At 40.4% G+C, this 140,747-nt stretch overlaps 2 protein-coding genes across 8 annotated transcripts; one reads left to right on the forward strand and one right to left on the reverse strand.

Moving 5' to 3' along the window:
- The first annotated feature begins 7,857 nt into the window (after positions 1-7,857).
- CNGA3 (cyclic nucleotide gated channel subunit alpha 3) lies at positions 7,858-38,332 on the forward strand. 2 transcript variants are annotated; one of them, XM_058833244.1, is made up of 7 exons: positions 7,858-7,998; positions 17,130-17,250; positions 20,832-20,948; positions 22,385-22,564; positions 30,034-30,141; positions 31,046-31,152; positions 34,392-38,332. In XM_058833244.1, exons 2-7 carry the CDS (start codon positions 17,150-17,152, stop codon positions 35,795-35,797), a joined length of 2,019 nt encoding a protein of 672 aa, XP_058689227.1. In that variant the 5' UTR covers positions 7,858-7,998; positions 17,130-17,149; the 3' UTR covers positions 35,798-38,332. The 2 variants fall into 2 exon arrangements, with proteins under 2 accessions (XP_058689227.1, XP_058689235.1); XM_058833252.1 differs by having other exon boundaries at positions 22,412-22,564.
- Positions 38,333-46,292: 7,960 nt separating this feature from the next.
- UBE3A (ubiquitin protein ligase E3A) lies at positions 46,293-101,303 on the reverse strand. 6 transcript variants are annotated; one of them, XM_058833201.1, is made up of 15 exons: positions 100,961-101,303; positions 97,131-97,220; positions 91,381-91,449; positions 83,681-83,827; positions 82,959-83,077; positions 79,601-79,645; positions 68,337-68,647; positions 63,981-65,236; positions 55,457-55,601; positions 51,681-51,886; positions 49,479-49,643; positions 48,929-49,084; positions 48,761-48,834; positions 48,153-48,296; positions 46,293-47,941 (listed from the first exon to the last, which is right to left on the reverse strand). In XM_058833201.1, the coding sequence occupies exons 5-15, from the start codon at positions 82,976-82,978 to the stop codon at positions 47,821-47,823; spliced, it is 2,643 nt and encodes an 880-aa protein (XP_058689184.1). In that variant the 5' UTR covers positions 82,979-83,077; positions 83,681-83,827; positions 91,381-91,449; positions 97,131-97,220; positions 100,961-101,303; the 3' UTR covers positions 46,293-47,820. The 6 variants fall into 6 exon arrangements, with proteins under 6 accessions (XP_058689184.1, XP_058689176.1, XP_058689197.1 ...); XM_058833193.1 differs by having other exon boundaries at positions 97,131-97,336; XM_058833214.1 differs by lacking the exon at positions 97,131-97,220.
- Positions 101,304-140,747: the final 39,444 nt, after the last annotated feature.

Below are 140,747 nucleotides of genomic sequence, written 5' to 3' on the forward strand. Positions count from 1 at the left end.
AGACTGAGAGGAAATGGCCTCAAACTTTGCCAGGAGAGGTTCAGATATTAGATATTAGTTTAGATATAAGGAAAAACTTGTTTACTGAAAGGATTGTCAAGCTGAAACAAGCTGCCCAGGTAATGCTGAAGTCACCATCCCTGGAGGTATTTAAAAGATGTGTAGATGGGACGCTTGGGGACATGGTTTAGTGGTACCAGGTTAACAGCTGGATTCAATGACCTTAGATGTCTTTTCCAACCTAAATAATTCCAAAATTCTATGATTTTAAGGTTGTTTTTTTTTTTTCAATTTGTTTTTTTTTCCTTCACTTTGTTCTTGAGGTGAGGTCATGGACAGGTTCCCTAGTGCCATTTACACCAAGACACAAGATACTTCCCAGAACATGATATTTTCTTGTTGTGAATTGTAGTAAACAGGACATATTCCACAGAGTTAACTCAAGTTTTGCTTTAAGCTAACACCCTCTACTGTTCACTCCTGCATATTATCCATAAACAAAACATAGCCATGATTAAAGTGACTACTGACTTTGGTGTGGTAGAGCAATTTCTAGACTATTGTCCTAATTTTAGTTTTGTTATTCTTTGGAATGAGTGCAGCAGTGACTTAGTCACCCAACCTCCCTACATCTTCCAGAAAAAAACCACACTGCAATGTCCCTTTTCAATAGTTTTGACATAGTATACGTCTTTATGATTTATTTTTGAAAATAACTGTGATTCCTGCAGTGACAAGAACAGCCTGATCACAATTTGATGTTGTTGAATGCTGGGGCTTTACTTTAGCAACCAGAAGTTTCTGAAGTTGACTTGTCTCATTTTTTTTATGCTGTATTTTTGACATAGTTATGAAAGTTGGATGGTGTTTCCTTGTGAATGATGATTGCTCACATTTCAAGGTTTTGGTTTTGGAGAAGATGGTTCTCTTCTGTATTTAGAGTCCGTGTGAATGAGTTATCTGACTCAGAATTGCAATGCAAACCAGACATCTGACTTGCTTACCTCTGAATTACAGCCACATGCCATTCGCCAGATGTTTTTATACTGATCAGGCCATGCTTTGAGGATAAGAGCAACCTAAATGAAATAGCCCTAGAATTAAATATTATTTGTCACCAAAGAAGGGTGTTAACACCAAAAGAACTCTTAGCTCTTCTCTAGAAAAGACAACTGGAAGGCAATGGAAGCGGCAGAAGAAACTGCAGAGTTCTCCTTCCCAGTCTCTCAGTGGCACAAGTGTCTGAAGCTCAGTTTTAATCTCCTTATTTCTGTATAAAACACCTAGCACATCATGCTTTCTAGCAATCCCCACCTCCCTTGGCAAGAGAAGGGTTTAAGGATAAACTTTAGGAATGCTGCTTGCTAAGCTCATCAACCTCGTCCTTCAGGGCTATTCTTTATATGTGAGGCAATAAATGGGAAGCTAATCTTAAAGAATATATCATTCCTTCCTTTCTAACCATTACCAGCATCAGGATATGCATGGGAAGGTGCAAGCACTGTTAAATCTTATTAGCCACTTGGGATTTTAGCAGTGTTAATCTCATAAATTCTTCTGTTTTACTGCCAGCCTCTGAAGTTTTTCCCCAAAAAAAACCTCACTGAGTTTGTCTCTAGCCCTGAGGAAAACCACTCAAAGTTTTCCCTGAGTTTCCTCTGTGCTGAAAAGAAGGCACCATTCTGGGAAATCCCTTTTCCCAATGGCAGCTGTGCTGCCATTTCTCATTTGACTTTCAAGTGACATCAGAAGATTAGTTGCAAGCTCTTTGCAGACTGCTAATCCAGAGTGCTGCATTACAGTGCCTTGATGTCCCTCTGAATATGACATTAGGTTGACTAGAAACAGAATAGTGTTCATAGGTGCTACAGAGATATTGGCAAAGACATCTTGATACTCCTGCCTTGAGCCCCATAAAAATAGGTGTAACACCCCCAAGGCAATTCCACAGGTCTACTTGGGAAAAGAGGCACAACTGGAGGCTGTTGAGGCTGTTTTGTCTTGTCCTGTCACTGGTTGCCTGGGAGAAGAGGCCAACCCCCACCTGGCTGCACCTTCCTTTCAAGTGGCTGTAGACACCAATAAGGCACCCAGCTGAGCCTCCTCTTCTCCAGGCTAAACAACCCCAGCTCCCTCAGCTCCTCCTCAAAAGTCCACCTCATTCCTCATGCACTGGCAGCATCAACTTTGAAACAGGTTTTGCTGGTAGTTACTGCTATGGAAGGTCTTTGACCACTGTAACAGTAATTTAAAGTGTGTTATTAGTTTGCTGAAATAAAACTCCTGTTGGTGTGGAACTAGAACAAGCTGGCTTGAAATCAGGATGATTTCACTGTCTGGGGGAATAGTTGCATTCTGGTCAGCTCTGTTGGGCTATGCCAGGCCACGGTAAGTTATCATGCTGTAGCCATGTGTGTGTGTAAGCCAAAAGGAGATAGGGCATGGATAGCCTGGCACTCACACTACAAAAGAAGGTATCTCCCCCAAAGAGAGACAAAAGAGTCATCCAGCAGGAACCTGTCTCTTAGATTGGATTACAGTGAGGGTCAGTAACATGCTCAGTTCAGGTACATCAGCAAAGAGCACATCAGTCACTGGCCCCAGCTCTCAGACAGCTTGTTTGTTTAAGCAAAGCCTGCATACAGAATGCTCCCACTGGCAAAGATTTCCTGAGTCTTTGCCTTTGTTGTCTGTGGTTGTTTCTAATTCATAAGATAACAGTTCCTACCTGTCCCAGCCAGTGATATTTGTTCTTTAAAAGCATTTCTTATTTTAGCTTTTGCCTTTGCTTTATCTGACTTGTGTGAGCTGGACTGCTCCTGCCCTGCTTTAATCTCTGGTCCACAGAAAGCCCTAGAGAGACATTTAACAGTGCCAGATAAATGAAGATTCAGCAGAACTCAGTACTCTACTGAATTACTGAACTTTCTGTCACATTTTCAAATGCTTGCTTTTTATGACTACTGTAACATGAGTGAGACATATCTTACACCTCAAGCCTTGTATACAGCAGATGGAAATAAAGGGTGTTGCCTAAAAAACTCCAAGGCAAATCATAGAATCTAGAATGGCTTGGGTTGAAAGGGCCCTTACAGATCATCTAGTTCCAACCCTTAAAATGAAGTGGATAGAATCTTTCTTCTCCTCTTTCCTCAGTTGTTGAGGTAAGTCACTGCTATCTGCTAAGAGGCATTTGACTACTCAGACTGCTGTTGAAATGAGGGTCAGAACAATGAGGGTCAGAACAAGGACACTTGGAGCTGTTAGCTCCCAGTAGGCTCCTATACACATTTTTTAGTTCTTTGATTTCTTTAGCTCTAAATTTACAACTTGACACAGTGCTTAGAGACAGCAGTTTGAGATCTACCACTCATCATTTATCTCCTGTAACTCAGAACAATCCATCACAGAGACTGTGCAGGCTGTTGTTAGATCCAAGTAATGATATTTCTGAGTTCATAAAAGAGACGTCTTTAATCTGTGATTACCAACATTTGGCTGCAGACTGTCAGCTGGGTTTTCTCAGACTCATTAGCAAGGCCCAGCAATGGCACTGGCTGCAATCATATAGCACAATGGGAAAGGCTTTTAAGGCCTAATTTATATTTCACATAAGTGTCTTCCTTTCCTGAGCTTGCTGCTAATGGACCACCATTATGTGACTGGAAATGTCAATTTATTCTGTTTGGAGGAGCTGGGCTGTCTCCCTGTCAGTGCCTCAGGCCTGACTAGCATTTTGCTGAAATTCCCTTAGAGACAGCAGGATAGTTTTATTTTCACTAAGGGATAGGACTGTCCTGAGAACGATCATAACAAAGTGCTCTTGTGTATACTTATTATCTGAAGCTAGCCGCCCGGGGAACATTAACAAGGCTGCATTTGCAAACGTTCTTGTTTAAATAGAGGAGTGTGAAAATTCACAGGAGAATTCCACAGCTCCCTGATCGTCTGTAGCGCGTCTGCACGGCTCACGGAGCCTGTGGCTCCAGGCAGTTTGACTCACACGAGATGCTAAGGGAACTCAGAGCTAGGCTTGCAGCCAGCAGGAATTTCCACACCTCTCCCAGGCCAGGAGCCAGTGTCCCTGCACTCCCCATCCCTCAGGGCTCTCTTCTGGCAGAGAACGGGGCCGGGAAACGCTGTAGGACAGAGCTGCTGCAGCTGAGCGAGCGCTCGCTGGGACAGCAGCTGGGAAGCCTCCTCACCTGTCCATGCCCTGCTCTTGTGCAAATGCCTCCATGTGCTGTGGCAGGAACACCAAACTAAGTTAGAAGGTTAGCAGTCATTCTTTGGATAGTTCAGCCTGTAATGGCTAGCACTGGGATTCTGCTTGACAAAATGACTGGCTTCAGGTGGATGCTAAGGCTTTCGTGTATGTAACAAGGGCCCAACCCTGTTACACCAAAACCTGTGGTGCCTTTCACAGATGCTTTCAAACCTCGAAAGCTTTTCATTGATTTTAAAGGGACACAGCAGCTACTTTGCATTCAGCATTTATTTTTATTCAAGCCAGGTAAAAGCTCATTAATTCTGGTTGAAAAACGACTACCAGACTCCTATCTTTCCCCTTTACTATACATCACCCCAGTGGTGCAGAATAAGGAAAAATAAATAGAGCTTGTTCACTTAAAATTAGAACAACATGGAGATTACAGTGTAGAACACTAAACAGGTATCTGTGACCTTTTGCTTTTATTTATTTATCAGGACATCCTTGGCTCTAGAGGGGCTAGGTTAGGAAAGCAGCTTGGTTATGTTCAGTTTTCTACAGCAGTCAGTTCCTCACAGGATCAAGCTGTTCATAAACTATGAAAATACCTGTGATGTGGATTTCACATGCCTTACTTGGATGTTTTTATTGTTTGTTTCTATTTATTCCGTCTTTTGAATATTTTTGTCTTGTATTTGCACATGTTAACTTCACAGTTTTGTTCAGTGGAGCTCCAATTCTGCAGGTCCTCTCCAAATCATAACTCACATTGTTCAAATGAGAATGGCTTCCTAAGGCAGATCTAATCAGTGTTTCTCTTGGGAACAAAACCAAATGAGCTTTCCTAAGGTTGGCAATTCAGTCCAATTATTTCGCAGATCTTTGTTCATTTAATTCCTCTGAAGTGGAACAATCAGAAGAAACAAGGCAGAGCTGTTTCAATGCAAACAGGAAATTACAATTTCTCAGTTTGAAGAAAATGAGATTTTGCAATACGCTCCTTTATTTATTTATTTATTTAGCCTTATTCTTTTGTCATGCATCCCAGCAGCGATTTACTGCAGAGCACAGCAGTCTTGAGAGAACTATCAGAATAATGTCTGTGCTGCTCAAAATGGAGCTGTGTAGACAAAGGCACAGGTAGTGTAAATAAACTCAACTCCATTGAGTTGGGACCTGTATCAGTTGAGCTGGGACCTGGGACCTGTATCAATCTAGAGTAACTGAGAACTTGCAGTTTACTGCAGTGAAAGGATGCTTTTTTCACTCCTTGGATAACATCATTATATAGAATCATAAAATATCCTGAGCTGGAAGGGACCCACCAGGATCACTGAAGTACAACTGTCTGGAACTCCAGATTTTCCTTTTCTTATTAATTTTCATTTCCAGTCACAAACTGTCATGCAAGCTTTGCTTAATTGCAGATATTGTGGCACAAAATTAACCTTTAGTTTGCATATGAAACTGAAAAATACTTTGTTGAAATTAGACATGTTAAGTCATGGTTGTGTTTTAAAGAGGTGTCTATCTAAGACAACTTTAGGCCACTGAGATAAATCATCAGTAGTGCCCTGATGAACATAATAATTTTGATGGATGATATCCTGCAGCTGTCAGCAGGCTGGACCTACTTGTTGATGTTTCTCAGGGGACTGGCTTAATGATTGTAGAAATGAAGCAAGAACTACACTTGAAAAGAAAATTTAATTGAAATTATGAAAATGTTGGAAAGAAGCACTATTTGCTCCCTGAATAAGCATGTTTTAATTTATACCTAACAATTCTGAAAATGGAAAAGGAAAACATAATTTTTTTCCTGTCATCTTCAATTCCTAGGCAACTGTTTTTGAGGTACTGTGAAGATGTATTACAACTTTAAAGTAGTCTTTTCTCCAGAATTTCTTGCAGCAGTACCACTGAAAGCAATGACAGACTGTGATGCCATTCTGGATGTGGACATTCCTTTTTGCTGATTCAGCCTGATCTGCTCACTATCCAGATCTGGGACCTTCTGGAAGTCTCCAAGGCTTTTTCCTCTGTTCCATTAACAGGCTTCCTTCACATAGCAACCAGAACATAAGGGCAAGATGTACAACCAGACCTCATCTGAGGAGGAAGCCAGGACCTGCAAAGGGCTCATATCTACATGTGACACTTGGGAAGTGCAACCAATGCTTGAGCCTTTGGAGGGACAATAGCAACCTGGCATTTGGTGCACACCTGGTTGATTAGCTGCGGTCCCAATGCTTCCAGAATGCCTGGACTACTCCTGAGGGGTCAGCCCAGCAGGAAAGGACATGAAGAAGGATGCTCTTCAAATGCTTTCTGCCTTCTGCTTTGCTGCCTAGGGTTCTGATCCTCAAAAACCCTGTTACTCTGAAGACTGGTGGGACAGCTGTAGGAGACAGACACCTCGAGTTTCTGATGGGGTTTTAAGAGTATTGGCCATGGTACTCTTCTCTCTTCAGTCCTTTTTGTGTGATGTGGTTCATCTTTCTTATGTAAAATCACCCGAGCAGTCAGAATGCATTTCTCATGTCCTGTGGTGTTCAATCTAGCTCAATTGATATGCAGCAAAGTGCAGCAGCCTTTCAGCTAGGAATGACATGGCTTCTGCTGACATTTCCCAGCTGAAGAATCATTTTATGAATCATACACACTCTTTGTTTCCAGCTCTTCTGAACCCTGTGAAAAGCAGCATCAGAGCAGGACAGGTGGAGTTAGGCAGACTGTGAAAGCCTTGAGGGAACTTCAGCACAGGAAAATGAGGGTCAGCACCCTCAAGGAGGTCAGAGAGCCAGGGCCAGCGCGCTAAGAAGAAACCTATTCATCGGTACCGCGAGGAGAAGCGCCTCTCACGATGGAGAGGGTGTCGGCCCCAGAGGCAGTGCTGGGGGCGGCTGTGGGGCACCATCCCCTGGGGGTCCCCATCGGGCAGGACGCGCAGGGACGGCGGAGCCAGAGGCCCGGGAAATCCATTCCCCGACGGCTGCTGAGAGGACGCGCTTCGAGCTGGCAGCGGCACGTCCCCACCCGCCTTCCTCAGCATCCCCGCTGCCTCCGGCCCCTCCGCCGGCGCAGATGAGGGAGCTGCGGGCGGTGTGTGCGAGGGGAGGGCGGAGAGGAGCCGGCTCTCCCTGCCGGTCCCGAGCTCTCCTCCCGAGCGCGGCCGGGACCGCCGCCGGGCCTCCCCGCTCGCCACGGGCTCTCCCTGCCCGGCGAGCAGGGCTGAGCGCCCGCCCGGGCACAGCGGCTGAGGGCAGCGGGCCGTGTGGCCGCCCGCACGGCCCCACCGCTTCTCGCATCGCCGCCCTGCGATCCTCGCTCCGCCGGCGGCCCCGGGCCGGCCCTGCCCTGCCCTTCCCTGCCCGCGGCGGGCTCCCAACTTTCCTCGGCGTGGCACGAAATGTGCCGGGGCGCCGCCGAGCCCCTTTGACGTCTTGATCCTCTCCGAGAACTTAACAGGATCGCAAAGCCCTTCGAGCGGCTTTTCCCGGTGAGCCGGGCTTAGGCGCTCGGGCTGCGGCCGTAATCCGCCCGCGCCGCGCGGAGGGGCGGCTCGGCGGGCCCTGCCCTGCCCCGCCGCCCCCGCCGGGCCGGCCGGGCTGCGCTGCCGCGGCTCCCGGCGCGGCCGGAGCGCGTCCGGGCCGGCCAAGGGCAGCGCTGCCCGCGGGGAGAGCGCCCCGGGGCCCCGCATCCAGGCAGGCGGACTGACAGACGGACTGACAGACGGAGCGACGGACGGAGCGCCAGAGTTCGGATGCTGCGGAGGAGAGCGTGGGCAGGTGAGTGTGAAGCAGGAGGCAGTAAGCCTCCCTTTATGTCGTGCCCGTGAGAGTGGCATCATGTCCTGCAATAGACTTCAAGCCTTAGCTCAAAAGCTTGAAATGGAAACGTAAACTTGATTAATTTTAAGGAAAAGTATTAATTTGATTAATTGATGCACTGATTGATGCTTTGATTAATTGAAGTGCTCTGTACTTACAATTAAGTTGGATTCAAGGCACAAATCTGAACAGGAGTGGGGCTGAGGGGACTTATTCTACTCGTGTTGACTGATGCTTAATGTGACTAGCTTGATCTGTGTCTCTTAACTTCTCCGCTGTCTGGTGTCTGTGGTGTAATCATAAGGCTGTCAAACACTATATAAAAAAATGCTAGCAAATACTACAAGCAGTGAAAGGGAATAGTTTTCCAGTGATTCCTGGTGCTTCCAGTAAATTGACCTTGGTTCTAGAAATATGACATATTTTGCAAAAGTCCTGTACTGTAATCCAGGCCATGGTCTACCTAAGAATATAGAAGATACAGTAATAACTATAATCAGCATCTTTCTCTAATGCAAGGTGCCCTCATTTACCAACAGAAAAAGTCTAAAGAAGATAAGGAAAAGTGATGTGAACATTACTTTAGATCTCTGAGGAAATGATGTTAAATGTAAATGTTGGTACCTGTTGATCTACCTGTTGAAACTATATTTTGTTTTCCATATTCATAGTTGCTGCATTCAAAGTATGTAGTTAAAGGATTGTTGTATTTAAAATCTGTAATTTTCATTTTTACAACTGAGTAAAACTACATCTGTAGTTTCAGATATTACAGATTTTGAAATAGCATAACTGTGTGCCTTCAGTCAGCACAGTCTTTGGTTTTTTCCTTCTGGTATTTTTCATGTTGTTTTCTTTGAGTATGCATGCTAAAACCATCTGATTAGAAAAATACATGTTGCAAATGAAAACGGGACTGTCAGGATGTTGAATCAGCAAGGGTAATCATGGTAAACAAGTAGTGAATTACTTGAGGGAAGAACTCATCACAGCTTTAAAAAATTACACATCATATGAAATATATATTTCATATACATATGAAATATCAGAATGTCTCAGCTTTGCATTCTGTGTATCCCAGCCTTTGTCATCCAATTTGCACCCAAGCCCAGTCATTTCGGTTCAGCACGTTGTCCTGCAGCCTTCTCCAATGTTGCCATCTCTTTTCATTAGCATCTCTTAAATCCTCTCCGGTAGGATGCCTCCTTACGGCTTGTGAAACGTGACGCGCCTTGCCTCTCGTGTTTCCCTTCCCCAGCCAAATGGGATGGCTCCGATAGTTTACATAAAGTGGGCAGGGAGTGAGTTTAAATGTGTAACATCCACAGGTAGGCAGGTGCACACGTGCAAACACACATTTATTTTACAGGCACACATTCAGCAGTGTAAACCTGCTGTGCTCATGCTGTGTTCATGGCCCTGCTATGTTCTCTTGTAAGAGTTACCTGGACAACTGCGCTGACAGGAGACATTGGCAGAACCCCTGAATTTTAGACAGTGGCTACAGAAGCCTTGCATATGATGTATAGAAACATGGATACCTGCACCAAGTTAACCCATTCAGGCAAAAGAAACAACATGATGTGACTTGCTTGTTCAGTCAGCTCTAATTTTTAATTTACTGTCTTTTAATTTATGGTATTAAATTCAATATCCACAGCTAGTTTCTACTGAAAAGTTTCCAATCTAATAAAGAATTCATCTGCAGAAGATGGTCTGCAGAAAACTTCAGTAGATCTTAGAAAATTGAACTATATTGCTAATAGTTCATAGTTACAGAAGGGAAACTCGGTCCAAATAATTAAATTTAAATAAATGATTATTTTGGTACTACAAGGTGCTGGAGATTGAGCCATCAAATAGATGAAAGGTAATCATGTGCATTTCATTCTAAAACTATAAATTATACATACATGAATAATGCAGTGCTTTGTGAAGTGCATGCACATCTAAAGTACCTGTGAAAGGTAGAGTATTTGACATCCTTGGTTGGTACTGAGGCTACTAGGCTATGCATGTAAATTATGTGCATTCTCAGGAGATGTCAGTGCTCACAGACTGTAGAAAATGCAATATAATGTAGCAGAGAGTAATACATTTTGAAAAGCGTGCTTTTAAAAGAGGTCCTAGAATTTAAGAATAGTTGATTTTAACTGTAATGAATTCGTGGGGGTAAGTTGGTATTGGATCATTGTTCCTTGAACTCCTTGAGCTTGATCTAATAGCCTTCATACAAAGCTGATTTCCATATGGGTGTGCCAGAGTCCAGTCTGCAGGTGAATTTACAAACCTCCAAATAATTGAAGAAAAGGTTGTGCCTTGTCTTCAAATCACCTTGTTATTCAAAAGTTCCAGTTTCCAGTCTTTGATGTGCAGTTGTTGCCATTACTGGTTGAATCCTTGGAGCTGTGGCCTCCTGTCACATGGTGCACACACAAGATACATAATGCACAGCTGAGCTATAACTATTAGCAAGTGATATAACAAGGATCATGTAGGTGGAGGTCAGATCCCAGAATAAATCCCAAAGACTTATCAGGGTTGAACCTGAGAGGCTGTGTGAGGATTTGGAACATGTCTTAACTAAAATGATGTAAGTGATCCTATGCAGCTTATCACTGCTTCCATAGCAATAAATAAAATGCTGAAAGCTTCAAGAACAACAGTATTTTAACAACTACACAGACACATAGCATGCATTATAAAATCATATATAAAGTCATCTTTTATTTTGTGATGGTGATGCATATTTCACCTTGAAAATCTCTTTTTTGAATTCTGCCATATTTTCTTTCTGTGGTCCTTTTAACAATTAAGCTTTAAGAATACTAAGTGGTGGTATAAGTAGCTTGATCTATCATTATTACTTGATAAACAACTACATTTACTTTCTATCAGGTGTATTAATACTTGGCCAGTTAACAATTTTGAATTAAGTTAGGTTGGGTTGACATATTCTGCCCCAAAAGGGAGCTGCTAGAGTAGCCCAAATGTGAACTCTCAGTGCTTTTGAGAGGGAGACTACAGTAATTCAAAGATCCTTCACAGATCTTTGACAGGCTGCTGAGCTCACTTTGATGGCTTAGCAGAGAGCCATCAACTTCCTAAATTTGTTATAATTTGTAATATTAAAGTGTGTGCCTGTGGGTTGTATTTTTTTCATGCTGAGAAGTTGCAAAATTGTCTGAAACCCAGGCCACAAAGCTGATCAGAGGCCTTGACTGTGTGCAATAGCAGTGAGTGCTGAAAACAGATACTCCTGGTGTCATAGGTGCTCTCAGAACACTGAAAACCCATGAGAAAGTTATTTGTATCCCATAAACTGCTGGTAAGGGGCTCTGGAAAAATCAGAAAAACAGGTTTTGTCTTGCTTAATTTGAAGCAGACTTGACAAGTTTCTCATTTTTGAGGTGCAGCTGCTCAGCACAGTGCAATTTGCTGCAGACAGGTGAATTGACTTGAGAAAGAGGGGAGTTATGGCTGTGAATTGGGTGCCACTCCTTTTGGCCTGGAGATAGAAGCCCAGTTACTCTGAGTATCCCAGTTTAGTTTCAGTCATTTCACATATGTAGCTTCCTTCTTAGTGCCTTATTCCTGCTTTCCTGCATTTCTACTTCAGGAAATCCAGTGGATGGCGGAGCTCCTACAATTCAGATACTGCAGCCTTCGTAGCTCTAGTTCTGGGCCTTTAATGATGTAGTTCTAAAGAGATAAATGGAACCTGATTTTCAAAATTAGGAAATACTTATGTGAATCCGAAATTTTCATATGTTACTTGAACTCATATTTGTCAAACAACTGTCTGTCTTGTTAAAAATACTTCTTTTATACCAGACAGTGCCTTTAAGATACTTTGACACAAGGCCTCAGTTGCTATTGAATCCAAAAGGAAGAGGATAAAAGTGCCTGACCATTTGTATTACAAGTAGGGAGTGCTATCACTAATGTATGTAATTTGTCACATTTTTAGTAGGATAATACATCTGTCTCATTTAGCTATAGGTTCAATCTCAGTGATTTAGGCACTGAAAAGCAATATTCTTGAGTGTGGAATTATTAATCTCTTTTAGGTAAGTAATTTGTAAGCAAGAAAGAAAAGACTAGGTGAGAAAGCATGTTAAAGTTCTGCTTAATGCATTGTTAAAGATGCCAATCTTTCAAGAGCTAGGAGGGATTCAAGTTTTATTTTGCTGGGTGACTAGATTGAGGCTGAGAGGACTATGTGCCTGTCTGTCCATCTTTTTCTCCTGTTAAATCACTTTTGAGCTAAATACTTGTTCTAAGTGGGTAATGTGGATCTATGAGACTTGTCAGCCTTTAGGTAATCAAGTTTTAGCCTCAGTGTCATTTATTAGCTTTAAATATTCAGAGCAGAGAGTGTAGTTGCCAGGTAGGAGATATTATTTATAAAAGGCAGGTACCAGTGTGGGGTGGGTGCAGCGCCTGGGGGCTGGCAGGGGCCATGGGGCCCGATGTGAGCAGCAGTCAGGGATGCCTGTGCTGGACACAGGTGGCTCCAGCCAGCTGAGCACCTAGGGAAAAGTAGGATGCCACCAAGGCAGTGTGTGGGGACTGAGGGGAAAAAAAACCATCTCTGCAGAAAGTAAGGTCAGAGAGGAAGGAGCAGAGATGGTGTTGTGGGCACTGGAGCAGGATTCCCTTGCAACCCTTGGAGAGGACCAGGATGGAGCAGACATCCTCTGTGGAGGACCCTTGGGTGGAGTCAGACATTTCCTAAAGCAGACTGCAGCCAGTGAAGAGGAGGCTGTGCAGGAACAGGCTCTCCAGACAAGAGCTGTGGTCTATGGAGGAGGCACACTGGAGCAGGTGTATCCTGCAGGACTGCAGCCTATGGAGTGGATCCACACTGGAGCAGTTTGTGGAGAACTGCAGCCTGCAGTAAGGACCCACACTGGATCAGGGGCACACTGTGAGGAGGAAGGAGTGGCAAGCAGGAAACATTATGGACTGACTGCAGCCTCCCATTTCCCAGCCCCTGTGCTGCTGGGTAGGGTAGAAGAGCTGAAGGAGTTGGGAATGCAGGGGTAAAGTTGAATCTGGGGAAAAGTGAGTGGTAGAGTGTTTTGCCTTTGTTTCTCACCATCCAGCTCTATTTTAATTTGCACTAAACTGAGTTTTCCCCAGTTTGAGCCCATTTTGCCTGTGATGATAATTGATTTTCCAGTGTCCTTTTTCTTCCTGATTTTTCTCTTGACCCATGATGTGCTTTCTCATCTTACTTTCTCCCACTGGGCTGCTGAGGAGGAGAAGCGTAGTAGCAGCAGCTGGGTGGGCATCTGGCAGCCAGCCAAGGCCAACCCACCACTCAACTGTAACAATCATGGTTTTAAATGTGAAGCTGAGCTCTACTCACTTCTTGAAACTGCCTTGTGAGAAACAGTGTTTAGTGGCAGTTTTAGGATTGCAGGTCCCACATGGTTGGAGCTGTCTCTCTGTGGCCCTGCAGAAGGTGTTTGCAGAGCCTCATGACTCTTCAGGACTTTCCTGCTGGCTGACTCCTGTTAAACTTCCCCTTAGTTGGTTACTTGGCATATTTTGGATCCTATGTTGAAATGCCAATCTCCTCCCTTGTTTTGATAAATTAAAAACATTTATCACTAGGGTTCTTAGAGGCCTGGAAGGAACAAATATTTCTTCTTCATCAGATAGCTGGTAATTTTTCAGAACTTAATGGGCTTAATACAGTGCCAAAACATGTTGCTTCAGGAGTTCTCAGCACCTGCACTGTACCCAAACTACCTCCCTGGTTATTTCTATCAGTCCTGTGTTCAGTCTCTCTCTGCCACAGCTGGGAACATGTACCACACTTTCATCCACTCTTCCTACTTCCTTCCAAAAATATATTTTATTGCTTAATTATAGTAGAGTTGTATTTCTGTGAATTTTTTCCCTCTCCTTTCCTCCAGTATAGTGCAGAATAAGAGTTCAGACCACACTGTATATTGAACATGAATTTTGCAGCTAAAATGATTGTAAGGGATCTGAAATGAGCTGAAATTTTACTTACATATTTTTATTTTGTAACTTTTTAGTCTTCACTTTTTCAGGATGAGCCGGCCCCATTTTCTTCCTCTCCCTTTTTCGAGTCTTTAATCATTCTTGCCATGCTGTTAATTCTGCTTTACCTTTCTGTTTAAGAGAAGGACTTAAGGTGTTCCAGATAAGTCTGCACTGTTGTTTCATGGAGCAGTTTTAGTGTTTTTTGTGTCATTAATATGTTCCATGTATACATTGTCAGTTGTTGTGTCAGCAAACCTGCCCAGCAGTGAGCATGCTGTTTCATTGAGCTGCAATACCTGTGTCATAAATTCATAAATTGGTTTGGGTTGGAAGGGACCATAAGGACCATGTAGTTCCAACTCCCACTAGACCAGGCTGCTCAAAGCCCCATCCAACCTGGCCTTGAGCACTTGTAGGGATGTAGCATTCGCAGTTTTGCTGGGCAACATGGTCCAGTGTTTCAACACCATCATAGTGAAGAATTTGTTCCTAATATTTAATCTGAAACTACCCTTTCAGGTTCCCTGAGAGCATATGGTTCACTTGGATCCATGTAGGGCAGTAATTTGCATGCTTTTCACCTGTATTCAAGGGTTTCCATTTGCCTGTGTTGCACATCACTTATCATCAGATTGAGAAATTGCTGATGTTGGCCACCCTGAGGTTCCCTGCACTCCTTTAGTTTCTCTTGCCTATACCATTTGTTGTATCTTATTGTACCATCTTAGCGTATTACCACTCCTTCTTTCCATCAGCATCATTAACAACAGGTTTTCCTATGGAGTCCTGAGGAATACTGCTATTAAACTTCTGCAGTGCTGAAGGTGACTATTTAGTCCTGTTCCTGCTTTCTGTCTTCTCGTTTTTTTAGTCCAAAATAGTGTTTGGCTTCATATCCTATGACTTGTTTTTTCTTCTTTAGTGGCATAGTTTTTGAAAGTCTAGATAAGGTTTCTTGTATTGAGTGCTCCAGTGGCACACTCAAGCCTTACAGGAGGTTTGGAATATCTAATTCCAGTATCTATTAAAAGTGTTTAATTCCAGATTAGTAATATCCAGTTACAGACATTTCCATTTAAAGAAATACTGTACTTGATATTTTTTAACCAGACTTTTGGGAACTGATGCAAAATGCATCTGGAAATCCATGTGCAGCACCTACAGGGGTTGAAACATAGAGAGGCACTGTTCACTTATCTGCAGTTTCAGAAGCAATGTGTCTTCTCAGTGAGGGAATCCATGGCATTGGTAGCAAATTATCCACATCATCCCAAGATTTCAGAAGGGGTTTATTATCTCATGCTTTCATTGTTTTAACAGCTTTATTTTTTTAGCAGAATTGCTTACTTTGTTGGAGATTATAAACCAGGTTACCCTTGTTTTTAAGAACTGCTGTAGGTAGACATCAATCCAATTGTGAGTCACCAGAACTGTTAAGTGTAACTTTCAAGTGTCAAAACTAGTCCAGAACTTAACTCAGTACTAAATTTGCTCTGAAATTACATCTTTAGAAAAAATGTTAATGCTTTGTTACTTATGCATAATCCTTCCCACCGTCAAGCTTTTAAAACTCTGAGTTATGTTTTTAACATAAATTATCTGCACTTTAGAAGTTAATTCTTCTGAGTGAGCATTCCAGTCTGAGAGTGGGTTGAAAGAATTCAATTTTTTTTATCAGTGTGTAATAAAAATGCCCATTTTTTTTCCCCAGTAAAAGTTCAGTTAATCAGCATCAACAAGGCTCAGTTTAAGGTGAGACACAGACATTATCTGATTTACACTGAGGCAAAATTAATAATGGGGAATACTAATAAAAATTTTGAATATTAAGTGATGCCCAAAGTTGTTTCTAGGGTAATTTTTGTTATTTCTTCATTAAAAAAAAAACAAAAACAAAAAAAACAACAAACCACTTTAAAATATATTAAATAATTTTGAAAGTTGTATATCTTTTTTAATTGTCTGGGAATTGAGTGGAGGGTAAGTCAGGTATTTGTTTTTTAAGAAAGTGGGTGCATAATATTCTAATAATGGATAGTGGGCTTTATTTCAGGAATAATTCAGGTCACAAAGTTAGTTTCTGAAAGATCTGTATTTCATTTGGTATTGAAGGTGGATCTTGTGTGGTCAGTGAGACAGAGGATGACAGGTGAAAAATGGACACTACCTAGTGTGAGGGAGTTGATTGATCCTGTGAGAATTTAATTCTAGTCATATTTCAAACAAAAATAATTCCTGAATGGCATTTCAAAACCTTTTTTTTTTCCTTTTTTAAAAATTCAAAACTTTCCCTGAAAGTCTTTCAGTTTTTCATTTGCAAAACACGTGTCTTGAGTCTTTAAACTCATTTTGTAAGTGGTAGATGCGTAATGAATTTGGAAAGGCATTGAAGGTCAAATCTGGAAAGGAATTCAGATAAATCTTTTAAAACTTGTAGGAGATGAGCTGCTAAATATCTTAACAGACTGTTTTGAAGCATAGTAATAAAACCCCCTAGTGTGTGTTAAATGCAGAGTTTTAATAATATGGACTTATAGCATGGGTTATAATATAGAATTATAGCATTAAGATAAGGGGTAAATGTCATTAATTATCTTCTTGGTTAATACAGATTTTTAGAATAAAGAGCTTAATCATAAAATAGATAAAATTAGCACTGGGGAATCAATGTAAAGTGGAATGGATTGTCCTAGCACATGTATTACCTGGCTTTTTTTGGTTGACTTTCTCACTAACCTTCTTTTAATGAGATTTTAAATGCAGTTTCACTGTGGATAATAGGTATGACAGTGTAGGTAGTCCATAAAGCCTGGAGATGAAAAGAATATGGTGTCATGTAACCCTTTTTCTTTGGTCATGATGAGTCTTTACTAACACTTTTTTTCTGTCTGCTGCAAATAAATCATGAAACACATGTCATATGTGTGTGTAAATATCACTGACTTTTCTTCAGATGGTTGAAATTGCTTTCTGCTGTTCCACTGTTTTCATAAAGAACTCTTTTTAAGTACTGAGCACATTTCTTTTGTAGCCTTCGTAATTTTTTTCCCATTTCAACTGTCGTTTAGATGTTGATATGTAAAGCAAAATGGCAAAAATCAACACCCAGCACTCCTACCCTGGTATGCACAGCCTGTCTGTCAGAACTGCCAATGAAGATATCGAAAGGATTGAAAATGGCTATATCAGGTAATATTTTCCTTTCATCACAGTCAAGAGGACAGATTGCTGCATGAATTATGGAACTCCTTTAGCTCTGGGAATGGGAGCTAGAATTGTGGGAATATTGTGTCGTGATCTTGTTGGCCCTGTGCACTTACCAGACTTGACAACATCTATGCAAAGTACAGGAGAGACAGACACAGGGAAGTTGTCATGGCTTGCAGTTTTAGAACCAGAAGCTGTATTGCCTCAGGAAAAAAGCCTATTTTCACATCAGTGGGAGCTGCAGTAACTCATTAAAGAGAAACCTCTTTCTCAAGTCACCACACAGATAGCAGGGTCTGTGCATCCAAGAGAGTGTGTAGGATCTGGTGAAAAAAAAGATCCTTCCAGCACCATGCAGTCAAGCTTGGGAAGGTTTTTTTTTTCAAAAGCAAATTACCTAATCCTGTGATAGGGAAAATTTCTAGTGTATAAAGAATATCAGCATTTTTGTCCTGGGTTTTCAGAGTGTGTTCTCACTGTACAGAGGAAATGTAATAGTTTCTTTACATTCACCTTTCTTTAGTTTTGATAGTTTTAAAGTGGCTGTTTGAAACGTGCCAGTGAGCTTGCACTTACCTGTTTCACAGCACCAGTCGTTCCTCTAGACTGGGCAAAGCCTGCTGGGCCTGCAGAAAGATGCCTGATGATCCACAGCATCTGTAAAGGATGGAAAAAGTTTTTTGCTTTTGGCTTGTTATGGCAAATCACCTCCTCTATGTGGACCTTGTCAGGCCATCACTTGCTGTTCAAATGCACACCCAGACTGGAGCACCCAGATGGGCTGATAGGACTCCCTGCATTACGGTGATTTTTGGATGGCATGTCTCTAGCAGCTGCTGAGGATGCTCTGTTTGTTTTGGTCCTTTTTCTCTTGCCTTGCTTACATGATGCCTTCTGTCACATAGATGTATCTCCAGTAGTGAAAATGGATCTGATTTGTTCTGCACAGTAAGGCCTGCTTGTTGTAGTTACACTACCCCATGGTCTCCTTAGGGAGATCTAAAAGAGCCCTGTCCCTTTCTCTCCATTATCAGTGATGTGTTGGAAAAAGTGAAAACACAGATTGAAATGAGCTTCTTCCTTCCCTTTTTTTTTAACATCCTATTTGTAGCGGATGTCAGTGATTGGCAGCTCACAGAATAGAATTACTGGCAGGGATGTGAGAGTGGGGTTATAAAGGTTTAAATGTAGAATTAAATCCCTGCGGTCATCTGCAATTTCAGAGACAATGACTTTGACAAATAGAGGGACTGAAATATGAATTGCACTTTATCATCATGGTGATGGTCTTGAAGAGGCATTTTTTAAAGGAAAGTTTGATATTATCAGCATTAATTGCAGGACTTCATAGATAGGTAAGAAAATACAGTCTTGCTCTGTAAAAGAGATCTCATATTTAAGATTTTTGGATTGTTGAAATGATTGTTGGTAAGTATATTCAATATCTTTATAATAGCATTCAAAAATATTGTTAATTTTTGTTTAAATTCAGATTTGCTTTAGAATATGTCTGTACCAAAAGATAGAAACCATGCAGAATTTTAGCTCTTCTCTCTCTTGTATCAAAAAATGTAACTATAGATATTGGGAAAATCCCACATTTTCTAGAGTAACAGAATTTCTTCTTTGCCTTTACCTTCCTCCAGCTCCTGTTTGCTATAGTTCAACAAAGCAATTAAAAACATTACTTAGTTCTTATTAAAGTCAGTGGGTGTTAAATTTCTGCTTAATGCTAAGGATGTGCTTAAGCACTTTTCTGCTGTGAAATGAGGTGTTACCAAGAAAAAGCATTCATTGCAACAGTTAACAGAAAGCTTCTACTGATCTTTAAAATGCTGTGCTCATTTATGCTGCAGTGATTCATGTGCCCATATTCTTACTCTGTAGTGTGTTATAAAAAAAAATTAAGAAAAAACCCCCAAAAATAACAAATCAATCTCTATTTTTGAAACCCAGCCTCTGTATAGAAACACCTCAAGTAGGAGGGGCAGCACATTAGCTTATAGGCACAGGTTGGCTGTCTAAAGTTGAAAGTAGGATTCAGCTGTGCCCTATAGACATCTGGATTTCAGTGTCTTTATGTGAGTAGGTGCCTGCACTACAACAGGTGCCTGCGTTCCTGCTGTCCTGAGTGAAGATGTAGTCAGTGCTGATGGTCAGCAGCACCCAGGGAACTGCCCAGCTTACCCTCAAATTCAGTAACTCTTCTAGCTCCTTTGGCTCTCTTGATCATGAGAAGTATTTAGTTGCTTAAAATAGGTATCTAATGCTATTTGAGATACTGTAGAGTATTTGAAGTGTTTAGCTGGCACTAGTGGATGTGAGGAAAGACCTGTGTCCTCTGGAGAAGTCAAATAAAGTATTCTGAGGTGTTCCAAATTGTACCAAACTCCTCTTCTGAAACAGCTGAATCAAACCTTGAGATGGCCCTTGGCTATAATGGGAACTAGGCACTGCCATTAACAATATTAGAATTTATTGCTAAGATCACACAAATGTATATTACTCAGTAAACAGGAATAAAACTGCTTAAAACCAGCCATAGTAGTGCAGTCTAAAACACTTACTAGTCCAGTATCCTTTCTCCAGCAGGTCTGTAGGCAATTTCTCCAGGAAATAATAAAAAAGGTGGACAAACTCTACTATTTTCCCAGCATTCAGATCAAGAATTCTTGGGCTGAATGTGATGAATATCTGTTCCATAGGTTTGTTCATTGTCCCTTAGAAGGATGTAATCTTTAGCAACCACAGTATTCTCAGCACTGGCAACATAAACAAGGTTATTTAATACTAAATGGTGTTCTGCTATTGGAAGAGAAGGAGAAAACAGTTAAAAAGTTGAGAATCCTGTGACTGTCAGGATCTATTTGAGCATTGCTCACTGGGTTGAAATAATAAAGTTTTAATTCTCTGTTTGTTAGTTTCTCAGCTGTGAGTGCACATAAAATTGAGCTGCTAATTATCCTCTTGTGGGCATTCAGAATGCTGCTGTCAGCTCTTATGAAGATACTGCAAGTATCTTTTTAGTCAGTGTTTTCCTGGCAATACATATAAACAGACCTGTGTGAGAGTTCTTGTTTGCATTACAAAGTGGGAGAAAAGCAATCCTTAATGGATGTAGCAAAGTCTTGTAAAAGTGAATACTAAAGACTGAAAAACACAGAGAAAAACAGGGAGTACTATAAAAAAAAATCTGGAGTGAACCCTCATAAAGTCCAGGTTCCAGTGAAGTCAATTTAAAAACTCCATTACTGGAAGACATGGGGGTAAAGTTTAATCTGTATTTCTCCAATGCTAATTTTTTAAGTGACAATAAGTAGTCTTTAGCTTCTGAGCTTGCTGGAATGTATGGCAGAAACTCCACTGACTTTAGTTCATATTGGATGGCTCCAGAAGAATAGGAGCACGAGCTTAGCAATATGGTTTTCCAATGTATGCTGTATTACTAAGGAGTGAACAATTTGCTGGACTGTTTCCTGATGCAGTGGTAGGGACAACCAGATGGGGGAAAGTCTGGTGAAGGCTGCATGGAATTCATTAAAAAAACAAACCTGTTTTTGCAGAAACCATTCACTACGTGAGGATGCATCCTCAGAACTGCAGGGAGTCATTTCTGTGGAGGGAGGACATGTACCTGAATCCCAGGCAAGCTCCTTCACTGGCAGGGGAGCAATGGCAAGGTAACATACAAATATAATTTCCAGTATTAAGTTCAATTTCCTGAAAGAGACTGGTCATAATTTGGAGGCAAAGAAAGAAGAGCCATCGCTTTCCAAAGAAAATGGAGGGAGTCCAGCTGAAGAATGTCTATAAGAAGTAACAGAAGTTGCATTGTCCTTGATTCATCACTTATTGCTAGTAAAAGTCTCAGCATCTGAGAGGCTGAATAAACCCAATCAGATTTGTCAAATATAAAAAAATATATTATTTTTATGTAACTGTATCTGAAAATACATTGAATGTTAGGGAAATGCATGAAGTGAGGCCAGACTGTAAAATAAATGGGTCAGTGTTTGGTTCTGGCTGATAGCTGATGCAGTGTTTCTTTCCTATCAAATAAAACATAATGATTGTTTCCTTTTAGTAGATGGCTCTGGGAAGGAAGGAGATAGGGGGTCTTTGTGTTTTGAGTTCAAGAATTTCTCTCAGTTTCTAGAATCCAGTTATGTTTATAACAGATTTGGAGCCCTAGTCAGCAAAATTGAAGCTGACCATTGTCTTAAGTTGTTTATATTACTGGAACTTGAATATAAACCTGAAGTGGAGCTTCAAAACCTTGTGTCTGCTTTGTGTCAGAGACTGCAGGGCTCTGCCTTCAGATACCATTGTTACACACAATACAGACCACAGTCACTTTGAGTGTATTTCAAAGAGCAAAGGAAAAAAATTGTAAAACTAGGGTCATTTAAACAGCATTGTTCACACTTCATTATTTTGGATAGTGGAGAATAAACTTGTATTTCCATGCTTGGTTTTCAGATAATGATACCACCAGGTGTAGATGACAAAGTCTGCAAGAAGTTGAGTTTAGATGAAAAAAAATTATAGGTGTGTGTTTTGTGTAAACATAATATACATGAATATATAAATTCATACTGACAGCTTCATTTTTAATATTTGTTTATAGTTTCCTTTACCCTTTTTTAGGTTAGATTGAATTACATGTATATGTAGCTACAGTTATGTGTGCTCTGAATATACACAGAAGTTTGTGATGCAAACACAAATGCCTAGCAATTTAAATATTACAGTAACATAACCTGAATCTTGAAGGGAAAGTCTCAAGGATCTAAGGCAACTGAATCTGATGGACTTCACTGAGTATCTCAATTTGAGATGCAAAGGCCCCCACTCAGCAAGAACATTCTGTTGCTCCTGCAGTGGTGATACAGTAGAATAGGAACTGATGTGTGAGGTATTTCCCTGATCCGCTGCAGATGGTAATATACAAAATTGTGGCAAGTGGCTGGTTTCACACAGTTACTCCATCAAGTTTAATTTCATGACAGGTGGAGGTGTGGAGAAAAACTCTCCTGGGCTGGTATTTGCAGGGTTGTTTTAAGCCACCTCATGTTTCCGTCTGGTTCAGTCAATCTTGTGTGTGTGTTCCATGCAGGCTGTCACGATTTGTCTTATCTGTAAGGTCATGGGCCACAAGGCACTCGCACCATGAAGACCAAAGGCCTGATTCTTTCTTGGAACGTATCAGAGGGCCAGAGCTCGTAGAGGTGTCCACCAGGCAAAGCAACATCCGCTCCTTCCTGGGTGCCCGTGAGCGGCCCGGGGGAGCAAACAGGTAAGAAGACGTGTTTATACTTGAAGCGAAGATGACTGGGGTTATCATGTTTTCTTGGTAATTAGGATGTAAGTTGTATTTTAAGAGGACAGTAAGGAGCTTAGTGTGGGAGATGAACAGAGTATTTAATGCTGCCCAGGAATCTTCACATAACTTAAGTATTGCACTTTCAACAGACTTTCCTCCTCAAATACGCTGGGACCAAGATCTTGAAGTAAAGGATTTTGATCATGCTGCTTCAGGCAGAATGATTTCTCAGAACTGGAAATTTATTATATGCAACTTGATGTTGCTAAATTGCTCTCTACTGAGGAGAATGCAGTTTCTATTTCAAGAATCTAGGATGTTTCTACTTTCGGCTTTTTGGGATCTTAATTGTAATTGTTAGGAACTCTAAAGAAGCAGTTGTGAAAAAAGTGTCATGGCTTTGTTATATCTACTCAGAAGTCCATCTGATAACATTGCTGAAAGTTTCTAATGCAGAAATGACAACATCATTTGGATGCTGACTTCACTTATTGGCACATATGCAGTCTTTGGTATGGAAGGCAGGTTCAGTCTTAACTTTTTTCCAATAAAACAAAGGAGAAACCTTTATGTGTTTACAGTTCTTTGAATTGATGAATTATTATTACTTTATAAATGCATGGTGTCTAAAATTTAACTACAGCAGAAATGGGAAAATGAAGTCCCAAGAAAAAAGCTGACTTTCTGTTTGGCATTAGGCTTTGAAACACAGACTCCTGTATTTATTATTTTTTTTTTCATAACTAAAGATTGGTAAGTAAGCAAGTCATTAGTTTCAGAAATCTCAGGAAGCAATTCAGATTGAAGCAAAAACCTTGGAAGGTCTGTACATTTTACAGTTGTAGTTCAGCACAGCCTTATTATCTTCACTTGATCTGCTTCTTCAAAATTCATCTCAAGAGCACATTTTATTGAATTAGCCAGACTGTTGTCTGATTTCTCAGATGTCTGGATCAGTAGCAACTGCAGATGGGAAGTAATTAGAGATGACAATATTGATCATGTGCCAGCAAACCTCTGTATAAGGCTATTTGAAGTGAATTTGAGAGCACCCATCCTTGCCTTCTCAGTTTTATGCTATTGCTGGTTGACAGTAACTCTTAGTTGTATCGTGAAGGCTTAATTCTGCAGCAGTCGTAGGTATGCTCATTACTTATCCACAAGGCTTGACACTGCATCTGTGAAGAGGACTTGAAAGGATTGAAGAAAGCTTAAAATAGTAGCCCAATGAGTACAGGGCTAAAAATAGTGACATGCATCTTGCCATGCACTAATGTGCCTAAGAGCAGGCTACAGACATCAGATATGGTCACAAATGTGTATGCCAGGCACATGACAGAAAGGAACTGGTGCCTTGAAGCAGTTATGCAAAGCGGCTTATCACAACAGTCAAAATTGATCTTGCTAATCTTATCAGTGCATGTGTGAGAAGCTCATGAGTCAGTCTGTCATGTCTGTAAACACGTGCGTGAAATACCAGCAGCCTTTACACTCTTTAATGTGTTTTATTTAACTTGCTTGCAGTCACTGGCCCTTGGCCAGGTTCAATGTCAACTTTAGCAACAACACCAATGAAGAGTAAGTACTGTTAAATTCCAAAGACCTTTCAACTACCAGCACCTTCTCTTCTTCCCTATCCAGCCTGTAGTAACATTTGTAGTATAAACTCCTTAGTTATTCCTAAGCCTTTCCTAAGAGTATAGTTTTGTTATAGAGAAAGGTCTAGTTTTCTTAGTATGAAAAGTATCCTTTGTGCTCCCTATGAACTTCTTTGTCTGAAGTTACCCCGTCCTCTCAAGGAGTGAATTTGACTAAGCATTTAGTTCCTACCTTCTGTAGTTCAGCTGGCTGGTTTTACTGCATTACCAATTGATGCATTCAGTTTTAAAATTAGATTCATGTATTAATTTTCTAATAGTAGTTTTCCTCTTTTAACACATTGGTCCCTTTTTGCAAATTAAGTGCCCCAAAAATTTCAGGTTGTCAAATGAGAAGTGGATACTGATGAGGGCACCAAACCCCATTTATATGTCCATCTTTTAAAAGTGTGTCTTTCGGTTCAGCAGGTACAGTTGTTTTAGAGAGTGACAGGAACCATAAGGCTGGTATTGCCACAGAATGTCTGACAGAAGCTGTTCTTTTGAGTCTATTTCATATAATTGAAAAGCTATTTCACACTGTTACACCAAAGAGAAATTAATTAAACAATGTGAAGAGCTCTTGTAATTTAAAATCACCCAACATCAATGTTTGTTGCTTGTCTTAGACCACAGTAATCTGAAGGCATATCTGCTCTTTAGTATTCAGCAGCAGATCCGTTCTCATGCATAATGATAGTAGATTTTTTTATTGCTTTCCAGGAAAAAAAAAAGTAATCGGTACATCTTCTGATTGTGTCAGAAATACTTCTAGAAAACTCTTGGGGATTTATCATCCAAATAATTCTATCATAGGCAAGTTTAAATGATACATTTTAAATGATGCTGCAAAACCTTTGTGTACATAGCTGAACAAGAGATCTTTCTGTTCCTAAAGCAAGTTTTTGGTTTGCATAACTTATTCAAAAGGAAAATGTGTGCAGTGAACGGTGACAGAAATATGCAGACTTTTAATTAGACTGATACAAAAGAAGTGCTAAAAGCTTGGAGCTGAGCCTGCTAGATGGAGCCCAAAGGACTGGTTAGGACAGAAATATGTCTGCCTTACTCTGTTTCTGACAATGACTCATGTATCTTGGTCAAAACTTTCATCCTTTCAGTGTGTCATTATTTTTAAATGAAGACAAGACCTGTCTGTCTACCTGCCCAGTAGTTTGAAACATACTTGATTTGCAAAGTACTTGACAGGTGAGAAATGCAAATATTTGAGTCATTCAAAGACTATGACAGTGTTTTTATATGGGCTGATGAAATAGATTTCTAAGTCTAAAGCTGCACACAGCTTAGAAGCAGCATGGATGCTGCTGTGTTGGGGTCAAAGAGGACAGGCACAAACTGTTTTATTAGTTTCTGGATTCCAGTTCACTCAGTGTAAAGAAAAAAAAATGTGGATGTCTCATTATGTTAAAGACCTAGTCTTGGGGAACTGTACATGATGCTTTCAAGTCTTTGATTATGGCCAACCTTTTCCTCTGAGTGACTTCCATTGCTAGACTGCAAGTGGACAGGAGTATGATAAGTTGGGAGTTTCCACAATAGAAAGATGAGCAGAGGCAACATAAATGGAAGAAACTCACTTAATAAAGGTACCTGTAGTTGACAGATGAGTTTGTAGGAGATCTCAAGCCAGAGAAAAATAAGTGTCGGCATTAGATGGTATGTGAAATGAAGCTGTTTCACTTTTTCTAAAAAACCCCACAAACATAGGAGGGAGTTGAAATTGTCAGAATATTCCCTCCAAAGTTTACCACTACTGAGACTTTTTGACTGATTCTCGATCTCAACCTACTTTTCCCTGCATAACAAGATCCACAAATGTACAGTGGCCCTTTCCTTTGAAAATTCTGCTTAGTCGTAACTCTTCCTTTCTGGTAAGAATGGCAGACATTTGAAGTATTGAAGAAGCTACATTAGTGCTAACAACAGCAACTGTGCCCTTAGCCTTTGCCTTTAGATCAGACACCACGCATGGTAATCTGCAGTGAAATCCTGACATGTTTCTTAAACAGGGGGCAGATTGGAAAATGAAGTGATAAAAGTTCTGGACAGTCGGTCCAGAGAAATAAATTCTTGAGAAGCAGTTCCCACTACTGTGTAGGAATCAGCCTTAGTAAATGAAAACTCTTTCTTTGATTTGAGATGCAAGTAAAAATAGAAGATCAGTCAAGCCAAAGGTTCTTTTCTCCTCCAGTTCTGCTCCCTTGTACTGTGTAATTTTGAAGGTTTCAGTGGTATTGGTCAGCTTGGTAGGTATTTCCCTGGATGTGGCACAGTGTGGGATCTGAATGTTTTTTAGCAAACATACATTGGCTTTTACAATGTACACTGTGGTGGTGCATCACTGTGGAAATGTCTAAGAAGTGGAACAGGTGCTCATTGATGATTGGTGAAAGCTGCTACTGTCTTAAAATTGGTGGCTGTCATCTCCTTTGGAGCGCTTCTTTCTCCCTGTAGCAAGCACATTCCTAGCTGTGACTGCTGTTCACAGCACAGACCTTTCTGTCCTGAGCAATATGAGCAAGTGTGCATGGAAAGCACAAGTCCTGTAAGCAGCATTATTACATGTTCTGTCCTTGCTGTGGGATGTTGCTGTCATTAAACTCATTTGTCCTTTCTTGACACCAGTGAAAAGGGAGATTCAGACCCAGTCTTGGAAGTTCAGAGGAGAAAACAAAGCTCTCATGGGAGCAGGAATCCATAGCTTTCATTCAAACCAGACATTATGTGTGGGGAGTTGTTATCCACATACACTGTAGTGTGAGGAACACTCTTAGGCTTTTCTGTCTAACACTTTATTCTTAAAGGACTAGACATTTCAAGTAAAAATAAGATCTCAGATGATGGATTTTCTTCTTGTGCAACTGAGCACCATTCTTCACATCACATTACATGATTCTTGACCAAGGCATGTAGCAAATCTGGCTTTACGAGTAAGTATTGTCAGTCTTGAGGCTTAATGTTAACTTCCTGTAGGTCTGAAAAATATTTGCAGGCCTGTCTGCATAAGTTAACATATTTCAGGACTCTTCTGTTCAGACATACCTAAGAATGGTGTAATTCAGATTCAGAGGCAATTAATTAATTAAAATTTTGCTGGTTTTAAGGAACCATGAGAGGAGATTTATCCTCACTTTTTATAATTACTATGAAAGCCTCAGACATTCATGTTGAGGTTTTGTCTGTACAATGAACATTGACAGTTTGTTAAGCCATTTCACATTCTGTCATCATTTGATAGGTTTCTTTTTAAATGTCTGGGCTCTTAAGAGTCAATCAAACTGAAAGCATTTATTTAAAATCAGCCTGGTATACTGATGTCTGTAAAGGTCAAGAAGGTGTGGGTGACTAATGCAGAGAATCAGCCAGCTGGTTACCTGATGTGATAGTGGTGGTGTCAGGGTGAGAGGTCTCAGCCTGTAAACTCCTTTTTCCTGTTGGATCCCTGTCCTACTCTGGCCGGAGTCTAGTCTTGTTTCCCAAGCCTCCACCCTCTCCCTGAACTGCTCAGTATTGGTAACACTGCTAAGCCTTGCATTATGTTGTACAGCAAAAAGGAAGAAAAGAAAGAGGTTAAAGAGGAGAAAAAAGAGGAAAAGAAAGAGGAAAAGAAAGAGGAAAAGAAAGATGACAAAAAAGATGACAAAAAAGATGATAAAAAAAAAGAAGAGTAAGTATAAAGAATGAATGTGTGATTGTAACACGTCTCCTACATTACAAAACATGGTGTAACATTTAATTGTAACACTTATAATTGTTCTGTAGACTGCAGATTCTTAGCCTGTCAAATTTTTTTGTCAAAACCTTCCTTTTGGGAAGGTTTCATCTGCTCAGCAAAGTTGTTGTATCTTGAAGACCTGTGTTTAGATCTTTCAGAAACAGCTTCCTATGTCAGTAAAAGGGAGTTGAGCTACCTCTGGTCACTTTGAGTTGAAGATCGCTTTTTAATTATGACAACACTTCAGGACAGCAGCCTGCTTTGCAGAGCTGCACAGACTTTTCATTGTTCTAGAATTTCCATAACGATTCAGAGCAGATAAACCAAAAGTCTGGTTCATCTTACCATGTAGAAATATCTTACATGTAGAAAATTAAAGGTTTGCTAGTAAGTTTAGTTATTTCACTGACCGGTATATTTAATTACTTAGTATGGTGGAGTTCATTGCTAGTGATCACTAAAATTTGCTTCTGTTGGTTAGAGGATAGTGTATATCTGTAACAAAATGAGGTAATTCGAATGCTTTTGGCAGAAATGGATCCTGTTCTTGCTTTTTTTCCCATAAAACTGACCCAAATACAGGACAATTTAGTATTATCAGTGATAAAAGTGACAATGATGGCAGATAAAAAGAGAATGCATTTGAGTGGCCTTCACAGTTAAGGAGTATGTTAGAGTAATACACTGTAGGTTTATATGTATGTATATGGTAGCACCTGCTATATAGACGTGAGGGCATTCCAAATGGAATCTGATTGATCTCAGGATCTTTATTAATCAGACATTTTAATTGTTTTTTTCCAATTAGAAAGCCTTTGTTCAAAGCACTTTCTTTTGGCTTTAATTACTATGTAGTGAAAGCCTGAGCTTTGCAGTAGCCAAGAGTGTTTTAAAACATTTTGTCAAAGAAAATTAATGTTTTAATGTCTACAAGGTAGTAAGTATACTCGGACATATAATGACCATATTTCATGGTCACCAGTTTTGAGGTGGTGACCAGTTTTCTAGAAGAAATGGTTTAAAACCAGTAGTGAAGATGGTAAATACTTTTTAGATTAAAGCTGCTTCCTTTACTCACATTGCCTGGACATTCAGCTGACAGCAATGTTAATGCCAGAAAAAGACACAGATTTGAAATAAGTTATAATTGTATTTTAATATATTTGCATTCTTGGAGATTAGGAAAAGTCCCACAAGTACATATTCAAGCATTGCCTGATCACATACTCTGCACACTATTACACAGTCCACAGATCACACTTCTACTGTTGAAGTAATTTTGCAGCCCGGGATCTCAAATCCACTAATGTATATTTCCTCTTGATTGCATGCCTAATTGCACTCTATTCCATATCAATCTTTCTCATGCTGGAGGTGGGCACTTCTGAGCATACCCTGTGCCATGAGCCGTGCTGTTCTTTAAATCTTTACCTTCCAGGCCTGTATGCTTCCTTTAGCATTACTTCCTTGTTGTGAGGCATAAGGAGCCAGGGCTGTGAATGGGTGAAATTCGCCTTTACATATGAAGACATGTTTCAGCTCTAGTCACACACCCTGTATGTGCATATGCACACAGAGATTCTTACTTGTACAGACATGTATTTGAATGTGTATGTGTTTTACTTGTTCAAATGCATGTTTATACAGTAATTTCCGTAATAGATTTGCTAAAAGCCAATAATTAGCCTGCAAAGGAAGGTTCCTTCTCTAGCAATGAAATGTAACCTTCTAACCGGGGTGATAATAAAAAACATTTAACAATTAAGTGTTTTTTCAGTGTGAGGCTTAATACAGAAGAATATCTCCCAGGCTATGGGTTTCAGTCTGGGGGATATGAATGTCTGTGTATTTCTTTCCACTCTTATTTACTTTCTCTAAAGTTGGGTCAAACAAATAAATAGAGCTTGTCAGATGGGATGCCTGGTATCTCATCTGTACTGCCTGCATGGATACCTCCTCTTCTTGGGCAGCTGTGAGTTCATGGTGAAATGAACGGCCTCAAGAAGAGGGAAATCCAGCAGGTTGCTTGCTCACGTTTCTAATGTAAATCTGCATGTTTTACTTTCCAGGCAGAAAAAGGAGGTCTTTGTGATAGATCCTTCAAGCAATCTGTACTACAACTGGCTGACCGTAATTGCAGCTCCTGTGTTCTATAACTGGTGTATGCTAGTGTGCAGGTATGGATTTAAGTTAGTAACAATTTTACATTTCAAGCCTTGTTTCCTATGTAAATCACCCTCTAATCTCCCTGCGGTATCCTTTGGGTGATTTACCTAGAAGGTTTACCCTTCTGCTCTTAGGGATGTGTGATATGCATACCAGTGGGAATAGATTGTCAGTGTTTTGCTTTGTTTTTTGTTTTTTTTTCCTTTTTGTCTAAAAGCAGGTGGGTGTAACTTGCAGTGTGTCCTCATGAGCACTGGTGTGGCCTTTGTGTGCCACCTGCTGGCTGGCGGCTGAGCTGTGTCCTGGCCGCTGCATCCCTAAGCACTGCCCGGGATGAGGGCTTCCCACCACTCCGGAGAGGACAGAAAGGAGGGATGTGGGCAGTGGTGGGGCCTCTTAAATTCATATAATGCATCTTTTGGATGCTCGAAGGGCAGTAAGATTTAAATCAAGTATTTCTTTTCCATGGTAGAATGTAGAAATCAGTTTCAGTCAAAGTGATGGAGTGTTGTAGAAATGGTTTCCTTACACTGTGTAAGATGGTAGGAAGAGAGGAGAATGGTTTGCCACTGAGAAACGAATCTTTTATTTGGGAATTATCGTCATGGAGATGTGTATCCCGTGAAATCTGATGCACTTTTAACTGTAGGGATATGTGTAGTCCTCCATAAGTGCACTTGTGTGGCATTTATGTGTTTGAGTTTTATTCCTATGCAGAGCACCTTTGAATTCTGAAATATCCTGGTTTCTGTTTGGACATAGCTCTAGTGTGCAGATGTCTGGACATGGAGATATGCTGCCTGTAATATTTCTGTTCCAGAAATGTGTGCTAATGTGTTGCTAGGGCACGTAATGCAAGCACTCTGCTTATGCAGTTGGTCTAATTTATTTTTTTTTAAATCTATGGTACTTTAGAGCCTGCTTTGATGAGCTACAGATGGACCATATTAAAATGTGGCTGTTCTTGGATTATCTCTCTGATATTATCTATGTTATTGACATGTTCGTCAGGTTCAGAACAGGTGAGTCTACCTGGGATTTTACAGTGTTTTCAAATACGGCAAAGGATGGGAGCAAAAATTCTCCTGTGGGGTCTGACCACTGTCAGAATATGCTGTCAGAATGCAATAGTGGAGGCTTTTGGAAGATGAAGTATCTAATCAGTTTGGATTTTTTAAGGCCATACATTTCAACACTTGCTCTTCACTTGTCTCTAAATTCAGTTCTGTCAGTAATAGGCGTGCCAGATGCTGAGTGCGTAGCCACTCTAACAGGCTGTGTGGGGAAGGAACAATAGGGCACTTGGAGCAGGAAACCAAATGCACCCCACAAGTGCTGTTTTCTTGACCAAGCTGTGCAGCATCCTGGTCAGAAGTGCTTACTGAATTGGTCAAGTGCAAGACCTGGCACCTGTCTCAGCCTTTAGTCTGTGGTCCTATGCCTGGAACAGGCAGTGTGGCCCCTCTGCCACTGTCTCTGCTTCCTGCAGCCTCTATGAGGTCCTGGCTGGGTTTCCCACTGCCTGGTGATGGGATAGGGTTAACCCAGGAGCCTCTGCTCAGGTCCTGCCTTCCTGGAGGAAGCATCAACCCAGAGGATCATGAGAGCTGTGCCATGCTATGCGTTAAGTGGTTCCTTTCAGCTTCTTGTGTGTTTCTGTAATCCAGGCAGGCTGAGATTCCAGCCTTGAAGTGGTATCGGTTTTAAACTGAACAAGGTCATAATACAGGCTTAAGCAATGATGTACAGTGATCCACATCACCAAGTTACTGATAGTCCTTGGTGCACTTTGGTGCTTGCACTTCGGTCTATGCTAGCAAGCACCCAAGCACCTAGCTGGGGACAGCTAGGAGGACAGCAGCGGTTAGGTGTTCTTCATGGTGGTGTTTTTGGAGGGGCCTGGAAGAACTTACATATGAATAGAAGCTGTCATGGTAGCTGGTCTTGGGCCAGAAAACATCTCCTGTTGCATTCTGTTCACTGGTACAGACACAGCTTCAAAATGTCCCTTGAAAGGGTCCAAATCAACACTGATAATTTAAAAAAATGAGAGTAATTTTAAATCTTTCATTTTAACATCTTATCCATTTTTATCTATTTATTTATTTAAATTCATGCTGACAGCTTGATGTTAATTATGGCCTGTGACCAAGCTGTAAACACAAGTACAAGAAGGACTAAAAATGCTGTCATGTGGGAAGCACACAACCCTTGGCAAGCCAAATTCTTAAACTTAGCACTTGTTCACAGGAAAGTCAGTTTCAGGTACCAGCCTAAATCACAAGAGTGCTGTATTTGGGGCAGGATGGTGGGGAGCGAGGTGTTCATTTTCTTTGTGTAGTTAAAATGTCAACTGTGCCAACTAAATTTACCTTCTGCAGTTACATCTGTTAATGTAATGGGAAAGAACAGAGCATAAATTAGGCATGTCCAGGCAAAGCAAGTTATAAATTTCCATGGGCTATCCTGATAATGATTATATGGCTGTTAAAGCCTGACTGGAATTTGAATTTTCAGGCCTGGCTTGCAACTGCAGAATTGCTGGACCCATATCCAGAATGCTTCAGTGCAGGTGTCTGCTGTAATTCCAGGCACTCCAAGAAAGAAGTTGCTTCTTTTAGGTGGCAGAATCTTTGTCAACTTTCTTAACAGTCCCTCCTGGCTCTGCCTTTGCCTGTTGCCTTTTCCTGTGAGTCTGCAAGGTCCACCTGCCATGGGGAGAGAGGTCCTGGAAGCCTTTGGGGAAGAGAGAGACTTTCTGCTGTCTGAGGGCAGGGTCTGCCTTTGAACTGAGATCTAGGTAGTCCCACAACTACTTTTGGTCATCAGCTTCTCCATGGCATATTTCTGTCTAGCTGTAGTGCCAGTTGGACTGCATTTCACCTATTTGGTGACTGTGCACTGTGAAACAGAAAAGATTTATGTCTCAGCAGCTGGTTGTGTTTTGTATACCTTGTGTTCTAATGCTGTCAAAAGATTTTACTGTAAGACTTCAGTTCCATAAGAGAGGAAAAAGCTAAGGGACTTTTATCTCCTTTCAAGAGGAAGGTGTTTTCAAAGTTATTTTTTGTAATTGTGTATCAGAAATTCATTAGTCTGGCCAGCTTTTCTGTTTAGTTGTATAACTAAAGGGCATATTTGACCAGCTTTTTCAGCAGTTTTCTGGGAGGCAACACATGCATGGCACAGGAACTACTTCCATTTGTAGTCACTGTCAGTTTGCAGATCCAGATACACACAAATAGATGAGGCATTTGCAGATGTACCACACATTCCAGAAATAACCATGCTGTGTAGGGCACAAAGAAATGCCTCTTGGTGTTCCTCAGCAGATGCTTCCCTGAGAAAGCTATAGATGGCTTGTAGATTGCTAAGGGGTTAGTAAAATGTGATAGTCCTGGATACACCAGGAATATTTTGTTTTTTTCTCAGTGGACGTTTTCTCCTGAGTGGCCCAGTGGGCTGACAGTTGGATATCTCCATTGCAATTGCAGCAAGTATTTTGCAGTGCATAGGCTGTTCCCTGTGGAACACTGGTACTGCCCTCAGAGGCATGAAACAGTACTGTGGTTGTACTGTCTGCGGTAAAGGTCTCTCACTGCAGTTTATATCTACTTGTAAATTTTTTAAATCTAATACTTTTCAAAGTCTTTGGAATGAAGAAATATTGTTGTGTGAAAGTCCGCTTATTAGCTCTCTCACTAGAAACACAAAGTGCAAACCAAGGAAAATCATGTCTATTTTAATGTTGGACACAAGAGGAAAAATATGACTTATGGAGGAGGGTAACTGCAGTTCTTGATCTCAGGGATATCTATATTGTTTGGGAAAAATTTCCAGCAATCCATTATACCTACTTATTCTTGGTATTTTTTTTTAAAAATTCCACTCCGATTTTATACACAATTGCTTAACACTTTCTTAACTTCAGTTATGACTCATGCCAATGATTCAAGAAAAATTAGATACTTGAATCTCCCTCTTTTTTTTGCAAAGATACTTAAAAGAAAAAGATACAGCTGTAGCAGAATAGACTGGAAAACCTGAGGGAGCACTGTGGTGATAATAGAGTCATTGTTCTTAGTCGTTATGTATTCAGCTTTGAAACTTGATTGAAATATTTAAATATGCAATTAAATGACCTCAATGTCTGTAGGCATAACAGTACAAATTTTAACATTCTTAGGCCTCAAATGTAAGTCACTCACTACTGTTGATGGTATTTTTATTCTAACAAGTAAAATCTTTTTATTCTCTGAAGGCTTCCTTGAACAAGGATTGCTGGTTCAGGATGAGAAGAAATTACGAGAACATTATACCAAAACTATGCAGTTCAAACTGGACGTGCTGTCTCTTGTGCCAACAGACCTGGCATATTTCAAGCTTGGTTTGAACTACCCCGAGCTCCGATTTAACCGCTTGCTGAGGATCGCTCGGCTCTTTGAGTTTTTTGACCGTACTGAGACCAGGACAAATTATCCAAACATGTTCCGTATTGGCAATCTTGTGTTATATATTCTTATCATCATCCACTGGAACGCGTGCATATACTTTGCGATATCAAAGGTGATCGGGTTTGGAACCGACTCCTGGGTGTATCCCAACGTGTCTGTTCCGGAGTATGCGCGCCTGTCCAGGAAGTACATTTACAGTCTGTACTGGTCGACGCTCACGCTGACAACCATCGGGGAAACACCGCCCCCGGTGAAAGACGAGGAGTATCTCTTTGTGGTCATTGACTTCCTGGTGGGCGTGCTCATCTTCGCTACCATTGTCGGTAACGTTGGCTCCATGATTTCCAACATGAATGCTTCCAGGGCAGAGTTCCAGGCCAAAGTGGATTCCATTAAACAGTACATGCAATTCCGAAAAGTGACGAAGGATTTGGAAGCCAGGGTTATTAAGTGGTTTGATTACCTCTGGACCAACAAGAAAACAGTGGATGAGAAGGAAGTTCTCAAAAATCTGCCTGACAAGTTGAAGGCTGAAATTGCCATCAATGTCCATTTGGACACACTGAGGAAAGTGCGTATATTCCAGGATTGTGAAGCTGGACTTCTCATTGAGCTGGTGCTGAAACTGAAACCTACGGTCTTCAGTCCTGGTGACTACATTTGCAAAAAAGGAGATATTGGAAGAGAAATGTACATTATTAAAGAGGGGAAACTGGCTGTGGTGGCGGATGATGGCATAACCCAATTTGTAGTCCTAAGTGATGGCAGCTACTTTGGTGAAATCAGCATCCTAAACATCAAAGGCAGCAAATCTGGCAACAGGAGGACAGCCAACATTAGGAGTATTGGTTATTCTGATTTGTTCTGCTTGTCTAAGGATGATTTAATGGAAGCCCTCACAGAATATCCAGAAGCCAAAAAGGCTCTGGAAGAGAAAGGACGTCAAATTCTGATGAAAGACAATTTAATAGATGAGGAGGCAGCAAAAGCAGGAGCTGACCCAAAAGACTTGGAAGAAAAAATAGGGCGACTTGAAGTAGCTCTAGATACGCTGCAGACTAGGTTTGCAAGGCTCTTGGCAGAATACAGCGCATCTCAACAAAAGGTGAAACAGAGACTTGCCAGAGTAGAAACCCGAGTGAAAAAATATGGTAGTGGCAGCTTATCAGTTGCAGAAGCAGAGGCTGAGAAACCTGAGGAGAAGAAGCAGTAATGGAGTATTTCTATTTCCATGTTTATTGGAGAAAGTTGAAGCACTGAAAGCCATAAATGCATGTAAATATGTGTGTGCATACATAGACATAATTATTTTTATATGAATTCAAGAGAATGGTTTTTAGTATTTTTAACTGAAGCAGTATTTTCTTGTAAATAGAACACTGTCACCTTCTTGGGGGGAGATTTGGTCCAGCACTTGGTACTTTTTTGTACTGAGAGTGGGCTTCTTACAAGTCATGCTCAGAATGTCTGTTGTGTTTGGTACCTGTAGGACTTGACACATTGTCTCTACCCACACATCGTGTGTTAAGAAGGCATTGTACTTGAAGTAGAAGAGATTAATTTTTTTCCTTTTTAAGAGCTTAAAAAATGTTTATAGGGTACCCTGTTCTAACTGGCTACATTAGTAGCAGATTAAGTGCATGGATGGATATCTGGGTTTCTCAAAATCTTTGTTCTTTCACAGTTGGTGCAAACAGTTGGATGACAGCTAAGCAGTATCAGGTACCTGGCCATTGCAGTGCACCCTGCATGTGTCTGAAATAGCCATGCATTCAGGTGCTTTAGTCTGGTTCTCTCTAATGAGCTGGGCTCTGCACAAAGAACCATGTTGACAGGGTAGCAGTGCTCATTCATGTCCCTTCTGGCAGGGTCTGTCACAGCCTTTGCTGCTCTGCAACTGCTTCACCAGGGGAGAGAGCAGGGGAATCCTCCCTTTTGTGTTTTTTAGCCCAGTTCCATCCACAGTGGTAAAGAACCTCACTTGGAAAGGAGTACCCTAAAGCTTACTGGTGGAAGGGTAATACGGCTTCATCAAACGTGGGAAGAGAAAAGAGTCCTCTGGTGTGTGCAGCTCCTGTATGTAGGGTACTGAGTGAACTCCCTGGCAAAGTGGGCAGTCCCAAGGGAGGCTACTGAGAAAGCCCGTGGGCTGGCAGGGCAGGCTGTCCCTGCCTGCCAGGCAGCTTGCTTCCATAACAGGGTTTCTGCAAGGCAGGAAGAACAAGCCCTGTGTTGCAAAGTCATTCCAGTCACTAAGGCCTATATTTTCTTCCTTTTTATTTCTTCTAAGGATGTCTACTTCATCTCCCTTTGCTGTTTACTGCCATCTTTTCTCCAAAGTAGTTGTCAAATGACCTTGTTTCCATTAGGGAGAATGCAGAAGATATTAGCTTTCATTTATTGCTGTACAGTATTTTGCTGTTATGCAACTTTCCCTTTGTTACTTTCATCCTCCCATATCTCAATGGCTTTTGAAAAGTACGGAGTAGCAGAGGCTGTTCAGCATGTATGGCATGGGATCCTCCAGTGGCATTAGGTATTACTGTGGTGGGCAGTGCTCTGACTTTAGTTGTCCTCAGCCCTGACTTACGACAGCATCTGGAGTCAATGGCCTGGAAATGGTTGGGAAAAAAAAAAATAAATCACCCACTGAGAAGAGGGTGATTTAACTGGGTGGTACTGGAATGAAAAGAGACAGTTTTGCTAAACTGAATACAACTGCTTAGAGTAAGCCCTTGTCTCCAGGCAAGCAGCTGTTCCCTTCTATTGACACTTCTGAGCCTGGTGAGGGAGACAGATCTGAGTATGGAATAGGGCTTTGCCAGCAACTCTGGCAAAGGGACATCTGGGTAGTAATGTCCACATATGGCCCTCATCTAAACTCCTTTTATCATTAGCCTAGACACCAACTACACTTATGGATCTTCCCTAGACTGGGTTTAACCTTTTTTTTTTTCAAAATATCCACTGATTGTAACAAGTGGTTTGGAAAGTAGCCAAGATCTGTTTGTGACCAGTGGCACCCAGGAGTACTGGTCCATCAGCTGAATCTTGTCCTTATTTTCTTAAAGGGCTTGAGAGAAATGGGGGAGCTCTGAGAAGCTGGTTTTGGCAGGGGTGTAGTGTCCTTGGTCCCAACCCAGAGGTGGGAAGGGCTGAGGTGGAGCTGGGCTCACTGCAGGGTACCCCTGTGAGCACAGATGGTGCCGTTAGAGACTGCTCAATTTGCAACTTTCACCTGGTGACAGAGGTGGGTACCACAGTCGCCTTGGCTGACATTCACTGCTGTGTGACTCAAACCCACTATATCTGGTAGGGGTTTTGTGCATATCGGTATGTTCTCCATCAGTCATCATTCTCTGTAAGTACCTATCTACCCACCCAATATAGCACAGCTGCTCCAGCCACGGGGTATATATGAGAAAAACTGTTTAAAGTACTCTTTATACCAAATTTATACCTCTTTAAAAACCCTAAGAAACACAGGACTGCTTTTTTACCTGATGGATCAGAACAGCCTAGTCTATCAGTTAAATACATGTTTTCTCTACCCTCTCTGTGCCTCTTGATCTGGTTTTCATATGCCAGAAAAAGAGCATTTTGATGCTATTGGCTTCAGTCACTTTGAAACATACAGCTTCTGGCATGATGAAATCACATCCTTTAAAGTCTTTCATCTCTGTAAGATGTTTTTTCCTCTTTAATGTGGCTACAGCATGTACATTAAAATATTTTGAGTAATGTTCAAGCAATTGTGTGTTTTCTCTTATCCATATCCCTCTAGATTTTAGTGTTTCGTGACAGGCTTTGATCAGATCAACATTACGTTGTCCAGAAAATCGTTAGCTGGAACAGAGATCTGAAGTGACATAAAACCAAGTGGGAATGGTGGTCTTCCCTCACTACAGGGCAGCTGGCACACAGCTTTGGTCCTGGGCCCAGTTTTGACACCATCCCTGCGTTTGCAGAAGCCACACAGACACAAGAGCCTGACCATTACCCCCCTGCCCAAGGGGTGGCAGGTCCCATGGGGCACAGAGCCTGCCAGGCTTTTCATGTTGCTGACACCTGTCTCCTGTCTTCCCAGCTCCAGGCAGGGTGGCACAGTAGGGACAGTTAGCAGAAATAAGTGTGTGCAGCTTTCTGCTACTTGCACACAGGTCACCTAGCAAAAATTGCCTGGCACAGACTGGGCTAAGCTTGTCCTTCAACCCTGCCCCAAGAGAAAGCAAGGCACAGGGCAGTGCTTAGAGCATTTGAACATAGGCCCAGAACCTAGAAATAGGTTTAATGGCCACAGCATTCACTTCATGTGAGCCTAAGCAGGTAGCCATGGCCTGGCACTGCCACTCCAAACTGTCTGTGCTGAGTGAGACACCAGATGGGCAAAGTCTGAGAGGTTTGAACTTCTGCTCCATGTACAAAAGGAAAAGAGAGGTGGTGGAGTGGCACACCATGCTGCTGCTCAGTGAGCTTTTCCAGGGAAAGGGCCTCAAGTCATGGACCCTGCACCCTGACAGCAAATGACTTCAACCTTGCTCCTCTCTGAAGTGCTCTCAGTGCTCTCCCCATTCTTTTAACCCCATCCCCTACTATTACTTTACTTTACAGTTTTTAGAGCAGAAAACTGTTCTGCCCAAATTCAATGAACTGGACTTGAGAAGCAGCAGTGACAGCAAAACAGCTCATGTATGTGTACAGCTGAGGGGTTTTCTTGACAGCACAGCTTGCTCTTCAGAAGCAGCCCAGGGAAGGTACAATCGTGCTTTTAAAACTCTTTTCTCCAAGACTTTGGCTTTAGAGCTTCATTCCTGTCAAATATTTATTAATGTAAAGTAGGAGGGCTCTACTTCATGTTAAAAACCAACCTGCTCATTGTCCTTAACCCCACAAAAGCATTAGTGCTTTCTCTGAGCAGGTCTATGTGTTACTGGCTTTGGAATAGCAAAGTTCCAAAACTCATGTCTGAATCACTGCTGACACCAAGGATGAGGCATTCACAGGCCAAACCTAGGCCAGGCTGTCCAGTGAGGTGACACAGGCAGACTAAAGGAGAGGTACTCTTCACCCTCAAGATGCCAGCATTTGCACTTGGCTTCAAGGTCCCCGAGCTCTTCTGTTGATGTTTCCAACCTGGAACAAACAGAAAGAATCAACCCTTGTCTGCATAATTCAGCAATCGCAAAAACCCCTCATGTATCCCTGAGAGCAAAACAAATTATGTACTAAATGGATCTGGCAACTTTACAGGCAGTTGAAGTGCAAGATTTTTCAGTTGTGGCAGCTTTCCTGAGGGAAGCCATCAATCTGGGATTCCCTTCTCCTCCCCAGCCCCATTTATAGCCCAAAGCATGAGAAGGGTGCCTGAGGGGGAAAACCACACAAGCTTTGAGGAACAAGGTCTAGGGCTGAAGATGGCCAGGCCTTTTGTTTCTAAAATTCAGATTTTGCAATAATTTCCAGCTCACAAGGGCTGAGGCTTGCTGCTGCCAACTGCCCTTGCAGCTTCACTGCGGCAAATACAGTTCTGCTGTTCTGTGTTTGCAGTCCTCCCCCTTACACACCCTAGGAGCAAAGGGAGGAGGAAAGGCTTGTACTCATTAAGCAGTTATTTAAGGATGAACACAAACATTAGCTTTGCTCCAGAAGAAGCAGCAGTTCTCACAGATTTCCTTCATCAGAAGCTGGGAGATCACCTGGGCTCCTGCAAGGTGACTGCAGGTTGCAGTGCCAATAGCTCAGCTTCCATGGGCTGTCTTCCCAAGAAGCTGAGGACACTATCCAGCTCTAAGAGAGACCTGTCTTATTTGTACAGGGACATCAGGGGTAGAGTACTAAAACCAGAAGTGTGGAAACATGGAAGGAATTTACTAATGGATGCTATTCCATTTTTCATTCCTTAGCATTTGTGGCGCCTGGTAGCAACCTTTGTGTAAGAGGGCAACTGAAGAACACTAACATGGAAAGTCAGGAAAGCACAGCTGTTCTCTAGTGATGGACAGCTTGATGAATAGCTCTTAATTTCTTAGCTTCTTGTCTGTTTTAATATGTCATTTCTTTAGCTTTCTGACAAGGAATAAACCCCACACCATTCTGTTCTTATTGCCAGTGGTTATATCCCCTCATTTCCTGGAACGGGAACCACCCCAAAGCAGTCACACCCGAGCAGCCCCTTCAGGTGAGTAGCATGGCAAGAAACCATGGGCACTACTTGCCTATCCAGAGAAACACAAAACCATTTTTTATGGTGTAGCCTGCCTCCAGGGCTGATGAATTAAATCAACCATGCTGTAAAAGATCTACTTTTTTTAGGAGAACCAATTGCCAGTTCCTCAGCAAAGTACAAATACTTGCAGAACAGTGCAGATAATTAATCCAACTTCCTGCAGTGTGATTCCCACTGTTTTCAAATTACTTGTAGATTTAGGCTGTTTAAAGCAAGGCTGCCTGTTCACAGGTCCAATGCATGGCAAAGGAAAGCCTCTCTTTACAGCAGTAGATTTGGGTACTATTAGTGAAGGAAATGATCCAGAGGTGGGAATTTTAAGTTCTGACTACTGAAAACCCAATGCCTCATCTCCTTGCAATAACAGCTGCCTCTGACCACACTTGTATCAAGGTTAGGAAAATAGCTTATGTCTAGCAGCACAGAGCTGGGGAGCTTTTCTAACAAAGCACCTCATGCCTTTCCAAACACACTGGTTGCCTCCACAGCTCATTTATCCTGTCAGCCACAGCCAGGCTTCTCCATGCACAGTTCCCTGACAGCACAGGGAAGGCTCATGGCTCAAGGCAGATTGACAGAGGAGCTGCCCCAAACAGAAACACTTTGAATTCAGGGCTTCAAGGCTGACAGTTTCATTGCTTATAACCTGACTGCACCAGCTGTGAGCACTGGCATCCCAAGAAGGATGAGTGTGGTGAGGAAAAAGAGGAGTAAGAAAAGAGCGATGCAGCACCTCTGGGCAGCTGGTAGCAAGTACAAAACTGCAGCCAAGAGCAGGGGTGACAGAGCAGGTGATGGGAAAGGGAGACACCCCAAACTGCTCAGCTTCCAGCCACTGGGGAAGGGAGGCTGGTACAGAAGGGATGCTGCAATCTGGAGCCAGAGAGAGAGAAAGAAGACAGAGGAGCCCCTGGAGAGTTTTCTAAACTGATTTATGCTTTGGTGGCCAGAAGGAGCCCAAGTCAGACCAATGGGCGACAGGAATGACTCCAGAAGAGCATGTTCTCCCTCCCCAGCCACTGCCAATGCTGAGGGCAAACCTGTTGTGCAGCACAGCAGAGCTGCCTACTCCATATGGAGGTTTAGTCCTACACAGATTCAGTCTCACTTGGGCAGGACAAAGGGAAAATTTCAGAGCAAACTCAGGAGGTGCTGAGACCAACTGATGGTGCCATCAGCCACTAGAAGACCCCAGAAACTGCAATCATCCTCAGGTTGCAGTTCCTCTTGGAATCCAAGATTCCCAGAGGAAAACTAAAAAACAGCAGAATATGGCTGCTGGAGGCTCCCACCTTGCAGATGCTGGGAAGAAACTGCTGGAAGAGCCTGTTTTTACCATCCACAACACTGCAGCAGTGAGCCTGGAGTCAGCAGGCGAATCATTACCACCAGCTGTCCCCAGTGCCACTGCTGGGCTGCAGCAGGACATGGTGTCCAAAAGCACTGGCTCCAGCCCAGCCCTTGTTCTGCAGAAGCCAAGAGCACAAAAGAAAGAAGGGACTAATCCATCCTCTGAAGGTGGCAATAGAGGGTCGGGGTGGTCCCAGAAAGAGAGTCCCAAACCCAGGAAACCTTTCCGAAGGCTGAAACATTTGAGAATTCATCTCCTACAAAATCAAAGCTAGCAAGAAAACTGTTTTGGATGGCAAAACAGCTTGTCCGAACTGCTGCAGGTCTGGAGCACAATTGCTTCTGAAAGGCCTGAGGCTGTTGTTTGGAGCAACTCCTAGCACAGGATTAATGTTCTCACCCAGGCTGGCCACTACAGCTAGGTCAGAAAGCAGAGGCTGGTGGCTCCAGCCCCACACAAAATGCCAGACATGAATTTATTTAGAGAGGATATCCTCTGGGGGATTTTAGTTTGGAATGAGACCCTCCCCAGAGAGATTCAAGGTGTAAAAAACCCCCAAAAAACAGTGCAAGAGGAACCCTTATCAGATGCCCTTAAAGAGGTAAATTAAAAATCAATGTGCATGGCACAAGGGAGAGATTTTTCTTTTGAAAAAACCCTTTAAGAAAACATTCTTGTGCCGAGTTTCCCATTTTTATTAAAATCAGTTATATTAGGAAACAAAATCCCTTCAACTGTCTATATTGGCTTACCTGATCTTTACCCCTTGCTGCTCAAACACAGATTGTTTGCAAAGGGAAATATTAAATCAAAGATAGCAACACATGATGTATAGCAGCTCAAAACCTGGAACAAAGAAGTTCAACTAGTTGCCATTTCATAGCCAGTTACTCCCTCTGCTGTCCTATTCAGGTCTGGAAGCAGAAGAATGCATCAGGAAGACAGTTTTAAGGCATTTTCTCTGTACATGACCCCAGTGCCACAGCAGATACACCAGAGCCTTTGGTGATACAGAAGAAGGCTTCATGTCAGCTTTGCATGTAGCAGTTGAGCCACGGATCTCTGCAGTGTTTATCCTCCTTGATATTGGCCAGTCCAAGCTGTGAACCAAGGCTGTAGGAAGGAGCAGCAGGAACCCTGCACATGCAGTTGTTTGTAGTTGAGCTGTGCTGCTTGTCCTTCAAAGGGCAGAAGTGTAATTCCAGCAATTGATGTCTGATTTTCAGAGTCAGCTCTGGTCTCAAGTTTTAAGTCTCAAAATATATGCACAAACCTACCCAGCAAAATAATGTAGGAGTTCCTAATGCAATCGTATTGTCCTAAAATAGAGTAAGGATTCCCACCCTCCATTTGCATCTCCAATGTCTTTGCCTCTCAGACATTTCCCCACACAGAAATCCCAACATAGGATCTATATTGAGCAAGACATCCATAAAAACAAGCATACTAGGCAAACTTCAGCTATTTGTCAGAATCACTCTCTTCACGTATCCTACAAATACTGCAGAACAGAACAAAACCAAACATATGTCTGCAATTAAAACCACCTTCCCACAGACTTTTTAATTTGGTTAATGAAGAAGAAAAATAAAAATCAACAGCTGAAAGACATCTTTAAATGGAGCACTAGAGAAAAATACAATGACATTTCACGAGTTTTCCAGATGAATTCATCTGGGTAAGAAATGACCTGCCTAAAGAGTCATGTCAGTATCAACTCTTATCTCCAAAGCAGTGTCCCTTCCATGATTCAGTATAAATCTGAAGTTTTAAAAATTAATTAAGTCCCCAATGGTCTTATGAATTTTATGACAATTTAATTAAACTTTCAACTATGAACAAGAACTGTAAGTAACTTATCACAAACCCTTGTGACTTAGACTAAGCATAATAAACTCAGCTCTTGTTAGGAAAGGCTTGATTTTGAATAGCTTAACTTGGAAGAAATTCCTGCTCCATCTTGCATAATGAAATGATGGAGTTTTTCTGCATAATAAATAAGGCACAGCTCAAACATTTCACCCAATTCGTAATCATTATAAAAACTCTTGAGGCAACCAGGGAATTTTTAATCCTCTTGTGAGATTGAAAATTTACCTGGAGATAACTGGATACAACAGTGTGACAGAAACACCTTAAAGCTGATGATGTGGGGGTTGTCCTCTTCTGGAACATCAGCAGCACAGAAACCTGTGTCCAATTCCCTGCTTCACAGAGCAGAAGGCCAGGCAGGCACCTGGGCAGCTCACACTGCAGCTCCCTGAAGGCTAAGCCCACCAGGTCCATCACACCTGTGTGCTGCCAGATGTGACAGGAAGCTCCTGCTTGTGCAGTGAAGCCACTGTTGGATGAGAGGCATGGACTGACTACTGTAACATGGAGTTCCTTGGAGCCCTGGGCCCATTTCAGCATCAGCTTCCCTCAGAATGCAGGGTTGGACAGGGTCCCCTCGGCTGCCACCATCCTGTCTTAGGCTGCTGCCTGCCAAATGGAAGACAAGCCCAGTGAGAAGTTCACAAAACACCTGAGTTAACTGAACTATGCTCACTCCTGACAGCTGTTCCTGAAATCTTTTCAGCAAGAAGCAAAAGCTTTGATCTTTTAAAAGGTGATGCTCTGTTTACGCAGCATTATGTGCTAACATACCTCCAGAGCTAAACAAAATAATTTCTTCACTAATTAAATCTAAAACAGTGCCACATTAAAATGATTTTTCCCAGGGCATTGACTTCTCTTGCACTACTATAATTTTTGAAGCATGTGATTGTACAATACACAGAAGCCTGATGACCCCTTTGCACTGAGGCTGGAAGCATCAGGCAGTCTGTTAGGGTGCAGAAGGAGATAACTGAAGAGGTATTTTTCATTTGTCAAATGAGGTAGTGCTGAGATGTCCAAAACATTTTCCTGTCAACATATTGAAGACACCCTGTGGAGACTGCACCACCACACTGGCATCATACTGCCTTGGAAGACAAATCTTCTGTCTCACTCAAGAAAGGTATTTCAGTGACATGTAAGTACATTTAAGTCTCCAAGTTTTGTAGACCTAAACTTTGCTACACACTGTGAAAGACATGCCAGGTATGCCTGGAGCCTAGAAAAAAACCCAAACCAATCCCAACTTAGCATGACATTTTCCCCTTCAAACAACACAACAGTGGCTGAAACTTCTGTAGGACAGGAATGCAGCCTGCAGGTATAAGACTTTACAATTTATTTATCTTAAACCTTATCAACTGGTGCTGCTGAACAACTAGTGCACTTACACCAGTACTAAAGAGATAAGGTTTCACTACAGTGCTGTTCAGCAGGAGGCAATATAATTTACATGAGAAATCAGTCAAATATTAAGTAGTTATATCTTACCTGAAAATGATTCCTTGAAAAACAACTTATGCTTTTGAAGGCCAATGCAATTATGTATTATTTTAATCTTAATGCTGAAGGAAAACAGAAAGAGCATATTTACAATATTAACAGTTAAGAGAACTTTGTATTGCTATCCAGTTATGCTGTCTACACAGCTTTTAGACCTGTATAAAAAACCCAACATGAATCACATACACCTGTAAGTTGGGTGTAACCACAAACCACAGCTAAATCAGTGTAAGAGGAGTTACAGGGATAGAGCTTAACAGCACTAGACTATGAACACAGTACATACCACACAGCAGTATCATGATGTGCTCACGCTTCTGGTGAAGCACCTCAAGGCACTCGGCAAATGTTCTTACCATCTGCAGGAAGAGTTGCTCCAAACTTGAAGGGCTCAGCAGGCACTGTTGTCAGCCACTCTACACTGAGAGGTAGAGTATCTTGAGTTTTCCTCCTCTGGGACATACAACAAGGGGACAGGCCCTAAGGGCCACCTTTGAGATCAAAGGCCAGAAGACAGGCAGCACCTCTCCCTCCCCAATAAGTTTCAGTCCCCTGTGTCCAGGCCATCTGGCATTGGCTTGAATTTGAGAAGGGAACATCGCTGGACCCCACATCACTACAGTTCACTTGTGGAGAGCTTTCCGTACCTGCAACCCTCAAATTATGCAGTACTACAACAACTTCTAATCAAACCATTTAATATCTAATTTATCAAAGTAAGAAAGTAACTTGTTTTCTTTTTCACTGAACCATGGTGAAAAAAGGTCATTGTTTTATTCAGCATCATAGTTACATAACAGTTGTCTGTTTCTATTACTAGAAAGAATTTATTAAAATAGTCCTGAAAGACATCTTTTCTTTTTCCAATGATTTCAAAACTAAGCCTTTTAATGCCAATTCCACACAGTCACGGGTTTGATCGGTAGTAGCCATTTATAGCAATTGTCAAGGCACAAGCTCAGCTCTGCACACCCGCTGCAGCTTGTATTGGAAAAGATATGCCAGTTACATCTGCACTTACAAATGCATAATCCCTTCATCATATATTGCAACAGGAGAAATTAACATTAAACACAGACTAAGAAAGGTAAAGGATTTATTTCTGATATGATTTGTAATGTTAAATTAAAAACCTACTGAATACTTTATGTAGTAGATGAACATAACCTTAGTACTTACTTTCTAACAGTTTATTTAATGGTTGGAAGTGTACAACATGAAGTAGGCCTCACGTTTAATATTGTTCAATTTTGCTTATTGTTAGATGAAATTAAAATACAGTAGCCATCCCTTTAGACTATGGTGCAACACTGATCATGTGCCTTGATAGGTAGGAAAAATGATTCATTAAATAAATGATGATGACATAACATGTAGGGAAGACTTTGGATTGTCTATTTTAAATGTCAACATAATAGGCAATTAAGAATAGAACTTCATTTTAAGTGCACTTCCACATGCTTTGTTTATAATATAGCAAAAACTTCCTATCTTTTTTCCAGACACTTCACTCCCTACTCTAAAGCTGTTCAGTTGAAAATGCACTTTCCCCAGTAAACGTCTTTTTTTAAAAAAAGTAACTAAAATTTCTACCCTTTCATATGCTAAGAAATGTTTCCTAATTAAAAACACAGTTTATTACAAGACATGTGAAGACAACATATAGTGAAATGAATTTTAATTGTTGTGCTGTGACTAAAGTAAAGTTCTCAAGGCTGCAATTTAACATTCCAAGTTCTCCCTTCCATCTTTATTGATTCTTAAGATTTTGAACAGAAACTCTTTGGGGGCTAGAACAGCAGTAATTGCATCACACTGTTTTTCAAGACTTCAAGTTTCAAAAGCAAACTCCTCAAAAAGTACAGTTCTTGATTTGATTAGATACAGGGACAAAAATATAGCACATACTTGAAGGTTACATGGTCTACAAATGATGGCAATATTTTCCTTGGGAGAGTACAGTTTGTTTTCTTGTAAATACTCAAAAAGGCTCAACTTCAAGCAGTAATAAACACAAGCAAAAGTGATTTAACCCTTAAAATAAATATTCAGGAAAACCTCTCTGTACATACAAGTGAAAGAATATGTAACACTTTCACGCTAAAAGAAAAAATAAAGATTTTGTTCATATAAGCAGCTGAAATCTGCTGTTCCAGCCCAATGTCCCCAGTAAAGAAGGGAGGCACAAACACAGGTGACTACTGTAGCTCACTATCTTATGGCCTTTTTGGACAGGGACATCATCACCATCATTTTTTCATCCCTTTTGTTATACTTATTACAGCATGCCAAATCCTTTGGCATATGTGATGGCCTTCAATAATCTTTCTTTAAGCTTTTCTTTGCTTGAGTACTCCGGAAGCAAAAGTACATTAAAGCATGTGTGAGATGTAGGTAACCTGTGGGACAAAAAATACAAGAACTCAGATCTTGGAAAATGCAAAATAAATACATCTCTATTTTACAAGTTAAAAAATAATGAATTTGAAGAAAATAAAATTTTCTTATAGATTCAACTTTCAGCTTTAACTAGGTCAGTAATTTAAAAGCACAGAATTCACCTCCATTTATAAAAAACAAGCAAAATGTAGAATTTCTTTTTTTTTTTACCTCTCTGTATCTGGGCCATTTTTGGCTATGATCATCTTTAACTTTCCAAGTCCTCCCACAGGGGCTCTGTCTGTGCCTGTTGTAAACTGTAAGAATAGTCTTTTCTGTTCATCTGTAAATGAATGGACTATTTCCCAGAATTCCCTAACAAAGAAGAAATCAAAGAGTAAATAAACTGTAAAACTTTCTTTGGTATAATTTCAAAAGTAATTGAGCTTTGAAGGTGTAATAATTTTAATCAGTCTTAACATCAAGTTTACAAGTTGCACTCATAAACCAAAACTCTCAGAATGTATTTACCAATAAATGAAATTCAGAAATAGAGATCAGAAAATATTACTAAACATTGCAGTTTAACAGTCTTGAAACATTAATTTGGCTGTGTTCTGCAGACATCTTATTATTCATGTTTCCTAAGGAATTATACTGATTCAACAATGCATATATCCTCTCCTTTTTGCTACTGACAATACTTGAGAAAATTGAAATTACACATATGGCATTTGCATCTCCAGTACTACAAAAATACTAAATAATACAATATTAAATTCATTATGAAGAAAAAAGCAGATGAAGCTTTTTATCTTTACAAAATCAGAAAAGATTACCTAATAATAAGAGAGTCTCTTGTATAGCCACCATCATATTCCGTAGTTTCTTCTAGTGCTTGAAAATCTAAATTCTGTAAGAAGATGATATATTTAAAGATGACCACTATTTATATACTCATGATGAAAAAAAAGCTCCACTCCCTAGTGTATATTCAAAATTCTTACCCTACTTCCACAAATAAGTAATTCAATTTCCTCTGGTCTAAATAAATATTTCAAAGGAGATTCATTGGTCACCATGTGGAATCCTCTCCGAAAGGCCTTGAACTGCTTTTCTACTGACTTATTGAGTATATAGTCAGCATACAGATTGACAAATTCCTGCAAGGAAATAAATGCCAAAAACCTTAGTGCTTCAACACATGCCGCTTCAATTACCTCCCAAAAATACAAGACCCCAGAACACATATAATTCTGTAATTCTACGCAAATTATCTGAGCTCAGCGTTTTTTCAGCAACACAAAAGAAGAAGTCTCAAATACTGTTCAGACAGGTCAAACATCCCACCCAGAAGCTCTGTACCCACGTATCAATGCCTTCTTTAAGAGAAGCCTTTTCTCTTCACAACCACACTGTGCCATGGCAATTTTAAAAGCCTTTTTAAGCTTTAAAACTTAAAATTTTTAAGTGAGACCAAACCTTTGTAGGGTTCTACATAATTCTACATACAGTATATCAAAGAACTACAGGTAGTGTTTAAAAAGCTGAGTGTACCTTTCTGTTTTCATTTGTAATAGGAATTTTATCACCGTTTTCCTTTAAATCATGCATCATTGGATTGCCAAAGAGATCCGTGTGAGATATTTGAAACGTTATCATCATATCATCTTCCACGCTTCCTTCATACTCTAGTAAGTCTCTCAAACTCTGATACAGAACCTAAAAGAATGAGACAAACATGTCTGTCAAAATAAACTTTGATAGATTCCACTAAGTAACACAAAAGAAGACCTGAGACCACCAGCCTCAATAAAGGGATGTTATATTCTATGACACAAGTCACCTAAAAATCTCTCATAGCAGTCCAAAAAACTGTTTAAGCTCGAGAAACAATAGAAGATACTAAGATAAAAAGAAACCTTACAATCAGTGGTAACTCCCTTAAGAGAGCCTTTTAGTACTCATCAATCTTCAAAAATGCAATGGTCAAACCTGCAGTTTAAGAGCCTTTAATAACCTCTTCTTTTAAGTCTTTTGAACCTTTACTTAAGGCATCAAGAATATGTTACACTACTAAGAGAAATGTTTATGAGTTAAAAATCAGAGAAACTCCTGTATTTTGTATCAGATAAAATTCAGACAGTAGGCTTTTATCTTCTTATTTAAAACTCAAACCAACTAGGAAGCAATCCTGAAGCAACACATTAATTTAATATACCAAGTGGAATCTGAAACTACCTGTAAGAGTTTGCTCTATTCAAAGGAGCAACCAGTCTTCCTCCCTTAAGAAGAGCCCAAGATTCTCTTGGAAACCAAAGACTATGCAGCAAAGAAATTTGGCTGCAATAGAGGTGTAGGGACTTAAGAATACAAAGTGAAGGTGAAAGCAACAACTGTGTGCAACTGTATTTTTATAGTGCAGTAATAAAAATAATTTTCCCCACAATGTTTTAATTGAAACATGGAAGTTTACATGTAAGCCTCAACCTCTCACTATCTGTGTGGTTTTGATTCTTCCACAGGACCTTTAAAAAAGGACCTTGCACTGAAAATCACTGGACTTAGAACCACTGGTGGTGAGGGCTGGCGAACATCCTGCTCTCTATGATCTACAGCATTAGAAAAAGCATTGGAAGGCTTGACTACTGTGAACTTCATTTTAGGTTTGAGAAGCTCTGAAGTGTTTAAGTCATATGAGAACACAAAGAGTTAAAAAGGATTATTTTAAAATAAATCAGTGTAGGTGTTAGAGCAGAAACATAAGAGCAGGGAAGAAAAATGCCCTGACTGCCCTGTTCCATAGAAATACATCCACTTTTTTTGATCACAAGAAGTTTTGAGTATATAATAAAAGTTAGAGGAAACTCAGGGCACTATTTCTCAACATCATTATACACAGAAACTGGTTGAATATGGCATACTGTTGTATGCAGCCATCCAAAGCAGACCAGATAATGTATTTTTTGATTACACATGCCCCATTTTCAAAAATGAAAGCCAAATTCTTTTTAGACAGTATAATTTTCCTAATTTTTTTTAAAAGATGAAGATTTTGTATAACTGCTTATAAAAGGCAACTGTCCCATGGTTTGAAACAAAATTAAGCTTATTAACAACTCCTACCAGCAACATGAGGGGATGCCACTGGTGATCTCTGACTGCAGGAGGAGCAGGGCCAAGATATCCTGCACACACACTTGTGTGCTCTATCTAATAAAGCACATGTACAGCTCATTGCTTGTGTACAGCCACTGGCTGGGAATGTGTGTGGGAAGATGGACACTGATCACGGCTCTGATAGAGATTCTGATAGGCATATTCATTAACTGTAGGGATATTCATAAGCTGCCTCATCTGTCTCTTGCTTTAGACAAAAACCAGTAAGAACATCACACCTTTGCATGTTACTCTTACCTACACTTTCTTTTGGTAGAAATTTAATTCTACAAATAGCTATAAACAGCCCAATTTTAGAAGTCTCTTTGGGAAGAGATGTGCTTGTTTATGCTTAATAACATTTAGGAGTTTATGTAGTAAAAAAATAGAGCTTTATTGATACTGAGCCCTATTCATTGATGTTACAATTTTGCCTCCTCCAAATGTAGCAAGAAGTTTTATTGCTTATGAATTTAACATATACAGACTCAATGCAAATCACTGGTTTTTTCACTTTCACTTGTGACAGTGATCTTGTGTTTAGTTTAAATTATTGCAGAGAAAATGTACTATAAAACTCGAAGAACATAACAAACTTACAGGATGAGAGTCTGCCAGATCACGGAAAGTTCCTTTTTTGCCCATTAGCTTCCTGTAGACAACCATGGGGAAATGTACATCCAGTATACAGTTGTTGTAAATAGCCAGTCCCAGAACGATGCCAATCAGGGTAAACTGACCCTCAGTTTCAAAAGAGGACGGATTAAACCAAAACAGTTTTGTAGACTCATCATATGTGAACATCCCTGTTATTAAAAAAAAAAAAAAAAAAAAGTTTGAACAATTATGGTTACAATTCAATTAAAATGGCACATAAAACATACCATTGTATACCTATTTGCACTAGCCTTTAAGACATGCTTAACTTAACATTATACTGAATTGAATGGCAAAGAGAAACTACTTACCTAAGGGTGACTGGAGCTGCTCAAAACACTGTTACTCACATTACCACTAAAAGTGTGCAAGACAACTGTGATACGATATCCTGCAACACTCAAGCTGCATATACACAAACTTTGATCCTCTTCACTACAGAGGAACCAGCAGCACACTGACAACAGCGACTGTGACTTTGATAAATACAGTAGTACAAGAATAGAACAGTCAAAAATGTGGATGAAACAATCCTGAATTACTACAAAGTGACAGCCTTCCCTCAAAGGCCAGTTCCGGCAAAGGAAGAGGACTTAGATGCAGTCCTACTACTTAATTAGAAGGTATGATGATGGAGCAGGGATTGGCCATCACACATAATTTTGGTTAGATGCCCAAGAGATTAGTTTGCTTGTTCCAAGGACTATTGTTACTGCAGCTATTATACACATTTTAACTCAATGAGGGGAAAATGGACCACAGCCTCACAATAAGGGGGTTGCAATTTTAACAGCTTGTCACTGTCTAAAGGGAATGATTTAGCTTCTCTCATTCAGTTCATTATTTCAGGTGACCAATTTCCTGCCCAGCTCATGAGCTGAGCACTGAAGACTTCAACAAATAGCTGAACTGGTACATGCCAGAAGCTGCAGGGAGAAAACGTGAAGACGAGACAGGCACACTTCCTTACCCTTTTGGCTGTAGTAAGACACAAGATAGGTCTTGTTTATGCAACTGGAGTGTACAGGCTATATACTATTTAAATGAAGTCCACAATAAAACCCACTGCTTACCTGTCTAGGTACTGAAGCAAGATAAATGCAAATCCCAAAGATTTAAGGTGAGAGAGACACCACCCTGGACAGGTACAGCCCAAATCACCTGTTGCTTGTACAGCTGTCAGAATTTTCCAGCAGTCCCTAAGAAAACCTTCTCCTTATTCTCAACACACCCTAAGTCAAATCCATGTGGTGAAGCATATATACTACATTTTCCACATTGTGGAATTTTATCTTGTCAGCTCTTAAAAGATATGCTTGTTTTCAACCTATGCAGATGAATAAACTGATTACAAAGCCATATGAACGCAAGATTACTTTAAAGACTGAAAATATCGTCTTCAGTCATGACATAAAGCCTGTTTCCTCATTCCATGTAAGGCAATAAACTGAGCTCATTCAAAGATTCTGGCTATTCCCTAGAATGGATTATGTATCTCAATAAGGGACTAGGGCTGGGTCAGCCATTAACACAAGTAACAGACTGACCCATCAGATAAGGCAATCAGAAATGGATGAGCAAATCAGGCATATATAGGCCAAACATTATATAGAATCCTGTATGCCATTTTCTGAACTGAGGTAACTTCCGGATTACTGATACATAAAGCAATGTCTTGAACTTTTTGGAATAAGATGGAAAAGTTGAACTGTCAAAACAAACAACTCCAGCAAATGTCTAATAATGAAGGATCAACAGTTTACTCAGATCCACATCTGGAAACAATTTAAGGTGAAATAAAGTATTTTACTCCCTTACCAAAATTAAGACTACAGCACATTAAAATCATAATAAAACATCAGAAGAAACAGGAATCTGCAAGAAGGGGAAAACAACTGCCCTTGAAGCTACATGAAGTTATCACTTCTTCTTCCCCTTTACCATGGAATACCTTTACCAGTATTTTTCATGAGTTACTGCCTCCTCTGAGTAAAATTTTAAGGTAGTTTAATATGGAAATAATCAAAAAGTCAAAGAAATTATAGTAACAATATACATCTCTCCAAATATACCTATTAGAGGACAGACATTTTAAATTCAATTTAAGGATCCCCTTTGTTTTCTCAGGTAAAGAAAGCATTTATAAATCAACATAAGTCACACCTGGTATATCTGGTGCATACATGAGCTGCTATACTGTATATATGCACATGAACTATATATATGCATATACATACATATGTACACACACACTGAATGCAAGCTACATTTTCTGCTTTTACACATTTGTGCCAAAAGCCAGTAAAAAGCTTTTTTCCTGCCCCAGAGTTACTTTGAGTACAAAATGTGTACATACTATTTTACACTTTTAAAACAAAAGTAGAACTTAAAACATGTATGCACATCTAATCTATTACCTATCTATAAACGCTGGGAGTACATACACAGTGCTTGGATGTTAGCTTAAGCACACTTTAGCATTACTAAATAAAGAATATTTCAATACACCCACACAACTTCTGTTTAGATAAACTCAAGTTGAAAATGTATTTATTTTGCGTTGAAAATAAAATTTCATCAATCAAAGTACTAAGAGTTCTTTATTTTGCCATACTTCAAAGTAAGCTAATTCAGATTCCAAATCTCTTCAAGTTAATAGCATTTTTCAGAGTGAGTAAGACTTAGCTATGGTTCTGTACCACTTGTCATAAGAACTGGCGGTTGCCTTTGGTGAAGGGCAAGTGCCAAGGTTCAGATTTTTGTTACTGATTCTGGGTACTTGATACTGATACCTTCTCTCTAATCCAGTCAAAACAGATTTCTGTGTATTTTCAGCAATTTTCTAAAACCAAGAACAACAGCTTTCTCTTTTAAAATAGTCCAGTGAAACCAAATTAACAGCCATGAGCTATTAGGCTTCTTTAATGGAAGCCATTCCAGGAACTACAATGTAATATCGTATTTCATGTAAAATGTGAAATTATAGGAACCTGGCAGGTATACTTTCTATTCTAACAAGAAGTATTCTTATGTTTTTATAACATTTTCATCTTGCCAGGGCAGCAGAAAAGCTGCACACTGAAAGAAGCATGTCCTTGCTTAAATCATTGGTGCAGGGAGCAAGGGAAAAAAATATGATGGAAGCATGACTGCTGAAACACAAACGTAAAATTTTGACTCTAATATTTCAAATTACTCTTGGTTCTTTAACTATAATCAAATTTGACATTGCTGTCACACTTTGGATATGCAGAACTGTGACTATTGGATTTATCAAGCTGGAGAAAGTGGAGGAAATAACTCAAAAACTCACCATAGTCCTACTCTTGCTTTATTGCAGAAGCTCCTCCTCTTTGGTTTGATTACTAATTCTAGAAGCTAATCATAAAGCAAAGTGAGGAGAAAGGTGAGAGAACAAAGGAACCCTGCAAAGAAACCCTGTACTACTGATTTCTATCCAAACAAGTAGTGATGGTTCTCATTAACTACACAGTTACTCCTTCCATCTTTCCTCCTTTAGGACAATGACTGCTGACAACATAATGATCCTCAATGTGCATCAAATACTCTCCTGACCATCAACGAATCTGGAGAGCTTCAGAGAGAAGCAGCAGTGGATACAGAAAGCATAAACATAGAACAATCCAGTTTAGAAGATCATCCAGGCCAACCTTTTGTGGGAAAAATCTGCAAAATCAGTAAATTGTTAGAAAGCATACCGATATCTGGATTGAAGATTTCTTCCACAACCAGCTGAAAAAATTCTTTGGAAACACCTCCTTCATCTACCCCTTGCTCTCCTTCAAATTCAACATACAATTGCTTCTTCAAGTCTGCAGGATTTTCCATGGCAATCATCTCTAGCTATTGAGTGAAGAGATCGAAATATTTCATTAGTAAATCTGTTTACTAGAACAGTTTAGTACCAAATAATGAAAACAAAAGTACCCTCCAAAATTAAGAAGAAAGTACGCACAAATGACAACAGTAAAATAAGAGAAATCAATAGTAATGCTAAACCACTCAAAGCATATTTTAGAATCTGGGGATTAACAGCAAGAAACTTACCACAGAACTGATCTGTCAGCCCATTAATGCTCACTGCCTGTTAACATTCTCTATTTCTTTTCTTTTACGCACTTATTTAAAACAAGTTATCATTGTGTTGCACACAATTCAGAGAAAAAGGAAGAGTACAAGATGTATTACTGGGATAATTAAATTAATCTGACAATGAAGATTCTGCAATATGATCTACATGTTTGACAATAAATGGCTTTGTGAAGGGATTACACAGATATGTTTTCAGAGTGGAAGACAGAAAACAAGCCTTTGATGAGGTAGATGCATCTCTCAAACAAAGAGCTGAGGAAAAAAACCTAAAATCAAAAAATACACTAATATTACAGTCAAATCAACCCACTCTCATTGACCCTAATGAGGAAGTCTCAAAACTCTCTTGCTCTTATTTCTTCAGTTTAAACAGATCTACTGCACTGCTGCCATGAAAGTAAAAATTCAGTTAAAGCCAAATAGAAAGTCTGATATTTTACAAGAAAGGGTTTCAAGTCTATATAAAGGCCATTAGAGGCCACAGAATCACAAAACAGTTTGGGTTGGAAGGGACCTGGAACCATAATCTAGTTTCAACCCTTTTGCCATGGGCTGAGGCACATTCCAGTAATACAGCTCACTCAAAGACCCATCCAGCATGGCCTTAAACAGTTCCAGGGATGGGACATTCCCAGCTTTCCTGGGCAACCTGCTGCAGTGCCTCACCACCTTCACAGTAAAGAATTTCTTCTGAACAGCTAATCTAAACCTCTTCTCTGTAGTTTGAAGTCATTTTCCCTTGTCCCATCATTACATAACCTTGTAAAAACTTCCTCTCCAGCTCTCATCAGCCCCCCTTTAGGTGCTGGAAGTTTCTATAAGGTCTCCCAGGAACCTTGTCTGGCTGAACAACTCCAACTCTCCCAGCCTGTCATTATTGGAGAGGTGCTCCAGCCCTCTGATCATTTTTGCATCTCGCCTCTGGACTCAACCCAACAAGTTCACATCCTTCTTATGCTGTGGACCCAGAACTTGATGCAGCACTCTGGAGGGGAGTCTCACAAGAGTAGAAGGGGACAGTCACCTCCCTTGACCTGCTGGCCATGCTGCTTTTGATGCAACCCAGAGTATGCCTGGGTTTCTTGGCTAGGAGTGCACATTGCCAGGTCCTTCACTTACTTACACCAAAAACATATCCTCTCAGTAAATCAGAAGTTAAGCGAGGGTATTTTGAAGCTGATAAGAAATGTGCTATTTAAAAGCATAAACAGACTGGTTACACTTATGCAGCACAATTAGACTTAATATACCTATGTGGCACAGAAAACTCAGCAGCAGTAAATTAAGGCACAGATGGACCTGTATACTCCTACCAAGACCATATTACTTGTGAGATTTGCCTCTGTTTTGGGCTACTGCAAATTGTATGTACCAGCAGGTGTCCTTAACATGCTAAACCTCACTTTTTATTTCATTACCCAACCTTATCCACACATGCCAACACTCTTTACAGACCAGAATTTTACTACAGCAGCGTAAAGTAAAACAGGAACAGAACAGAGAAGGTAAAGACAGCAGTAATGACACCATTGACTCATAAAATTACACCACCAGCAAGAACCATTTTCTCCTGCCAAGTCAGCCAGACACGATCCAAGAAGCACAGCAGGGCAGGATGGATGACATAGTTGGGGGGGGGGGGGTTATCATAATAGGTTTGAAGACATTTAAGCACTCCATGCAAAAGGAGCATGTGGAGAAAAAATTGCACTACCTGGTATTGAAAACTAAACTTGTCAAGATAGAGAGTGTAACTTCAAAGCATATAAATCTCAGTTTAAAAAAAATGAAGGCAAGCCATGAAGATCCCAAATAATGACAGCAAGTGAGTTTAGTCTGTATTTCTATCAAAACTACAACATTTTCTGAAAAACTTAGTTATGCACTACCTAGGCCATTTGTGTGAAAAAATTCTTTTTCTAGGACAAGAATGAAGCTTAAGCCATTGTCATGGGGTTCCTTTACCTTTAAGAAAGTTAAAGTTGCTGGAGACTCCTGGGTGTCTTTTCTCCTGACCAATTATCGGTCATTGCTGAGAATTGACAGCAGTTTTAGCCATTGAAAAGTAGAATCAACTTGTGAACCCCACCTTAAAGTGTACAACCAGAAGTCTGTGGTGTTCTTTGTTTCCTGACTGTGAAGGGTGGCGGAGCTCTGGCTGGCCTCCGGTTCTCTGCCCAAGCCATGCGGCCGGGCGGGGGCCGGGCCGGGCCCGCCGCGTCTCTCGTCTCCCGGCCGGGAGATGAGGCTTGCCCTGGGCCAGGTCGGGCTGGGCCGGGCTCGGCCCGATCTCTGGTTCAGCTAGAGGTTTTGCTGTAACTACATTCACTAGAAAACTGCCGAGTGAAGAAGGAGAGGGGCTCTGGGCCTGCTGCAAGCAGAGACGGTGACTATGCTCTCCAGAGCACCTATGAGGAACTTTCCATCGCAGACAGCTCCAGCTCCTGTTCAGCAAAGATCACCGAACCATCTACAAAAGCTTGGGCAAGATTTTAACTCTTTCTTATCCAGATGAGACTTGCGGATTAATCTTTTCATCCAGAGAGAGAAAAGGAGAGTGATCAACATGAAAAGAGACTTTATAAACTACTAGTAGCAAGAAAGAAAAGAAACTTCAAGAAAGGTAGAGAATTAAGAAGATGCTTTAATTAAGCTGAAATATCTTTCTGTTAAAACTATGGGGATGGACAATGAAGTCCTGAAAAGAACTCCTTTAATTCATGATAGAGTATGAGGAGGAATAGAGTGTTCAAAGTGTAAATTTGAGTAAAAAGTGGAGTAATTGTGGTATAGTGAAGTGCTGAGAGATTTAAAGCCTTGAGAGGCAATGAGAAAACTGTTTTCTAGTGAAACTCACAGAAACAGATGAAGAATACTTTTTTGCCTTTGACTAACTTATCCTTAAAAATGCTATCCTCAAACTCATGGCCCATAACACATTTCAGAGTGATGTGGAATGGGAGGGGTGGGCTTTGATAACAGCAGCTCTGAGCAGCTGATATCAGAGAAACGAGAAACTATAACAAAAATAGTTTTCTTGTGACAAACTCCATAAATTAACAGAAAGGAACTTCTGTTTCTTTACAGAAACTGATGGAAAGACTGTAAAGAGAATTGAGATTATTTAAACCATCAAAATTATAAAGTTTTTGTCTCTGTTGTCATGTGAACAGAAAAATGGTAGGCAGTGAGAAATGAAAAGGTTTTTTCTAAAAGTTTATTCTGGTGTTCTTATTCTTGTAGTTTGTCAATAAACTTTCTTTACTCCTTTTAAGTTTTATGCCTGGTTTGCTCTTATTTTAATCCATATCTCACAGCAAGAAATAAATAATTCTTTTTCCCCCTTTTTGTTAATTACTGGTCCAAAACCACGACAGCCATGTTCCAAGTACAACTTGCAACTTCTGAAAAGCAGAGAACTAGCATTTACTTTAAAACTGTAAATACAAGTTTAAATATTCAAGCTGGACAGACAGAAATTCTCCAACTTGGATCCCGTCCACTTACAACCAACAGCAATAAAGCTGCGGTTTTTTTCTCCCCAGTCATGAGTTTGTTTGCTTTGCAGTCTTTACCATCAGTAAATTACTATATTGAATGATTTATGAATTTTCATGAGTTCTGAGAAAGCATAGTTGTATTTACATTTCTTTTCGGACAGCAATGACACACTATGTCATAGTGTGGAGACTCTCTTGTGTCATGGAAATGCACTAAGTGTTCATATTTATACATACAGAGCAGTTAAAGAAATTTCAAAAATGATTTTTTGGCTGACAAAAACAACCTAAAAAAAGGAGAAAGGAAGCAGTCTTAGTTGAGCAATGCTGGCTAGGCAGATTAGAACAGTGCACTGGATGTCTGCAAGGGAGTCAGATAAAGGATTACCCAAAAGCCAGTATTTTGAGCAAAGCCTGATGCTCCTTGAAGTAGATTCTATAAGCAGGAAAATTCTGCTAAGCTGCTCAACTCAGAGTTGTGGGTTTAGCTGCTCCTTTGAATATCTGCGTCAACACTGATGCTTCACAATAAAAACTGAATGCAGTGGGCAAAGCACTGGAAAGCAGCAAGCACAACAGTAAGGAGGTGCTGGACTTTAGCAGAACTGCAGCAGTGTTTCTGTAGCAGGGAAATATGAACTTCAGTTACTGCTGTCTGGTTCTTGGGTTTTTTGGGTCCTTTCTTTGAATAATCAGAGCTACCTCAACACTGTCAACATAGATGCTGCTAGATAAACACAATCCAACTCTGAGGTTTTAGAAGCTGTTTTCTGTCATGAGGGTTTGACAGGTCACATCATTGAAATAATCATTGTTTTCCAGGGACTTCCTAAAAAGCAGGTATGTAGCATGTCTAAAGCAGCAGAAGAATGTATCAATTGAAAAGCTGAAAGCTGAGAGATGGCATCATAAAGAATATCTATATTGTTTGCTGAAACACAACAATGTACCACAACTAAAGACATTGGGTGATTTTACTTTGTTTACAGAGTAACACTGCTTTCCTGACAGACAGGAACATTCACTGAACAACAGAAATATGACAACATTCAAAAGATTAAAGTAACACCAGAGTTTGGTGACCTGCTTAGAACAGATGGCAACTGAACTAATTTCTATTCATTTAAAAACAATCACAAACCATCTTAACTTCCAACATAATATAAAAGTTCTCTTTAAGGCAGATGCAGGAATCTTTCCACACTAGACAGCAAAAATGACAAAACACAGCTAATTTAAGCTTGAAACTACTAGTGACACATCATGACATATGTTGGTCAACATGTTTTTTTAAAAACCAGCATGGAAAGTAGTTACAGTGACAAAGTAGCCTTTTCTCCAGCTGTACTTTACGGTTCATGTATTTGGAGATTGCACACAACAACAGTCACATGCTCTGCATACAACCAAGTGCTGGTGTTTTCACCTGAACACATAAAACTTCAATGTCTGAAAAAAACTTCAATGTCTGAAACAATGTCAAATCTCCTGAAGTACTTTGCTGCTAATACAGGAGAGGATCTGCCTACTGAGTTCAGGTGTCACAGGGAATTTTGGTCATCAATACACACAGCAGAGTAATTTACAAGCAGGAGAGGGTTGCTGCCCACTAGCTGTCTACATTCCATATGAAATTTGTGAGTTTCTAACTTGCAAGCAAGTACAAGCCTGATGCTGCTGAAGGAATCCACCACGTTTTCACTTGCAGAAGCTGTGTGTCATAACTCACACCCTTTAAATGACTGCTACCTGAGAAGAATGCCACATTTAACCTGGGCCATGAGGGTGGGGAAAGAGTAAACTCAGAAGAAGGGGATGAAAGAAACAGCTCTTGGGGAATGAAAAGGCAGAAGAGAGGATTTAAGGATATATTTCCTTTCATTACTACCACACTCACACCACAGTGACTCAGCAGTACAGCTATTAAAGCTGCTAGACAGAAAAAAACATGTTAACTGCTTTCAGGAACTGCAAACTGAGCAACTCCCAAATATAAGGGTTCCTTAAAAAAGTGGGGACTATAGTGTTACAAATTCTAACATTCCACCCTTGTCCCCAGGTGACTTTTCAGACTAACATACATACAAATAAGTATACAATAAATATATATTACAAAGAAAGATTACATTAAATCATTTCCAATAAAAAAAGAAAAATAAGTGTCTGAAGCAAATTTCACACATGCAAATAAACTGAACAAGGAATTTGTAAATAAGATTCTTCCTTAGATCCACGTATTTTAGGGAACGAAGATTCTCTCAAGCAATTCTAAACAAGATAATGCCTTAAAGGTACTTAAAAATTTTTTAATCTTATTGCTTCAGATTCTTAGTAGAAAGAAAGAAGTCCTACATTAATAATAGTAACAAAAAAAACCACCAGTGTTCATATTTGCTTTAATGAAACCAAAGAAGTGAGAATATATACATATTGAATTATAAAAGCTAAAATATTAAGTATTGATAGGAGAAAAACAGCTTGCTACTGACTTCATCAGCTCAACTAATTATCAGAAAGCCAGTATTTAGTGTGTTTGCAAGAAACTGCGAAGGCTGATCAATGTATTTGTTTCAAAAATATTCAACATCAATAAGGAAAATATGAGTAACACTCTCAGCCTCATTTTAGTCAATATTCTTGAAAATGTTTTCATCTGGAAGTCATCAGCAATTCCACAGATACTCCAAAATGTCTTCACTGACTTTTCTGTGAAGACACAGGTCTAGTGACATAAATAGCAGTTACAATTCAAAAATGTCTGTAAATATTCAAACCTCTGAAGGTAAAAAAAAAAAAGGAAATTTGAGGATAAATACGTTGGCACTCATAATTAATTACCTGTATATTAAGCATGTTCAGAAACATTTTGTCACTGAGCAGATCTAAGAATGTGCTTTCACTACTGAAGCTTATTCTCTTAGACAGACCTTTCTGGTATTTCTCAGTGAGACCCATACTAAGTTCAATACTGTACACCCAAAACTGCAGGCATCCCTGATGCAAAGTCATCCAGTGCAGCTTTCACTTAGGTTTGATGCTGTTCAGTACTGCTACAGAAGCTCATGGTACCCATCTTAGATTCCCATCAGAGACAGAGTAAACTGTTTTAAGCATTGAGAGTGATGAGCTTTCGCCAGACCTATTTCAGACCAATTAGGAAGTAATTGTGAAAATTACTAAAATTGCTTTTCAACCAGTTACAGATAGTGCCAGTAACAACAGCATGTGATTTTTGAAGAGATCAGCCACTCTCTGTGAAACCAGCACACCTTCTTATTATCAGCATAAAGAGGAAGGTTTGCTTTTGCTCTGCTGGAACTGACAGGGAAAAAATCATCCTAAAACTAGCTCTTATGCTGTTTTAGCTCATCCTCTCCTAAGTATTAGCACTCCCTTTTTTCCAGAATTTATGTGCCCAAAGCTGAACATTCAGGGAATAAACTCCATTACCATAATATGACAAAACATAACTGGACACAACTGTAAGTTTGACAGGTAGTGAAATTACAAAGGGTAGTCTTAAAAAAACTGTTACACAGTATTTTTGTATTTATTTGCCTAATGTAAAGTTGAGTTTACAGACAGAAGCCATTTCTGTACTACAATTTTATTTTTTCTTTTGCTACTAAAGACAAATGGTTTTCTTGACAAGTCACAGTATCAGCAATTCCCAGGAAGCAGCTAACCCAGCTGGAAATTCCTAGGCATACAGAAAAATCAAGGTAGGAGGTCATTTAGGGCTCTCACAATTACCTTCACTGGCAGCTAAAGTCATCAAATTTAACTACAAGTAACAGCTGGGCTGAGAGGCAAAATCAGGTAATTTCCCTAAAATCTCTCTTAACAAGACCTGTCTGGGTCTTCAGTGACAAGTTTTAAAGCCATGGGTAAATTTAAAAATTTGCAAACCTTATGCTTTAAGAATAGAACATGGGAAAATGAGTTTTTGAAAATTACCAGCTTTAACCAAAAAAGGAAGGGTCCTAAAATTAAATAACATATTAAGGTCATATATGGACCTATTTACTGTACGATAGTTTGTATCCTGTATGATTCCCCTCAACTAAAAATGCATGAAGAAATGGCATTAAGTTTTAATTTAAACAGTCAGCATATTCAGAAACAGCCAGCTCTCACACTTCTCTGGTATTAACAGGTCTGTCCTCCTTTCTCAGTTGTATCAGTATTTGTACCAAATTAAAATAATGCTTTATTTTTAGAAATTTTTAACTCCGCAAGAAGAGTACACAACTAAAATGTTTTAATTCTAACTTCCATCTGAAAATCCCTCCCATCAGAAGATGATCCAGGACAGTGCAGAGCACAAAGAAACAGAAGATAGTCACTCTCACCATCAAGATCTGTGCAGGATCTGATAATGGGGAATAAGTGCTACCTGACACTTTAAAACACCTAAATCTGCAACCACTCTGAGAAGAAGTACTCCTGCTGAACATAGAAATCTTCAGCATCATGTTTAGAATTCAAACAATAAAGCTATTTGAGATTCTTCCAGAGGAAATCTAGCATATGTACATGCACACAGAGTCCTTTTCAGTTACTCCAAGCCCATGCGGTTTGCACTAGTCAGAACCAACAAACCCAAGCTCCGTGTTGCTGTGGCACTTACCCGGACAAGCGCATCATCAATGATGTGATCACGTCTCACTTTCAGTCGCAAATAGGGGTTGAGCTGCTGCCCTTGAACTAAGCTGTAGAGCACAGTTATGCGTCTTTCACTGTACATCCGGATCCTATTGTCATAATACAATCCCAGGTTCTTGGTAACAGCATTCAATATGAAGGGACAGGTCATAAATGAGAATTTATTCTCTGTTTCTACTTTGAAGAAAGTATAGTCTTTGTCCATTTCTAGAACATCATTCAGTGGTTCATTAATAAATTCTTCAAAAGGGATAAGTGGTTTTCTGCAATCTATAGTTTTAACACCAAGTTCAGTTTCCAGTGGGTCCACTCGAGGACCTTTTTTATTTCTTCTTTCCTCACCCAACAGCTCTTGAAGAGTTAGTTCACTTGATTCTGGGATGGGTTCTTCATCTTCTTCTTCATTGTGATCTGTATCCACATCCCCTCCTACTACATTTGCATAGTAAACCATTTTCAAGCACTTTGAAGCAGCAACAACAGCATCATCATCATTCACTAGGTTACGACTATTGAACTCATTGCTTATGACTTTGTAAGTAATAAGCTGCTGAAATGTTTCCATCATTCTCCGAATTTGATCCGCTCTGTACTTGGACCACAATCTGACCAGTTTTGCTTGAGCTGCAAGGGGTAGTTTGCTCATTGCTTTGCAAAACAACGGTAGAGCCATTTCCAGATATTCTGGGCTATGAAGATTGCCATTCTCCATAACGATAATAAACAAATTCAGATAGTTAGGATCCCGAGAGTACACATTATGGTAAGTCAAGTCACATTCCACATTAGGTGACAAGTACACAAGTGCATTTAAAAAGGCAGTTTCTATTTTTTCATTAGAAAGTAACCTATCATAGACCCGTCTGACTGCTTCAATATCTACAGACACTTCATCTGGGCCTAGTTTTTGGAGATTATTATCTCCCTGTGTGTTATCACCTATTCTTGATGACGAAGATGATGATGCACCAGAATCCTCTTCCATAGCAGCAGCCGAACAGGCAGCTTTTTCCTTTTCATCTTCATCTTTGTCTTCATCCTTTCCTTGAAGAGACTTGAGCTCCTCCTTGGTGTGCTGCTTGGTTTTTCGGAAACTCTGTACCAGTGCTTCAGCACTAGAAAACACTCTCCCAATCACCCGGATTAAAGGGGAATAATCCTCTTTTTCTCGACATAGCTCAAGAATTTCATATATCTTGTCTTCTGTTAGAAAAGTCACATCTATAAAAAGATAAAGATATTAGTTTTACTAAGATAAAACAAAAAAGATAAAATACTTCTGGTTTGCCCTACCCAAGAATCTCTGTGTTTTATCATCACTAAAACTGCAAAAAGCAGTGTCAGTGCTGAATAAATTCAAGGCAGATACTTTACCACTTCATTAGCATGAAAAATCATGATTTCATTCACTGACTTTGTAAAATATTTTATTCATGGATGTCAATCAGAGAATGTGCACAATGGTGAAACTATTTTGCAGCCAATTAATTACATCTGATAGTTAACATTACAGTATTGTCGAAACAAGTGCAATCAGTAAGAGGTTTAAACTTTAAAAGACTTAATGAATAAGGCTGCGACAATAGTCTTCTGGTAAATCTGCACAGTTAATGTGTAAGTCATTAAACTAAACAAACTAGACTGTATCATCTTTTTTCAAACCAGACCTTGAAGAAAAGACTCAATCACTTGTTTTGTTGTATGTTAATGGGAATATAAGATTTCTTATTAATCTTTTTAATGCTTTCTGCAACTGTCTTTACACAGTTGATGCCTGAGAACCCTCCCAAAAACCTCAATATGTGCTCTGAAATTTATGCTGCCTTCTAAATTACACATAGAGTGTGGCATGTAGATTATCTCTCTGTACATTAGGCCTCACTAAGATAAGCAACTTGGGTATACTCATCAACATGCTATTCAGATGAACAAGATGGTTTACACACATCATCTGCTCCAAATACCTGTCTGTTCTCCCTCTCCCCAAACTCCAGATACAAAATAAGTCATTTGAAGGGTCCATTTGTTATTTGAAATCTTCCTTTCTCTTTAGAAAACAGAAAGAAAACATTATTTATAGCTTTCTGTGTTACTTTTCAAACAAAACCCACAGATGCTTTCACATCAGGTGATGATTTACAGTAGGATTACCACATGATCAGACCCTGAAAAGATATTCTAGTTTAAGCAGATTCTTCTGAACTGACACATAATTTAGAACTAAAACAGAATCTGTTTAATAGCATCTCTAGAGATCTAGAAACCATCCCAGAACTGTATTCACCAACCATGCTAGAACCACCTACCTCTGCAGAAAGAAATGTATTATTTTAATAAAGATGTTCAAAAAAGATGTACATTAAAATATTTTGGACTGTGACTACCTACACTGACACTCATTTCAAGAAGTCATTAAATTAAAAATACAAACTAGATGATGCAAAGACAGATATCCTACTGACTTTCACAGAACCCCAAGCTACTCTTAGAGCACATATAACACAAGAAAGGTGAAGCTTATGTCTAGGCTTAGACTGACTTCCAATCTGAAGACACTGACAAAGCTCATCACTGAAATCTGTCGTGTTAAAAAAACAGCTCTATTGAAAACATGAAAGGATGCAAGCTTAGTGCAACATCTATTTTCATCTGCTGCAGTGCATGCTCAGGAAGCAGAACCTGTCTTAAAAGAAGTCTTAATTTTCTTGTGTTAAAAGAAATTTATCTGCTAATACAGATGATGTTCCATGACATGGTTCCTCAAAATAAGAACCAGTATCTCAATTTCATTGAGTCTGGACCACAGACATTATTCATAGAATAAAAATTATCAGCGTAAGTTGACAATTTAACAATATAACAAATTTCAGATTTCCATACTTAAAACAGGAATTCCTCATTCACTCTTTTAAAGGTTTTAGTGTTTCAAGAACTCCAGTAAAGTATTTTAAGTAATTATTTCTGAAGAATATTTCTTTCAATTTATTTAGAACTTTAAATCCCATGTCAAGTATAAAAGCAAGCTACACATCCTTTTCCTTGGCTTTGCAAAACTTTGCTGCAGGTTTCCCTGTAACTGTTGTAGCAGATAGACCTTAAAAAAATCAGAGTGCTAAATGCCTTAGATATCACCCAATTCCAAAGGTAACTAAGTCTCAGATGAGCTTTAAGAATGCATTGAAGGCCTCTATCTATACAGCTACAAAGAAAGGTCAATACTTGTGATGCTCCAAGAGAGGAAGTCTGAGCTACTGCTGTAGCCAACAGATTGTCTCTGGAGGTAGGTTGAGAAGCCTCTTGGGTACCTGTCTTGGGGAGAGGGGATGGTTAGACAGAATAAGGAAAATTCTGTATCTGAAAAGCTCCACTGAAAGTACAAAAAAATCAAGAGACAAATCACAAAACAGACTTACTGTGCCTCTTGCTCATCTAATAATACATTGCCTTTCCTTTCCCCACCTAATGTTCGCCTCTCTGCTTATTCAGACCATAAATAATTTGGGTACAAATTTATCCTTCCATCAGATAAAGAAGAAACTGATGCTGCTATTGACTGGAACATCTTGGGTTGCTTATAACATAGTACTATGTTTTACTGCTAATTCTGCAGGGTTTTTTAAATCTTTCCTGTGAACAATTTCACCTTCTTTAGCTAAAATAAATGAATCTGGACTTGTGTTTATACCACTTTTTGCCACAATACTTGAAGGTGGTCTGCTCAAAGGTTAATGGCTTTAAAAACCATTTGGCCTGGTTTCTGGATGTGTTTGCATCATGGGTTTTGGTGACAACTAACATTATTCTATTAGTATGTATTTACTATTAAAAATAGTTTGAAAAGCTAAACAGAAGTTAGAAAACATGTACAGAACAGTATATTTTTTTACACTGGCTTAAAAATAACTGCTTTAATATTTTTTAGCTTAGTGAATGCATTGCCTATCACTCACAGAAACATTTCTTTCATCTGCTAAGTTTCTTAATATAGATTCTGGAATTAGTTAAAGTATAACTTTTATAATTTATTAACTGCAGAATAATTACAAAACTAGCAAAACTAAAACAGTCATACAACAGCACTTAAAGCTTTTCCATATTTGCAAAAATCATTATTCTTGTAAGACAACAAATGCATGTAGATTTTAACGAAGATGTGATCAAGATCCAGCTTTTTCCATTTTTCTGAATCTGTAATAAAATACTCAATTGCCTAATACTGTATTTTACTAAAGTCAGTAGAACACCACCAGAGCGAACTCTGTTGGCTTGTGCTTGTGCATATGAAATGTGTTTTATTTTAGGAAAATTGTAAACATCTTACCTTTAAAATCATCTCTTGGGCCTTGCATTTCCTTCTTGTTCATTTTTCTGTCAGTGCAGGAATTGTTATGGGCACCTTTGGAATTGTTTTCTAGGTAAGCTGAGCTCGTTCCTTTCTTGGAGGGATGAGGATCACAGAGTTTTGCATTAATCTTATAAAGCTCGAGGGCCTTAATGGCTGCTGCATTGTTATCCATACGGAGAAAAGTTGGACAGGAAGCACAAAATTCATTCGTGCAGGCTTCATTTCCACAGCCCTCAGTTAACTGGTGGTAGTAGCGCTCTATTAGATGCTTTGCAGCTGCTCGCTTCCTGTAGCAAACATTCAAACAGTAAGTACAAGGATTAGTGGAGCTTTCACATACAAAGCTCATTCAATAGCATCAGCAAGGCAGAGATTAGTCAGGAACTGAAACACAAGATTTCTGTCAGAGAGAACACATCAGAAGATTTTTTAAATGCAGGATTCTAATATTGACAAACGCAAATATATTTAACACACAATTTAATTTGTGGGTTCTATGTAAGTAAATGATAAATCCTGTTTATGCACAGTTTTCAGCTTTACATGGTAGTGCTACAGTGGAGACAATCTTGTACAGTTCTGAACAATCTCAACTGTTGCTAAAAAAAAGAGCAATCTGGATGCAAAACAAGGCTGCAACTGAAACAGAACTGGATGTTGCACAGGTGTTGAATCTAATATATAGTACTGAGGCATGGTTGCCACTGACAGATGAAAAAGGCATGAAACACAAACAGACATTTATTTAGCAATACTATCAATACTACACTATTTTACCAATTTAAACAAGATTCCAGATGACTAAATTATCATATTTAGGCTGTATTGCTGTACAAGTCTAGTGCTCAGTACTGTATATGTGCACAAAAGAAAATGTAACTGCCTTATTAATAAGGTCATAGACTTCTATAGAACCATGCAAATAGTAAAGAAATCACTGGAAAGCTGCAGGTAATCAGGACAGAAGCCGCTGCATGCAGCACCAAGAGTACCACGTTTGACCACATTTCAGAAAGAAACCCCCAAACCTTGACTTCATTTAAGATAATAAGTTATCAGTGAAAACTACCAACTATGAAAGATTTCGAACATTCAGACTAGGTTTAACATACAGGCCTTTTACAGAACATTAGTGATACAGTACTATGAAGATCAGAGCATCAGAAATTGCAATATTAACTTAAAACTGCCTTTCCTGATGTTGATGCATGCACAGATTCTGCAGAACAAGTACTTCAGAAATGAAGTGCTAGGCCCACTGGTACTACTCAGCACTTGCTGCACGTCGCTATTAATAATGTCTGGTTAAATGGCAGTTTCAATGCAGCCACTTTAAATGGGAAAGTGTTCTGAGAGTAACTACTGAGGTGTATATTACTCAGCAATAAGACCTCTGCTTCCTTCTTTTCACTCTTCAAGATCTCATGATCCCAGAGAAGAAAATATATCTTACAAGGGAACAATTTGATGTCTACCTGAGCTTTCAAATGCCCCAGTATGTTGCAATGAAAAGAAAACAAACAAAAAAACAACTGAGCAGAAATGTTTTCCTGGCACTTTGAGATGGATGTGGAAAGAAAAAGCAGCATGAGTAATACCATTAAAACCATTACTGTGTAACAGGGAATAGCTATACTCTAATCTAAGGGAAGAGTTCTGGTCTCTCACACATTTTTATATGTAGACTTAGGAAAACATGCCTCTCTCCATGTACATCTAAAAATAAGCAGGTTTTTTTAATCTTATCTTTCATACTTCAGCCATTAATATAGTGGCTTTAAGAAAAACCACTCACCTCCCCTCCCAAAGCAGCAGCATTTTAATACAACTTGGACCAGTAAATTATTTCAGAGACAACTATTTCTGAATGCAAAATGTTATGCTTTAATCATTCCTGACTTTCAATCATTCCAGACCTCCAGATTTAGAGTGTGAAATATTGTAATTTGTAAGCAGGTTAAGTATTTAATATGGAAAAGCTGAATTTTTACACCTGAGCTGTAGCCACCAATACGCACACATTCCTAGCTCACACATCTAGCTTGAATAAAGTTACATCAATGTATAAACACTGATACATTAATAACACATTTTATTACTTTAAACAACACTCCACTTTAATCAGGTCATGTCTGAGATGCCAGTAGATAAAGCTAAGCTTAGACTTGTTACTAACAGCTAACTTCTGAAGGACGCAGTATTTCTTTTGCTTTTAGTTTTTAGCTACCAATTACTTCTCAAACTTTGTCATGACTACAGTAAGGCTGCTTGTACAAACACTTTTTTTTGACTTGTGGTTGGAGACTCATTGACTCAAGTTCTCAGAAACTCTATTAGAGACAGAAGGTCTGACTGACTGTATTTTAGATTTCTTTTTTTCAAATCAAGTATGGAAGCAAACAATATTAGAATACAGCAGTATTAGAATTTCACAGAATATCCTTAGTTGGAAGTGACCCATAAGGATCATCAAAGTTCAACTTCCGGCCCTGCACAGAACCATCATCACGAATCACACCATGTACCTAACAAACACTTCTCAAGCTCAAGCCTGGTGCTGTGACCACTTCCCTGGGGAGCCTGTTCCAGTGCCCAACCACCCTCTGGATGAACAACTTTTTCATAATATCCAACCGAAATCTTCCCTGACAGTTTCATGCCATGCTTTCAGGTCCTGTCACCACACAGAAGAGATCAGTGTCTGCCCCTCTGCCTCCCCTCATCAGGAAGCTGTAGACCTTGATGAGGTCCCCCCTCAGTGTCCCTCTCCAGGCTGAACAGGCAAGTGGCCTCAGACACTTTTCTTACAGCTTTCCCCTCAAGGCCTTTCACCATCTCTGTAGACCTCCTTCAGATGCTCTCTAATAGCTTTGTATCTTTCTCATATTGCAGTACCTAAAACTGCACACACAATATTCCAGGTGAGGCTGCCCCAGTGCAGAGCAGAGGACAATCCCCTCCCTGGCCTGGCTGGTGACGCTGTGCCTGATGCCCCCAGGACAGGGGTGGCCCTCCTGTCTGCCAGAGCACTGCTGACTCATGGTCATCCTGCCACTGACCAGGACCCCCAGGGGCCCTTCTGTGATGCAGGGCCCAGGAGCACTTGTACTGGTTGAACTTTATGTAGCTGGTGGTTGCTCGACCTCTTAATTTGACCAGGTCTCCCTGCAGGACCTGCCTGCCTTCCAGAGAGTCAACAGCACCTTCTAATTTAGTATCACTAGCAAATCTACTTTGTATACCTTTGAGACCTTATCCAAGTAATTTATAAAGATGTTGAGAAGGGACAAGGATGGAGCCCTATGGAACTCCTCTAGTGATAGGTCACCCGTCTGATGTTGCCCCATGTAACCCTGTGTGCCTGAGCTGTGAAGCCAGTTGCTCATCCTTCACATGATGTATTTATCCAGCTGTGTTCTGGACATTTTATCCTGAAGAATACTGTGAGAGACAGTATTGAAAGCTTTATGGAAATCCAAAAAGATGACATCAACCCATTTCCCTTGATCAACTAGATTAGTTACTTTGTCATAAAAATAAATCAGATTTGACATGAACCCATGCTGGCTGTGACTGTCTGCAGTGTCCACGTATTTTTCAGTAACTTCCAGAAAAGTCTTGTCCATAATTTCACCAGGCATTGATGTGAGACTGACAGTCCTGTAGTTTTCAGGGTCATTCTTCCTGCCCTTCTTGAATATTGGGCCAACATCAGCCAATGTCCAGTTGACTGAGACCTCTCCAGATTCCGAAGATCATTGAAAAATCCTTGAGAGGCCTTGCAATGACATCAGCCATCTCTTTGAGTATTCTTGTCTGAGTTCTGTAAGGCCCCATAAACATACAGGGATCCAGCTAGATCTTCCCCCCTCTCCCTGGCAGCTACTCTACAGGCTTTTCACATTACCTCAGACAAATGATTTAGGTAAATAAATAAAATAAATTTAAGTGAGGATACAGACCTCAGAAGGTAGAAGAGAATTTACCAAGCTTTCCACATGAGCTGCCCTTACTGAGGTTCATCGATAAAAGGACTTAAAAAAAATGCAATTCTGAGTAAGTCAGTGTGTGATTTTACAAAACAGACATTCCATATCACATTCCCACTGGTGTACTTCAGGTATTATTATCGCTGTTCTTTGCCAAAAAGCCCACATTTCCTATTTCTACATTACTCAGCAAAATAACTTGTAGTATACTCTGTGTATTGTCCAAAAGTGAAAACTTGATCTCTTTCTATGCTCCCCTGCTCATTTAGTATGCTGAAAACTAAAGTTCTTGGCCTGAGGCATTAAAACTGGTTCATCAAGCGAAGTAACATAAAACCACCACCCTCTATTCTTAGCTCACACTACACCCCTGAAGACCGCAGTTCTCTTTAAGTTCCTATAAAGGGATCTGGTGAAGAACAACTGGTCCCTTAGAAAACTCAAGGTCTAGTTCTCGCTACATTAGCACGTATAGTTACTGCTGCAGCTTAGGCTGTAGTGACTGACTTGCATAGACCTTTCCAAATACTCATTGTTATTGCAAGTCCAACTATGAAACTGCACCGGTGTGACTGCAGTTGTAAACATTTCACAGGCATATCCTTATGACTGAAGGATAACTTCCCACTCAGTGGGCCTTGTATAACCTCCTCAAGCAATATACACTGCTTCAGTGAGGAGGAGAGGCACCTAAAATAGACACCAAACTTCCTTCCCTAAAGTCCAGTAATTTCACAAGCATACTTTTCTGTTTAAAATGAAATTAGCATTCACTGACTTAGTTTGTAGTAGTTACAGAAAAAAAGAATTGCCTTTAGGCTTTCCATATGTTCTTTAGCTAATAAAAAGCCAGATAATAAGTACTTTGCATTAGTAATTTAAATGGTGCCAAAATTGTGGAACATCACAAGAAACATGTACCACCAAGCCAAAGGTGAACTGGGCTGTATTTTCTGTAGTAATTTTTGAATGTCTAAAACCTGTAAAAAACAAGGACTGAGTGTGCTGGTTCAAAAGTTCCTATGAAACAGAATGTAATTTACATTTCTCAAATACCTTAAATGTAAAGGAATCTCTTGCCACAGAGAAAATCAGAAGTTTACACATAAAAGGAATATCTGAAAGATGTGAAACACATAATAATTTACAGCTCAACTACAAAGCATTTACATTCAAGTTTACATTTACATTCAAAACGTACCTGAAGTTTAAAATACCTGCAAACCGCATAATTTTTGCTCATAAGTTTACTTAAATTTTAGAAATACACATGGATGTTTCATACTTGTCTGGAAATACCAGCACAAAATAACATGCTTCTGAATGGTTTCTGCTTAGAACACAATAACTGTTACATTATTTTTACATATAAATCTCACACTGGACAGGAGTGTTGATCTGCTGGACGGTAGGAAGGGATCTGCACAGGCTGGATTGATTGGGCCAAGGCAAACAGCATGAGGTTTAAAAAGGTGAAGTGTCAGGTCCTGCATTTGGGTCACAACCCCAGGCAGTGATACAGGCTGCTGACAGAGTGGCTGGAAAGCTGTCCAGTTGAAAAGGACCTGGAGGTGTGGTCCACAGCAGCTGAACGTGAGCCAGTGTGTGCCCAGGTGGCCAAGAAGACCAATGGTGACCTGGCCTGTATCAGAAATAGTGTGGCCAGCAGGACGAGGCTGTGATCTCCTTGTTCTTGGATCTTGAATCCCATGTCCAGTTTTAGGCAACTCACTGCAAGGAAGACACTGAGGTGCTGGAGTGTGTTCAAAATAGGGCAATGGAGCTGGTGAAGGGTCTGGAAAACAAGTCTTATGAAGAGCAGCTGAGGGAGCTGGGGATGTTTAGCCTGACCAAAAGGAGGGTCAAAAGCGACCTTATCACTCTCTACAACCACCTGAAAGGAGGCTGTATTCAGGTGTGTCATGAGGTTACTTTACCTTTAAGAAAGTTCAAGTTGCTGGGGACTGCTGGGAGTCTTTTCTCCTGACCAATTATCGGTCATTGCTGAGAATTGACAGCAGTTTTAGCCATTGAAAAGTAGAATCAACTTGTGAACCCCACCTTAAAGTGTACAACCAGAACTCTGTGGTTCTTTTTGTCTTCTAGCTGTGAAAGGTAGCAGAGCTTCGGCCTCTCGGGCTCTGCCTGGCCACGTGGCCGGGGGGGGGGGGGCAGGGCTGGGCCTGCCGTTCTCCCGGCCGGGAGATGGGGCCTGCGGGAGCTTGCCCCGAGCCAAGCCGGGCCAGGCCGGTTCCTGGCTTGGCTGCAGGTTTTGCCGTGATGGAATTTACCAGAAAACTGCCGAGTAAAGAAGGAGAAGAGCTCTAAGCCTGCTGCAAGCAGAGATGGTGACCATGCTCTCCAGAGCAGCTATGAGGAACTTTTCTATCGCAGACAGCTCCAGCTCCTGTTCAGCAGAGATCACCGAACCATCTACAAAAGCTTAGGCAAGATTTTAACTCTTTCTTATCCAGATGAGACTTGCGGATTAATCTTTTTATCCAGAGAGAGAAAAGAAGAGTGATCAACATGAAAAGAGACTTTATAAACTACCAGTGACAAGAAAGAAAAGAAGCTTCAAGAAAGGTAGAGAATTAAGAAGATGCTTTAATTAAGCTGAAATATCTTTCTGTTAAAACTATGGGGATGGACAATAAAGCCCTGAAAAGAACTCCTTTAATTCATGATAGAGTATGGGGAGGAACAGAGTGTTCAAAGTGTAAATTTGAGTAAAAAGTAGAGTAATTGTGGTATAGTGAAGTGCTGGGAGATTTGAAGCCTTGAGAGGCAATGAGAAAACTGTTTTCTAGTGAAGCTCACAAAAACAGATGAAGAATACTTTTTGCCTTTGAATAACTTATCCTTAAAATGCTATCCCCGAACTCATGACCTATAACACATTTCAGAGTGATGTGGAATAGGAGGGGTGGGCTCTGATAACAGCAGCTCTGAGCAGCTGATATCAGAGAAACGGGAAACTATAACAAAAATAGTTTTCTTGTGAGAAACTCCATAAATTAACAGAAAGGAACTTCTGTTTCTCTACAGAAACTGAGGAAAAGACTATAGAAAGAATTGGGACTGTTTAAACCATCAAAATGCTAAAGTTTTTGTCTCTGTTGTCATGTGAACAAAAGAATGGTGAGCAGTGAGAAATGAAAAGGTTTTTCTAAAAGTTTATTCTGGTGTTCTTATTCTTGTAGTTTGTCAATAAACTTTCTTTATTCCTTTTAAGTTTTATGCCTGGTTTGCTCTTGTTTTAATCAATATCTCACAGCAAAAAATAAATAATTCTTTTTTTTCCCCCTTTTTGTTAATTACTGGTTCAAAACCATGACAAGGTGAGGGTTGATCTTTTTTCCCAGGCAACCAGTGACAGGACAAGAGGAAAATGGCATCAAGCTGTGCCAGGGCAAGTTCAGGCTGGACATCAGAAAACATTTATTAACTGAAATGGCTGTCAAACTTTAGAATGGGCAGCCCACAGAGGTGGTGAAGTTACCATCCCTGCCTGGACATGTTCAAAAAATGACTGGACATGGCATGTGGTGAAATGGTCTAGTCGATAAGGTGGTGACTGTCAAGGGTTGGACTCAATGATCTTGGAGTTCTTTTCCAGCCTTGATGATTCTATGATTGCTCCAAGATGGTTAATTTTATTAAATGGAAATCTACCACAGCCTGTGTTACAATGGCTATTAGGAATTTAGAAGTGCCAAAATGATCGTAAGCAATTTTCTTAACACATACACACACAAACAACAAACAAACAAACCCCCCCCAAAACAACAACAAAAAACCAACATTAATTTGCATGGAAACTATGTTTGTCCTTTGGGTAAGAAAAAACCCAGGAAAAGCAGTTTTTTTAGTACTAACAGCAAAACAACTTTCAATAGATGTGTTAAGGGGGGCATAAAGAGACACATTTGCAACAGTTACACTATACTTCAGAAACAAGACAACCAGCACATCAAAAATTGTTAGAAGAGGTGCAGATGGTCATCTTTGTGAAGTTAAATATTGCTTCATGCAAGTTTCAGGTTCAAACCTTGCACACCGGTTTTCCTGCTTCTGTTTAGAGTTAAGAATGGCAGTGCTAGAAAAGGCAAGCTTCCAGTAATAGCACTGCCCACACAGAGTCTTTTGAAGAGCTCTGCACACCAAACTGCCAAACACTCCACCCACAGCTGGAGCCCAGCCCTTTGTTCAAGCAGCACTGTAACACCTTTTGCCTGCCTCAGCCTCTGGCACCACAGCAAACACGCATCTGGCAAATGTGCATGTGCATGGAGCTCACATTTTCAAAACACCATTCTTTCTAGTGTGGTGAATGCCAATAGCAGGGGGGGATTGTGAGTCCCCCTTGGACCATACTGGCTTAACTCAAAGAACCTCCCTTCCTATTGTGTATTCTAGATCCAGCATGCCTCTGGGAACATCATGTGCTGACAAAGGCATGACACTTCTTCAGGAAGGGCAACTCTGAACAGAAAGTCTGTCCTGGCTATATGGAGCAATGCAGGAAGACAGAGAAAGGGAGTGAAGAACACAGCACCTATCTCACAATCCTGTCTCAGAAAAATTGCATTGCTACAGTCCTATTAAAAAAAACAGAGAAGGGTTTCAAAATTGCATAGAATCCCATCCTCAAAAGCAGAGAGAAGGAAACATGAAATGCACGGAAAGCCATATGAAGACAGCCATACCTTTGCCTTGATAAGTGACACCATGAAATAGAGAGTGAAAGCACATGAACAGATTAGAAGTTATTGTTAAACAATCAAATTATGTAATTTATTGCCAAAGAGGTTTTAAGAAAGTTATACTAATCGAAGCTGAAAGTCAATGGAGAGGTTCAACAGGAGCAAACAGAAGATGCTGATGTGTTAACAATTCTAAGACCTGAATGTTAAGATAAAAAGGCTCCTAACTTTGGGCTAGCACCAAGATGTTCATCACATGGAGACCCAGAATTTGAAAAGCCTGAGATAAGAAGACTTACACATGGAAGATTTTACTGTGTAAGAATCTGAATATTTTCTTTAAATTTCTTTTCATTCACACATGTGAAATATATATGACTATGCTCTTGGTATAGAGCTCTGCAATTCAGAACATGGAAATAAGTAAAGCAATTATATCAGCCAACCAGAGCTAAACCAATAATTCATTGTGCAAACAAAAAACCACTTACTTTAGTCCCTGCACTTACTAATGAATTTTAGGCATGTAAATAACACAGTAACTATTGCAGCAACACAGCGGGCTTGCAGGTCACAACTCAACCACTCAACCTGCCGTTCCACTTTATGTGGCAAGAGCAGCTATGCAGCAGGATTGCAAAAAGTCTCTGTAACAGGTGTAGTACACACCACACTGTGATATAGTCTAAAAAGCATTTAGTTTTGTAAATATACTGTATAACTACTAGTAAATATGTGAATTCCTACAACTTTCCTGGCTCACTTTTATTTTAGACAGATAGCTAATATTTATGAATCAGTGCCACTCTGATCACTGGCCTACATCAAAAAGAAAAAGTACTCAGCTATAACACTACTGTAAATTATTTTTTTGTGTTCAGTTTTAAGGAAGATAAATCACACACACAAGACTTGTCAAACTTCTAGAAGGAATAAAGTTTTACTGCTTTTTACTTCTCATTTATCCTAGGTCCTTAAAGTTTTTGTTCCACATCAGGTGAGTGCTGCTGATACATTTTTGCTTAAAATGCATAAAACACAGCAATCCAACTGATAACATCCAGAGTGGACTATAGCCAAGCTGCAGCCTTATCTCCCGTGTTTGGCTTGGCCAAGGAAACAAGAGGACACAACTCGCTGCAGGAACAATAATCCACAATGCAGAAGGAGCCACTACTGGAGCAGGAGTAAGAGATCATGGCAGGAGTTTTTCCCTGTGACCTATAACGCAGCAACACACACAGTCCATGTAGCAACAGGCAGGGTCACCTCTCAGGTCAGGATCTCTGCAACTTTCACTCCTAAGAAAGCAGTTGGGCAGCACTTCTGCAGCAGGTGGTATAAGTGAGGGAAAGAACTATGTCATACCAGGAGAACTGCTTCTCCTAGTGCAAGAAAAGGCTTCACTGCAGTGAATTGCTAATAACATCAGAAAAGCCCTCACTGTTTCCTCCTGCTCATTTTTTAGGTACATAGTCCAATGTGTGTCAGGGGACTCACTGCAGCTTTGCTCAAGTCAGGCAGCTACAGCAGAGAAGTCCTTGAGCAATTCACACTATGTCCCTAGCCTGCAAAGCATGCTGAAAATGGCATCCAGCCCATGGCATGTAAAATGCTAGACCGCTTGGGGGGAAGGCATGAAGGAGACAGTTTAAGGTCAGAGAATAAGTTTGTGGCAGAAGAGAAATGAACCCAGATCCTTTGAAGCCTCAGACAGCACACCAACTACTGGGCTACATTCCCTCTATTATTTTAGAACTTGTGCTGCAAGCCAGAAGAGCAGCTTGTGGTTTCCTTGTTTGAGGTCTATGACAGGACAGTTTGAATAGCTAGAAAAAAATCTTTCTTTGCTAACTCACAGAAGAACAAAGTCTCAACTTTTTTTTTTTTAATGTTCCTCTAATTCCTGCAACCCCTTTGAATCTTAAATTGAAATGAACACTTTAGCCCACCATAATCTTGATTTTAGTTCATCTTGGCTTCTAACCTAATGAAGACAGACAAAAAAAGGTTCAATCCTGTCAGCAAGATGCTCTGTGAATACTGTTTAGTGAAAGAGAGCTAGTTTTCTGTTTTAGAAGTAACTGGCATATAAATTCAATAAATTAAGTCACAATTGCTTTTTCTTAGTTCAACAATCCATCTGCCACAACACATACCAGCAGGTATTGTGCCTTAGTACTCAAGTGTCTTCAAACCCATGCAAGATGTTAGTGAACAGCAGGTAGAAAATACATCCCTACTGTCAAGTCTGAATATAGGCCGTAAGATTTCTGACACTGTATTATGCCACCATCTACTGGTTCATGTTAAATGAAACCTCTAAACTTTCCCTACAACTCATTGACCCTCCAAAAAAATCAGTTTCTGCAGAGGCTTAAAAGTGCAAAAATTGCAAAATACTAATTTGAAATTTTCTCAGATAATTTTACAGTTCTACTCAGCTTTTGTATTTTTTTTATTAAGCAGATGCAAGAGTGACTGTTATATATGTTCAGAACACTTTTAATCAAGATAAACCAAACTCATCCACTCATTTACTTACATTCGGCTAGTTTCAATGTTCTCAGAGTGCGGTTCTCCTGGTGATCTGCAAAACCAGATAGAAAAAACCTTAAGCATTGCTTGTTCTTTTAAGTCATTACAATATGAAGTTATGAAAGATAGAATGCAATGTATTATTGCCACTAAAAGCATCAACTTTTTGATACTTGCAGATTTAATTTCTCAATCTCTAGAATACAGTTTATTACATAAAACATAATGGTAAAATGAAGCCAAATTTCCCTAAGAAGGAGAGCACTTCTTCCCCACCACTTTTGCAACAGGAGCCATTAGGGAAGAGATCTGCTGGCAGTACTTCCTCATTCAGGCTGCATACTGCTCCAGATGTGGGCTAATTTTTCATAACCACTTCTATAACCAAAATGTGTAGTCAAAGATTATCAGTGATCAACTGCAACCAACAAATTCTCTACAGAGCTGGACTCTAAGAAGTAGCAGCTCAGAAGCAGGGTCCAAAAGGATCTCAAAGCAAATCGTGCGTCTCTCTCCACCTGAATTCATGGAACTAATCTCACAGACACCTTTCTCTTTTCTTCAATCCTGTCAAGAGATCAGCCAGTAGTATTCAGAATTAAGTGTTACTGCCTGCCACAAACAGCACCTGTGTTTAACCTGGCAACCCCACTGACACTAATTTACAGAGCAATATAAGTCAACATTAACTTAAAAGTAGACTAAATTATAGTTATTTAGTTCCTCCTTATTCCCATGTTCCTTGAGACAGCACTGATTCAACTGTTAATTTTTTTTTAGACAGTATTTTTTTCCTCTCTTTGAGGGAGAGCTTTCCCTAGCCAGCGAGTTTGTAGCCAGACAAGCCAGAAGACAAGGCAGTACAAATGCAGCACTTTTGATACCCATCATCTTAGGATGCCCTGAAATCAGACCTTAGGGAACCTTCGCTTGGTTCTAAACAGACTTTGGTACAGTTGACCAGAACTGTCATTCTGGAAATACTATGCAAGGAGTAGAAACAGAGCACAGCCATTACAGTAAAGCTCTGCAGCTTAGATGAACAAAAATGTCTTTCATGACAGCTCTCTAAAATGAGAAGTGAGCTAAAATCTGCAAGCAGAACTAACTTGGTAGGTTTCACCAGAGTCTGCTCTGAGACTTTGGTTAGGATGGCTAAGCAGACTTTCCCGTAGCTTTAAAGGGGAAAAAAAAAAATCTTTATTTATAGGAACGTAATTTCTAAATTTCTGTTTATTATAATATTCTAAATTCTATTGGAAATTTCCACATTTAGCCTGATACATTAATTTTTTCCTGTTACACTGTGCTATTTTACTGAATGGTCTCTCCTATTTAAGCTTGAACTGGTCTCCAAATTCTCTACTAGAATTTTAGTTCCTTTTCTGAAATACCAGATCTTAACAACTTTTTGGATTGTATTAAGCAGACTCAGTGCCTAGAAGGCATTTCTGGCAGACAACTTATAATTCCTAGGCTAGCTGGATACTGTGTGGTGACAGATGATGCAGAACACAGGATATTATTTCTTTGTATTTCATTAACTTATAAACTTTAATGGACACTAGGGACAGATTTCTGAACTTCTATTAAACCAACTTTATACCCATGCATAAAATGTAAATACACTTTAACTGGAAAACAACAAAAACTGCCCAATCTCAGAATTTGGCCTCTATTTATTACCTCCAAACTAGGTTTCCCTTACTCATTAAATTCAAGACTGACAAGGCAGCTGTTGATGTAAGTAATGCTCAGTAAAACAAATAAAAAATTTCCCTTTAAATCCAGTGACCAAAGCAAGCCTCTAAATACTTAGTGAAAAGAGTGTCAATTTTTTTCCCACTTATTCACTGAGCATGTAGGTGTTAGAAGCTGAAAGAGCAGAAAGACACATTTATATTTATACTGGTTAGCTCCTCTGTTTACTTCCAGGACTTCAGAAAATGGTAGCAAAATGTCTGGACATTTAAGGCTTTGTGCTCTTAATTCTAGTATTGGGACATACAACACATTGAAGCTTTGGGAAAGAGTACTGCTTTTAGTTGTTATGAAAATGGAAAGGAAATAGCGGTGTTAAAAGAAAAACATCGAGAACACTGATCACTTTCAGCCTTTAAAACAAACAGCAGTATGAAGAATTACAGAAAAAGAGCAGATTGGCATCTAAACTCTGCACGTAAAAAAAGTAGCCTGGTGATCTGCAGTACAGATATGTACAGATATGTACAATTCCTATCCTCATTATTTGTGAGAATATTATCAGGGCTGTGAAAAGACAATACAGTTCAGCATATGTTACTAAAAAAAAAAAAAAAAAATAAAAAAGGTTGCATCTCTAAGATACACAATATAAGAAAAAAATATCATCTAGCTGGGTCAAAAAAGGTTTGGTCCTCTAAGGTAACACAGGGTGAAAATTCCTTCAGCTTATTGTTTTCTAAAACATGAGCAGACCTACTATAACTATGATTTGCAGAACTATTAATGGACATATTAACTTGATTTTAAATGGTTTCAAATGACAATGTAAGCACCTAATAAAATTGAGCTTTGAATACTCAGTAAAATGAAGTGGAAGCTCAATCTAATTACAGGAATTGTACTTGTTTGATGAGAAGCTATTTATTTTGCTATACCCAATTGTTTACAAACAAGATACCTTGTTATTTCCTGTGAGCAGGCAACAGTACTGAAAAACAACTATATAGTACGGCAAGACGTCCTTTCATCATGCTTAAAATCTGAAACAAGAGTTCTGTTCAGAGAAAATCTCAGAGCAAATGCTCTTAAAAATTTCAGCTTTGAATTAGATTGTAGATACTGATCACAAGACACCAACTAATCTGAATACTGCAGTATGAGCTCGCAAATTCAAATGGTGGCTCATTTCCAATACTACAGGGAGCAACTTCTCCATTCTACAAGCCACTCCTTTTACCTCCAGTGTACCTCTCTAGATGAGAAAAGTAATGGTTTGCAAACTTACACACATTTTAACATCATCAAGCCTCCCAGATAAATATTTCAAAACCAAAACTGAACACATGCTTGGATAAGTATGCTAAACAATTTATAAAGAAATTCAGCATGCCAGTAAAAACTACCAGAGACTTTTAAGTATCATTCTTAAGAGGGATATAATGGAGCACGACAATGCTTATATTTTAAAAAGCAGGCTAGGACAAACTAAGCGAGCTTTGAAATCACTATTAGCAAGAGTGCAAGTCAGCTTTGCCAGCTGACTTATCTTAAACAAGCAATGTAATTTAACATTATTTATAAAACTAACTTCAAACCATACAAGTTAAATACCGTAAAATAAACATTATAGTAGAAAACAACCTGATATGCCTTATGCTTACCTTTTACAAGCTGTGGCCATTCGGTGACATCAGGGTGATCACAATTTTGAGTCACTGATCAAAACTGAGTTGTCGCACCAGTCCTGTATCACGCTGGGCTAAGCATAAGCTTAACAATTCTAAATAAGTAAAAAATAATTTAGTTAAAAGTCCTTAAAAATTATTTTCAGCCAATTCTCTAAATAAAAAAAAATAAAACAAGAAAAATATTGATGCTAAGCATTGTTTCATCAGTGAGATTAACACTTACTTACATTCATTTTTTGCATGGCATTCAAATTTACAGAGTAACCTGCTACAATACAATCAACTGGTAAACTTGAAAATTCAGCAACTTATTTTTAGTCTTTCTAAAAAACCAAAAGCCATACCCATCTCTTGAACCAGTGGAAAACACCCAATGTCAAGACAACAAGCATTCAAAGATCTAGAAGTGTATGCATAAATATGATCTGCAATTTCTAACTACAATAAAATTCTGGTAGATATTGTGCTGCTACAACTCAGTTAACATTGTTTCTTAGCAAGTCTCTGTTCCCAGGGGAGCAAAAAGTAACCAGAACTTTGTTGTGTGCCTCTCCCCAGAAAGAAATAAGCTACAGCTATGAAGAAATTTCGGAGGAGCAACCTTTGCTATCTATGGCAAATCTTTTAGGTTCTTTGCTCCATTTATGTAATGTGTCCTCTCTCCTCTCCCTTAAATTTTCAAAAGTATATTTTACCTGTCAATTGCTTCCCGTGATCTGGCTCCACTGGTATAAACTGAAGGGTTGGTCCTTTACTTTGTCACGCAGGTGGCAGCCAATGATCACTCAGCAATACTCGTGCCCAGAGCGCCCTGGGACCACCCCAGCTGATTACTTCCATGGCTGAAAAGGAACCAGTTAGTCTCTTACCTACTGCTATTATCTACTCTAAACTAAAGTTAATGGCTAAAATATTTCCAAACATAATCCTCAACACTCAATTCATCCCGTTCTCTTTCTCCCCCCCACCCAAACTCCTAAGTGCACTGGAGAAAGCCAGAAAAGAAAAAAGGCCTCTGAAGCAGAATCAGATGACAAACAGCATTCACTTTCTGCTAATATGAAATTCTGATAAAAATTGCAATGTTAATATTGTATTTAGTAAATAAAAAGTCATCTTACTTTTCTCTTAAAAGCAGTAGCTATGAAGACAGACCTCTGTATAGTATCCTGAGAAGTTTATTCCTGTGGTAACCCAGATGAAACCCCACATTTGCAGGTTGCCATGCAGCAAAAGCCTCACACAGAATGAAGGTGCACAAAGCTATTGAGGGCACAACCGCAGCTCTCTGCAACACCTGCAGACATAACAATCTGGTGCAAATACTAAGAGAGCACATCAGACAGCTTTAAATATTTAGTAAAAAACATTTATTTCTTTACTGCACCTTATTTTGTGCTTCAGTCATTAACCTATTATAAGACTATTGCAGTAAGATCATAGCAAGGCTTATGATTTTCTGAAGTTTGTCAGAAAAGCTGCCCAGTTTTGTCAATCTACAACAATTTGCCATTCTGCCACAAACTCTGCACAGAACAAAATTTGTCTTAGTTTCAGAACGATGCTTCTTAGTTTTATCATTCACTGAGATAGGTACAGTGCCATCTATTGATTTTAACATCAGTAATAGTTGAGTGTTCTCATCATAAGTGCAGTTGACACAAGGAAAGTAAAAAAGAAGTAGGCTACCAGTATCTCCAAAACAAAACAGAGGTTCTCCAGTACTTATGTTTCATAGGTGTAAATTGTCAAAGTTTAACTGAGTCAATGCCAGGAACACAGAATGATTAAAAGTCAGTTGGAAAGGTTCCTCATCTGTCAACATTACAGAACAGGGTAAAGATTTTCCATTTAATGTTTGCTGACCATCAGCTATACAGAAAAGCAACACCCAAGATGCTGATGCAAAACCAAGAAGCTGTAAAACACTGCTCTGCTTATGACATTCTGATTAAGACCTGAAAGTATCCACTTTCAGGTAAGCCTTAGTTTTGAGGAAACATGCTTATTCTAACACTGCTTCTAGCACTTTGCCCAAGTAACTTTTAGTACTCTGGTCAGAGGACAGTGGTATCATCTCTAAAGGCTCACTGGTTGGGAAACCTGCCTTCTGTCTGACTACTGGAAATACCAGCTCATGTTCTGGAGTGTGCCTGACTAATGACTCCCTACCTAGACTTGGTCCTGTATCACCCACACTACTGACAAAAGCTTATTACAGTAGTCTTCCATTCAAATGGAAGCATGCTGGAACACCAGGCTGCCATCAATCTTAGTAAAACTAAGATTTCCTAAGGCTGTTTCATATGGGAGAAGTCATGAACATGACTGACAACAGTGAAGGAGCACATGAAGTGCTGGTGCTGGATTCAAACACCACCAGACTTTGGAATTTTAAAAAATATACATTAAGTTGGCAGCTCCACAGCCATAGTCAAGACAAGTTTGCGCCAAGGCCTGATACAGATCCAACTCTGTTAGTCTGATTTACAATACTACTGAACATAGTATCTACAGCAGTTCTGTGATGGAAGGCAGTGTCTGAACTCTCACAAACCTCACTGAGCTGAAGTTAACTCATCTAAGTTTTGTTGTGAAATTTGTATCTACAAACTGAATTTGTCATGGGTCAGAGCTTTGAGTAAGATAGTTTCAGCATTTCTGATTTGTTGCATGATACCTTAAAACTAGACTTACTGTACTGTGGTCTAAAATTCTCATGCTTCTTTTCAGCAGTCTAGATGTAAAAAACCATAATGAATTCTTTTTCTCTTTTATCTCCTCATCCTACCTTTCCCACCTATCTTTGCTGCCACTCCTGTGGGACAGAATATGACTGGCAAGGATTCCCCAACACAGATGAAAGAATTAATTTTTCTAAAGCCTTACTCATTTATGCATCAGCAGAGTAGTGTCTGCTGGCAAAGAGACCAGCACGTTGAAACACAGGGTGGCTGGTGAAGGAGACTGCTATCAAAGATTTATTCTGAATACATTTCAAAGGACATTTTGGCTGCCTGATACAAACAAGGCACAAAACCCCCCAACCTAGTTAAGAGAGTCAAAATACACTACTTGGTTAGGAAAGGAAAACCACATTGAAGAATACACTAGATCTTGGAAAACAGTAATATGAATTTTGAATTGGTCTAAATCAATTCTTTTCTGTCACAGGAATCTCTCTGCAAAAAAGCTCCTCTGTTTGTAACTTACCTTACAGAAAATACAATCAGCAGCCCTGGAGCAGGTATTTATTCATATTATTAAAAAAAATAAATTCCCTGGTCCTCACTGTTATGATCAGCATGGCTTACAGTTTAGGCTTTTACGGACATACTGAGCAGCTGAAGATACGAAAGGAAGTTTGTGCCTGTGGACTATGTCCAAGAAACCCAAGATGTCTGCCAGGCTCTTTGGGACTGGGCAGGCTCCAGTACAGATACATACATCTGTGTCTGCCTAGTGACTGTCTTCTAGGGGTAGAATCAGCTAGGGCTGCAATAGCCCCTACTACAGTTAGCAAGACAATAAACAAGGATCCATGTCTTCAAACCATGTATCTAAGAACTTCATGACTTGAACTAGCCCTCATCAAAAAGCAACAGGATAATTAATGTTTACGGAGTGATTTGGAACAACATCTCTTTCTCCAAGATGACACTTTCTTTTCTTAAAAGAAAAAAGAGATGTTCCTATCAACTCAAGGAGTTAAACAATGAGTGAAAGAATAAGATGTCAGAAAGCAACTTCAGATGCATCAAAAGGGGCTAAAAGCAACTTTGTTGCATAGTTTGATGAAATATCTTGGCACACTTCCTTAAACCTTGAAAGTCTAGGTGCATGAGGCAAAAAGAGGTCCCCAACTTCAACATACGGAACCTAAAGCCACACCCTGGAGATTTTAAGTACTTCTTTTTCAGCAACAAAAAGAAGGCAAATAACTTCCAGGTACCAATCACTTATTTGAACACTTACTTGTTACTTACATGGACTCCCCTAAACATATTGCTATCCCTGGCTTATTTGATGGTCCCCTTCTGCGAGAGCAATGCAATCTGGCAGCTGACACACAGTATCTGAGGTCTAGGAAGATCCCCTAGAAGATGAACAATTTCCTCATTTAAATGATAACTTCTGATGGACTTATTAAAAGAGTAGCACTTGTGGGAAGTGGCTCTTGTAAGAACTTTGGTTTCCTTTACAAAGGAATTTTAAGTATCTTCCCAACTAGTCTTTGATCCAAATTTAAGATTCTCTTTTTGATCTATCATGAGAATAGGGGTGATTCACTGTACTACAAAGTGCCATGGTCTACATTACCTTTCAGTACCAGAATTTGAGTTGCTTAATTAAATATAACCATCTCTCTCAAGAATGTACCACTAAAGACAGCTTTTGATGGTCTTCTGAAGAATCGCTCTGAATGCCCCAAGAATGAATTTTGTAGATTTCTAGAATAACTTTGAGTACCACAATGAAACAATCATCTCTACAGTAAAAAACTGACACCTAAGAGGAAAGTTGGCCTTTCATAACTTGAGATTGAGTCAAATGTCCTGGAGAATATTCATCAAACCCCTAAATGCAACCTAAATTGTCATATGCAGAAAAAAAAAAAAAAGTAATAGGCATGTTTGAGCCTATATTTCTTCATAAAGTTGGAAGTACAAATTACTTCTCTTGCCTGTATTCTGCTTCCAATGCACAAAAAAAAAAAATATAAGTTTTCTTCACCTAATTAGTAGGCAAAATTATTACTGATTCTACAGTAAAATAAAATAGCCACTAATACAACTTGCTCATATAAATCCTAGGGGAGCCAAAAAAGCCCCAACCAAACAGTAATAAGGCCTCTATATTAATTTTTTTCCTGGTAAACCAAGCAATTCAACTAGTAATAACAAATGCAAAATCACATTAGTTAGAAAACTGAAAGAATTGGGCTCTATCCTGGAAAATGCCAACTTAAAGTGACTAAAGCAGTCACAACTGATGTACAAATGTACACATGCTCCCATGTATTACAAAAAGAATGACAGATATGACTCATGAAGACTCCCTGGAAAAGTATCTGTTCATCTGCACAAAGTACTTCACACATCTTCCAAACTTAAACTCAGTTCTCCAATTACTCAATATTCTTCAAAAGTGTTCCAGAAGTAGTAGAAAAGAGCAACAAAGACACCATGAAGATAGAAGAAAATGCCTCGTCATTAGATAATGAAAAGAGTTCAAAGTTAATCAAGCCTACCAATATAGATACAGGAAGAAACTAAGTTTTCTTACAGCAAAAAAAGAATAAAGATCTTCCAACTGAAAGAATGCATATAAAATCCCCATGAATACAAACTGAAGGCTGACAAGTTCAAATTAGAGCAGGAACACAAGCATGCAGGATAATGAGAACAATTACCACTTGAAAAAATTATTTGGGATGGGAATTTGAATTTGGTACTGTTTTCAAATTAAAGTTAGTGCCACTCTGGAATTTGCATTTCAGTAAAAACACAAGTTATCAAGTTTCATAAAGGCAGAATTTTGTGAAACTCAATACAAAGAGATCAAACATAGATTTACATAAAGGTTTCAAACTATAATATCTGTATACTTTGCCTTGATGTCAATACTCTCCACTGTACTGCCTTTGGCTGGAATAGAGTTAATTTTCTTCACAGTAGCTAGTATGGGACTGTATTTTGGATTTGTGTTAACACAGGGATGTTTTTGTTATTGCTGAGCAGCACTTTCATAGATTCAAGGCCTCTTCTGCTCTTCACCCCACCAGCGAGGAGGCTGGGGGTGCACAGGGAGTGAGGAGGGTTCACAGCTGAGACAGCTGACCCCAGCTGACCATAGAGACATTCCATATTATATGGCATCATGCTCAGCATACAAAGCTGGGGGAAGAAGGCAAAAGGGGGAATGTTCGGAGTTATGGCATTTGTCTTCCCAAGTCACTGTTACATTTGATGGAGCCCTGATTTTCTGGAGGTAACAGAATATGTGCCTGTCCATGGGAAGTGGTGAATTAATTCCTTGTTTCACTGTGCTTGCATGTGTAACTTTTGCTTTACCTATTAAATTATCTTTATCTAAACCCACGAGTTTTCTCACTTTTACTCCTCCGATTCTCTTCCACATTCCACTGTGTGGGTAGGTGATAGAGTGGCTGTTTGGTATTAGCTGCCAGCTGGGGTTAAACTATGATATCCATAAATCACAGAGTAACAGAAAAATATCTAATGTTCTCTCCCATTCCCTCCCCTCAGGCCAAAGCTAGAGGTCTGCGTGTTATTTCCATTTTACACAACCACCCCTGCAACTCTGGACTCCAGATTTCGCCTTCAACATCTGGTTTTGGTTTAATATTTCAGTGAGAGCATATAAGTATTTTGTTCACCTTTGTAAAAGCAGGAAAGATCCAAAATTATTCTTCAGCTTCTGTGCTTTATACTTAGACCACAGCTGATTTTCTTCTTCCACTACACACACCTCTAAGTTTTTTTTGCAGCAGAACCATTTGTTTCTATTTCAGTTGTACCTGTTACTTCAGGTTCCCTTCCAAAATGATAGACAGCCAGGAAAAAAAGCCCCTTCTACACCAGTAGGTGAAATCAAATCACCTATTTAAATGTCTTTCACTAACTCTCCTTTATTGGCTACTAATCATGTTATTTTGCAGGCAGGTAAGTTTTACAGCTTTGCTTTAGCTTTACTACTGAAACTTTTATTCTGTCCTTTTGCTTATGCTCTATATTGATTTCTTTTGCCACCGATCTTTCACGCTGCCTTCCATGTAAGCATCTTTCTGTTCACCAAGTTCTTCAGCATGCTTGTTTAAATGTAATTGATACTAAAACCAAGCAACCATACTATTCTGTAGCACGACATTCAGCTTTTCTGATGTTCCGTTAGTATTTACTACTCACAATTTGTGAGGGATTAGAGGGGAATTCCTCATCAATTTATGAAGCACATACCATTAAAAAGACTCTATGCATACATACAGTGGCAAGCAGTTAAACATCCAGAAGAAAAGAAGCCAGAAGGAATAATGGCAATAAAGAAATAACAGCTTAGGCTTGAAGAAGAGCCATCATACACAGAACTGGTATTGACACCGGAGAGCAAGAAGCAGGTGGGTGGTCCCAGTGGTGCTGTGGGTGCAAAAACGAATGTACACTACCTGCCAGATGCCTGCTACAGTAAAGGACCAATCTATACAATTCTCTCAGGAACATCTGGATTGTGACAATGTAACATTGTAGCTTTCTGAGAGACTTACAATTTTTAATACCCACTACAGCTAAAGTTTCAGCATAGAATTAACAGTTTTATTAGAGCCTGTCTATAGCTTCCCATGAAACAGAACTCAAAAAGACATCAAACAACTCTTCTGCAAATTTGAGATTTCTAAATTTTAAGTATATTTAAGTTAATTATCTTGAAAAGAAAACTCCAGACATAAACCCATGACACAGAAAACTGGGATCAGCTGTCCTGTTACTTAGCTCTTCCCCACAATTTAAGTGGTTAAATGAGAAAGTGCACACATGGCTTAGAAACTGTTATTGAAATAACTACGTACAATTTTATATATGCATTAACAGACCTATTTAATATGGCAGAAAAATTAACTTAATTGTTGTTTTTCTGAATGCAATGACGCTAAAAGTTTCAAAAATTCTCTGTGTACCAAGCTGCAGAACTACAGAACTTAAATAAAAGTGGTGCAGCAATACCAGGTATTACCAGAGAACTACACCAGAATTAAGTTAGGAAATGGCAATTAAAATAACTACAAGTTCAAGTTTCAACCTTGCCACAATACACACATACATATTTTTAAGCTGGCTGGACATTTAAGAGCCTAGACAAAAAATGAGATACCACGTGCCATGGGTTTATGTTAACACTGCTGAAAAGATTGTATTTCTGTATTTCTCAGCATTCCTATTTGTAAACTTGACTTACACTGATGAATGCACAAATTTTCTGCAACTTCTGAACTTATTTTTCAAGTCATATCCTCACTATAAATATGTTCAGTAGCAAATTAAAAAAATCCATACAGCTTTCAGAAACACACCAGTTCTTATCCAATCCATAGAGAAATAAAAGGATGGTAGCAGCATGATGATGAGCTTGTTAAATCAAAAGGGAATTCAGCGATGTTATATCATCAGTATTTATTTTCCCTGAGAAAAATCAAATAAGTCAGTTTTCTAGAGAATTATGACTAAGTAATAGATATTACAGTAAAAAAAGGGAAAAATTAATGTGTGCTTCTTCCCGAATTAATTTTCAACCTTTTTTTAAAATCTCAGCGAAGAAAAATGTATTTGCTATTACAATTATTAGCATACAAACAATATAAGTGGAAACATAAACATACCATTATCTTTCCAGAGCTGGAGAATCTTGTTCTTTCAAATTCTAAAATAGACTTCTACAGTTCTTGTACCTATAATGCAAAATATTACAATTCAGTTCTTGCACTATGCTCCATACCAATCTGAAGCTCAATACAACTGCAAGACAATACATTCAAAAGTGCCTATTTGATTAGTCACAAGACTGCAACTAAAGGAAACACAGAATCATAGAATAGGTTAAGTCAGAAGAGACCTACAAGGATCACAGCCAACTCCCCACTCCTCACAAGACTACCTAAAACTAAACCATATAAAACTAAATCACACTTCTCATAGAAAAGCACAACAGAAAATAATTATGTTAGATAAACTACAAAAGCATGAAGTTCACACACAGTGTCCCCTAGTCTTTCCCCTGTAGTGATGTAATAGCTTTATAATTCCATTCACCCAGTTAATTGCAAATACCTATTTCCTTTCTCCTTTCCACCCCTTATTTTGTAATTTTTTTTTCTTTTCTTTAAGAACTAGCATTTTTAATAAGAAAAAAAACAAAAACAAACCCAAACATTTAAAAGAAGCCACAAATACAACCAAATCTTTGTTCTGGGTGCATAAAACTGAGGGAGTTCAGTATGCTTTCCTATAAATTTATTTTCAGAGAAGTCATAATTAACAAGGGACTAAAACATAATTGAAATATTTTCAACAAACACCAATAAGCACAACCAGCTTTGAGGGAAAAAACAGACACATATGCATATAACTAAAGAAAGACAAGGGGCTGTAGATTCCCCATCACTGGAAGTGTTCAAAACCAAGCTGGATGGGGCTGTCAGTAACCTGGTCTAGTGAAAGGTGTCCCTGCCCGTGAAGGGGGTTTGTAATCAGATTTTTCTTTAAGGTTCCCTACCAACCCAAACCATTCCCTGATTCTATGAAATCTACTGATTACTTTCATAGAAAGTTAGTAATTTGGCACACAATCTTACATTTTCAGTACTGTGATGATTTAATACATAAGTTCTTGTCTTAGAACTTTATTAAGAGCAAACAAATCCAACGCAGTTGATTTAGGCTGATCTCCAATATAGATCAGGGTTCCCTGATAGTTTCCCACATAGGAAACCCCAATCTGGTTACCCTAATAGCACATTCAATTTTATTTTAAAAGATGTCAAACCAGCAAGAAATCATCTAGTGTCAGGGGCCAAATTCTTTATCAGGGAGCTGAAATGGGGTGATCCTGGACCAGTTTTGCCACTAAAGCTCTAAGCACTAAGTGTGAGCACATTTGTTTGTATTTAAAAAAAAATAGTTACATAGGGCACCCTACAAGTTTTGTGAAAAAAGACTGCTATTTCAACAAACAATTTTTCTAATTATGTAGGTTTCTGCACAGTTAAGATTACTGTGTTAATGATATGCAACTGCATCAATAAAACTTTACTACCATTCAGAAAAAAAAAAAGGAATAAAAATTTATCTGAACAACATGAGACAGTAACTGATGGTTTTCCTGTTTGCAAGTAGCACTTCCACTCCATATCCACAGCAGAAATCCAAAATACTTTGTATTCTACTAAAGAATAATTCTTCATTCACAGTGGTGCCATTAGACAGACCCAGTTAAAAGTATTCTGACAAATGCAACCAACATTTTCACACCTGTGTTGTAGAACTTCCAGATTCAATGTATACATTTGTTTCTGTACACATAGAGCAGTGTCATCTGCATAAAATTCTCTCAATTCCCCTCTAAGATACAAAAGTACAAATTTTCAGTGTGCACAGAGTAGGAGGAGAGCACCAAGTATAGCATGATAAAGGATTGCAAATACATCTACCAGGGTTCTTATGATTATTGCCTGGCAATAGAGACAAAAAAAAAAAAATGGTTCCCAAAAGAGCTGAAGCTATGGAGTAGCGTAGGACCATACAACTGATACGGGAAACAAGACCACAATGGAGGAGAAGTAGACAGGTTATTTGCATAATAACACACAGCAAGAGAAGAGCAAATCCAACAACACAAAGCTGAAGTTCCTGGACTTCCAGTTCTTCTCCTTCAGTTTCTCCCCACTAGGCACCACTAAGGCAGAACAGAGTTCAGCAGCCTATTCAGTCTAAAGTCTACATTTGCTCAAAGGCTACATGACAACACAAAAGGAAATAAGGCTCTGTAATGTGTGTCTAAAAGGAATGAAAATGATTTCATGAAGTCAGATGTACTTCAACATTCATCTTCAGTATATTTAATTAGCACTAAGCCACATCTGCCTGAAAAAACGCAAACAACAATGTGACTAAAAGCTTGGCCAACCTTATTGCTACCACAACACATTAAATTTTGATCGATCATGTGACCAGAGCCAAAAAAAGCTGCTTGTTTACAACTATGTCATTATTTTCAGTAAGAAAAGGAGACTTCAAGGCACACTGAATTATTGTAATACAGACAGTAAAGTGCTGAATTAACCACACTGTAGCATATGGAATTACCAAATATTTAAGAAGTTAATTATAAATTACAAAAAATATTTTTCAACTCTCATGTCTGGATCGATATCATGAAATCATCCCTATCAGGTGCTTAGATTATGTTTCCCGCTTGTGGTTTTGACTTGTTGTGTTTGTCTAGTTTTATTCAATAACTGTAATACAATAGGAATAGAAAAAAAAAATCTGAGAGCACTACCCTAAAGAAATAATACCTAGTATTATAATTTTTTGACAAAATTTCAAATATTTAAGTTCAATTAAGATTAATTTTTTTCACAACTAATATTCTTAACAATAAAGAAACAGTAAACAAAATCATATTAGCCAAGTAAAAAAACAAGTATTAACAAACATCCTTCTTTCAATCAGATACTCAGGTTATAAGAAACATGTAAATGGAGTATTTTCCACAACCTTACTATGGAAAGCTTACAATCTTTGCAAGCAAGAAATACCAGGGTTTCACAGAAGTGAAACACTGTCTTGGGAGCTCCCTTGTCCTTGAAATCTGATGGGATTTCCAGGTTGTGTGGACTCTTTATGTATTTCTATTGGCTACAATAAGCAGGTTTGGTACACCAGCTGAAACACAAGGTGTTGCTACTCAGCCAGTGTACACTACTATACCTTGGACTTTCTAAAAATAGACCTGGGTGTACACACATATTAAAACACAATATTCATCGCCAAGACTTTGGACAGGAGATTTCGCTACGCAAAAACAAGCAATTATTATCTGAACATACCTATACAAATAAGAAATATGAAAAATTGTATTTGAAACAGAAATTCTGAGGTAGTGATAGACCTCTTTGCTATTATCTAGCTTTGCAGAAGCTTTTGATTTCTTTTAAGAAAATGGAAAATACAACACTGTAAAATAAGACTATATAAAGCATTAGCTAGCTCAAACATACAATTAGCCATACTGCAAAAGCAAAACTAGTCTACAACTATGATAGCCTTTCTTGAAGTATTTAGACCTACGTCCTATTTGAGAAATCCAGTTCCTTTAAGAGGCACACCACCACCTGCTAACAGCCCAAGCCTGCTGAACTGCAGCTGCTCCAACTTGGGTCCCAGGGAGCATACCAGAGCAGGAGTACACAAGTGGTGCCAGAGCCTGGCTGCCTGGACAAGCCTGGCAACACAAGATCACTCTTGTGCCTCCCCTGCTCACAGCTCCTAAGGGTAAGGGAGAGGGTGTTTGTCACCCTGATCTTCTCATTTCATTGATTTCTTTGGTGTAATGATTATCAAGGAAGTACTAAAAAGTCCTAAAAGCGGTTTGCCAAAGGAAGCAAAGAGCACGGCCTTTTCTATGGGGAGATGAACTAGCTTCACACCTACAACTCTAGCTCAGTCAGAAGTCCTGACACAGTCCTCACACAACACCAGAATGAAACACAAATTATGTGGACTAATCATTGCCAGACCATTATGCAACAATCACAAAACCCAAACAGAGGTTCTGTAATTTTCTGCTTGTGATCCTACCCATCCACAGGCCACCAAGATCAAACTTCCTTTGGGTTTCAAACCACTCTTTAGCTTTTGATAGTTAAATTTTGTCTTTAGTTGTTTAAGTCACAGCTTTGATGTGCGGTTACATGAGGAAGGAACATAAAGGCACATGAGGACAGAGAGATTTGAGACAGCCAGCATGGCTTCACCAGGGGCAAGTCCTGTTGGACCAACCTAGTGGCCTTCTATGACAGAGTGACTGAGTCAGTGGACAAGGGGACAGCTACTGATGTCATTATCTGGACTTCTGTAAGGCCTTTGACACAGTCCTCCACAACACCCTTCACCCTAAACTGGAGATAAAATGGATGGACTCTTCAGTGGATGAGGAATTGGTTGGATGGTTTCATACAGAGGGTAGCGGTCAATGGCTTAATGTTCAGATGGACATCAATGACAAGAGGTGTCCCCTCAGGGGTCCATACTGACACCAGTATTGTTTTAGTAGCTTCATCATTGACAGACAGTGGGACTAAATGTACCCCCAGGAAACCTACAAACAATACCAAGCTGTGTGGTATGGCTGAGGAATGCAATGTCACCCAGAGGGACCTGGACAAGACTGAGAAATGGACTCATGGGAACCTCATCCAATGAGGGCAAGCGCAAGGTCCTAAACCTGGGTTGGGACAACCCCTGGTATCAATACAGGCTGCGGGATGAGGGAATTGGAAGCAGAAGTAATTACAGAAGAAGTTGGAGACCCTGGTTGTTGGAAGGCCAGCCTTGTCCCAGCAATGTATGCTTGCAGTCCAGAATGTATCCTCAGCTGCATCAAGAGCAGCATGGCCAGCAGGCTGAAGGAGACCAGTCTGCCCTTCTACTCCTCTGAGACCCCACCTGGAATGCTGCATCCAGCTCTGGAGTCCCCAGCACACAACAGGCAAGGACCTGTTGAAGCAAGTCCAGAGGAGAGCCACAAAAATGATCAGTGGGCTGGAGCAGCTCTCCTATGAAGAAAGGTTGAAAGAGTTGGCATTGCTCAGCCTGGAGAAGAGAAGGATCTAGAGATACCTGTTTGCTTTTGTTTAATACTGTAGAGGAGCTTACAAGACAGAGGAGGATAAACTTTTTACAAGGGTCTACTATGACAGGACAAGAGGTAATGGCTGTTAGTTATAAGGCATTAGATTAAGACCAGATATAAGAAAGCAATTTTTCACAATGAGGGTGGTAAAACACTGGAACAGATTGCCCAGGGGTAGGAGATGCCCATCCCTGGAAACATACACAGTCAAGCTGGGCAGGGCTCTGAGCAACCTGATCTATTTGAAAAACATCCCTGCTTATTGCAGAGGAATTTGGACTAGATGACATTTAAAGGTCCGTTCCAACCCAAACTATTCCAAGTCTGTGGAAAAAAAAAGTAATGCACTCCATATCAAACAGTCAAGTGGTACATCAGTTCAAGTCATCCTATATCCACCACCACTGTAATCCAGCTCTGAGTGACAGTCCCACTTCTGTCATACCACATAAGATAAACATGATTCTCAGAAGTAAATTATGTTAGTACACAGAACATGTTTAGAAAGTTACTTGAATGGATGGAAACAACAACACTTTTCAATGAAAAGTACTGGGACAGCTACATACTGTGAATGCCCTTTTCAAGACACCAGATTTAAAAAAAAAAGAATTCAATGCTCTGCTTTGCTAACTAGAAGTTCCTCTAATAAAACATATATACTTCTGTTCTAAGGAAATGCAAGTAGCTTCAAACGAAGCAGATCACCCCTCTTACCTAAGATAGTGAAGTGAGGGTCCAGAAGGAAGCCACCCATTTAGTTCCACTCAGCTGAACAACTGCAGCTTCTCCTAATTCTTCACCACTCTGTAAAACATGGGTAAAGAACCATGCAGGACGGTAACGGAAAGTATCGGTAAAGACTGACTTCCACCCCCTTCCTCCATTCAGCAGTTTGCATAATACAGGGAAGCAGGCTCAACCTATTAAAGTAAGTAAGAAGGAGTTAATGCTTCCTTTAAGAGATTCATTCATAAGAGTATTTGTTAGACAGAACTATGATAATATTTAATTTATAATGTAATTTTGCACCAAGCAAGTCATTTTGTCAATAAGCTCTAGCCCTCCTAACCACAGGAAGGTGCAGCTATTCAAAAATAGCAATTTAAAGTGCTATTTAGTCAGATGTTACATTGCCAAACCTGAATCCTGGATCTCAACATTATTTGATTTTCATATTCATCCTATGAGGTTATTTTCCTGAAGAAATGTGTCACCAGCTGCTGTAGTTCCTGAAGTGGTGTTTGTTGCAAAATGTTACCTTTAGACTGTATTTGCTGACTTTCTGCTAACCAACCAGATAATTACACACAATTCCTATGAACCAGCTTTTGTCCAAACTTTTATTTATGCGCAACACAGCCTTATGAGGCCATCAGGCACTGCCTGTTAATACAAGAAGTTAAAGCAGTAAATGTTAAGGTCAAAGGATTTAAGGTGACAAAATTCACTTCAAACATGAGATCTGCTCACTGCTATTGTCTCTGGGAACCAGATATTTAGCACAGCTTACAGAACTTTTGTGAGGGGGGGATTTTTTTTCTTTAGAAAGTAAACAACATACTCTGGATTTTTTCATTACAGACCCTGATAGCAAATGTACTACTGCCCTCCTTCCAGGTACAAATCAAAATTTGATTAGTGACAGAAAACCTTTTAACACTGCTTTCTAAAAAAATCACAGCTACCTTAAATACACTGGATACTTCAGAAAAATTGTAAAATACACCTCCTTTGTTTAAAAATCAATATCAATTCATTAATTAGAGTAAAGACTTGGCCCACACTACCAGAAAGGAAGATTGATGCTGGAAATGAGATCTATGCCTACATACTTTATGAATTCTGTTCCCTTTTCCCTCAATTGCATGTTCTATTTTTAAGAATTAGTGGCTTTCATCTTCAGGTGTATGAGTACATTGGTTTGGGGAGGGAGAAAGACGTTTCCTGCGTTTAAAAGAAGATTAATTCTCTCTGGACATTCACTAAGTAAAACTAAAAGTAACAGAGGGGGGGAAAAAAAAATCTTTCCTGTGCAGCAAAAATTAGGATGATGTATATTTACAAAAACATAAAAATTTAATTAATTCCATTATAAGTGTCATATAATGTACTATGCTAAATACTATTTACAGAAAATGTTGTATGTTTAAACATGCTCACAATGAAACATGTTCATAACGTAAAACTCAAAGGTATTTCCACCCCCATTATTTATCTTGTTAAGCAGAACCTGTGAATTCTGAGAACTAGTGAAGAATATGTCAAGAAAGGACATAATCATAATGAAACAAGCATGATTTTATACTGTGAGTGCTGGGTCCTGGTGGTACACATAACATTTTATACTTTCAAAGGAAAAGTTAAATTATATGAAAAATAACCTGGTTTATTTTCTCAAGTTGATTGAAACAATTGGGGACAACTTCCAGGTACTCTAACAGGGACTCCCAACAGGGTGAGAACATCCCTAGACGTATTCAACATATACACAGTTTTCAATTCCATTCACAAAAGGGTCATCATTGCCATGTTTTTAAACAGCAGCAGCAATTAAAAAAAAAGGAAAAGACCAGAAGTCTTGTTTGTTATTAAAAAGGAAAGGATCAAACCCACACAACTTTAGAGTTCTAAAGAGGACTTGAACTGAGAAATCTAGGCTTTAAAACACACTGCTGTTCAAGTCTGATTTTTTTTTTTACAAAGTCACAGAATCATACCCTGAAATAAACCTGAGTAAATCAAACATTCATTTTGGTATCTCTTGGTGCTTTTATTTCTATATTCTTGGGAAATGCTCAGGACACTCCAATGAGGAGAAATAGCAAACACCTCTGATAAACAAAACGAACTTCTTAATTCCAGCAGGAAAGATGCTACATTAAATAGCAAACAGAGTAGAATGGAAGATATTTGTAAAAGACAGATGAAGCATCTGTAATATTGTACAGAAATAATTTCAATTAGAAGTATTAGCTCTGTAAATTTAAGTAGTGGGCTAGGTTTTCTTTAACTATTTTTCTGTACTGAGTTGACAGAATGATACTGCATTACAGACTGCATCTGTTTTAAAAGACAAACACATGTGATAGTTTTCTCCGTATATCCATATCTATTTAGCAATACACATTTCATACTTTCAATTCAAAAACTCAACTAAATAGGAGGACCTATTTTCAAATTTCTAAAAAGTACCTTCAAATGTTTCCACAATGAAAGGGCACAGCTATTCAGAGCCAAGGTCTAAACCAAGCAGTTTGTGAGAACTGCAGGCCCATTTTCCAACAGTTTTCATTCTTATCAAGAAGTACACCTCGCACTATCTCCATCGTTTCCCTCTCCCCTCATCATAAGCACCTAACAACACAGTACAACTCAGAGCATGGCTTCTCCCTTAGCAGGGAATCTCTCTAATTGGATGCTATTTGCATGAATTAGGAACTTAATCTTATCTTTTAGACCTCTCCCTTTCAAACCAGTCAGCTATTCAAGAAAAAAAAAAAAGAGAGAGAAGGAAAAGAAGATAAATTGACAATACAATCACGCAGGTCTTACTTTGTTAAGAAATCAAAGCTAAAATCTGGTACAATTTTCCACTGAAAAACTTTCTGCTAGACATGCAAGAAGCATGGTAAAAACACTGAGAAGCTGATTTCTCACAGGGCTTCAGGTTTGCAGACTCTTACTGAGGCAGGTAAGTTTCCATACAGACAGAGGGGCCATCCCTGAAGTGATGTGTAAGACACACGCTTAGTCCGAGAATTAGACCAACACATTGCACCGAAGGAAACGCGAACGAGTATTTCCACTAACTGGAGAAAAAAGAAAAGGAATAACTACAAGTCTATAAATTATAGGTTCTTGTCACTTAAAGGAAAAATGTGAAACGTATTTTGTTTCTTACGCAGTAGTAACTTCTGAATGACCACAATACATCATCTTAGACATCTGATTTACAAATCAACAGTGAACTGTAACATCCCTTAACAGAAATACTGTAGGTATGCCTAAAAACTGAAGCTCAGTTCTGCAGCCAGGAGCGACAGATCACATGCATCAGCAAGGCAGCCTGCTCACAGGTTCAGATTCAACTCTTCCGACTGGACAGAAGGTAACACGGGCAACTGATAGACCCACTTTGTCAAAAAGGCCCTGGCCATTAGTTAAGAGACCCTCGCGGTACTTCCCATTCCGGCAGCCGGCCGCGCCGCCGACGGCACCGAACCTTCCCATGCCCACAGCAGCCCCGAAGAGCAGTCACCGAACCGAGAAACTGAGGCAGGGGCAGGCTAGGTTCACCCAAGGTCGCCCAGAGAGGCCGGTCTCCCCAGGGGGGGCGGGAGAAGCTCGGAGTCACCCGCCCGCCCGGCCTTCCCGGGGCGGCCCCGCACCCATGTGTCTCACGGCGCGGACGGAGAGGACCCCCGGGGCTGCCGCCATCCCCTCCCCGGCGCGGGGGAGCTGGCAGGGCCGCGTCCCTCCCCTTCAGGGCCAGCGGGTGCCGAGCGCCATCCCCGCTCCCGGTCCTGCGCAGCGCCCACACCGACCTGGGCACCTCGGCTGCTGCTCCCGGGCGCTCCCGCCGCCACTGCCGCCCGGGCTCATGCGGGGGCCGCGCCGCACTCGAGGCCGGGCCGCGGGCAAAGAGGAGGCGCCGCCGCCGCCGCTGCTGCTGCTGCCGGTGCCGCCGGAGACGCGGCCTGGCAGGGCGGGGAAGGAGAGGCGGGCGGACGGGCCGGGCCGGTCGGGCGCGTCTCCTCCTCCTGCTCCTGTGTCGGCCGGGCCGCGCTCAGCGCGAGCCCCGCACCTCCATCTTGGGACAACGCGGATGTCGGCGCGGCGCAGGCTCGGGGCGCGCGGGGGGGGCGCGCGGGAAGGAGGGAGGGAGAGAAGGAGGGAGGACCGGCCGTGTCCCGGCGTGCAGCGCGGGCGGGGGCGAGGCGAGGCGAGGCGGCGGCGGCGCGCTACCCACCGCGGGCAACCATAGAGAGCTGCCGAGCCGCGCCTTCCGGCCGTGTGCACTCGCGGCGGCACCCGGCGGAAGAGCGGAACAGAGGAGGCGCCTGCGCGCCCGCGCGCGCGAGGCGGGGGCCGCCATGTTGGAAGAGGGCAGCGCGGGGCCGTGGCGTGGGGGCGCCGGCCAGGCGGGCGCGCGGGGCGGAGCGGGGCGGGGCTCGGGGCTGCGCGTGCGCGCGTAGGGTGCGGGGGGTGAAGCGCAGGTGGGGCGCTGTGAGGGAGCAGGGAGCGGGTGTCGGGTAGGCTTGTGCATACATATGTACATGCGCGTATATACAGGTATGTACACACAAACATACACAAATACAAAACCATACACATGCGTGCACACGCGCACACGTACTGACCCACACACAGGTGCCCAGCCGCACACGCACCCCGGAGGCCGGCGGGCAGCCCAGAGACTGGTGGTACAGCACGGGGCCATTCCTGCTGTGGGCAAGGAGAGTGGCCACCACCAGCTCTGAGTCCCTTAGCAGGACCCACTTAGTCCCACCAGAGCCCAGCCTGTCCGGCAGGCCCAACGCAGCCTGCCCGGGGCTTATCGGGTTTAATCTGGGCACGGAGCCATGGCAGGCTGGCAGAAGGGAGCAGTGCAAGGGGAGCGGCCGGTGACCTCTGAAGAAGGGCCCATGCCGGAGCCATGTGTCAGCCGAGGCATGAGAGGACAGGCTGTGCCAGGCCTGGCCAGCCCCGCCGTCTTTGGCCCCTCCCAGACAAGGGAGGAGAGGACGGAGAGACCTGGAGCTGGTGGCCCATAGGTGGCAAAGCATGGGGACAGCCTTGCGGTCCCAGCCTGTGGTGCTGGGGCAGAGGGCCACCACGGTGTAAATTTAGGTCATCAAGTGCCTGCTGTTATTTGAACCTAGCACCCTGAGTGGCACAGAGAGAGTGCGGAGCTGGCTGGTGGGGCTGGAAGGGTCGGGGACGGGGACCCAGGGATGCAGCCCATCAAACCCTCCGGTCTTGGGCAGCCCCGCCTGACACCTGGCTCTCTCCTTTGCCCCACACATAATTTTTCCGTTGCCTCTTGGGTCATTCCTTTCCTTCCCCTACCTACACCCAGGCCTATGTGTTGCAAGTACACTTGTATAATCTTAAAAGCATGAGTAAAAGTTGTGTTTTGGTAGGTGAATGTTAAAAGCAGTTTGATCAAATAATTTTAAAACTGCAATGCATGCAGAATTTTACTGGTTTTGGATATTGACTTTTTAAAGCTTTAAATATGTGGAGCTACAAGCATAGAAGGGGACAAAGAGTCAGTAGAAAAAAAAGGAAAATAGATCTGACTCTTTTCTACATTATCCCTTAATAAAGGCATTTAAATAGAGGTGCTTCTATCCTGGTAGAGAGTATGCTTTTTTTGTTTTGTTTTAAAAAGTATAGACTAGAAATATGGGTAGTTCTCAAACATTAGAATAAGCTGTTAAAATCATAAACAAATTCTCAAAAACATGACACTAGAGCCAGGTTCTGGGCTAGGAAATAGGTGTTTAAGAGGACATGTCTTTTTTGGGCACAATTTTATAAGACCTACTGTGTTTGTTGCCGGGTAATAGCTGGTGAGACCAGTGGACTCAAAAGGCATTATTACAAACCAGTGCAGAGAGTCCTGTTCCTCGCAGAGGACATGGTGGGCAATTGTATCATTGAAATATTAAGACTGAATGAAGTATTCTTGTACTTCAGTGTTGTCTGAAAGCAGGGTACATTGGTGTGTTCAGATGGACATTGGTAATCATCTAAAAATAATCACTGGCATGAACAGAGCCTTCTGCATCTGGAGGCTCTCTCCTACATAGTAGCAAAATCTGCCAATTTCCATGTATTAAAATTTTAGATTCAGGCCAAAGTTTGTTGTGCCATGATCTTTCCTGTTATCTCAGAATTAATAATATTGAAAAAACTGCATCTGGAAAATGCACTGTCTTGCTACTTTTCTCTTGCTCTGTTGCAGGGCCCATGTGTCCATTCCTTATCTCCTGCTTGACTGTGAGGATGCTATGGGGTAGCATGTCCAAGTAAACAACTTCTGCTCTCATCTTACAGAGCCTTCTCTTTTCAGCTCAGGCTGGTCAGGCATTATTTGATTTTGGTTACATCCATGCTGGCAGTTCCCAGTCTGGAAGTTATTGCTCTTACTGTGTCTGAAAATAATCTCCCAGGCTTTCAGGTGAAGCTACTCAGCTGTATCTTCCTTGATCTCTGTATCTCAGATATCCTTGCCTGCAGCCTTTGGGAACCTCTCACAAACACTCTGATTATTGAGAGATGGCAGAAGGTGGCCTCACACTGACATTGGCCAGCTCTGTTTGTGTTATCACTTGCCATGTGATCCCATGAGCTTACATTTGTCCAGTTTACTTAAGTAGTCTCTAATTTCATGCTCCTCATCCAAGAACAGCATCTTTCTCCCTCAAGCTTTGCTACTCTCCATAAGGATCTGGGAGCTCCAAGACTACACCATGCCAGCAGTGATGGCACTGATGTACTCTTTTCTGTATCCCATGCAGCTTGTGCTCTGTCCCGCTTAGGAGCAGTGCCAAATTTCCTTAGTCCTCTTTTTGCTGCTGATGTACCTACTGATGCTCTTATTTGTCCTTCACATCCCTCACCTGTTTCAACTCCAGTTTAATTCCGGCCTTCACAATTTTATCCCCGCATACTCAGGTGATGGTCCTAAAGACCTTCCTGGAATTTATGGGAGTCAATCATTGCACAGAAGCTGTCTCCATAACTTTTATCAGGACATTGGGTCATCTTCTTTTCTTATAGCAGAAAAAGCTGGTATCCAAGATAGGAATACAATTGATTTATATGATGATGGTGTTTTTTAAACCCTCTGTGTTTCCATGGGTTTTTTGGCCATTGGAGACCGTCACTTGCATTTTTTCCCATGGATTGCAATTCTGAGATCTTGTCCCATGTTAGTAATGAGCAGTTTATAACCCATCTCTGCTCTGAAGTAATACAGTTTACATGTGTCACACATTTTCTTCTGAAGAAACCAATGCAATTATGAGGAAGGAGCAGATGATAACAGATGGAGGAAATGTGGAGAATAGATTGAGCTGATGTGGATGCTGGTGGTTATTTATTGCACTGGCTAGATGCAGAGGTAGGGGAAAGAAACTTTTCTGAAAAGGACACAGGTGTAAAAAGACTTGCCTTTCCTTCTGAGATATGGGACAAATCACATTGGCAGGGGACAGGTGAAGAATGATACATTAAGGAAAATATCCCAAACTAATTGCAGTATAGCAGTGTTCCACAGATAACCATGATGGTTTTCGTTTTGATTCTCCTGGGGACAAGTTACCATTTTGGGGGAAAGACTAGATCACTTTTGGGTTTTGTAACATGTGCTTGGGGCTTCTTTTTCTACTTGGAGATAGCGTGACTAGGAGTAGACTAACTGTGGCCATTGATGTGCCTAAGTTGCGTGTGTTGCAGTGGGGATGATTGTACTTTCCCGCTTCATTTAAGTATGTTACATGTTCTGAAGTGATGCAATACTAGGATACAGAAATGCTTGTGCTGCCATGAGTGCTTTCAGCTACTTTACACTGGTATAGCCAGCTGCTGGGAAGCAACTGGATCTGCCCAGCTGAGTAGGCTCCGAATTTGGAGAAAAGTGACTGGAACTCCTAGTGGAAAAGTCACCACTCTCCCCCTGCTTCCTTGCTAATCCCTGCAGCTCTAGGGCCTGGGTATGGACTGCAGCTGAGGAGAACAAATGGTTTGACTGCCTTTTGCAGTGATACCTTCACAGAGCAGGCTCTGGTGAGATGCTTCAATTACATTAGTGAGTAATGCTCAGTAAAAAAGTAAGAATCAACCATAATGGCTAATAACTTGGCCATGAAGTCCTGCAGAAAATCTTGTTTTAACATCTGAATATTTGGAAACAGTTTTTTTTAATTGCTGAAGAGAACAAATGCAACTTGTCTCATACACAAGTGGTTCCCAGAAGGAGGAAAAATACTTTAAAAATAGAATCCCAAGACTCATTCACAATTTACTTATGATGCTGGAGACATGCCATCGTGAACCAAGTCTACTGCATATTAATTTCAGTAATGTTGATATCTCACTTCAGAACTTTGTAGCAAATAGACGCACACATAGTGCTGTGTGTGTTCTGTTCTCATTTAATTTGAAAACTCCAATACAAATGGTTTGATAATACTTTTTTGGCATTCATTTCAAATAGTTATGTAAGTGAAAATTAGATAGTGAAGCTCTAGTAAGTGTAACCCCTTAGGTGATAGGGGTGCACTTAAGCATACTGGGACTTTGTAAGTCAAGCCAAATACTTAAGCATCCCTTTGCAGATAAAAAGATAAGGGACAGGAAAAGATTATCAGTGATGGAATGAAATACTGAAGTTTGGAGTTAGAGCTTAGTCTGGGCAACTGGGAGATTCAAGAAATCCCCTTTATGTGGGCACTTCTGAAGGGCTATGCGTACTTCTGAGTCCTGAAAAGCATACTTGTTCTCCCTTTTCTCCACACAAATAGATGAACTGATCCCTTGGTTAAGCTGTGATGTGGAGGTTCATGTCATCTTGAAGTGGCTCCCATTTCTGAAGACTTATCTCAGTTGAATGAGGTTGTTTCAGTTCCTCCCTGTGAGCTGAGGGAGGTTTCACAATTCGTTTGCTGAAATAAGCTTGTCAGAGAGAGTCTTGTTTCCCTGAATGCTTTGCCCAGCCCAGTGGCCTCTGGAAGGAAATAGGGTGAAAGGAGAAGCAGCTCACATGCTCCTCCGTCTCCAAGTCCAATGTACCATCTTTCTGCAAGCCTTGCATTTAGGTCCTCCAGTCTTCTTGAAGACAGAACAGAATATAGGCATTTCAGTTCTTTTTCAGGGGGTGAGAAGTTTGTAGTTTGCTGCAGGTCTTCATTGAATTTCCTGTGGTCACCTGTGTGCTTGAACTGGAAATGCTCCTTTTTTGGCCATTCTACAGGCTGGTTTTTTTTTTTCCCTCACCTTTTTGCTTGCTGCTGTGCTGCATTACACATTTTTCTACATTCAGTCCGGCCCCAGTTCCTGAGGTATCTGTTTTCAGAAAGGAGTCTTGAGCAGCTGTAGCTGTGAAGGATGCTTAAGAGCAATGCTTTTGTTTACTCAGAGATTTTGTGGGGACATCCTGGTATGTTTTGTAGCACTTGACACAGCTGAAGCTGCCTTATGCCCTATGCAGCCAAAACCTATGCAGGTTTTGGCTAGCCATTGTTTTGGTTGTAGAAGAGGAGCCTGACTGACAGCTGTTTTTCCAACCACATGCCTGCTTTTTTCTTCCAAGATATATATAGAAGTCTGATTTGCTGAGCAGAGCAAAATGGCTTTGTACAATTAATGTGACATGCTTAATAATGCTTGGAAGAATGCAGGCAACTGCACTTATAAACTTGCCATGGCTAAAAAAAATATATCTATCTGACAAGCAATCCCAGTGCAAACGTGTTTTTCTAAAAAAGGGACCATATAGTGCCTAGTTGTAATGTTGCTTTTGAGACAAGCACTCTGTTTTTCCAAGAGAACTTGTGTCATGCCAGAAATTCACTTTATCTTTGGGTTATTCTACATAGTGACAAATTCAATATATGACTTTTTTTTTCTTCTTTGGAATTTTAATGTCATAATTACTTTCCTATTTAAAACCTCATTCCTTGAATACAGAGTATGATTTGGTTATTAGCACCACAGTGGCACCTTGGTGAGATCAGGTTCAACCAGCTCTCCATATTTTTTCCAGTCAATAAATGATTTTTAAAAGGTCATCATGACATATTTGAAAAGCTGAAGGCTCAGGTAGTTAGCATCAATATGCAGCTTTCTCCACCCAGTATTTTATAAGCTGCTTTACCTATTACTGTTGTCTCAGGAGGTTTTAATTTGAAGAGGGCACTTGCAAGGGGTGTGTGCATGAAGACAAAACCTTATTTAGCTTGAGAAGAAATAGCATCAACCACAGCTCCAACATCTCTTAAGTGCAAGAGTATGTTAGATGAGAATCCCGTCAGCCCTCCTTTCCTTAGCAGCAGTACTCATTTTACTGTAGATGTAGCCACTGCAGATAACACCAGCTACAGCTACACACCAAGTTCAACCTCCTGTAGCAATAAGGACCTACCCTTACTCTAAAGGTAGAATGTACAACTCACAACATTTCTTCATCAGTGTATGAACATCAGATGCTTGGCTGGCTGCCCCTTTCAGGAAAACAAGAGGGATGGGGAAGAAGATGAGGAGCTGAAGCTGTTTCATGTGTCACAGTGCCTGGGTTTAGTGTCACTTGGAGGTTTAATTCCTGTATTTTGTGTCTCCCTGTCTTACTTCCAAGGAATATCAGAAGAGGAGGAGGAAGGACAAGGGTCTGGGAGGCATTGATCATTGTAGAGTGTAGCTGGGGAGAAGAGGATGAAAATGTTAATTTATTACCTGAGTGGGTATGAATTGTGTTTGAACCCAGAGGTTATAAGTACTATAGCTCGTTTGTGTCCTGAGGAAACTGCTATCCCCAGAGCTGAGCTCTCCACAGAAGCATAGGATTTGAGAGATACCATACAGATAAAAGTTTTGTGCTTGGGGTCCTGCTAGAGTGCGTGTCAGAGGTTGAATCTGACCCATGTGACCTTGGCCTGTGACCCTGTCACACCTCTTTAACCCCAGAACTGGAACTTTCTCTAGACTCGTAATACCCATATTGCAGAAGAGATCACCTAGGCTATTTTGTACCAAGCAAAAGCATTTTATAAGTGTTTGATCTGGCAGAGCATTGAACATCTATCACATTCATATTGATCCAACAACTGCCCAAATATTAGTCTATGGTAAGGGGTCTTGTTTGCATATTTTCTTATGCTTTCAGTTTTGCTTTCTTAATTTTGCATTTTGTAAGATCAGAAAATACAACTTTCTGTCTGGCATGCTAAAGAAATACAGCTATTTTCAGAGAAAGTAAAATCCTACGTGACAGAGGAAAATCCACTTGAAATATGCGAGAGTTTTTCCCTGAATAAGCACTGAAATGTTTGGCCCTTGGGATGGAAATAGACCTTGGAGTTTTACCAAGGTGCTTCAGAGCTCTCTTCTCCCACTGCTTTTCTTTTTCAAATATGATGACTGGAGCTGTCTGGATGCGGGACTCATTTGAACTAAAAATAAATATCTTTTAAAACAGGATCCTCATTCTCTGGTCTCTCAGAAAGTCTGCTAAGGTATGATACAGTTTTTGGTGCTGATTTTCTAGGCTGGCTTTTAATGTGTAAACTGTGAAATGCTGATTTTGCTTTATTTACATGGAAAAGGCCAAGCTTGTGAGTAAATTGTATTGCTAAAGATCTGATAAACTTTTTTGTACTAGTTCTTTCCTAACCTTCAGTACTCATTTATTGCAAGTACTTAAAAATAAAGCCAGCTACTTCACTTTGTTTGGAGACATTGAAGAAGAAATATAGAGCTCTTTATGCACATGAGAATCAGATTCAAACAGATACAATGAATGTTAATTGTCATGTTTTCCTTTGTAAGCCTAAAAGTTCTTTGACAGCCTTGCAATTGTGGAAAAAAATATTTGTAAAAAGCCAGAGAGCAGATGTGATTCTGTGCCCTGAAAGGCTGAACTGACACCACTTTTGCAGAATGAAGCACTGGATGAGTGTTTCTATGATTTTTCACAAATGACATCTGATTTAAGAAATATCCTCACCATTCCAGAGAGGATATTTAAAATTAATATAATCTCACGCTTCTAAATTGATCAAAATTGATGTCATTGCAGACTTAGAGGCATTGTAAAGCTGGATAAGCACTCACAAGGCAAGGTGGGGTAGGACCTTTAAACAATGTAGGTTCTGTATACAGTGGACATCACAGCATGGTCTGCTGGGTTGCAGGTTTTTTTCATTTGCTGTATGAATAAGACTGGATGCTTGTCTGTTATTTGAGGCTTCTTTCCTGTACTGACCATAAAGGAGATGAAAATGAAAAGTTAATTTTCAACTGCTGTGCTGTTGGACCCAAAGTACTACGAACTGCATCTTTGAAACATAGTCACAAACTCCTGTGTTGGAATGAAAAATTTTCCTTCAAAGCACAAATTACACTTTCCACCTTGGAGTGAACAGCTGAAAATTCCTGAAGAACCTGTCTCTTAGAATGAATGGAAATGTAGCAAGATGTATTGTGCAGGATGGGAAGGTTATCTTTTATTAAAATGCCCACACTGAACTGATGTTACTAAGACTTGCATATTACACTCCAGAAGGAATGTCCTTCAGTTTCCAATTTTGGTTAATTCCATGCTTACAAATACTGTTAAGCTCTTCACTCTTAAACTAAATTAATGAGCCTCTAAATGTAGTAAGTAACACACCACTAATTCTTTTTTTTTTTTTTTTGTTTTCCCTTATCCGTAAAAATACTTCTGCTGAACTCAAAAGTAAGATTTGCGCAAGAAAATCTTTTCCTTGAGAGTGAATACTGTGGCTTGATTTCCCTGTCAAAGCTGCAGGTTTTTCAAAAGCTGGTTTAAAGGCATGTAGGGCCTTCAGCTAAGAGTTATATAGCACACTAAGTGCTTGCAATAATTTATGAACTGGAATTAAAGTTGTAGAGTTATTTCTAATACTATAATGCCTGTAATGCTGGAAATAGTATTTTCATGCAGCACATCATGTGCTTCATTACTAATTAAGATATAACTCTAGCTATCATGTCTAAGTAATCTTTTTTTTTCCTTTTTTATTGTCTTTCAGAAAAATGATGCTGAATCTGTGAACTAAAAATAGATTAAAATAATATCAAAATCAGTGTCAAAACACTAAGGGTTAGATATGAGCTCTGAAGTTTAACACTAAAATTCTGATCCTCAATTTTACTGTGACTAGATGCAAATATGGGATACATAAGGAACAATGGCTTTCATCTATATGTTGAACTTCCCTTACGTACTGTTTTTTTCTGGGGTAGAGTTAATTTTCTTCACAGTGGCTGGTATGGGGTTATGTTTTCAATTTTTGAAAAACACAGAGTTGATAATATAGAGATGTTATTGGTGAGGAGAGCTTACACAGAGACAAGATATTTTCTACTTCTACTGACAGGCTGGTGTGATGGCTGGGGGTCCATGGGAAATTTAGGAAAGACATGGTTGTGACAGGTGACCCAAACTGACCAAAGGCATATTCCACACCATACAACATCCTTCCCTCTAGGTAAAATGGAGGGAAGAAGGAGGAACGAAAGGACATTTGGATTGATGGCATGTATCTTCCCAAGTCACCATCATGGCATGATGGACCCCTGCTGTCCTGGAGATGGCTGAACACCTGCCTGCCTGTGGGAAGCAGTGAACTAATTTCTCCTTTTGTTTTGCTTCCATGCATGGCATTTGCTTTCCCTATTCTTTATCTCAACCTGTGAGGTTTCTGGCTTTTATATTTCTGATTTTCTCCCCAGTCTTGCTGGTGGGGGAGTGAGCAAGTGGCTGCATAGGGTTTGGATGCTGGTTGGGGTTAAACCACGACACCTTAGAGGAAGAAAAACCTCTCATGCTGTCCCACAGAGGACATCATGAGATGTCATCAGAGACACAGAGGGCATGTGTGCCTTATCTTCCTTGCACAGACACATGATTATGGTGAGTGAGAGCTGGAGAGGCCAGCTCACAGACTGACACCCAGTAACAATTCCTTGGTGCTCATATTTCAGTTTCTACTCCCTTAAATGATAAATAAATAAATATAAATCTAGCGCAAGAGAAGACTGCTTTTCATGGTGCTTATGCTACAAACTACATGTAAGTCATGTGAATGATGAAATATTTGAACAGCAAGGTCTTTTATATTACATTTACGTTAAACAAAGTCTTTCCTGACCTACTTAGCAAAAAATTATCCTGTGTACAGAGATCATGACTTGTCTCATTTTCAAATGTCTTTTGCTAGCACTGGTTGGTCTAGGAAGTGTTTTGTTTTCCCTAGCTTTTCTGTTTGTATTTATATGTGTGTGGGGGGAACACTGATGCAGGAAAAAAGAAGGAAAATGAAAGATAAAGGCTAATATTCAAAAAGATTGCTGTGGAGTATTGAAACATACCTGTGTTGGGATATCACATATCTATGAAAAAGACAATTTTTATTTTTATCCTGATGAGGAATTGGTAAGGAATTCAACAGTGGCTTATTTTAATTTTTTTTTTTTTTTTTAACAAGGGGTTTGAATGAATCTATATCCTGATAAAGTGAAATGGCGATAACTGGAATAAATTGCTAATTGTTTATATAGAGATATTGTCAATCTAAATGAGTATTCATAAGGAATGACCTGACTGGTAAGACCCTTGTATCATGTAGATTCTAAATTAGTGGTTATCACTGTTTAGTCTGCTGTTTTACAATTTTTTTTTATTTTTTTTTTTTTTTTTACCATTTACGGAAGACTAAATGGTAAAAAAAAAAAAATAATTTTTTAGGGATGACTAAATGGTAAAAAAAAAAAAATAATATTTGAAAAGATGTGCGATATTGTTAACGTTGTAGCTGTGAAAATGTTTTCAGTCAAGGCAGCATAGATAAAAGGGCTGCAGGGAAAGCATCAAGGAGGGATGTCTTTTCTCTTTGGATACTGACAGAAGCTGATTATTGAAAGAGGGTTGTTCCCTGGACGTTTGTGCCAGGTTCTTGTAGCTGAAAATAGTGGTGATTGCTGTAGGGCTGTCTGCGAAGAACTAAATTTTATCTGTAGATAAAGCAATTATAAAGGTATTGTATGTACTGCTATCACAATACTATTTTTTGCCCAGCTGGGAAAATAATAAGAGAGGCTTTGGACAGCCTCTGTTGATCTGTAAACATCAGGGTCCTCAAGCTGATGAATTACTTACTAGGCTGGAAATGCCTTGTACTGGACTTGGACCAGGGAACTGGATTTGGAAGCCAGTGGAGTTTATACAGCATTGGAGTCGTGTGGCCCTGGGGGACAAACCTGCGTGTGCAGCTCTTTGAGATCTGATTTAAGCACAGAATAACAGCACTTGGGAAATTGTAGCGAAGTCCACACCTCCAAGACTGGCTTCGAATACCTCAGCCAATTGGAAGGGAAGAAACATTCCTGACTAGTGCTGCTAGCAATCGTATCACAACAATGTGGGATCCAAGCAGGAGATTTTACATTTGGGAGTCAGATTCCTGAGGGAAAATGCCCCCCTCACATTTTCTGCACTGGGTAACAGATGAGTCATCCTATCTGCAGAGTTAGGCACTGACTACGGATGGAATTTTTCAGTACTGACCTAATAACTTTCTTATTGGTGTTATGTGGAACAGAAGTGGGCCAAAGCTAACCTTTTAGTGCAGCTATTTAAGTAAATGGTGCAAGTAACACCTCATGTGTGAAACTTGCAGGAAGTCCCAGGGTGTCTAGGTGCGTGTCTGAGACACACTGAGGGGGTGTCACAGAAAAGGAGTTTCCTTCTCAACTCTCCTGGCTATTGTTCTCAAAGATTTATAACAGGTTTTGCCGGGATAAACCAAGTGGCTTTTCCTGACTGCATCCTGTAGGTCTGTGGTGCCCAAACTGAATGGCCTTTAACATTAGTCTTTAAATCTTTTAATGTAGTGATTAAACATGACAGGGATTAAGTCCCTGCCCAATAGCAGCTCACCTGGGTGCGTTGCTGGTTAGATGCAAAGCACAAAGCCAAATGCTCTTAAGCACCCGAGCATACGGTGGTTTGAAAACGTAGCAAGACCCATCACGTCCTGTGATTAGGAAGCATTTCTTCTTTACTGAAGATGGAGTGGAACAAAAAGGTGTCAAAAAGAAAGCCTTTCAGAGCAAAAGAAATAGATAGTGAACAAAGGTTGGAACAGAAATTGAAAGGCTTTATCCTAAGTGTTTTTAAAATATATGCATATAGTGTGGTTTAGATATATTTATGAGGTACCTAGTCTAATGGAAAGAGAACTTAAAATTTCATGATTTCCTCAAATATCCAGGCAAGAGACTAAATTAATAATATAAAGCAAATCAAATAGTTTGACGTGCAAACCATTAACTAATAAAAACATTCTTCTGGTTGCCAAGTCACTTAAAACTCTCTCAGGAAATGTCAGAAAGGAGGTATATGTCTCAGCCATAGAGCCTTTAATTATGCCAACACATGTTATATTTATTCTTGCAGGCATTTTGCCTTGGTATGTTTTCTTTTCTCCTCATTGTTTTATGTGGATTTTATGGTTAACACACAGTTCATACATGATTTAAACCTTGTTCTGGAGACAAAGTCCTTTGTTTCCTTTTTGGCCTTTTCCTGTGATGCTAATTACTATAGCAACTGAGTGATTCCCATGGCTTTATTTTCATAACATCTCAAAATGTTGAGGGTGTAGCTTTACTGTGCTTTACAGATTAACAACAGAAAGTTTGAGGTAAAAAAAAAAAGAAGGTTATTAATTTATAGAGGGAAGGTGCCATTTCAAGAAAATTAAATTGTCCTTTGATGAGTTTTGTTTTTAGCTGGAAACCACTCTGGAAGTGTGATGATTTTTTTTCCTCCAGAATAATAAAATAAAAATATTTTCTTTCCATGTGCTTGAATTTAACAGGAACACATTTGCATTGCACTGGCTCCAAATATTTAATTTGAAATCTCTTCTCCTAAAAGGAAGTGAACTTGGACAGTGGAGCAGAGTCCTTGGCAGGTTATGCCTCCTAATGCAGAGTCTCTGTGCAGGGGTTACATGATGCTGTGTGCTGCAGCAGATGGAAACACAATTGTAAACCTGGGTTCCTAAAAAGCAAAGAAAACATGTGGTTTTATCATACTATTGGTTTGTGTGAACATGCTAACAGCCAGGACAAAAATGTCAATTTTCCTGCAGAACAATTTCCCTGTGGTAGGTACGCAATGAAGAAGGTGGTAGACAGCAGCTGCCAGCTGCCCTTTGTGGGCTGCCTGGGGCTTTTGGGAGATCTGGGATGCTTTGTTAGAAACTTTCATAGGCATTTCTGGGCAGAAAATTTTAAAAAAGGAGACCCTCAATGCCTCTCAGCTCCCAAAGCTTTTCCTTTAATCTTTCTACTTTTTCTTTGCATGCTGCTTTGCACCTCTTGCTCTCTCCTGATGCCACATGCCTGCCTTTCTCTGCATCCCTGGTTCTCCCCAGCCTTCTGTGCTTCTTGTACCATGTTTTATTTATGCATCACTCTTCCTACTGCCTTGCTGAACATCAGCCCCTGCTTTGCCCTTTCATGCTTTCACTACTCAGCCAGTGCCAGTTTTCCAGTTTTGCTCTCCTGAATGTTGTTTTCCTCATTGCCTTGACAGTGTCCAAATCTGTATTCCCCATTTTGTCCTCTTGGTCTTTGCTTTTTCTTGGTCCAGTTGCTGATTCTCATCTGCCCCTGCCTCCTTCAAACCCTGCAGACTGATAATCCCCATCCACTCCAGATCTGAATTCAGGTGTCTTACATGGTGCTTGGATAGCATATTGCTATTCAGTTTCAGCCACTGCTCAGTCTGAAATGTCCCAGAGTCATGGAAGTGCAGCTCCAGGCACAAGGGAGCAGATCGAGCATGTGACAACACCATCAGTCACTTTGAGAAGACCTTTCTGAGGTCAGAGGGGCTGTGGACATCGTAAAGGCTGCTTGTGGACAAGCAAAATGTGTAAAACAGGATCCTTTGGCAGGTCTGGGGAGGATGTGGGGGGTAGAGAGTAGTGGGGAGGGGGCATAAGTGGTGTGCAAAGGCCTGAGGTGGAGACTGCCCCATTCTTCCAAGGTGGCCTTTTGGACGGCCTTGTTATTTATTGCCCTCTCCTCTCTGGGCTTTGATTTTCCCATGCCCTCTGAGGCAGCAAGACATGGCCAACACAACATAAAGGGAGGCCAAACATAAAGGGACATGGCCAAAGCCCTTGGCAGGCCTGCCTGATCTGTCCAGTAGCACCCGCCTCCTTCTCTCTGTCCGACCAGCACCGTCCATGCACAGGGCTGCTTCCTCTCTCAGGCAGAAGGGCAGCATGAGGTGGGTGGGTACTCTTTTGACCCTCCTCTTTTTTTTTTTTTTTTGATGTACAGTGCCATGATCCAGCTAGGATTTTTTGAGGAAGTGACCCTTCACAATATCCTGTTGCATGAACTGCTGCTAGAGGGAAGCTGCCCCTACAGTGGGGAGAGATTTTTCAACAGAGAAGATTATTTGCAGCAAGGTGTGCTGTGGTGGTCAGAACAGTCTTCCAGTTTAGTTCCTGCCTAACCCTAATTTTGAGATAGTTCAAGGAATGCTGGAGAAATGGGGAAATGGTACATAAACTGAGGACAAAGAATACTAAAGCTGAAAAGTTACACAAGACAAGACTTCATCCACATGAGAAAGAATCCAGATTTCACAGACTCCACAGTGGTCTGTACTTACTGCTGGACTTATCTGTACCTTACTTCTGAAAAGTCTTCATCTGTATGGGTAGCACAGCTGAGTTAAGTTTAAGGAAACAAAGACTTTTCCCAAAGGTATTCTCTGTCCCAGCAAATGAACTGAAAATATAAAACATATGGGGCAATCTGATTTTTAACAATGCTTTAAAAATAAAAAAATTAAAAAAAAACGGGAAAACACTTTCACTGCATATTTTAAAGCTTCAAGGACACCAAAAAATCACTGGCATGATTTAGCTGTATCTGGAGAGCTGATGCAATCCTTATCAGTAGGGAGTTAATTAACAAATCTGGGCAGAGTTCCTGCTGGTGGTGCCTGTCAGACATCTTTGCAGTATAATAGGGGATATGTGGATGTTTTAGGGTCTCTGCTCTAGGTTCCTCTGTTAGAGCCCATCAGTTCTGCTTGCTGACTGACTTTGGAGCTGGGCTGTCCCATCAAACAAACACACAAATGTGATCTAATGTGCCTTGGACCCCCAGAAATTACAGAGAGAAATGGTAGAGGCCTTTCTGATAGCTTAAATTGGTGTATTTTGCTATAGTTTGTATTTCTTTTGAGCTGAGAGGCTCACAAAAAAGGATTTAAGTACACTTGCATTGAGTTTCACAGGCAAAATAATCATGAGCATTGACAATGAAAGTGCTTTTGTTATACCCTTTGTGAAGAGAAGCAGGAGGTGAAGACAGCAAGTGCCTTCAACATTGCCATGATGATGGTCGCTGAACTAAGCAGAGGTCCCAGGAAGTCTGTTTCAGCTAAAATAAACCATTGCAGCAAACCTCTAACAGCAGACCAGAGATTTATGCATTTTACAGTCAGTTTAGGATCCTCTCAAAGCTCTTGCAGCTTCTTCTGAACTCCTGCACACCTAATCCCCAGCTCCTGCTAAGTGTCCAGGCAGCCCAAAAATAATTTATGTCTTTATGCTTTCAAATATCATTGTTGCTAAGGGGAAATCCCCGCTGTTTCCTACTCATCTCTCTCATTGCTTCTGTCCCCCTTGCCAGTGAGGATTAGTCTTGACTGCAGCTGACTTTGCTGTCTCATTTCCTGCAATGGGGTGCCAAACATTCCAGTGATACAGCAGTTTTTCCTCTGTTCCCTCTATTTCCCCTGGCTGCCCCACTCATTCAAAGCCACAGGGCTGATGATTTTGCCTGGTTCAGGGATGTGCTAAGGCTCTGAACTTTTGCTGGGGACTGGCTACAGTGGGTCTGAAAAGTTCAGTGAGGTAAAGGAGCAAGTGAGGGGCCACAGGATTTTTATAGACTACCAGAAAGGAACCAATTCAGAATTTACGAATATTCTGCATTGGTAAAACAACACAACCTCTTTTTGAATTTCTCTTTTTTTTTTTTTTTTGGTGGGAGGAAGGAAACCATTATGAAAAAGTTTAGGTTGTATATGCACACATGCTTGTTTGGATTCAGAAGTGAAATTGATAGCAACTAACACTGAAAAAATGCAAGCACATTTTTTAATTTCTGTCAGATTTTTTTGTGAGCCTAAAGCATTGTCACAGGACTTGACTAGTTGCTATTTTCAAAAATTCAATAAATTTGTGATCTCACTGAAATGTAAATGAGTTTTAATAAGTACAAGTTATTAAGAGTTTTTTAAGTTACTAGTTTTTCTCTTGATTTTGAAATATGGTGATTTATTATTATTGTTGTCATTCTTACTGCCAGTCTGAGGTGTAGAGGCTAAATTTCAATATTTTTGAAGACACTCCTGGGAAAAAAATGAGAAAGAATTCTGCATTAGCATGGATGGCTCACATTCTGATCTGCTTGGTACATTATAATTTTCTCCTTATTTTCCTTCTGATGGTTAAAAGTAGTTTTTAATTTCTCCAAATTACTCTGTAAATTTACATTTTGGCTTAGCTGGTCTATTTTTCTATTTTAGAAAAGTCAAATTGAGTTGGCTTGGCAAAGTAAATGACTTTCTTTCAGATGAGAGGGGTTTCACTCAAGTGCTGGTTCATAAGATGCACAGTTCCCTAACTGCTGAGCTGCATTAATTGACACAGATGCAAAGTTGTCCAGCGGGAGCTGTTGCTACTTGTAAAGGCTCGAGTAGGAAGGCAAGTTGTTCTCTTTCTCCCCCCCACCCCTGCTCCCTGCCCGGTGTTACCTGTATATCCAAGGCCTGGTCCAAGTCTTTGGGTGCGGTGCCTGCAGGGCAAACTTAAGGACGAGCAGCAGCAGAAAGGATCTGCAGAGATTCCTCTGCTTTTTGTTTCAGGTTTCATACACATGCTCATTCTCTGCCACAATCGCTTTGGTCTTCACTGGATTATGTTTTTAACTCAAGCTCCCCATCTCAACAGGACTTCAGTAAACCTAGGAAAGCACATTATCAGTTTACAGCGAGAGGGATGCAGAACCAGGCAATATGAGAACACCTGATGCCAGTGAAGAGGATGAAGATATCAGACTTAGTCAGTTTTTTGGTTTTCTATTTATACTTTATCCCACTGTTGTTTTCAGAGGAGTTTGAGCTGTAGATCATTGTGTAGACAAGGCTGTCTTTTCTGTTTCACTGGTGTTCATCATCTGTTCAAAAAGTTGTATACATTCTAAGCTGCTTAAAGTCTTTTGGCTTTATGTGGTTTTTTTGGTTTTTTTTTCCCCCCACTGAAATCCTTGTACCTATCTCTGACTTGAGAAGTCTTATGCCAACTGAGAACCTGATTGTGAAAGGTCTGTGAATAAGTATTTCTACTGGGTAATATTCTGGCCTGATGCTGGAGAGCAAAATATCTCTGTCTGTATTAAAGTGCTAAGCATTCTAAGCAGTGGCTCAAAGCTTGTATTGATTATGACAAAACCTCATCACCTTTCTGATCATTGTATACTGGAACAATTCCTCTATACAAAAATTAAAAATCAAAGAGCAGATCAGATTGATGGTGTTCTCAGTCATAATTCTTTCTGTCAGTGTGTGTCAAAGAACTGAAGGAAAGAGGTGTCTGAATTTTCCTGGGTTGTACTTGGCTGTTTTTCCCTGCTGCTCTGCCTGGCTCTCCCCTCTGGCTGAGAGCAAAGGATGAACTCTTGTGTAGAAAGAGGAAAATCTCAGAGCAAGTGCACAGACCTCAAAAAAAACAGCTTGTCCTTTATAGAAGAATGGGCTTCTAGCAAGTAATGTTTTATTCCCTTCTTTAAGGGAAAGGGGAAAAAAAAATAATTTATATGTCACAGAATTTCAAGTCACAAAGCAAACAGAAATCATATAATGCATGGATAGAGGTGTCAAGGGAATCTTTTCATCTGGAATTTTGGAAAATGCTACCCATTAGTTGTGTAAAAACCTATGTTTTGTTCACCTCTTCAAGCAGGGTGGCTGCATAATTAACCATGCAAACTGGGGAGGATGCTGCATTAGAAGATCATGTGAAGGAAGTGAAGTTAAAATAGCACAATAAAAAACATGGAGCAGAACTGATGCTTGAAAGAGTCATCAACACACACAAAGGAGTAGCAGTTGTATTTCAGAACCTCTGCTGCTTGTGAAGAGACATAACATCTCTGAAAACACACTGAAACAAGGAAGAGGGTGGTACATTTTTGAAATACTGAGTACTTGTGTGTGTGTTACACCATCTGTTCTGTTCATGAAGCTTTGTAGGCTAGATGTTTGGCCCACCTTGAGTCCCTGAGCAGGCAGCAGAGAGAGAGTGACTCCTGGAATCTCCAAAAGTAGTGAAACATCCCTTCTTGTTCATGTAATCCCTGAGAGCAACACAGTAGGCCTTACTGAAAATGTTAACACAGCTGAAAGAAGTGGAATATGGCAGCTATGCCAAAATTGGTTCTATTTTTCTATTTCATATCTTAAAAAAAAGCATTCAAAGCATTCAAAAAGCATTTTGTTTCAGCCAAGTCACTAAGGAAAAAAAAAATTAAATTAATGTATCTATTCTTACAGTGTGTTTCAACGATAGCAAAACCACAGGAAAGCTGTCAATTACTTGAGTATGAGTTAGTATGTGTGTGTGCCAGGGGTGAAAGTGAGACCAGTTAGCGAAATACAGGGTGTCTTTATTCCTCTCTAGAGCAAAGACACCATCTCCAGGCTTCACTTGGCACAGTGGGCTTGTGTCAGGTTATTAATCTCTCTCCTTGTCCTAGGGTGACTTTATGATGCTTTTATCCCCAGTCACCTGCTCTGTTTCTGCTGGATGTTAAGTTCTGCACCTTTAAGGCTGGTTCTGAGAGCGAAGGTGGGGAGAAACTGCAGTTTGTTTGCAGAAACTGCACTCGCTCCCCGCATCCTTCTCACAGACTGTGCTGTCTGCACACGGATAGCGGGAGAGAGCACTCCTTTGCTGTTAGCTAATTTTTTTTTAGTTAGCTGGGGCCAGAAGTTTTTTGGAATGGTTCAGCTATTGTTCAGTCCGAGAACACCAGGACTGTCGTCCAGGGCCCCCCCAAGCTGCACTGTAGCCAGGACACCAGACCCGAACCCCGGAAAAGCTGAGCAAGCTAAGCTACACCCCATGAAAAAGAGACTGTCTGAATTTACCATCTCTTCAGAACAGAATATTCCATTATTTAATATTATTATTATTATTTTCATGTTTGTAAGTACTTTGCTTATTAAATAATCAGGTTTTTTTCTCTCGAAAAAGGTTTCTATCTCCCAAACCACTAGGGAAAAGGGCTGCTTAAATTTGCTTTCTAGAGGGACCCCATTCAGAAGTTTCCTCCCAAATTTGCTCTAAACCAAGACCCTCCAGAAGACCATTGTGCCCAGAGCTTCTTTTCTCTGTTTTCCCCTGATGGTTTCCAAGCGGACACATTATTCTCTCAAAGTTTGGATGTTTGGGAACTGAGCTGAACTGTGGGTCTGGTTTTAATTTTTGCGCTCCTGCAAACTCTGTCTCTTTTTGTCTCCCTGTGGCCACATTTAGTGTCTTCCAGATTTTTCCTGTTTGCTGGTATAATAGAAGAGGACCTGTTGCTCCATAACCAACCACTCCTGCATCTGCTCCAGCATCCTCTCTGGGACAGTGGAAAGTGCCAGGTTTGGCAGTGAAAGGTCTGAGAAATTTTAGAGCATGGTAGTTAAATAGAATTTCCTTGGAGGGGAAAAGTTTTGCTCTTGCCCACACTCAAAGATCAGTTTATGTCCTGCAGCCTACACTGAAAGATAGCTTCCATTAAAATCAAATAATATTTTTATTTTTAGTACTTGACATATTCTCTTTTATTTTTTTCCATGAAAATTTCCATTCCTTTTTAATTTGCAAAAATTAACTCTTGGTCTCAGTTGTCTCTGGTGAAAAGGAATAGAACCAGACAGTTGCTGTGGGAAAGGATTGTTCTTCATCCTTTGTCTTTCATTTCAGCAGATGCCCTTCTGCTCCTTTATGATGGGAAATGATGAACAGAACCCAGTTTCTTTGGTGCCATTCATTAATTTGAACACCTTTATCTTTTTCCATTTCTGAAGTGAACAGGTTTGATTTTATTATTCATCTAGAAGCTTTTCATGTCTCTAATTGTTTTCGTTGTCTTTTCTAAACTCATTTCATGTCTATTTTGTCCTTCTCAAGGTGTCCAGAACTGATCATGATGTGCTCAGTTTGGGTAATAAAAATTATTTTCAGTATTGCTTCTCTGTTCCATTCTTTCCCCTTCCTAACTGTTCCTCTTTTTAGCACTATGAGACATCTCTGACAAAATGCCAGTGACACCCAAGCATTTTTCTTACTCTTCACAGTTAAATTTAGAAGCTAGAAGATGTAGTTTATATTCTTCCTCTCAGAAAGCACCATCTTCTGTTTGAAAATGCTGCATTCATCTGTGATGGCATCTTGCTTAACTGGTATCTCACCCAAGTTCCTCTCTTGATTTACTTAAATTTTTTTTGCCTTCCACCGTCTTCATTCTCCCATTTCTTTATTCATTTTCAAACATTCTCAGTGAAAAATCTTTTGCACTTGCCTGTCCAAGACTGCTTTTTATCCACATTTTATTCCTCTCCATTTCCAGAGCCTGAGTTTATAACAAGATAACTTGAGTAATCTTCTACATTTAGTATTGTACATATTTAAAGTACTTTTAATCCAGGTCAGATCAAGGCATTACCATGGTTTATTAGCGGGTCTAAAAAAGCTTGGCTTGTCTATTCTGTACTTATGGCAAAACCACTTCATCAACTGGAATAAATCACTAAAGTTCATTGAGAAGCACAGGTGCCCATCAGTTCATCAGTCAAACAGGCTGCAGAAGGTCATGGGGCAGTAAACAGTAATAACTAATGGCAAGTTTGTGGGGTTTTGTTTTTCTTCCTGAGACATACTGACCTACAAACAAGGAGAACAGTGTAGCTGGATATTTCATGATTACATCAGCCATCAGAGAGGCATATTGGGGGGTCAGGAAAGATGACAAACTTTATTTTAAAATCAAAATGCTTACTCAGGAATTGATAAATCTGTTCTCATTACTTTAAAATAGTATCAGTTAAAAAAATGTAATTATGTATTTTTAAAAGGAATCTAAAAAACCTCCCCACAAATGCCTATTTCTTCTTTCTCAATTGCCATTTTCTGACTTGAGGACTGTTTCCAGGGCAACATAACAAACACTGAAGGAAGTACACGAGAGAATTCCCTCTTCTATTTTAGGTGAGAGTTATGTCCCTCCGTTATTGCTAAGGAAATGAGGAGTATTTTGCATTGAAATGTACTTACCATGCATCTCTGCCTGAAGTACACAGAGCCTGTGCAATCTGTTTTGTACCTGACATTTGCCAAGAGATGGAGCTGCAGAGTAAGGCACCTACCAAGCCTGACCCTGTAAATCAGGAGAGATATAATAAAACCCTTGGCAGCAAAAACCTGTGGCCTCTTGTACTGATGCCTGTTACTCTTCCCCAAGTGGCAATGAGGCTTGTGTTGGGCACTTAGCCAACTCTGTTCAATCTATTCCGATTTATTTCATTAAGCCGTGGCTCAGAAAAGCCAAGAAACAAGCTATATTAATCTTGCTGGATATCCTGGCCCCTGCTCAGATAATGTTATAGAAAATGCTCAGCAGCCCCACAGTCGAGCAGTAACAGGATAAAAGCAGCTGCTCTTTTGAACTTGCCTTAAAACCTCTGCTCCCTACAAACATTCCAGTGAAATGTTGGTTGTGCTGTGTTGTTGTTGTTACTCAGACAGTAATTTTCTGGGGCTACCTTCACAATTTAGGCATTATGCAAAACATGTTTCAGCTTCCAGGCACCTGCAGTGTGAGACAGAAGATAGCAAAAGGATTCCCAAACAGCCAGAGACCTGGGTTTTTCAATCTACGAAGTGTCCCATCCCATATGGATTTACAGGCTTAGCTCTGGAAAGCTGTAAACCTGTGTTAGTACGGAGCAAAGCCAAGTATTTTTGGAGCAGAGCTTGGGTTCAATGCTGGGTTAATGCAGTGATCTGGCATGACTGAGCCAGCTGCCGTCCACGCCATGCTCCTGTCCTTCCTGTCCCAGCACTCTGGCAGGTAGAACAAGTCCAGGTTTGTCTGTACCTGCCTGTAATATCCCAGGATTGCCTGGAGCTACTTTGGGATTAGGTACAGCATGGGGAGCCTACTGAACGAATTGGGCTCCCACCCCTCTACAAGCACCAGGGGATTCTCAGAGTAGACATTCCTGCAAACCGAGTCATACCAGTTTCTGGGTCTCCCCAACATCTGCCACATCAGTTCTCACACGCAAACTAAGAGCCATGAAAGGGCAAGGATTGACTTACCCAAGTACCCTCTTGCACCCATGAAGAGTCAGGGCATTTATTTTTTTCCAAATCTGTGCTCTGCTTCATTTGCATAATTCCAAATCCTCCTGCCTACTGATTCTTTTGGTGAGAACCAGCAGATTAACATGGGATAAATTCTGCCTCTGTTGTGCTCCCAGGTTCCTGTTCCTCCCAGGTTTGGGAGGAAGGGAGAGAGGGAGGTGAGTGAAGAGAGATCAGTCTACCTCTGCCTTTGGATTGCAGTGCAAATCTTGGGGCTGCGCCAACCAGTTTTGAGCCCTTCTTCTAATGAAGATTTCATAATTTCATCCTTTGTGTTATATAAATAAGACAGAGACTTAAAACTAAATTGATTAGAAAAACAGCCGCTTGTATATTTGCTAAACAGGGTTGAGAACAGTCTTTTTTCCTCCCTGTTTTTCTCATGGGAAAAGGCTGACCTGAGTTATAAGCATAACTCCAGCAGGAAAATCTTGGCTGGGAATACTGATCAGACTGAGGGGTTCAAATACTTTTTGGGATAAGGATTCGACAGCCTTTGTCTAGTTGGTGTTTCCCTTTGGGTGTCCAAGACAGCTCTTTGCTTGTTAATTTCTGTTCTTTTCTGTGATTTTGGGCTATAATTTGCCCTAGCTGTTAGATATTTGGAAAATTTAACATGGTAGCCCTGAGGTCGCTTTGGAGTTTTAAACTGCACAGAGTTGGTGAAATATTTTCTAATCTAATTTCCCAGGGAAAAGTCTGTTTGTCAGTCAGTCAGTTGTTTTATAGTAGGGCAGTGAAGAAAATCCAAAAATAGTACAGGAGAGAAATGGACTATTATCCATACTTGTAGGTGACAGGTGTCTGGTCAAAATGTGTAGATCCAAAATAGCATAACACACATTGTGCCTTGCTGTAGTGTCAAAAGAGTGAAGATTTTGAGTTGTGGAAAAAAAAATCTACCTGACTTCAGACTTTTTCAAATACCTGTGGGGTTTTAATGTGATAAATAAATTATGGGTGTTTTTTAAACCAAAATAATCCCCTTAGGCTTAAGGTCTTCTGATACAATGACTTCCAGGTCCATGCACTCCACTGAAACAGTGACTCACAGTTTTCATAGCCATGTCTCCCAGCCCAACAAGTCCCTGTGGAGCATACACTGGACTGGTGGGAGTGCTAGCTTGGGCCCTGGACTATGGTTCAGGTAAAATATGTTTGTTCCTCACCTCCAAACACTCATCACATCGCTAGTTAGAAACTGTAGCTGTAGGTAAGCCCTGGTAACTCACTGAACCTCTGTGCCTCAGCTTCTCTGCATTGGTAAGTAGAAACATCAGTAATGGATAAATGTAATAAGTTTTGTCGTAGCTTAAAGATATTCTGCTTTTTACAGGTGAGCAACGCTTTCCTACTGTCTCCTACTGTCTCTGGTTTAGAGATGGGGTTACTGACAGAGGGGTGGAAAAGCAATTCCACATGGAGCTCAACCAATTCACCAGGAAGCTCTTAAGAGGTTTCACTTAGTGTTGGAGATATGCCAGTATATTTATGTACATATATCAGCTGGTTACAATACAGCCAGTGGGGAGCTTTTGCTCTGTGAAAGACCTGAGGCAATTTGGTCCCATCTCCTGGGCATATTTATCTTGGTTTTCAGGGAGTAGTTTCATGCACTGGAGAGCAGACAAACCACATGCATGGAGCTGAGAAGTGTTTTGAAAAAGAAATTGAGAGCAATATTTTTGCACTGCACAGGCGGTTGATATTTTAAATGATATAATTGCTTTGTTTATTAAAGATAAAGCATCTCTTTTAAAGTGCTATAATTAAATAACCACCTATTGTTGGAGCAGCTCTATTTTCTACATTGTAAAACCACATTTCTCCAGCACAAAATTTATGCCAGCATTCAGTTACCCCCTGAGGCTATGAGGACATCGCTCTGCTTCACCTTAGCCAGGAGCTGGTTGTGTTTGGTGCTCAAAACCTGCCAGCTTTCAACAGAAGGTGGCTTTGGTGATTACTTCTGGAGTTAATTCTTGGGACCAGACAAAACCTTTAAACACTATTTAAACAACAGTTTTTTTCAGTCTCTAGATGAAGTTCTATGCTATGCTGATGTTAGATACTTTAAGAGTGTGTCAGGTAAAGCAGACATCTCTTGGACATTCCAGTTTTGCTCCTCTGGTAAGCCATGGTCTAGTAGAGACTCAGACTTTAGACTTTTAAAAGTTGTGGGATACTAAGAATTATTTGAGCCTCTGCTTCTTCCTGTGCTTACCTGTTTGTAGAACAACAATTTCTACAAACAATGTCAGTTATAATGGGATCATAATGGGATAAGTATACACCACATTCTTAAAAAACTAATTTATATGTGTATTGTTGGTTGATACCATATGTAAGATTGAAATGTGGGAAAAGAAAAACATTACGTTTGGGCTTTCTAGATGAAAATACTAATGGAGGAGCTTGAAGTAACTGGACAACAGATGGTATTGGTCCATGTGCTTCCCTTTAGGTGTTTGGTTTGGCTTTTTGGGCATTCCTTTGGGACACACGAATAACATTTTCCAGGGTGGTGTCTTTAAGAGTAGTTTGGCCTTTGAGAGTCTTGGGATGAATGTAACAGTTTTTGGAAAATTTCTGTCCAGCTCCATTATTCTCACTGTTGGAATGAGCAGCTTCCAAGGCCAGCAGGGATTGCTTTTTTTCTCAGACCTTTTTCTCAGACTTTTCTTAACTTCACTGCTATTAGGTTCAAAACTTATCTTAATATATGGGCCCCACAGAGTTCTCTTGATTTATGAGGGTGGGTGGGCTGTGCAATACATCTCCCAGTCTTAACAGTGCCAGGTAGTGGAAAAGAGAGGTAAAAGCCCTTTCACTTTTGGAGCTGTCAGTGCTGGTGCTTCTCACAAGCAGCACGTTCAACATTTCTTCTTGCTGGTGGCTCAAGCTGTTCCCTCTGAGCCTTCTGCACTCTACTGATACAGCAACAGGCTGGCAGATTTTACATCAAGAGCAATGTCACAGCACTTCATCCTAACAATTTAAGGTGGTTGATTCAGGATATCTGGAAAACTTTCTGTGCTGCTCCCCTTACCTCTCTAGACCTTCAAATTTATATTTCTTCCCACAGAGACGTCAGATTATTTCTGTTCCTGTTGCATTCCCTTCTGGAGCACTCTCTCCATTGGAACATACTGTTCTGTGGAGAGGTATAGGCAATGCCTGGCTATTTTTGATGTATACTTTAGCAATGCCAAATGCTTGCAATTCCTGGACCATTAGACTGATGGAGAGCCTAGTTCCAGAGGAAATCTGCTTACTTTCCCACCAGCTCACAAGCTCAGACTTCTGGCCAGTGGTCCAGAGGGCAGCCTTACCTTTCTGACATCTTTTGATTTGTATACACTTATAAAATCAGAAAGTGTCAGAGGCTCCCTGGCAGAAACTGGGTCAGAGGACACTGCAGGTTGTGACCATTAACTGGGCATCTGAGCTGCATCTGTGGTTCATAAGGGTCGGGGCATGTGTTTGAATGCTGCTCTGTGGTTTCCCACACTGCTTGGCTGGGTTATCCTGGCTGCTGGCATGGGTATTTTAGAACTGATTACTAGCTGCAGATACTGGGCACTGTGAGAAGCGCATCATATGCTAAGGACCCTTCCTGCCAAGCACTCTAAATGAACACAGTGACCCTAATTTTGGAACGAGAGGAGTTTGCCACTGTCCTGGGGTGACTTTATGATGCTTGTATCTCCAGTTATCTGTTCTGTTTGCATATTAAGTTCTGCACCTTTAAGACTGGTTCCAAAAGCAGAGAAGTAGAAAGAAGAAGTGCATAGTTTGTGTTCAGAAACAGCACTTTCTCCCCTGTATCCTGCTCTGGACTGTGCTGTCTGCAGCACAGACAGACAGCAGGACAAAGCTCTCCTTTGCTTTTAGTTTTTTTTTAGCTAGTTGAGGCAGAGAAGTTCCCTGGACTATGTTTGCTTTTTTTTCTTTTTTCTTGAATCTGTTCAAACCTGCTCTGGACTGAAAACCCAAAAAGCACTGGGAGCTCTCACCTGTGTCCCACCGGGGCCTGGACCTCGGCACTGTCCAGCGCTGGAGGGACTGATAAGAGACTGAGCGAGCTAAACTACACCCTACAGCAAGGACTTTCCGAATTTGCTATCTCTTCAAACAGCAAGAGGTTTATTGTTAATATTATTCAGTTTTTATGCTTGTAGATACTTTGTTAAGTAAACAGTTTTTTCCCAAACTACTCTGGGGAGTGGCTGCTTAAATTTCCTTTCTAGAGGGACCCAGTTTGGAGGTTTTCTCCCAGATTTGCCCTAAACCAGGACAGCCACACAGAGGGAAGAGCTGAGTTCTGCCTTTTGCCCTCAGTCTCAGGGCACAGCCGATTTTACTAGTCCAAACAATCCAGTAGGTGACTGCTGAGAGATTAATTGTGCCCTGGCTACTCCAGGGCAGGATGCTCCCACAGCAGTATGAAGGGCTGTCTAAAACAGTCCTATTGAGATGGCTTGAGGCTGGCTGCCTCTAGGGCAGGCTGGAGCCAGCCTGTGGCACTGCTGGGCATGATGTGCTGCTTCTGTGACTGTTTTGCTGCTGCTATTGCTGTCATTGATATTGTGATGAGGATGATGAAGTGTGACTTTCTGGGCTTCCTATCTTCAAAATGGTTTGAAGGCTTTTCTCTAACCTACCACAGCAGCACACTAATATCAGGCAATTGCAGGTGCAAGATTCATGTCTTGAGCTGAGGCATAAAAGCCTGCAGGAGCACATGGAGGAAAAGAATGGGCTGGGGTCATGCCAAGTGGTGGTGATGGGTAGACAAATGCAAAGCTGGTGTCACCACTTTCACACTGCCCAGTGGGAGCTGCTCCTGGAGCCTGCTGTCACCCAATTCTGAGGGGAAAAAAACATGTATCCAGAGTAGAAGATCATCAAAGGCCAGGGCTTAACAAGGAACTTTGTATTATTTGGGAAGAGACACAGAATAATAGTTTGAACTAGTAATTATGAAGCCCCAGCTGTGCAATTTATGGGCTGCCACCCGGGGGTGCATCACTGTGCCCTCTATCCCCAGGACTTGTACCAAGTGTGCTGGAGACTTCCTCAAATACTGACAGCTGCCCTGATACGCCTTTCAGTAGCTCCTGGGGAGTGATGGAGCTGTGAGTATCAGTAAACAGGGACAGCAGCAAGATGTTTCCCAGTTTCCTCCCCTAGACTGATGGGCGTTGTGTATCTGAGTATTTTCTTGCAGGATGTCAGAAATGGCAGGCTGCACCCCAGCAGCATCTGTGTAAGCTCACAGTGAGTCCTTCTAACTCACTGTGCAGGAATCATGTGAAAATTCCTTTTCCCAAAAAGAACATAACAGTGTTCAAATAATTTGACAATATAAAGAAATTATTTATTTTATTTTAAGGGATGAAGAAGCAAAGTTTGGGAATATAACAGAGTCATTTGGGTTCAGTGGACCAAAACTTCAGATATGTTATTTCAGGATGACTGGTTTTACAGTACTGGTGGAATTTCTCCTTTTAATTAAAACCAAGGAGTTTTCAGAACATGTTACATGCATCTTGAATAAGAACTATTCTGAGAGCTTGAAAAACTAAATCTGAAGTAGTTCTCCATAAGCTTCAATAACTGATCCATTCAAAAGAGGGATAAACCTTTACATTGTGAATCTTAAGTGCAACATCCTTGCTAATTTTCTTTTAATTGATGGCAAAGACAGTTCTTGTGTTTTACACATCAGTACTTTCCAGCTGGTGCCATGCTGAATGACTAGGCCTTAAGGTGAAAAAGGAATTCAGGCCTGGAAATGCTGCACTGCTTCCTATGATATTGTTATCACTTTGATATTGCAATTTAGAATAAAAAAGCATGTGTGTGCTTCTTCCTTGCCATCGTGATCCCACATGTATCCTCTATTTTATACCTGTGCTAACGCATCATCTGTGCATAGAAGGAGTTACCAACATGTACTTTTATGAGTCACACTCCTGATGTTTCTACTTGAGCCAAACCCATGAACTATTGCATGGTTAGCTTCATTTCCACCTTTGAAGAACTGGAGCTCATGGGAGCCAATTATAAATAACACTGATGAATGTTGTAGTATTCTTTGCTGCTTAAGTGATACACTTGTTCTTCTGGATTGTCTAAAAAAAGGATAAAAATATATTTTAAAACATATTGACTATGAAGTTTTAAGGTTTAGACCAGGCAGGAATACCTGAACTTAGTGTCAGTGTTAATTGGTTGGCTTGGAGGCTGGTGTTAAAAATACTTCTTCAAGGAAATACCAGGCACTAAGTATTGTAATGCCAATATACTTTTCAAAGATCTTAAAAGTTTTTCTTGGTTTTTGAAGAGAAAAAACCTTCTTTTGTGATTCATAAAAGTAATATTTCTTGAAAACCACCCACAATGCCATTGAAAGAGATGTATTAGTTGCATTATTTGCAAAATAGATAAGATGTCATGGAGCTTGCAATGAGTTATATATATATAAATAGGAATAGACATATTAAAGTAACTCCTGTTATGGAACTCCAATATGAAAAAGGGAATGACAAGTGACATATTTTGTTATATTTTACTCAAAGATGAGCTTTATTTTTTTACTGTCAGTTCATGGTTAACAGTTTTTAAAAGGGTTTATCCCATAATCAGCCATAGTAAAAAAAACCATGAATTGCTTTACTGAAGGTGAAGTAGTTGGCTCAACTTCCAAAAAGCATGATATAATGAATAGACTGAATTTTCCATCTCTGTCATGTTGAAAGTGGACTTGAAATGTAATCTTCCTGCATTTTGATTTTTTCAAGTTTTTTAGAAGTAATCATTGACTACTAACAAGAGGCAAGCTCTTGCTGTGTACATTCCTAGTTATTGTGAGTTTATATTTCATTACTTGAGTGTGAAAAGAATAATGATATTTTTAAAGAATATTTGCCAGTTGTTTCTCACTCCTGTTGCAGCTGTGGTAAGGATATGTATTAATTATATTCAGGTAGGATACCTCCAGAGCTGGAAGGCCATGAGAACACCCAGACACAGCATATATGGCTGTGCTTGGACACCTGGGTGGGAGAGGGGGAAGAGAGAGGATAACACCCCATGTTGTTTCATTACACACAGATAGCCACAACTCACACTTACACATATGCTCTTGCCTTTAGCTTGGTAGTCGTTTTCCCTGTGCAGCTCCGTGCCACGCTGCATCACATGTTATGAAAACTGTTGAAAAGTGTATAGGCTGTTACAACAAGAATGTTTTGCCACCTAAGTACCATCTGCTCATGAGCGCTGGAAGTTGAGCCCACCAGTTGAACTGTTTGGAGGCAGCTGAAACACAATGCAGAAACATGATCAGAGAGGGCTGATCGATGGTTTTGCTTCTTTCTGGTCCTTTGGTTGAAACCATGCCATCCTCCTGGACTAAGGAAAACAGAAAGCAGTCTTTTGTTGGTTGTTTTTATAAAAAATGTTTGGTCCTCTTAGAAGTTGCTATAGTTTAAGGGAAATTAAAGGCGTCTTGGGTGACAACAACAGAAGAACTTCACTTTGAAGAAGACAAGAAAGCTGGCACAGTCAGACCATTCCCTTATGGTCTTATGGAGGCTGCAGAAGAGAGGAGAGGGAGAAAATGAACTTGTTAGTGCAAAAGCCAGGCTTGACTTCATGCCTTAACATTACTTACCTTGTTTCACTTTTTCCAGTCTCTCAGACAGGCTTAACATTCCTAACAGCAGTTGTTGCAGTAGGAGTAAGTCACTGTAAGAGTTCATCTCATTTTCTAACCTCTTCTTGTGTGAAGGATAACATGCCTGTATTTAAAAAGACTGCAGTGCCAAGTGCAGTACACTGAGAGGCAATGCTGAGGTAGATTGCAGAACCACCATGGTTTGCTGGGAAGATTTTTTTTGCTACTTGCAAGGATTTTTTTTGCATTATTTATTTCAGCAATATGGGAGAATGCAATCCCTTGAGAACAATGAAGGTGTCGCAGCAGGACTCATGTTTAAGCCACTATTAGGGACAATACTCAAGGGACAAAGTATTCTTAGTGTGGTGAACTGTGATAAGGAGACTTGGAGTCAATGCAGATAGTGCTCACAATTTTGAAACAAGCTTTGAGCCTCGCTTCAACCAGGCAGTCTCCTGAGTGCATGTTAACAGTAGGGTAGCTCTGAAATTTTGAGTAGAGAGCAAGCCTGTTACAACCCCAGCACATTTACTTCTTATCCTAGTTTCTGGTCTTCAAACATACTGAAGCAGTACTGGAAATTAGATTTAATTGGTATTCTGCAGATAGCACAGCTGCCCCACATAAATCCTTAGAGGTTATTTCTTTCACAACATAGCTCAGAAAGGCTGGCCAGGGTGTCCTCTGCAGGAGCTGCTAATTAAGACAAAAGAGTGGAGAGACATTTAATCCCTGTTTCACACCATGTTTCAGAGGTGCAATATTTTACCCTTCAACTTCACTTTCCTCATGATGTTGCTTTGGGTTTTCTTCTTGTCTCTAATCAAAGAGGCTGTTTACTGCTTTTGTGTCTCTCTGGTTCTTTGCTGAAGTTACTTGTGCATTAAGAGGGAGTAAAGGCTTGCTATTTCTTACTCTCTGGTCACAAGCTTACAGTTCTCAGTCTTTATAAAGCTGATAGAATCAAAGGAAACAGCAGAACATCTCTTGTTTCAGTGCAAGACGGAGAATTGACCCTGTCTAGCTTGATGGGAAAAGCTTGGAAACATGGAGAAGATATAAACTGTATTGGCACAAAGAGAAGAAAGACTCCTCAGCCTATTTTTTGAACCTCACTCTTTTGGTGCTAACTTCAAGATTTTGACTGCTTTGCAGAAGTGCTGTTGCCAATATGCTAAATTTGAATGCACACCCAAACATATGCATATATGTGCAGCTCTTTGGGGCTCAATTACTCAGCCTCCTTCTTGGTGCAAGTTTGTTTAGCAATTATTCTGCCTGCTTTAAACACCACTTTTTGCCTAGCAGATGCATGTTGATTGATTCACAGCAAGAGAAGTTAGTCCTGCCCGTGCAGAAACATGAATTTCCTGGCGCTGTCTTAAATGCTTTGTTCAGTTGTCTTTTGCTTGTGGGTTCCCATCAGACCTTCCCCTGTATCAGTACATGAGTCTGGAAGGGCTTCCTGACACCCGCTGTGTCATCTCCAGCTCTGTGCTCTAAATCATGCAAGGCTGAGGCTCTGCTGTCCCAGCTTTCCTTCTCAGTGCTGTGAGCTGAGTGTTGACTCTTCTGAGTAAACTGGTGACTCATATGAAAATGCTCAGCTATGTGGGAAGAGTCACAGAGCAGTAATATGAAAATGAAGGTTTATTTTTCCAAAGAATCTTTTCCAAGATTTTACTTTTGAAATTTTTTTTCCCCTTTTTCAGATCACAAACAGAAAGTCAGGTGTGTTCATTATTTTTTTTTCCTAGCTTAAAAATTATAGTTTCATGTGTAATTTCAGGTGAAAATCCTCCTGCCATGTTAAGAAAATAGAAAAAGAGCTTTAAGACTGGCCCTATCTCAGTATTCCTTTCCTTCACAGTCCCTTTTCTCCAGTGTCTCTCTCCTCCATCTCTCTGCCTCTCCCAAGGTTTGGGGGAGAGTCTCCTGAATTTTCCACTTGCTTCTCATCTGTTTCCTCCTGGCTCTGAACATTTCACCCCACCTTGTGGTGTTTGCCTCACTGCAGATGTTTCTCAGTAGCTTCTCTGAGGATATTTCTTACCTTTCTTGAAACATCTCTGTGTCTCTCTGTAGATCAGGTTACGATAAACAAAGCAAGAAAGTAGGTTATGTCATGATGTCTTAAAGTCAGAAGGCTTTTGGGCTGCAGTGGGCAGAGTCATTCAGAGCTACCTTCCTCAGAAAACTCTTAACTATTAAACTGGGAACTATTTAAAACTTGTGCTTTGTCTGTATCCTCCACAAGGCCAGAGCCTCACAAACACCCTATGGCAAGCAGCGTGGGAAGAAGCTGGACTCCAGCATCGAGATAAAGCATCATTCTGGATGAGCTTGTAGACACACACCTCTCTCCTTGGGCATTTTGGAAATTAAAGGGGAAACTAGAAAACAGAGTTCTTGCAAGATCACCTAACCACCACCATACAGTTAGAGGGCTGCTGACCCTAATGAAGCCCTATATGGTGTCTGAATCCTGCTTTTATGCATTTTAATGTCATAATGTTTTTGAGAATTATATTTCTAATGCCTCAAAGAATCTGAGAAAGTGCACAGCTTGCTGCATGGCAGGTCCAGTGCTTCACTCAGAGTGGCAGATTGTTTTTTCCCTTATATAAAGATTTTATTTTTTTTTTAATGGGAGGCAAAGTGTAATATTTTGTCATTTATACAGGACATCAGAGATGTGCTGCACTCTGTCTGAAAAGACATCCCAGTGTCTGGAGTAACACTGTCAGTTACTGCTGGCAATTTTGCCAGGGAATTCCACCTTTAGATAAGTCCTGCTGTAAATATGATATAATGAAAAGGGAGGCAGTGGGGGAGTCAGAGTAGCACAGGAGGGATGAAGGACTGCAGTGCTCAGAGAGATGGACGTGGATAGAAGCTCCTGCCACTCAGCCACTCTGTGCCATGACCCCATGCCCCACACACACATGTAGCCTCCAGCACTTGAAAAAGCAATAAGAAAATAGATTCAATCCTAGTGGGTTATATCAACTGCTCCTTAAAACAGTCAGACAGGTAATTATTGCACAGGCTTAGTTGTTCCTGTCTGGAATGAGTGGCGTGCAGCTAATGAGCTCTGTGGGCAGTGGAAGAGCCCTGTCTGCCCCTGCTGGCAGAGGGAAGGAGGGGAGGGAGGGATGCAGGAGGTACAGGGGATGGAGGTGTGCAGGGACGCCCCAAGAATACAGTCCACCTCCTGGGGATTTTTCCCAGCAGATGTCACTGTTCACCCACCAAATAAAAACACTCCCAGGCAGTAAAGGGCCTTTGGAAAAGCCTCCGCAGGCTATTACTTAAAAATGAAATATGCTGCCTCAGAGGAACATTTCCACTTGGGGATGAGAGTGAGAGCAGTTTATTTTTGTAAAGATGGCATGGGAGGGAAATTTGCTGTAAACCTGGAGGAGAGCATTACTAAGGGAGATTTGCCTATGTGCCTGCATCAGCCCCCTGGCCTGGCACTGCCATACCTGGCACACATCTTTAAGGTGGGCAATGGGAGATGGATGGATGGGAACCTCTGAGGGTGGAGGAGGAAAGCTTTAACTGGTCTCACTAATGTTCCTGCACTGCAGGGTTTAGTAGGATTTAATCATGATGGATAATTTAGTGATTTAATCATGACATAATTTTGTGGTATTAAATCATGACTAGCCCTACCCACACTTTATTTATTCAATATGTAGGTCCTTATGATGTTATATAGATACAAAATTCATATTCAATATTGGAAGAGCTGAACTATCTTTCCCTCAGTACATAAATTAGCCATGAGCAATTTGAAACTAGGCAATTTACACTAGAAGCAGCTTACATTCTTGTTCTCTTTTAAAGGTTTTCAGGGATGCTTCTCAATACTCTTCAGGAGAAAGGCTATAGGAGAGGTTTGTTTTCCATGCGGTATGACAGAGCTGTTCCTGGCATGCAAGCAAAGTATCACTGCAGAGATATGCAGATACAACCATAAAGAAGCTCAGACACCCGAGTGACAGATAAGCAGAAATGCTGCACTGCACAAGGAGACAAGAGAAACCGGGATCTTGCTGGCCTTATGATGGGGCTATAAATGGGATAATGGGCATGTTCAACGTGGGACATCAGAAATGTCCACAATGGTGTAGTTTGAAATCTCATCCTTGGTGATTTTGCATTTTAAAATAGAAGAGAAGGTGTGCATCTAGAGAAAAGCAATCATCTTACTGCTGGGACATCATTAGCCTGTAACATGCTGACACTGATAGGGGCATGCAGCACAGAGCAGCAAAGGGCAAAACTGTGTGCTACACACTGCTTATCTCAGGGCCCTTCTGTGCAGAGCACTCCTGGTGATACAAAATTCCTTGAAGAAGGGCTCCTCCACCTGAAAATGTGTTCATTTTTTCCATTTCAAAATCACTTTTTTTTCCTGCCAGCCTGACCTCCCTTGTCTGCTCACCCCACTGACACATTTGTGCTTTCATAAGCACAGCAGGCTCCAGTCAGGAAGAAGTTTACACTCTTTTCTCCATTGTCCTACACAAAATCTGATGCTGGATCCCTCCTCTCATCTGAATTTCCAGACTGAATTATTCATAGTCATTTAAACTTGTGCCAGCATTGTCTTTTGAGGTGAGGAGTTCCTCTGCCCCCTGGCAGGCATTTCTAGGAAAGCAATTGCATCCCCCTCTGTCTCTCCTCTACAGGATAAACAACCCAGACTCTCTGGGTCTGTTTGTTGGACTAGCTGTACAGTACTGGCTTTCCTACCAGGTCCATGTGGGGTCTGGGCATTTAATGTTTCTCCTTGTGATGGGGACTGTTGTGCTGCATGAGGCCCACCCTGTACATTTGTCTTACCAGGCATTTTTCATCTCTTTAAAGAGCTCTGACGGAAAAGTTTGAGCTGTCAATGATATCTGAAAGCAAGTGTCTGTATTCAGACTGAAAGCTATTGCTAAGACACTCCCTGAGATTGCTCCAAATGTGATTTATTTGAGGAACCTCACCAGTGATTTCCTGTTAGCTCAAGTGCTGTCCATGTGGGGCTGCTTCAGTCTCATCTCCAAATAGTGCTTCATGTACTTGGCGTGTCCTGACAGTAAACTTGATTGCCAGCATTACGAAACAGTGATGGAGGTGACTCTGTGTGGAGAATGAGATATGTAAAATATACCATAGGTGGGCTCAACCATTGCTGTTGTTTTCATTGTTCATGAAGCCTCAGTAGAAAAACAACTGGTTTAAGCAAAAGAGCCATTGAGTACCCAAACCCTGTAATGACTGTGTTCACCCATGGGACTGGGTTCCTGCTGTGGTCTCTGACCTTCCCTCTAACTCATGAGGGGTTTCCATCAACTTTGGCAGGAACGGGAAGAGTTTGTTACAAGAAAACATTGAAGGCAGATCATTTTGGGATCATGGAGGAGATGCCTGTGAGATACTGATGAAAAGGTAGAAGCCAAAGCAGGGCAGGAGGCCAGACCTGGCAGAAGAAGGAACAGATTATGCCTCAGGTGCTTTGGGCTCCAGGGACTCCCCTCCTGCATGTGCCTGTCTGGATTGTGGGACCAGCTACGTCCAGGAGCGAGGAGCCCAAGTCAGCTGCCTGGGTGAGCCACTTCAAAGCTCTTTTTCTCAGACAGTGGGTGAGTACTTTGCCAATGCTGTAGAGTGATAAGGCATTCTCTCATCATCTGAGTCTTACCCTGCCTGAAATCAGATTGCGTCTCTTGCCGGCTCTCTGCTCAGCCAAGAACCATTATAAATTTGCCCTCATGAAATGCAAACTGCTTGTCTGGCAGAGTTAGAGAAGACATATTCCACTCCTTGGGTTTTGCTGTGACTGAATAAGACTGCAGTGAATGGATAAGCCCCTGGAGAGCACCTTGTTTGGGAGAGGAATTTATCAGTGTCAGAGGTGTAAATTAAATGCAGCACAGACCTGGAGTCAGTGAAGAGGGGAAGCTCAGTATCTGCACATCATGCTGGTGCAGTGTGTGCTCCTCTGACAGCACTGAGAAGAGTTTGGCTCTCCTGAAATAGAGCATTGCAAGCATGGGCATGAGCAGATTGAGTCTAAAAAGCATCAGACTAAAGACACAGTAGGGGCCTCAGTTCTAGAGCTCAGTGATTCGTAGTTAGATGTGTGCATGTGGACTCTCAGCCATAAACCAGGTATCCAAGTCTTCTGCTCAGTTCAAGGGTTTGATTCAGGCCTCTCAACACAGATAGCAGGACCAGTGGGGAACCCATGTCCTTCTGGAGTGGAAGCTGAAGACATCTCAAGTGGCCCTGGCTGGCAGGTTAGGGGTTAGTAAGGCACTAAACCCTAACACATATTTAGGCACCTGGGTGGAAGAATCTCACTCACAGTGTAATCAAAATGCAATGAAAAAAGGCCACTGCTGCATCTTAAAAAAACCCACTTTGTGGATACCAACTCACTTAAAGCAAGTGGTGGTGGGCTGACTTGTTGCTGGCTCTGTTGGTGGGTTAAGTTGGAAACAGTCTGTCAGCACATGCCTGGGGCTCCTGTGCATCCTGAGGATGACCCCAGGGGAAGGGTTTGGGACTAGCAAACAGTGTAAAAAATGTATATAAACTGTACTTGATGCAAAGTTTGTGCTTTGCTAAATTATACTATTCCATGAAAAATGCCACCTCCTCACAGTGAAGTGAAGATTTTTGTTGTCAAAAGGTAGGTTATAGAAAATGAGCACAGAGCCAGGGTACAAGGATTTCTTCATGTGGGATGCTGGGTTGTCTTGTGGGATGGATCATCTTAGCTATCTGCTCACACCATAGCAGCAGCAGGAAAATGAGGCTCCTGAATCAGTGCTGTTGTGAAACACAGTGATACTCACAGCCAAACTTTCAGAAGAAAGCTCATATTTTGTCTGAAAGTTGGTCATTTCCATGGAAATATCCATAAAATCTCTTCACTTACTTATATTTTGGTTGTGAAAATAGTTTGCTTTCTGACCAGCCCTAGGGAGGACAATCCTGGGATAGTCAAGGGCTCCACCTCAGGGGTGTTCAGCAAGGCAGAAGGCAGAAACAGCAGGGTGTTTCAGATGCAGCAGTCATCAACATCCAACCTGGAGTTACAGGAGGAGTTTATGAACACCAGGCAGAAGGGGAAGCCCAGAGATTGCCCTCACAGGGAGGCAAGATAACATCTTTTAATAGGTGGCTCTAAGCAGAGGTAAAACATATTAATGCTGGGAGAAATGACCTCTGAGAGAGAGGCTTGGAAAAGTGAATTACAGGGTTCACAAAGAAACTTTCTTCCAGAATACACACATATTTTTTTAAAAGCTAGTGAGTGAAGGAGACTGAGAAAAATCAAGGCAAAGCTACCAGGTGAAACAAAAACCGGCTGTATTCCTCCTACCATTCCTCTGTAGGCTCATTAATAGGACTTCTCTCCTGTTTTTTACCACTGATCTTGATGAAATATCTATGAAGCACAGCAGAGACGGCTACTGCCTTGGTCCAGAGGAAATTGGTGAAACTGTTCAGAAACTGCTAAGAAAAGGATGTTCATACAGGAAAATGCTCTGATCACATTAGGCTTGTTTCCTTCATTGAACAGGCTAATAGCAAACCTGTAATGTACACATGAATTGATGGCCCTGCTGAGCCTTCCACTGGACTTGGGTGGACCACAACTTGTGTGGTCAATGCTAAGAAGTCAAAAAAGGTCACAGCTTCTCAAGGTGATAGTTTAAAAGTATTTTTTACAAAGAATGTGGAGAGGCAGAGAATGGTCATGCATTGTTCAGGGGCACGTTGAGGGAGCTCATCTCTTTTGTTCTCCTGCTATGACCATGGCACCACAGTACAAGAAGTATTTTTGGTGTGTGATACTCAGTTTCACAAACATGTGAATCCATAACTGGACCAAAATAATCTGAAACAGAAGCTTACCTAAAATGCTTCAAAATGCACAGGGTTGTTACTAAAAATTTGCTTTTTTAAATTTTCAAAGTGACACAAAAGTCTTGTCCAGCACTTAACACCTGCAGATAGTAACAGCTGCATAATCTCAGTAATTATGCAAACAACGTTCTCTAAGCTTAATTTAACTTTCCCCATCCTTTCCCTCAGCTAGAAACTTGGTGCTAATAAAAAGGCTTATCAGTGTTTATTTTTTAAAAAGGGGGATGTTGGCAACACAATTTCATCCAAATGAAGAAAACAGAACTGAAGACAGAGCTCTATTGCCTTATATCCATCCTTGATGCTGTTAAAGGACTGTGCAGTAAAAATCTGGGTTGATTTACTGAAAATGTGGGATTCATTAGGTTTCCTATCCAGGGGAATCTACATTCATACAGTTCTTCACCACTCCATGTGAAGAATTTGATTTTGAAACACAAAGGCGGTTAAATTCAATGCATGGCAGTAGAAAAAGTGGGAGTATGACCCTTTCACAAGTGCAACAGATTTGCCTGGAATCCATCTTCTTTCACGGAGTGGGGAACCTTCCCTTTCACTCTAGGCTCTAGAACAGAATATATGTATCAAGATGCACATATATATCAGATTAGAATGTTTATGGCAGAAAACCCATGCTTAGTCTAATGCTAATTACATCCCCTAACAATAATAGATAATAAATCCCCTAATGCCTGTGGGATTGTTGAACCAAAAGGCTAAGCTGTTCTAGGTAACTCCTCTTCCATAAGAGGCTTCCTGATGGTCCTGCTAGTGAGAAGTCTCTTCCTTGATGTGGGAAGTGCCAGACCTGAGAAAAAACTTCAAGAAAAAAAACTTAATATTTCAAATTAGTTTCTTAAATAGTCCATATGGCAAAGATGTTCATGAAATTACTTTTGCAGCTTGGATAAACCCCAGCAGAACTCTTTGATGTGTAAGAAATTGTAAATATTGTGCATGATCCAAAAAAGCTGCCCTGTGTCTCTTTAGAGAGCAGAAATTTCTGTCTTCCTTGCTAGGTTTCTACTGCACACAGACTGTGACCACTCCTCCTGCAGTCACATGTGCAGGTGGAGAGATGATAGGAAAGTGTGGTTTGTGTCTTCCTCTCCCAACAGTCCCTTGCCCTGGAGGAGTTGTGTCAGAGAGGGCTTGCAGAGGGGAGTCTCTCCAGAATTTAACACCAGCAACAGAAAGGAAAGGGAGGCTCGAGATGGTTGCCTTTGGGCACCTTGTCCCTGGGCTGTAACATCACAGTTTGCAGCACGTGCAAAAAAAGCACAGCTCATCCTGAGAGTTGTGTATGTGACATGCTGTCTGCATTTTACTGGTAGGAGGGGAAATTCCACTTTAGGTAATTCTCACCCAAAAATACCCACTCAAAAATAATGTAGGCACTACTCAGTGAGATTTTTTACTCAATTGCAGCTTCTTGTTATT

The sequence above is a fragment of the Poecile atricapillus genome, chromosome 1, assembly GCF_030490865.1.
Source record: "Poecile atricapillus isolate bPoeAtr1 chromosome 1, bPoeAtr1.hap1, whole genome shotgun sequence".
Lineage (NCBI taxonomy): Eukaryota > Metazoa > Chordata > Aves > Passeriformes > Paridae > Poecile > Poecile atricapillus.

Bases quoted from the DNA above. Each gene is read 5' to 3' on its own strand.
- CNGA3 (XM_058833244.1), top strand. From the start codon at position 17,150: ATGGCAAAAATCAACACCCAGCACTCCTACCCTGGTATGCACAGCCTG. The intron at 20,949-22,384 runs GTAACATACAAA...TGTTCCATGCAG, and splicing joins GGCAGGGGAGCAATGGCAAG to GCTGTCACGATTTGTCTTAT. The intron at 31,153-34,391 runs GTGAGTCTACCT...TATTCTCTGAAG, and splicing joins GTTCGTCAGGTTCAGAACAG to GCTTCCTTGAACAAGGATTG.
- UBE3A (XM_058833221.1), bottom strand. From the start codon at position 82,978: ATGGCCACAGCTTGTAAAAG. The intron at 79,646-82,958 runs GTAAGCATAAGG...CTGGTTTTGCAG, and splicing joins ATGGCCACAGCTTGTAAAAG to ATCACCAGGAGAACCGCACT. The intron at 65,237-68,336 runs GTAAGATGTTTA...ATCTTTTTATAG, and splicing joins CCCAAGAGATGATTTTAAAG to ATGTGACTTTTCTAACAGAA.